At 39.1% G+C, this 144179-nt stretch overlaps 4 protein-coding genes across 4 annotated transcripts in view; 2 read left to right on the forward strand and 2 right to left on the reverse strand.

Moving 5' to 3' along the window:
* The window catches only part of evpla (envoplakin a), a 26194-nt gene extending 19074 nt beyond the window's left edge, over positions 1–7120 (reverse strand). Inside the window, exons 1-8 of the mRNA XM_052140394.1 lie at positions 6897–7120; positions 3153–3252; positions 2854–3008; positions 2529–2652; positions 913–1044; positions 701–742; positions 344–505; positions 1–56 (exon numbers count right to left, since the gene is read on the reverse strand). The exon at positions 1–56 is cut by the window's left edge and continues 52 nt beyond it. Coding sequence (XP_051996354.1) covers positions 1–56; positions 344–505; positions 701–742; positions 913–1044; positions 2529–2652; positions 2854–3008; positions 3153–3252; positions 6897–6946 — 821 coding nt within the window. The 5' untranslated portion in view covers positions 6947–7120. The remainder of the gene's footprint in view (positions 57–343; positions 506–700; positions 743–912; positions 1045–2528; positions 2653–2853; positions 3009–3152; positions 3253–6896) is intronic.
* A 3815-nt stretch (positions 7121–10935) lies between these two features.
* Positions 10936–113767, reverse strand: srp68 (signal recognition particle 68). The gene is made up of 16 exons (XM_052140407.1): positions 113604–113767; positions 113153–113219; positions 112944–113057; positions 100912–101107; positions 81752–81834; positions 77539–77648; positions 77363–77445; positions 57464–57604; positions 34220–34318; positions 31767–31834; positions 31529–31682; positions 22322–22416; positions 20454–20583; positions 13695–13770; positions 13474–13526; positions 10936–12268 (listed from the first exon to the last, which is right to left on the reverse strand). Exons 1-16 carry the CDS (start codon positions 113689–113691, stop codon positions 12041–12043), a joined length of 1785 nt encoding a protein of 594 aa, XP_051996367.1. The 5' UTR covers positions 113692–113767; the 3' UTR covers positions 10936–12040.
* Positions 113768–130850: 17083 nt separating this feature from the next.
* Positions 130851–133913, forward strand: LOC127654289 (uncharacterized). Its single transcript, XM_052141414.1, has 5 exons — positions 130851–131898; positions 132303–132436; positions 132834–132999; positions 133166–133459; positions 133628–133913. The coding sequence occupies exons 1-5, from the start codon at positions 131795–131797 to the stop codon at positions 133911–133913; spliced, it is 984 nt and encodes a 327-aa protein (XP_051997374.1). The 5' UTR covers positions 130851–131794.
* A 10079-nt stretch (positions 133914–143992) lies between these two features.
* Positions 143993–144179, forward strand: part of LOC127654290 (uncharacterized) — a 1799-nt gene continuing 1612 nt past the window's right edge. The window contains exon 1 of the mRNA XM_052141415.1: positions 143993–144179. This exon is cut by the window's right edge and continues 442 nt beyond it. The gene's annotated coding sequence lies outside the window, so the exon portion shown is untranslated.

The raw sequence follows: 144179 nt of genomic DNA on the forward strand, positions 1-144179 counted from the left end.
TCTTGCAGTTTGTTGACCTCACTTTCATGAGACAGCAGACTGTTATTCTTAAAATTCTGAAACACACCAGTGACCACCGGTATAATTTTTAAAAAAATGTTTTCTCTCAGATCTGCTCTTGCCAGTTCTGCTATTAGCCAAAAGGGGAGCACATTTATCAGTCATTCCTAGCCTATATGATCAATCTTGTTTAACATTTTTGCTGTCTGCAAGTTAGAAGTTAGAAGTAAAACATTAGAAGTAACAGTTTGGCGAGAAACCCCACAGTTTGTCCAGAGACAGATTTGTCCATCAGTTCATTCCATTTTACCAAGTCATTAGACCAGTTCAAAGCCTAGCTCACCTCATACTGTCTGCGAACATCAGTATGGTCGACCATCTGATCACTCCAGTCCTGTTTAAGGATTTTGTTTTGCTCTTCCCTCATGTATGCTACCTCCTTCTCACAGTCCTGCATGTAGTCGTACAGGCTGTTCAGATAGTGATGTCTCCATTTGGAGTTATCCTGTAAAGCATAGAGAATACTACATGATATTATGTTTGATTATATTTTTCTTGTTCTCTCTCTGTTCTTTTTAAATACCACTGTACAGTCCTGGTACTGACATTATCTCTTGTAATCTGAAGGAGCATGAAATGCCTAATTTAAATGACACCCACTTATTTACTGTCAGTCAGGATGGCATGAGAGATTTCTTACCAGTAGGTTAGCATATTGCTTCTTAATGGCAGCATATTCCTCCTGGGAAAACATGGGATTTTAAGTTACACAAGACTGAAATACACAAAGGCTGAGATAATGAGGTACTGTATAATGAGGTAATGCAAAACTTGTTAAAAAAAATTCTCGGTTGATAGAAGAGAGAGACTGTGCTTACAGGAAACGTTTTTTTATTTTATTTTTCAGCTCACCTGAGAGCTGGTAGATCCCGGGCTTAGCTGATTGTTGTAAGACTCAATCTCCTTATGTAGGATGTTATGAGCTGCAATTTGCTTCTTCAGTTCAACCATGGTAGGACCGTACTCCTCTTTACTTGCGTCTTTCTGTGATGTTGCAAACATTCAGAAATACTGCTTAAGAAACAGTTTGCCTTTAGTGTCTGTATATTCCATTACTTGCACATTTATATGAAGTGCTGCTTATAACGATGTTATAATTAATTAAATGAATTACTATATACACTATCCTGAACTGAAAATATTTAACTGAATTTTATGTTTCTCATTATCTCAAAGACATTTGAGCTTTAGACTTATACTTGAAAATAATTTTGTAGGCAAATAAATATTGTCCCTATGTATAAACTTTTTTGAAACTCCAATATTTGGTTGAAATAATGAGTATGCAGAGCAAAGTGTGGCTACTTTATCGAAACTAAATTCTAAAATCAATAAATCAATCAATCAATCAATCAATCAATCAATCTATCTATCTATCTATCAGTGGGGATTTCTTTAAGACTGCAAGGGAAGCTCAGTTTCCCCTATAATGTCAAAAAATAATGGTCAAATATGTACTATTGTGTAAACAATTTATTGACTAAAAATGCATTAGAACACGTTCATCTCGAAGACGAGTTCGTTCAGAATCAGCTACATTACATATAGCAGGTCGGCTGACTCGATTTACTTCTCATATATTCCCGTAGCGTCAGTGCATTTCCCTGTTGAAGCCGAGCGTCCATTGACTTCAATGGGGCTGCTCTGAACAGTTTATTTCAGTGCTCCGAAAATAGACGGTCATTGGATAAATGCTGCGATTATGTCCCGCCCACGGACGCTCAGCGTCTCTGGGGGTGAATGAGGAGTGGGCTGGCCCGGACTCCGGGCTTCCGCGTGATGATTGGAGGATCTGTCGAAAGACTGCATCTCCTTTTGATTGACAGCGAATCTGGACTATAAGAAGTCACTGAAGCTATTTCGCGCTCAGTCCCATCGCGGATTTCTCAAGTGTAGTCGAAAGACAAACTGCTGCAACCTATTTCTTTATATTTGTTTGGCGAAATTGCTAGTCAGTTTGCATAATACATTTCACACAATTATACACCACATTCCTTGTTTCAGTTTTACCAAGTTTAATATATTTTGTTTTAGAGCGTTCGTTCGTACGTTCGTTCGTTCGTTCATTCATTCATTCATACAGTAGGCTAGGCTAGCGTCGTACGGGTGAAACTGCGCACGATGGCAGACGGTGCTAATATTGTCGACCTGATTTTGGCGAAGCCATTTGAAAGTCTTCCTTACGAGGAAAAAATTAGAATTAAACAGCAGGGCAGATCAACACCTAAGATTGATTTAGTGCAAAAAATAGGGTAAATAAGTTTATAATGTAGGCCGAAAATGAGCTTCCCCTCTTTGAAAAACCAGCAGCCGCCACTGCTATCTATCTATCTATCGATCGATCGATCGATCGATCGATCTATCTGTCTGTCTATCTATCTATCTATCTATCTATCTATCTATCTATCTATCTATCTATCTATCTATCTATCCTTATACTGTGTGTGTGTGTGTGTGTGTTTTCTGACCTGTTTCTGGTTCAGCACCTGAGACCAGTTAATTCTTGGCTGTAGTTCCACCTCATTTAATGGCTCATACAGCTCTCGGTAAAGGGCACAATCTTTTAGCCAGCGCTCATGAAGTCGACTAACACTGATTAATGAAAAAAGTTTACATAAGTCAATTTATGGAGTTAGTGTAAATCTTCACAAAAAAAATCTAAATTTTCCATAAAGTGAGACAAATATCACATAAAAGCCACTATGCAATCCATTCATCTTAGTTTCGATGTGACAGAGCAATAGACTGAGTCATGAACATTTGGGTGTGGAAGATGCTTCTGGTGTCACTCACTCATTCTCTATTTCTCCTGCCTGAGGGTGTTTCAATTTCTTTGCTTTGTCCATATCCAAGAATAGATCTTTCAGAAGTCCCTCTGCCTGGCCTAGAAGGTCTGCCGTCTCCTTCTGATTTACTATTTTCTGATTCTTTTTCTCATTGTCAGCATCCTAAGCAGAGAGACAGAGCCTTATTAAATCAGATCCATTATGGAACTATAAGGCAGATGTTAAAAGAATATATGACTATATGTGTGCTAATTATAAGTACTAACATAAACATGAGCTGAAATAATAATTAGACTGTTTTCTTACAATGACGAGCAGCTGCTCTGCATGTAGTACATCTTTCTCAACGTTGTCTGCATTCTTCTGCATGCGTGCAATCAGCAAGGCTAGGGAACTCACCTGTGACCTGTGATTTCAAAATCTAGGGTTAGATTTCCAAATGCCAAATGTAACATAAGATGTGTATGTGTACAGTTAGTCAGATGGAGGCATGTAAAACTATCAAATCGCATATGGTAAATTTAGCAGTATACTTTATTTAAACTTGTTTCCCAGCAATGTGTTGTGGTTCTGACCAGACAGGAAAACTGTCAGAATGACTCTGACTCTGATTACTGCAACAGAATAATTAATTTAGCATAATCTGATTTTCACCCTCTGTGAAGATTTCCTGGAATCAGGTTCCCATCATCCAAACAGTTCAAACTGATGTGAAATAAAGGCAGCATGCTGTGATGCTAATTAATGTTCTGAGAATATGCAACTCAAGTAAGAAAATCAAGAGATTCAGATATTATTGCCTCTTAATGTTGGTTGAGATGATGTCGAGTGTGCAGAGCTGTATTAAAATCAAAGGATGGCTACTTTTACGAAGCTAATATATTTTTTATAAAAAAACATAACATATACTGTATATACATTTTAATATAAAAATTTTGGTCATAATTCCCTTACTTGTATTTTTGTTATAATTTTAATGACTTAACTGTTATTATAAAATGTGGAATAATCATAATCTCTAATAAAGAATGCAAAGGTGTGTCCAGACCTTTGACTGCATTGTATTAATGTATACATGTATACATTTACTGCCAAAGTGATGTTCTTCCAGACAGTTAAATGGATTATTGACCCAAAAAAGAAAATTCTCTCATAATTTACATAAATCCATATCTTCAGAAGCAATTTGATGGGTGTGGGTGAGAAACAGATCAATATTTACAGTAAGTCCTTTTTTTCACATTACATATCTACTTTCACTCAGCCCTCGGATGCACGTACACTAGAGTTTTTTTTCTTCTGTTTTTTGCCGATTCACATTCTTCGTACATATCGCCATTTTGCACCTGTTGTGAAAATATGATTTATGTATTCTTTTCCTTTGCTTTATCCCTCCTCTTTTTTCTTTCTCCTGTTTGCCCAGTAGGTGGCAATATGCAGGAAGAATGCAAATCGTCAAAAAACTCCTCTCGTGAATGTGCTTAGGAGGGCTGGTGAAAGTTTAGATTTATACCACACCTATCCTATCACTTCTGAAGATATAGATTTAACCACTGGAGTCATATGGATTACTTTTAGGCTGACTTTTTTTTGGACCTTCAAAGTTCTGGCCACTATTCTCTTGTATTGAATAGAACAACCGAGCTGAGGAATTGTTCTAAATATCTTTGTTAGTGTTCTGCCAAAGAGTCATACAAATCTGGGATGGCATGAGAGTGAGTAAATGATGAGAAAACTTCAATGTTTTGGTGAATTATTCCATTAAAACTGATGTGATGAAGAAGGCCCCATCCTGTTTTGGTAAGTAATGTTCTAAAAATATGCAACCCAAGATAAGCTGAAGAGATCCAGAGATTAGATGTTTTTATCTTTTCCCCATCATACCACGCTAATCTAGAGAGTTCCATCTTTGTTCCATCTAACAATGCAAACAATGCCACACCACCCTCCACACACCTGTTCTCTCAACATTCACCCGCCCAGATGGCCACCTTCTTTGGACATGCCTCTCATGAGAGATCATGTCCTTGAAGACCCCTTAAAATGTAAAGATCAGTGGTTTTGTGACTGACAATATTTGAAATATGACCAATAGGGTTTCCCCACTTTTTATTTTGCATGTGTTTGCACAGCTTTTGTGGAAATAATTAATCCAACCCACAAGGTGACCTAATAGCTATCAAATCTTCATAATTATGTGTGGACAATCCACAATTCAAATCCATTTAAAGAGGGGTTGATTTCACTTTCAGTAACTGTAAGAAAGGAAACTCATTACATATAATGAAAATCACTGTCAGCTGACAGGATTTTGACTTCAACCTGTATACACAGCACCACCAGAACATCACTCCTTATAGGAGACAATGTTGGATGCTCTTGGCTGAGTCCTCAAGAATTAATTAATAATTTTGTTTCACCTCAGATCACACATGATTCAAGAAATGCTACATTTGAAACATGCTGTATATGTAACTTAAGTGTTGGAACAAAATCCTGCAATTCTGTCATTTCCACAATACATATTACATACAATGTAATAGTCCTATTTGATCTTCTGAATGGCTCTATTGTCCACAGTAATCATTTTGTACCGGTAATTAAAAATGTTTTTGCCCATACACATAGAACTCATCATGTGATAGTTTAGCATCCTAAATATTTCCCAGAATCACTTTAAGTCTGCCTAAACCAGAAAATATGGTTGAACATATTGCCATCTGTAACGTTTTTACTAGAAACTTGTTGAGTGAACTGTCTTTGAAATGTCGTGCTTGCATTAGCGTGTCGAAAGAATGGGCCAACACCCACCAGCCTAGTGGAGAAACAAGCACGTCAGCCCTTACAGGAACTGAGCTATCAGTATCTGTGTCAAGGACACTCCTGTCACAGTTTTATAATTTTTTTTAGATCTGCTTTTTTTTTGGTGTGCCTTAATCACAGTGTATTCATACATTATCTGAGCAATGATATGCTTTTTCTATCTGTCTTGCTCTATTGCAGACAAAGCTACTGGCCTTATAGCAGTTCATCCTATACTAAACTGTACTAGTCTCAGTGCAACGTAATTGGCTTTTTTCCTGTATGTTTTTTTTTTTTTATCTGTTTATATATATATATACACACACACACATACATAATGTTTATGATTCTGTTTCAGCAGAAATTATATGGAGTTAAAATTTGAATGGCATTCAAATTGTAATTCGAATATGCTCATTAAATTATTTCAAATAATTAAATAACTGTCATGGACAACTGTTCTAGCTGATTAAATAAATAAAAGCTCTTCATTATACCTTTAGATGGCCTTAAAATTTAAACTTTAAAACAAGTGCTACACTTGCGTTATTTGCATTATATTTACGCTCATGTGTGACGAATAGTATAGTTATCTCTGAAACTTGACTTGGCTGATCTCACACACCCATGGCCACATGATTTTATTTCAGATTTTTTTGTAGCAATTTTCTTTTAATCTCTGTTCTTTGTCACCTTTGAAAATTTCAATGATTTTTAATGACTCTGGTGTATTTATTTGTAACAAATCAAAATCTTTCAAATTCCTGTTTACAAATCACAGATAAATATTATAGCCAAAAAACTGTCATCATAAGGGCCTAAAAAACAGGTGCTCAAGCATGTTTGCATTTCCTCCCGATACTGAGCCTATATTAACTAATTACAAATATCGAATGATATAGGTAAAAAAAAAACTCAGAAACACCTAAATGAGTGATTTTAATTTAAATGGGAAAAAGAAATTGCAAAATGAGAATAAAATATAACTGAACAATAAACCAATTTTCTTGATTAATACAGTCTTATTTTTTATAATGAAGGTAAACTGTCTCAAAGAACAGAACATATGACACAGATTTTAGATGTACGGTGGTCAGGATATGACTAGAGTTTACCAGATTTACACCTTCACTCTCTGGGCTCTGGGTACCTGAGTCTACTAAAAATTGATCTGAGACCTCCCAGAACACAACTAAATAGAACAGACCCAAAACAGCCTGGAGTATAAAAATGAACAACAACACTCACTTGCTCGTCTTGGAATCATCTTTCAATGTACTGTCTTTCTTCTTGAACATCCTGAACGTTTTAGTGAGGTGAGGTTCACCTTCTCTACTACGGGTGTGTGAATCGGTCTCACTCCTAGTTTTCGACAAGCCCTGCAAACTCTATTTGGCTCTCGACAACACACACAGTCTCTCTGTGGCTCTCCAGTACTGTCACACAGAGGTGAACTAAAGCTGTTCTTCTATCTCCACTTCGCCCTGTGTGACAGGTGTTGGGCGACACCCAGACCACCTCTTTCTGCAGGACCAGTCAGACCAGTTTCTTTCTTTCTTTCTCACTCACTCACTCACTCACTCACACATACACACACACACACACACACACACACACACACACACACACACACACACACACACACACACACACACGACTATGTCACATTCTCTGACTTCTCTGACCTTAAAAGAATGACCACAAGGAAATATAAGACTTGTTACAATAAGCCTTGGATTGGCCTAAAACCTGATTTCACTCATTATTCACTCTAATTTGCTCTAATAATTACATCTCTATGGTGATTTAGAATTAAAAACAGCTTGATCAATGTGATTATTTGCTTGACTTATTTCCTTTAAAGTGCTCTTTTACTTTTTGTACCATGTTAAAGTTTAGATAAGTCTGTGAATGTGAGATGGTGTGGAATGTGGCCGGGTCACTTCCTCTCAGCAGTGCTGGGGTAGTTAGCCCACATTTCTAACATGCACCGTCACATGGTAGGGTGTGACAGAGATTCAAGCCTAATGCCTCGCCCTCTTTCTCTCACTCCCTCTTTCTCACTACCTCCCTTACCCAGTTTCCTTATTATTTATTTTTTCACTCTCCACTATCGTTCGTTTGTTATTTACCTTCACCATCTCTCTTGTGAAGCTCCTAACTGGAATTTACTGGCTGAATACTGAATACTCAAAACCAACATCATTTTTGTTTAATTTCATTTGTCATTTTCATCAAGAGTTTAGGTTCAAATGTAGAGGAAGATTGGAGAACAATATATATTTGTTATTACATTGTAACATATTTGGATATATGTTTAGTGTGTACCAGATAATGTTGCATCATCCAATATACTATTATGGGAAATCCAAACAAAAGGGTGTCACTACTACTGGGGTACGATGACCCCTTACCAGTGCATTTTCACTTCAAATGAAAACAAAATATTTTACACCACAAATCTAAATGCATTACTGTGTCCACAAATTCCCCATTAACAAATAGATAAAATAACTTTTAATATTCAACATAATAGGATGCTATAGATAACTATTTTGAAATGGCACAAAATTAGATCAACTTCAAAACTGTGTTGATGGAATGAATCTCACAAATGTTGATATTCAGAAAAAATACCAAGTTTAGAGGAGCACAGCCAATCAATTAATATGTTGAGATGAGATTTAGTGTCATCTATGGTCAAGAGAAAAAGTTAAAATCTAGCCTGTATACACAGTACTGTATACAAGGAGAAGCTTAGCATGTCAGAGCAGGACACTGCTTAAAATATCATGTAAAATACAGTTTTAATTTTCTTTTCTTCTTTTGTTTAAATGGAGGTTGTTTCAAGGTAACTAGCTAGAACACACCTGAGCTGGAAAGAGCTCACAATATTTTCAGTGTGAAAGGCAACTTTATAATAACCAATGTATTACATTACACTCCACACAGAACATAAAAAACAAAATATTCAAATGTGAAGCATGAAGCTTTATTTTAAAAGAGAAAGATTAAACAGTACATGTTAGGTGTGGTTGGGATTGTTTATTTGAGAAAGGAAGGATAATACTCGTTGGGGCGTAGTACTTGCACATGTGTACCAACGGATAATTTATTTTAGGCCGTTAATTAGACACCTGTCTTATTTTAACAAAAGAAAGAAATTAACAAATACCTAAAATAGGGTTAAATCTTTCTGATAAAGCCAAACTTCTCATACAAAGCCAATTGTGGTGTGACTTTCTCTTTGTCTTGGTGTTACCAAACTTAGTTATGACTAAAATACACTGAGCTCTGAAAGTTTTACTATCAATTCATTCATATGTTAGGATTTTAGTTTATGCTGTCTGATTAACCTCAACAGGTTGACTTATTGCCAAACATATAACTAAAAAACTATGCTGTGGCCACATGTGAGAGTTTCTCATCTCATTAATACTGTAGTTCTTTACACACTCTCGTGTGTGAGATTCTTCAGCACTGGGATGCACCCTGCCTGGAATGCTGTGCATGTGCTCAGGAATGTGAAGATGAATGGATGACAACAGAAGGCTGTCAAGAGCTCTGTGAACGAGATCTCCTCGAGACTTCAGGAGGAGGGCTTAATCCTGACAGCAGGTAGAAAAAGACTAAAGTCTATTGCAAACACACATGGACTTGTGACATTTTCTACGCAATTTGGTATGTTTACAGACCAGGGGCCTGATGTTTAAACATTGTGTATGCACAAAATGGCATTGAAATGTGGGTAAGCAATTTACCACGCACACATTAGGTTTTATTAAAAACTATATACTTTGCAAAAATATATGTGTACATTACCTGGTGTATGAGAACTGGCATCTCCAACTGGCCTTGTAATGAACAGACTAAATATAAACTCTTTGCATTTAATACGACACATTTAGTATAAAAAAAAAAACGTATGGAGTTAAGCACTTGAATCAGAAGCAATAAGAAATAATAGTCAATACAGACAATATAAGGCTATATTAATTATACATAACTAATTGAAAATAATTAATGCTAAAGTTTGTAATAAACCCAGTCAAACAAAGAGATAGTTCTGCCCCCAACTCAAGCAGTTGGTTGAGTAATGTTTATGGGGCGTGTCTAAGCAGGTCACTCAAAACAAACTGAGCAATTTTCATAGCACTGCAGAAAGAGCTTACTGTTAAAAAAAAAAAAATCGTTAAATGGTTTACTTATGGTCAGCATATTAAGCTGGGATAGAAATTTAACAAAAACGTTACATACTTCAGCTTAAAAAAGGAATCATTGGTACTGGATGTGCCGCTTTTAGAATCTCTCCTACACCCACCCCTAACAGTATTAGGGAGTCATTGGTCCCTATCCCTAAAGCTCACTCGTAGACTTAACACTAACCATTACCATACGAGGAGTCAGAATTCGGCACGACACCAGACACATTTAGTAGTTGAACATTCAATTGCGCTGTGGTCTGCACAGTTCTTTTCAGAAACATGGTACTGTATGCACACAGGTACCTCAAATGTACTGCCTGCCCCATTTACTGGTAATCCAAACCCAAAACGCAACGATAACCTGATTCGTAGTCTAAAAAAACATTATGAAAAATACCATTGCCATTCAGCAATGTTGTGGTATTATATATGTATAAAGATAATGTATAAAGATAAGCTTACACGTATTTTTTTAAAGGCTCTTATCCACTGTCAGTATTTTACACAGCAAAAATGGTTTTCTTAGCTGCTGTTTTTATTATGCTTGGAGAAAAAAAAAAACTTTTAAAGGATTTATAAAATCATCCTAATAACAATTTCTTTTAAATGACCTGAGAAATAAAATAGCTTAAGTTAGGTTAGGTTCATGCTCAAACATAATTTCCTAAGTGCGTGTATACACGGATCAGCCACAACAATAAAACCACTTGCCTAATATTGTGTAGGTCCCCCTCGTGCCGTCAAAACAGCACCATTCCGTATCTCAGAATAGCATTACAGAATTACAGTAGACTTTGTCAGTTTGAACCAGTCTGGCCATTCTCTGTTGAACTCTCATCAACAATGCATTTCCATCTGCAGAACTGCCCCACACTGGATGTTTTTTGTATTTGGCACCATTCTGAGTAAATTCTATAGACTGTTGTGTGTTAAAACCCCAGGAGATCAGCAACTACAGAAATACTCAAAACAGCCCATTTGGCACTAAGATTTTCACTAGTTTTTCAGATGTTCCTACATATTTTTTTTTTCAGTTCAGTTTATCTCCATGTCAAATACAGTGAACACAGGAAAAGTTGCATTTTCACTTATTTTTTATTTTTAATTAGGAGCCTTTCAACAAATTAAAACAAAAATGACTTTTACTTTATTATAACTAATCCATTTTTTTTTCAGCTTGTCATAATGTTCATCCTTGCATTTGAAGATTAAACATGATTTCTCATCAACATTGTTGAAAAAAAACCAAATGGTTAAAATAAAATGAAAATGGCAAAATGTATCTGCAATCAGAAATGGGTTATTCTAAGTTACAAATCAAGCAGAGATAACAGGGATAAACTTTGATACTAGTGAACTCTGGTGATCAGCATCATGTCAGACTAAAATAGCAACATTGGTAGTAAGCAAATTTTAGTTAACAATTACAGGGGACACAAACAAACAGCTTAATTTCTCTCTATGGCTTCATTGACAGGTTATTACATAACAATTCTTTGATATGAGTTTGTATTTGAGGGTCCCATGCAAGATGACAGAAATCATCTTATTTGCAGAGATCAGAGTTAATGGTAAAGACTGTTTAACACAGTCCATTTCATCTACATACCAGATCTGTGGTCTGTGTCACAGCTGAGCATTCAAATGAAAGCAGCATCCTCTCATAGTGGTTTGGTCTCACATTGGTACAAGAAGCTCTTCATTTGTCATTATAATGATTGAAAGCTAAGACGATTGACCACTAAAGCCCATGCACCAAAACACCCTAAATAAATAAAACCTTAACATAATAAGAACAAATATTCTAAGCTCATCTCTCAGCTGTGCAAAGTGTAGACTTGTTCAGTGAGATAAGCTAACCTTTTGCATTATGTGCTGATATCAGATCTAAGCAAATGAAGGCATCTTAATTCAAGAGTTTAGGATAAACAAAAAACTCCTTGGAGATCAAACAAATATTTTTTCCTCCAGGTGTAGAGGGTGTTTAAATATAGCTGAGCTCAAATTCAGCCAATCTGAATTTACAAGCAAACAGACTACCCTGACTTCTCTCAAATTTATACTGGCAGGTTTTGGGGAAATGGTTTGGGACTAAAAGGATGTATAACTCAGATTCTAGAAGACAGAACAGGATTAAGAGGACAACAGATACAGCCAAACAGGTCCAAACAAAATGTTGGGCTAGATTTAGCTTCCAAAGCCAAAGAAGCCCTTGAAGTAGCCAGTGATGCCACCTTTGCCCTTCTGCTCAACCTTGTCATCAAGTGGTGGAAAAGCCACATGGTTGAGAGCCAGGTCAAAGAAGAGCGGCTTGCATGGGATTGGCTGGAAGTCTGGAGGGAACTGGACCAGATTGGGCTGCTTGCTCAGGAGGGCGGGGTCCAGCCAGAAAGTCTCCAATCGCTCAGAGAGAGGCTGTGGATAAACAAGAAAAACAGCTCTCTAACCAATTCAAAGACTTCCACATCATTAGACCAACATGGAATTTCTGCCCACCAAACTCGAAAAGCTCTGCAGATTTTCGCAGAATACAAATCTGTCATTCATAAAATTCTATGCAATACCCCACCCCTTGCATGTTCTTTTTTTTCATCATTATAATTGTATTTTGAAGGAGTAAATAAGCAAAGGGTAAAATGTGAAGATTTTTTTACTAATTTGATCTTGGGATACTAAGCTCCATCTAACACCAAATTTTGTAATTTTTAATTTTTTTCTCCCCAATTTGGAACACCCAATTCAAAATGCGCTCTAAGTCCTTGTTTTGGCATAGACACTAATCTCAATCCAGGTGGCAGAGGACAAATCTCAGTTGCCTCCATTTCTGAGACAGTCAATCCGCAAATCTTATCACGTGGCTTGTTGAGCGCGTTACCTCGGAGACGTAGCGCGTGTAGAGGCTTCACGCTATTCTCCGTGGCATCTACGCACAACTCGCCACAAGCCCCACCCAGAGTGAAAACCACATTTTAGCTATCACAAGGAGGTTACTCCATGTGACTCTACCCTCCCTAGCAACCAGGCCAATTTGGTTGCTTAGGAGACCTGGCTGGAGTCACGCCCTAGATTCAAACTTGCGACTCCAACACCACTCCCCCTAACACAATGTTAAAATCCACACACAATTCTGCTATTTTGTCCAATGGTCAGCACATAATTAAAAAAATTTTTTTTCCCATTTCACCACATTCAAAATTGTGTCACATTCACATACAAATAATTTACTCATTATGATAGCCACCCAGGTTAAGGCAAAAGCCAAGCCCTTCTGCCGCACACCATGAACCTGACACAAACATGACTCTATAAACACCTTTAACAAGAGTAGTGTAGTCTGCCGAGCAACATTCCACAGTGTGCCGCCTCTGCCATATATGTGGGGAGCAGTTAATATCTGCATGTTTTGTCTTGCATTGTCAACTAGAGATGGCCTTGAGCTTGTGTTTGTGTTATTCCAGGTTAATAGAAAAAACATTCGCTTTAAACTGTAGACTTTGCGACAGTAAATCTTAGCAACCAAATAACAGAAAAATGCTAAGATGTAACCTAGGGCAAAGTAATAATGCCTAATGAGGTAAACTGAAAATATTGGGTTAGCTTTTTAATTCCTCCTCTCTTACCGTGTTGTCTTTAATCTGCTGTTGTGCAGGCACCTCAGCAATATCTTCTGTGTCTAAAAAACAAATGCAATGTCACAGTCAGTTGAAGCTTATGGAGCTTTCAAAACAACATCTAGAACATGTGGGTCAGGGCGGAATGTCAACACAGTGACTGTATAAAGCCCATTGAGAATGACTGTACTCTTGTACAACAAACTAAATGGCTACCCAAGACAACCCACCCAAGATGGCTGCAGCCTGCAGGGAGTATTTCTCAGCATTGACCTCAGTAATCAGCTCCTGAACATCAGGGAGATCCTGATAGGAAATAAAGAACATCATGAATGGCTAAACTGGAAGCCAAAACAATTTCTCTCAAATAAAACTCGTAGAATTCTCAATGAATATACCTGAGCTAGTAAAACTGATTAAATCGCTTAGAATCTACATCAAGGCAAAACCAACAACAAAACTAAAAAAATATATTTTTTTTGTAATTCATATTTTTATTAATTCTTTCAAAAAAGAAAAGAAAAAAACATATAAACATAATATACATTTAAACCCCACAACCACCCCTCCCAATCCCCAACCCTGCCCCGAACTCCAACAAACATCCCTGTGGTCACAGGAGTATACACTAAAAAAACAACAAAAAAAGCCAAACAAACAAAACAAAAAACTATATATAATAATCATACACATTTAAAACTATACTACTCTCCACCATCCCACCCCAAGAGACCTCCAAAAACTCCAAATAGTTGTCCCATAACCCCAAAACATTATTTCTCTCTATGTGTCTATTCCCCACATCAATGACCACCCCATCGCCCAAAACACAGAGTCTGGGGCAAACCGAAACCCGAGTGCCCAACACTTCACACTCAAAACTCTGAATCTTCAACAAGAATTCCTGGATCTAAACACACCACCAAAAAACATGGGCCATCCTCTGATTGGCATCGCCAGCGATGAAATGCACAAGGCACACACTTGCATCTCTAGATGTAGACTTGATGTTTTTTAGAATCCTCCAAAACCAAGCTGAAATGTTTCTCCCATACTCTCTTGATAGACTCTGAATTAGCAGGGAGTAAAACAATGATGTCTCATGACCTTTTCAAAAGCAGTATTCACCATTCCCAGAGTATTTGCTGCTTTAGTTGAACCCATGTTGAATAAAATTTTCAAAAGATCTCAACACTCCACTCTCATATAGGTCACGGAGTATATTAACCTCCCTCACAATCCACTCTGATAAGCAGAAAAGGATATATTAATACATAATTTTGGGTTCTGCCATATGCTCAAGGCAACATTTAAAAAAAAATTCTCAGGACACTTTTGTCCATAAAGACTGCAAATGCGAGATAACGGGGTGTAATTTAACTTCTCTGATTATTTTGATAGGAAGTCTTTGCAATGGCGAAATAGGGGCAAGAAGCTCCTGTTCAATACAAAACCAGGGAGGGGCTCTCTCACACGGAAGTAACCAATGAGCCAAATATCTGAAACCGAATGCCTAATAAGAAAACTAAATCTTGGGTAGGCATAGTCAAAATGTCAAAATGTAAATTCCAAATGAAGGACTTTGCTATACTAACAAATTGCTTGAAATAATAGAGGGGGGCATCAATAGGGAGAGATTGTAGCAGGTAGTTAAATTTTGGATTACAACTTTAATAATGTTAACCTTCCCAATCATAGATAAATGTAATGAAGCCCACCTGCCCACACCGCACAAAAACCTTTTTATTAAGGGGTTAACATTAGATTAAATCAGACAAATTTAATGGGAATAAAATGTCCAATTACATAATGCATTGCTGGGGCCACAGGAAGGCACTTGGCTGAAAAGCCGTTACTGGGCAGTATGCTGTCAGATTCAAAGCTTTGGATTTAGACCAATTGACTCTGTATACTGAGAACTTAGAAAATGAATTAATATTTCTGTGGAGGCAAGGCATAGACCTAGAAGTGTCGGAGACTAGGGCTGCACAATATATCGTTTCAGCATCGATATCGCAATGTGCGCATCCGCAATAGTCACATCGCAGAACGTGCGATGTAGTAAGATAAACATAGTATACATTTTTTTTTTCTTCCAATAGGAAATGTAGCATAATATCTGTCTGATATTACATAATTTACTCCGATTTATGGGTTCATAGATACACAGAGTTTATTATTATGCACGTTGTTGACGTGCAGGCTCTGCTTGCGCCAAAAGCAATGGAGGATTTCGTTGCAAAATGAAATACATTGTCAGTTATATGGAAATATTTTGTCTACAGACAGGATGATGTTGACCAAAAACAGGTACTTTGTTGAGATTATCTTGTAATTGTTGCCACAACATGAGGAAACATGACCAATCTGTTTGATCATTTAAGTCAGCGCCACAAATCTTTGCATGTCGAGTGCAAAGCCAGATCTAAATGCCGTCGAAAGCAAAAAACTATTTCAGATGCCTTTGCCAGTACCATACGAGAAAGGTCCCGAAAAAAAAAAAAATACAAAAAATTAATAAATCACAGATTCAGTAACATTTCACCTTGCGAAAGACATGGTACCAATTAACACGTTTACCAAAGAGGGTTTTAAAAACATGATCCGGTCGCTTGACAAGTGGTATGTAATACAATCACGCAACTATTTTTTAAGTTATTTCTTTTAGAAACATTTTATTTTTTGTTGTATTTTTGTAAACCACGCAGGGTTGGTGTGTAGCTGCACTTTTCCCCCAAAAGGGTTTAAATTGAAAGATATTTATTGTTTACATTTCTTTAAAAAAACAAAAAAAAAAAAAGAGGTTTGTAATCTAATTTGTAATATAATCAAATTTTTAATTACTTATTTTGTCATTCACATTAATGCCCTATTGTAATAATGAAACTTCCTTAGTGTAATGCTCCGTTTTAACCTGGTTGGAGTACAGAGATAAAGCCTCCTGTAATCTTGAATTACATGAATACAATGGAACCATGGTGAATTAAACAGTGTATTAATTATTATAATAAAATAATCTACCCAAAATAAGTCAAAGTAAAAAGTCATTTTCAGTTTCTTTTCCATGAAGATGCAGTTCCCTACAAAATCACCCCAATCATTCTAGAATAATTCATTCTTCTCAAATAGAGCTATTCATGTCATCTGGTGAAGTCATCCAGTATTTTTTCATATCGCAATGTCAGTTTTTTCCAATATCGTGCAGCCCTATTGGAGACGAATAATAAAATATCATAAGCTTATGCGCCACACCTCCCGCCACCACCCCTGGAAAATCATCCTCCTTTCTTATTGCGGCTATTAATGTTTCCAGGGCAAGACAGAACAATATTGGGGAAAGAGGGCAACCCTGCCGAGTGGCCCTATCCAAAGTAAAACTATCTGAAATTAATCTATTTGTTTGCACCACCGCTAACATGTCTCTATAAAGCAACTTAATTCATCCAAAAAAAAAACATACTCCCAAACCCATACATTTTCAAAATCTTAAAAAGATAATCCCATACTACCATATCAAATGACTTTTCAGCGTCAAGTGAGATGGCAGTGACCAGAGTCTGATCATTCGCCACTGACCTCAAGATTTTGATTAAACGCCTAATGTTATCAGAAGAGCTGTGACCCCGGATAAACCCAACCTGATCTATCTGTATAAGAGATGTCATAACTTTACTTAATCGATTAGCAGAAATTTTTGACAATATTGTAACGTCTTGATGGATCAGAGCAATTGGACGGTAACTCTTACACTTGCTTGGATCTTTGTCATTTTTAAGAATAAGACTGATCTGGGCTTGTGTCATGGTACACGGAAGCTTTCCATTCTTTAATGATTCCATATAAACTTATATCAAAAATGGAGCCAATTCTGTAGCATAAGATCTAAAAAACAATGGCAAAGACATCTGGCCTTGCATGTAGGCAATGCCTTAATTACCTCGCCAAGCTCCTCCAAGGTTATCTCAGATTCAAGAGAATTTGTTTGCTCAGTAATCAGTTTAGGGAGTTCTAATGGTTCTACAAAGTTTCTAATAGCTTCATCAGTAGACGAAGACGTGGAACTATAGAGATCAAGATAGAAAACTTTAGAAGCATTATTAATATCAACGGCTGAGGTAAATATTTCACCACCAGCAGATTTCACTAAGGGAATGGTAGAAAAAGATTCTCTCTGCCTTAAATATCTAGCCAAAAGTTTCCCTGCTTTGTCCCACAACTCAAAGTATGACTGTCTTGCCCTGCATAGTCAAAATTCCACCTTCTGTGACAAAATAGTATTATATCTGTATTTCAATTGTGTAAATTCTGAGGCCTATGATAATTGGTAAATTGCGACACTGTATGATCCGGCCCCTAAGAACTGCCTGTAGCGCCCATCAAGCCACGCCCACAGAGGACACCGAGGTCCAGTTGGTCTCCATATAGACATTGATTTCAGCCTTTAGCATTGGTTGGAATTCAGGATTTGGCTAAAGGGATACATTAAAGCGCTAACTATATAATTTATTTTTCTCTGAATGTGGCAACACCTCTAAACTAACCAGGGTGTGATCTGAGACTAAAATGTTTCCAATTGAGCAATCAACAACAGATGAAATACCTAGATATAAAAACTTTACTTGCATGCATTTGCTTCACTATGATCAAGGACTGAGTCCATCAAAAGAGTAAAGTCTACTCCTAATATTATATCATAAGGGGTGCCAGAAGCTTGAAACCTCCCTTCAAGATCTATAAAAAAAAAAAAAAAAGCTGGTCTGAAGGAATGCAAAGACATCTTTTTGGTTCTAAACTCTTGAAGAGAAAGTGTCCAGCAGTCGTAGCATGCATTCGTGTACCATAAAATGGAGTATACTTTGACAGGCTTGCATTCCACTGTACGCTGAGCATTCGTGCCAAAATCCAATTATACTTTGGGCTTTAAAATGTCTCTGTAATATGGCCCCAGAATTGGGCAACACTGGACTAATTAAAAGGATAGTTGACCCAAAAACAAAAATTCCATCATTTACTCACCCTAATATTATTCAAACCAGTTGACTGACTGACTTCTGTGAAACACAAAAGTAGATGTAAGGCAAATTGACGGGCTCAGTGAATATTTATTTTCACTGTATGGACAAAAGATCCAATGTAAGTGAATAGTGACCGAGGCTGTCAGTCTCTAACATTCTGCCTTACATCTACATTGTTTTTCATGGAGAAAGAATGTCATATGGGTTTGGAACAACATGAGGTAAGTAAATTACAGAAGTTTCCTTTTTGGGTGGACTATCCCTTTAACCTGTTGATACACACCCCCTTTTTGAGCACAAACCATGAAAATGACATACTTGAACTTAAATGGTTGTATTTACTGGACCCTTTGGAGTATGGACACAGTTGTAGTATCTTTTGAAAGAGGACACTTTGGGCTTTATTTTCCAAGTTTCAGAATTAATATATGTTGATATATTTTAAAGTTAGAGAAGCTGAAGTTTATAGTAATGGAAATATTTTGTGCTGAACATGTTTTTATAATCTAAAAAAACAATAATAAAAGTGCCAAGACAACCCAGAAATACAATGTTCTCAAAGCCACAAGTCCAAAGAAGTTGTTTTAAATTTGAAGATGATCTAACAAAAAATTAGGTTCCTGCTAGTTTTTTCTCTGTAAAATCGCTGCCGGTGTACAAAGTAAAAATAAAGGCTCCGCCTTTCAAGTCGACACAAAATCTGACTGCACTGCTTGGCTATTATGAATAAAAAACTTAGCCGCAATTTAAAAAATAGACTTTGGAGACAGGCTCGTTTTATTTATGAGACTCTAATATATAAGATAATATACAGTTTTACAACATGAATGCTGCTCAGATTGCAAAGTTTGTTGAAGAACGACGACGAAGGATAATTCTTTCAGGCGAGATCTCATGTAAACAATGAAGAATATATCAATATTTCTCAGATTTATCATTTATATGGACAAAAAGTGCGATTGGATGTTTTTCAATGAATGCTTGTCATGGATAATTGACCCAAGTATGGCGAACAGATTTATCTGGCGATCGCGTTTTTCATAACAAAAGTATGAAGTCCCGTTTTGATATTGCATGTCTTCATTTGTACTCATGGCACAAATAACTAAATAGCTGTTTCTGGAGCATTGCTATCATGAAACAGTGATCGGATATCAACGTTGAACCCTTAGACTTTTGAAAAGATTAATAATTTGTAAACATTAATTACATTTATATACGTTTTATATTAAATATAACCAGAGTGACGTCACCACCACGTGCGTGGGAATTGCGTATCAACAGGTTAAATTAAAGAACTTCATTGCTGTTAGAGAGCTACCTTTCTACAGAGTTTAGATCAATCATAAATGGTCTGCAATTATATAGCGCCTTTTTAACCTTAGAGGTTACCAAATCGCTTTACACGGTGTCCCATTCACACACCAATGGTGGCAGAGCTGCCATGCAAGGCGCTAGCCTTCCATTGGGAGCAACTTGGGGTTCAGTGTCTTGCCCAAGGACACTTCGGCATGTGGAGTCATGTGGGCTGGGAATCGAACCGCCATCCTTGCGATTAGTGGCCGACCCGCTCTACCACCTGAGCCACAGCTAACCCATATTTTAACACCAGCTCGTAATTTCAAACTAAGACCTTGTTTAGTTGGTACAAATAGTTTTTAATAAGGGTTGGAACAAAACTCCACAAGGAAGAAAAATCTTCAGGAATAGGAATTAGCATTACCCCTGGAATACCATAGTTTTTGCACATGTACAATACATAGTTTTTTTGCACATGTACAAAGGCAATATCATATTTTATGTACATGTACAATGGTGGCACCATAGTATTCGAGGTACTATGGAGTAAATTATATGAATGGTATATGAATGGTAAACATTCTGTATCACGGTATCGCCATGTGATACCTTCACTGTACCATGGTACTGTCACAGCACAGAAAAAGAATAATGTGGATGAGTGGTGTGTGGTACCATAAAGCTTTTGTTGAGGCTCTTGGCTTTGGACTGGACCTCTCTGGCGTTTTTCAGAACCCTTTCATACAGAACCAGAGCTTCACTCCATTTCTTCACCAGAACATATGATTGAGCTATATAGAAACACCTGTCCAGAACATTGGAACACACACAGATTTAAATTTCAAAATGATCCTTGGTTCCTCTATTCAAACAAAAACAAACTATCTATACACAGTCTGTGCTACGATTAGAGTTAAGAATAGCACGTTTATTTACACATTTATTTTTATTTAATAGCACGTATTATTAATTCATAGAGTATTCAGTCCCCTTCATTTGTTTTTCAAAATTATGGCACATTATGCTAAAATGCTTTAAATTATTTATTTCATTCACATCAATCAACACTCCATACCCCATAATGACAAAGCAAAAAACAGATTTTTTATAACTTTGCAAATTTATTAAGAAGAAAAATCTGAAATATCACATTGACATAAGTATGCAGACCTTTAACTCAGTACTTAGTTGAAGCACCTTTGGCAGCATTTACAGCCACAAGTCTTTTTAGGTATGATGTGACAAGCTTTGGACACCTGGATTTGGGGATTTTCTACCATTCTTCTCTGGAGATCCTATCAAGCTCTGTCAGGTTGGATGGGGACCATTGGTGGTCAGCCAATTTCAGGTCTCTCTAGAGATGTTCGATTGGGTTCAAGTCCGGGCTCTGGCTGGGCCACTCAAGGACATTCACAGAGTTGTCCTAAGCCACTCTTGCATTGTCATGGCTGTGTGCTTAGGGTCATTGTACTGTTGGAAGGTAACCCTTCAGCCCAGTCTGAGGTCCTGAGCGCTCTGGACCAGGTTTTCTTTAAGGATATCTCTGTATTTTGCTGCGTTCAGCTTTCCTTCAACCCTGCTCAGTCTCCGCTGCTTAAAAACACCTCCACAACATGATATTACCACAAACATGCTTCACCTTTGGGATGGCATTGCGTAGGTGATGAGCGGTGCCTGGTTTCCTCCAGACATGATGCTTGAAACTGAGGCCAAACAGTTCAATCTTCATTTTATCAGACCACAGAATCTTGTTTCTCACAGTCCGAGAGTCCTTTAGGTGCTTTTTTGCAAATTCCAAGCAGGCTTTCATGCATCTTGCACTGAGGACAGGCTTCTGTCTGGCCACTCTGCCATAAAGCCCAGATCGGTGGAGTGTTGCAGTATTTGTTGTCCTGCAAGATTCTCCCATCTCAACACATGATCTCTGGAGCTCAAACAGAGTGACCATTGGGTTCTTGGTCACCTCTCTTACCAAGGCCCTTTTCCAACGATTGCTCAGTTTGGTCACTGTGCTCTTGGGAACCTTCAAAGCAGCCAATTTTTTGTAGCCTTCCCGAAATCTGTGCCTCGATCCAATCCTGTCTCTGAGCTCTGTAGACATTTCCTTTGACCTTATGGCTTGGTTTATGCTCTGATATGCATTTTCAGCTGTGAGATCTTATATAGACGTGTGCACCTTTCCAAATAATGTCCAATCAACTGAATCTGCCACAGGTGGAATCTAATCAAAGTGTAGAAACATCTCAAAGATGATCCAGAGAAATGGGATGCACCTGAGCTAAATTTCAAGTGTCAGCAAAGGGTGTGAATACTTAAGTCAGTGTGATATCTCAGTTTTACCTTTTAATAAATTTGCAGTCATCAAAAATTTGTTTTTTTCTTTGTCATTGTGGGGTAAATTGATGTGAGAAAAAAAAAAAAAAAACATTTTTTCACAACAAAATTTGAAAAAATGAAAGGTTCTGAATACTTTCTGAATGCACTGTACATTCACGTAGGCAGTCATTGTGGATAAAAATAATTGAAAACAGCCATATACTCACCTATAAGCCTTAAAGACTAGAGTTTTGAGTGCCACCTCTTTCTGGAAGGTATGGTCCTCCTCTAGGCCCTGCAGGGCTGACAGCTCAGCAAGACTCTAGAGAAAGAAAAAATTAAATAAAGAAAATAAATTAGGAGGAACAAGCACTTGACAGACACAGTATAACACGATTTAGAGTGGCACTGCCCAGTATATCAAAATTCTTGCTTATATTACATTGCTTAATTATAATAAATGGACTATTCACGACTTGGGTAAAAATTACTTTTCACATGTGATTTTCTGGAGTTTATGCAGATGATATTGGTAAATATCCATAACACATTGAGACACAGAGCTGTTGCTCCATCCAGTAAAAAGAAGGGGTTTAACAACATGTATTTTAAATTACATCGACCACGATGAGGGTGGACATTCGCAAGTCATAGACCAGCACAGGCTTAGCAAGGTCCCCATTTCTGACTGTAATACTCATCATTTTTATACATTTTGCTAGATATCATATAGCCCTGTGATAGCACTTATATAGCGCCTTTTTATTAACCTTAAAGGTTACAAAGCGCTTTACACTGTGTCCCTCTCACACACACACACACACACACACACACACACACACACGGTTGCAGAGCTGCCATGCAAGGCGCTAGCCTGCCATTGGGAGCAACTTGTATATTGGTTTTTAATCTTGCTTAAATGTCAATTTCTACATCTACTAATTTTGGGCTCAACAATAAGGATGGCCCCCTGGCACAGGGCCAGCATGGGAGAGTTTTAGGCCCGTTGAGGGTCCTGTCACATGTCCTATCGTGCCAGTGTTGTGCTGTTACTACTCTGCGGTTTAAGATTCTGAGTGACTATTTGCACCCAGTGTACATTGCAGCTGTCACACAGTGCAGTTTATTTGCACCCCAATAGTCTGGTGGAACCAAAGTAATATATAACAAACTAGATAATAGGTGTCACTGCAGTGGCTTGGGGTGTATTCCTAGCGACACTGGTTCAATTCAGTCTTTTATCCCACATTTTTTTTTTTTTTTTTACTATCTGACTTTTTTTCCACTCTTAATATTACCTTTAATACTACTTACAACAATAAACAAAAATGAATATAAATGTTGATTTCATCACAGTAATTTGGTCATGGTGAATATTGGGGAATGCAGAAGAGTTTGATCAAGAAGTGGGGTCTGTCGAACACACCGTTTACCCTTCCTTGTACTCCCGTGGCTCGGCTTCTTTTGCGAGTAGATTGCAATGGTTCATTTTGTGGTTACTATAATTTTACTACAAAATACCATGGTGAAACTATGGTTACTGTAGTAAAACCAAGATAATTTTTTCTAAGGTTAAGGGGTAGGGGTTGTTGAAGAGTGTCCGTGGGACACTAATTAAACACAATAAACATGCTGCAGTGATGCCCATATACTGCATGTTTGTATTTAAATATGGGTACTAATAATATCGACCATTATTTTCACCAGGGTTGGGGTGCAAATAATATCTGCCACTACTTAAACTGGGGTGTAAATAGCATAAGCCATTATTTGCACCAGGGTGCAAATAGCATCTGCCTTTAAAGTTTTGGTGATTTAAATATCACCTAGGTAAAAGTTCTCTAGCTGGCTAATGTCATTATATTTTGTTGAATTTCTGGTCACACACACCAATATACATAACATATGCTTAGACACAAACAGATGAAAACCTCAGTCATAGAAACGGAAGTGGCTTTTTAACCTAGCGTGACCCTGAGTCCTCATTTAAGGACATTGAATTTTTGGCTGTCCCCGTAACCTATGCGTAATTTCAATTAATTTAAACCCACTGTCCTTAAAATCAAGAGACTCTAGGCTTTCATTTAAGGGTTAGATTACCAAAGCATGACGTCAAAAGATGGCAACAATTTCAGATAAATTATTTTATGTTAGTAAATATTCCAAAAGTGCATCTGGTAAATAGATGCAAATCAGATACAAAACCAGTTTTTACTTTGAAATCTGTATGTCAAAAGAGTAACGTCTGTAGTTTCATGTAATGTGCCAATTTAAAAATGTCAGTTATGCATCACGAGCCAGCACACTGTTTATCACGAGACTTTACAGCTAATATTTGATTATTCAAATGATACAGCACTGGCTACTAGTTGTTTGTTTGACAATGCAGTGAGATCATTGAGATTTTGTTGCTAAAGTAGAGAAAACATTGTAAAAATTTGATACACAAAGCTGACTTTCCCCAGCATGTATTAAAGCTGCACTATTTAAGAAATTTTGGTTTACCTATCGCGATGTATCAACGTTGTCGGGGGGAAGTTACTGTGCATGTTTACTAATATGTATGACTTCTGAAATTGACTTATTGTAATTGTTATATTGCATATTTAAGCATATTCTTTTCATGTTAAATAAAGTATATTTTATCCCCATCATTATTGCGTGTTTTATGATTTTAGTTTACAGTGTTATTACAGATTCACTTGCTTATTAACCGAGGCTGTACCAGTGTTAAGTTATTCATTTTAGTCATAGTTTGTCATTTGACTAAAATGTCCTTTAAAAATAGTAAATAATTCATAATGTCATAGGCATATTCATACATTTTAGTCAGTTTTACTCTGAGAGAAATTACACACATTGTCAACGTAAATAAAATACTTGGACAAAAAAATTTTCAAATTGTAACCGACCACACTATTTAAACATTTTATATTGTAAAAATGTATCAAACATACAGTAAGCCTATGTACACACCTGAGCTCCTGAAATAATAATGAAGACTGAAGTATTAGCTACTTTTTATAATTTAGCTCACCGTATTCTTAATTAGACTAATAATTTTCCGTGAACGCATATTATATGACACATTTCTTATGGAAACCGCATATTCACAACGCAATTTACACATATTCTGACTAGCGAGTCATTTAGTTGAAGTTCACGTTCATTCGCAATAACTGCAGATGCAAGTTGTTCCATAAATGTTGTGGATATACTGATGAACCTCATATATAGGATGCATTTGAAGGAGTTATTTAGCCAGTTTTAAAGAGGTTAATTTTGCCGGTGTTAGCGCGTTCAAATCACGCAGCTCAAGTGGAGAAATACACAATCTACTGGATTATTGAATTAGATGAATCCATATCTAATATTTTCTTCTATGAACAGATTCTCAAGATATTTCTTCTATTTATATCTTGCACTGTAAATATCTTGCAATATTTTATCATCATATTTTCATCATCAGTATGGTTGAATAAAATAATTTAATTATCATCATTATGCGCCTTTTTCGTTTTGTCTTCATTACCACTGACGAAATAAAAAAAACCCTAAGTCAACAAATGTTTTGTCAGTGATTGAGTTGACAAGATTTACACTGGGCTGTACATAATATAAAAAATATAAAAAAGCTATCAAAGCAAGTAATATTTCATTTTTAAATGTTTAATCGTATAACATAATAATATCAGGATGAAAGTAAAACTCAAATCCTGAGATTCATCCGCCAGAGGAGCAGTGTCGAAACACGAGAGGTGTTCTTCTGCAAATTGCTTGCAATTTTAGATTTCAACCACAGATGTTGCCAGAGATCACAAAGTTACGTAGTGCAGCTTTAATTAAAAATATTAAATCATAGACCAGCAGTCCTTATGAGAACATACATTAAGCAAACTATTTTTAAAGAAATTGCTCAGTTTGCATGGTTATCAGGTGCTACTAGTTGCATATCATAAAGAGAAATAAAAAATGCACACAGAAATCTCATCCGGGTCTCAGGTGTTAGCTCAAAAGATAACTCCACGTTTAGTTCAAACACTTTTTTTTATTGCCTCCTTTACCCAAACCCCGGAACAACCACACAACCTAAAAAACTCTTCCTCCTTCTCCCGAAGAGGGGAGCTCCTTCCACACTGCTCCCACAACAGTGCCCCCTTATGGCGAGATATGCCATTAAGATAACACACAGGAGTAACAATCTCCCTCTCTTTAAAGAGAAAAAAAACAAAAAAAAAAACGACCAGCTAACCTGTCATAGTGTATTAAATAAGAACAACAATATGACATAAAAGGTTATTAGTAAAGGGAGGGGAAACTCATGCTTGAGTTCATTTAACAGTCCAGCATCCTTCATAGAGAGCCTTAAGAAGTGAGGTTGAGGAAGCTCCCTTTTTTGTAAGACAGTCTGCAAGTTGATCTTTTGTTTCAGACCATAACACTTGACCAACCCTCTTAGTTTGGATCAGTTCTTTTATCGAACTGATTTCCAAACGCAGTCTTTCTCAGCAACAAACTTAGTAGACTTCAGTGCATCTACAAGAGAGAAATTATCGGTGACACAGATTATGGGTACAGGAGAAACAGTACAACCAGCATTCAGTTCAGAAAACAGAGTTGACAAAAAAATTGCATTATCAATCCCCTCAGACATAGCAAGCGTTTCACCTGCAAGAGTGCTTCTGACAACTCTCTTAATTCTCTTAGATTGCCATGAAACTGGAGAGAACTGCCCATTTTCACCCATCAAAACAATGAAGTACCCACCTTGAGTACCCCCATCTGAAAGATTTGCAAACGATGCATCAGTGAATGTAACCATTTTTAAGTTACTGTCTTTCCCAAGCTGTTGAAAATTCAACTGAACTGACTTGGTCTTGAGTTTACAGACTACCCTGTTAGCTTCATTAATGTTCTGAACTGTAGCTTGTTTGAGACAAGATGCCAAATTACTTGCATCAAACATGACATCAGGCCTGCTCTGTCTAGCAACCCACAGAAGTTGACCTATCTTTGACCTAAGTTGTTCTCTCTCCTCTTCTGTGAGAGGTGAAGCGGACTCTGCTGCTCGTGAAGGTGTGATATGTATGGGCTGTAGGTGCTGAATGTATGTCATTTGGTGTATTTGTACCTTCTTACCCAAAGTCACAAAATCCACACCCACATAGGAAAAGTTATTGTGAGCTTCACGACCTACATTGAACTTTGACCTAAGGTAAGGTATGACACTCTCTGAAAACAGCTGTGAACCTCCCCATATGAAATCATCAACGTGACAAGCAAGTACACCAGTTACCTTCGTGTCCTCATCAAGCCAGTAGAAAACTGCAGGGTCAACCTTAGACACAATACCTCCTGCTTCAGTCATAATGCTTTTAACTCTGTTATACCAATACAATGAGGCATCAGCTAAACCATACACACATTTTCTTAGTTTCCAAAGTGTCCCTGTGCCATTGGCCTCCAGTGGTGGTTTGATAAAAATGTCTCTGGACAGCTCCATGCCTTGTAGGAAGGCAGATTTTATGTCCATTGAGTGAAGTTCCCATTGTCTTTGACATAACACTGCCACTAGAAGTCTCAGTGACTCTGAGGCACAAGTCGGCGAGTCCTTTTGCAGCTCAGAAACTTGTAGCTCCTCAAATCCTCGTGCAACAAGTCTTGCTTTGGGAACTAATCCATTTTCAGTCTCTTTCAAAGTGCACACCCATCGAAGTGGAGACGCACTTTTGTCCTTTGTCCTCAACTTCTTCAAACACCTCGCTCTGTCTCCAATTTTGTATTTCCTTTTCTTTTGCTTCATCAAAAGACACATCCTTAGTCACAAAAACATCCTCGTGTGTATCCGAATTTGAAGCCTCTTTCTGGACACGTAAGATCCTCTAATTGTGACAGATCTGCTGATTCACTGTTACCAGCTACCTCCGCGAGGCTCAAGTAGCTCCAAGTTATACCAGTTCTTATATTTTCCATTGGCTTTTCCAGCACGCCCTAGCACCTTTGCTGTTTGTGAAACACCACTTGCTTGGTTTCTAAATGTCACAATTTGTCCAGTCTTTATGTTAATGTTTCCAATGTCTGGTCTCTCTGCTTCTGCATTTTCAACAGCAGGTAAAGGATCATTCTCTCGTGCTTCTACATTTGTCTCTTCTTCAATGATGTCCACTGTACGTTGTCCTTGGTTATTCTCCTCAGAGACAATCTGAGGCTCTTCATTTTCATGAGTAACTTTTCTTAACCTTAGTTGGTGCACTCTGACACAGGTGCCTCCATGTCTGACAAAAACAACTGCACTATCCTGTCCAATGACCACTCCAGGCCCTTTCCATTCTGGACAGTCCACTCGCTTGTAATAAACCTTATCTCCAGGTTCAGTATCGCTCGTCAGTGGGCCGTAACTGTTTCTTTAGAGCTCTCCGTATCCTCTCCGAACATTCAGCTTCTGTAAAAGCCTTTCTTGCAGCATGCAGGGCTGAAATGTGCTTAGCAACCCATTCACTCTTGGTAGTCCCCTCTAGAGCCGGTGCTTTGTCTATTAACACTGAGGGCAGATTAGGATTCTGCCCGAACACCAGCTGATGTGGACTGTACCCATGGACACTTTGCATACAGTTCTTTGCCATCAAGGCCCAGTCCATTGCAGTGCTCCAGTCACATTCAGTACTAGCTTTCACTTTCATAATGATCTCAGTTAGGGTTTGATTATGACGCTCCAACAGTCCATTGCTCCAGGGGCTGTAGGCAGGTGTTGTCTTAACTTCAATATTAAAGTTCTCGGCCATGTCTCTCACTTCTTCATTATTAAACTCGCCACCATTGTCACTGAATAGCTTTTATGGTGGGCCATGTACACTAATCCAATCGTGGATAAAATGCTTGACAATTTCAGAAGCCCTCTTGGTGGTGAGGACACTACCAGCACTAAAACGAGTAAACTGGTCAATAATGTGTAGGTACCAGACCCCTGGCTCAAGCTCGTGCAAATCTATAGCAACTGTTTCATTATACGTAGATGCCAGTGGTAATCCGACAGCAGGTTTTGGTTTGGTTCTACAGTATTTCTGACATGCTTCACATTGGTTTATGATCTTTTGCAACAGGCTGGGGCATTCTAGCGTCCTTGTTGCCAGAATTATCCATCAGTCTTAGTAGTTTGTCTGCAGAGGCATGCCCAAACTGTTTATGAAGCTTTTCCAAAACTTTCATCTTCTCACTTGTGTTCATCTTGTCTGTGATTGACAATATTTCATCTTCAACAGTTAATATCTGATCAGAGTGAGCAGGATTTTTATTTTCATTGTCCACAATGTTCACACAATAATGTCCAGAGCTTGTAAAGTCTAGTTTGACCGGCTGGTTGAACATTACTGCGCTGTCATTTTCCATGTCCAGAACGGTCCCTGCCCTTTTTAATGATGTCTTACTCAAAAGCAGGGGGATGTTTACAGGTACCACTTCTGTTTCAATATTACACTTCATGTTGCCAATCTTTGCAGGAATCTTGACTCTTTTTCCTGAGTAAACTACTTTTCCATCTCCAAACTTGAAAGGCCTGTGACTTTCTGCTTCTGTTTCTTTCATCATCTTTACACTTTTCTTCTGTAACACAGTACTGTAGTTGTCAAGCCACTCTTGTCCACAGACTGTCCTAGTACAAGCAGTGTCTATTATTGCTGAGCCATAACATTCGGTCATGAATATTTCTGCATCTGTCGGTGATTCTTTGGTGTACAGAGTAATATTACACTCTTCCATGTCAGTTTTATCTTCTGTAATCTTAACACTCTCACCTTTATGCGGACAATCTTTGACCCAGTGATATGTACTTTGGCACACTGCACATTTCGATCGCCGTCCGTACTTATCTAGCGGGTTAGTACCGGGCTGTGGAGTTTTCTGGTGAGCACTTTGCTGCCAGGACTTACTTTTCTGCCGTCGCTGCTCTGTCACAAACACGGACTCCTGGCTAATACTTTGTGCTGCCGCCGCTGTTTTCCGCCAAATATTCTCTTCAGAGCCGGACTTCATCGAGGCATAAGTTAAGTCAGTGCATGCAGTTAGAGCCAACTGCCTATCCGTCGTATCCAAACACGCAGTATCCAAAAGCTTAAAAGCTAAAACTGCGTCGGGTAGCTCCATGTTGTACTTTTTCATCCGAGAATAGCGCTGTTCGAAATCAATAATATAGTCCGCCATGGACATGTTCGCTTCTTTCATAATCCGGTCGAAATCTGAGTAAGCATCGTAGATCCTGTCCTTTTCCTCTTTAAGGAACAAAGCATCCAGTTTCACTAACAAAGTGGTCATTCCAGTGTCTTTATTTAGATCATCTACCGGAATTTCCATCGCTGTATCCCGCGCCCTTCCTGATAGCGCCAGGGCGACGGCAAGAGCTTGTTTTTTTTTTTCCAAATCGGTAACTCTGGTCCAAATGTTGACTTCATTCTTCCAGCTTTCGTAGGGTTTTCCTTCTTCAAACGTTGGTGGAACCCTGTAGTTAGTAACCATCCTCTGCTACCAATGTTAGCTCAAAAGATAACTCCACGTTTAGTTCAAACACTTTTTTTTATTGCCTCCTTTACCCAAACCCCGGAACATCAGGATGTTAAAGTAGCATTTACAAAGTATTATATGCAACCAGTTTAAATATCCTGTTTACCATCACTGTGCCAACAAATTAAAAACAAATTCAATCATAACTCACATCTTCATTAAATTATGTTTTAATGAATAGCTAATGAAATGAACAATGAACATTTTAAATAAAAACTTTATAAAATCTTTTGATTGTAATTGTTGAAAATGATTGTGTTTTTATATATTGTTGAATTATGCATTTATGTACCATCTTTTGTACTTACGTTTAATGTTGGCGTGACTGTCACGTCACAACGAATGCTTCCAGTGTTGACATCATCATTGATTATAATGGGGTTATTTTACTTTTGACACAACACTCGTGTCCAGTTTAGACAGGATAAAAGCTGTTTTTATATAGGCATGCATCTTAGAGTTACATGTAGTTTTCATAAAAAATAAAACATGCTCCAGAGCCAAAAATACAACGTGATCCGATGTGTAGATAATCTTTAGAGAGCACAACTTGACATGCCAAGCAGCTGAAAAGAATGTTGACTGCTCCTACGTCCTAACGCATGCCACTTGCAACCTCAGTATAAAAAAATTTCTTTTTTCTAAACATGATTTTGAATAGTTGCAACTTATAATCAGATGCATATTTATTTTTGGCAAATACGGTAATACAAAGGTTCTGATCCCAAGAGCGATATTATTGTACTATTGTGATATTTTAAATGATATCAGGTATTGAGGTTAAGAGTCTCATATATGATTTTGTCAGAGATACAAAATTACAACACAGAACGAGCTCATTGCCAAAGGCATTGTATGAAGAGTGTGGTTGAGCTCTGAACCTGCAGGATGATGTCATAGAGTCGTATGAGGTCTTGTGGTCGTGGTCCTCTCTTGTTCTCATCAGTTTGTGGTTCTTTCAGTTTAGCCTGTAGTGCGTGAGCCATGCTCTCATTCCTCTTCACTACAGTCCACAGCTTGATATATGTCAGGTAACTACATGCAAATTAACATAAAAAAAGACTTCTGTGTCATCAAAGTACAGTTGTACAGCAGAAATGACGACTGAATGTTACTAACCTGTGTAGGTATTGCAGATTAGACACCTTGCCACTCTCAGCACTGTCAGCAGCCCTCTCTCTCTGTTTCTATATAGCAAAACACACAAACCTATTTAAATAGACAGTTCTACACAAATGTTAGATGCACACAGGGTCATGTGTATCAAACTCAATGGTGAAGAAGTGGGATCAGCTGTACATATCCAAATGGATCCAGAGTAGGACTAAAGATAGAGGAATCAAGATCAGATCTTAATAAAAGTATGAATATTTGGGTAGATTTCACTAATAACATGTCCTTGAACCTTCATTAGTTCATTTAAAATAGTGCTGATGCTGAAGTGCGAAGCATCATTTATTTATTTATTTATTTTTAAGTAAAATGTTCCATGTCCTCTCAATATGAAGAAATAATAAATGTATAATCATTTTTAAATAATTACCAAAATGCTGAGAAAACTAATTTTAGATGTAGTATACCATGCAATGCAGCAGGACAAGGTATACTCTAAAACATATCAAAAGTATGTCATGTCAAAAACAATTTATGATTCATTACTGGACTATTTGTGTGACCACGCTAGGCACAGTGCAACACACAACCAATGTGCATTTTCATAATAGCACTAATTCTAAGTGCAATTTTCGTGCCAACCTAAAGAGCAAGTGGATGTGGGTGGGAGTGTTTGCGCTAAGGATGCACCGATACCACTTTTTGTCTTCCAATCCGATATCGGAAATCTCAGTATCGGCCCATACCAATCCGGATCCGATACCAGTGTTGTTTTTTTGGCAACAACAGTTTAGAATATCTTTACATTATTGTGTGGAACTAATTGGGAGTACTCTTTAATATGTAAAGAAACACAAGCCTTTAACTACACATTATATCAATATAAATGTATAGCTTATTAAAAAACACTTTATTGTTAACTACTATACTGGATAATGTAGCAGCAAAATTAACAGTAATTCCAGTATAAGTCATCAGTAGAAAATAAGCCATTTATTTATTTATTACTTTGGGCAAAATGTTTTCAATTGTATCTGGATATTTTTTTTGTTAAATTTAGTTGATAGATATCAGATCACTTTTCATTCACACAGTTACTTTTTAGAACACACTCACCTTAAATATTATCATTTGTAAACAAATACTAATGACAATAATAATATATTATAATAGTCATATATCTCAATCATGCACCTTTAACTTTTAAACCGTCATGCTTTTATTTTGACATTATGAAATCTACAGGAAGTCCTGTATGTGTCTGCATTTCTTATTCAAATTCTGGCGGAGCTGCACGTGCATATTATATATTTATTTAATAAACAAAGCCTTTTGTGATTCACAGAGCTATCGCACATCTTCTAGTGGCTTCGAATAAAATCCACGAGTCATATGAACTGCTTTACTGGTGTTTTTATGGTTCTTTTATGTCATTTTTGGAGCTTGACAGTAACGAACATGACTAACGCACAGTATCGGATTTGGATAGGGCTCGTCGGACCGATACCAATCAGCCTAAAAGCTTCAGTATCAGAGCCGATACCTATCCAGGTATCAGAGCTTCCCTAGTTTGTGCCATTTGTGGGTGTATGCCAGCAAACAGTGGGTGTACTGTATGTTAATGAGAATAAGGCCATTGCACTAAGAAGTCTGAGAAGCATGTTTAATCTCAGTGCAATGTCTGAATTCCACCAGTAAATGATTTAAAAGAGCAATCAATCACTTTTAAAACCATGATGTTTATGTCAGTAGTTCAATATGAATATTAACAATAATAATAAATGATGCTGTACAGAAAATAAACATTAAACAGAGAAACATAACAAATATGCATTACAAAACAATAAACAATGGGAGAGCAGCAGTGCATCATCTGTCGCATAACACCAAGACTGCAGGTTATACAGGCTGATATAGAACGCATACCGTACATTGTGGTCCCGAGGTGGAAGGAAACACAAACATCCTCCAAATCTGTGGTATTTCACTGCTAAAACCATGGCATTGGAACGACTGCATTGGAATTAAACTGCATTCGACCCTGCCCATCAGCGCTTTGCGCTCGCTATTTCACCAACCCACATACGGCTTGACTTAACGCTTGCTTGCAAGAAAACGTCAAAACTTCATGGTCATGCCCACTAACTTTGTGCATATAACGGATTGAATAATTCTGTGCTTAAGGCATAGCGCTCTTAAAATGGGGCCCAATGTCTGAAATAATTCAGTTTGAATACACTATTTTGGTATAAGTCAGAAGGTAAAATAGAAGAACTGTATTTTGGACAATTAACGGCAATACATTATAACTGAATATTAAATACTGTTTATGCTTTAAATTTTCGTTATCAGATTGATGTATCTGATGCAGTTTTACTTCCTTAATGAATACCTCGTACTGTGAAACACTTGAATCATACTGGTCCTGTTTAAGGAGTTGTTAGTAGAGCATCTCTCACCACATCAGTCCGGAGTTCCTCTCTGATGGCTTGAATGGTGTCTCTACACTCCGCAAGAAGACTCTCATACAAACGCTCCTTCGTCTCCTCATTATCAGCCTGTGAACGGTATAACAGTAACAGTCAGGATATCTGCATTTATTAAAGGGGTCATGACATGAGAAACCAAATTTGCCTTGATCTTTTGGTATATAAGAGGTCTTTGTATCATTAAAACGTCCTGCAAGTTTAATATTTTAAGACGTCCTCCCCATTCTAAATGAATCATTTATTTAATCAAGCTCAAAATACAGCTCGTTCTGGATTCATGGTTAGAAGTGACGTGTCGGTTAGAAGTGACGTAACAGCGTTTGCATATGACCGCCTCCAGCACAAGATAACTACGCTTTAAGCGCAAGACTACGCTCATTTCAGTATCGCCGTCGCCTCACAAGTGTTCAGTCGATGGACAGCGAGCTCTGACAGAGACTACTTGTGCACAGGAAAATTACGATGCCACACAGATGTGCTGTTCCTGGCTGTGGTCAAACAAAACCTCTGAATAAGCTGCCGAAAGATCCAGACGCCAGGGAAAAATGGATGCAGTTTATTTTTTGCGGATCTGACCCAGTCACGGCAGTGTTAACTTAAGCGCTTGTTCTGTACATTTTAAGGATGACTGTTTTGAGAACAAATCTCAATATGATGCTGGCTTTGCCAGAAAACTGTTGCTCAAAGATAAGTCCGTGCCGACTATTCTGGGAACAACGACGACGCAAACTGTAAGTAATCTATTTTAAACTTTAAACTACTTTTTAAAGCGCAATTTCATTCATTATGAATAATCACAGTGTTTTTACTTAGTTTACTTGCATATTGTTCTGGCTGGGGCGTCAATAATTGATACATAGGCACTGACGTTAGCCAATCATAACAGTGGGCGTTAACACTGAAGTCTTAAATGGAAAACGCTCCCAAAACAGCCTGTTTGAATCAGAGGATGAGAAACAGGGTGGGAAAAGGTCATAAATCACTAGATTTTAAAAGTTTTTCTTAAAAAAAAATATATTAATACTATAATTGCACCTAAGGGAACATAATAATACAATAAAAAAAACCATGTCATGACCCCTTTAACAAAGTGTATAAGACCAGGGCTCTTCAACTACTTTTTGAGGGGGCCTGATTATCCAGATAAAAATTTAAAGACAGGGCATACATTTTTCCATATTTATCTTAGCTAGCACTTTCATTGCAAGTAACAGATTAACATAGAAAATTAGATACCCTTAATGTGTGTTCATTTACATTAAAATGGTCAGCGATTTTCAGTTAACAGTTTTTTAAAGTTTTGGCCATAAGTTCCTTTTACAGATATGAAGACATTATGAAGATATACTGAATATTTTAACACTCCAGGGTATTATTTACAAATTATGAAAACTGAGGAAGAACATTTTAATCTGCTGAAGCAAGATCTTTGACAATATCAACCCACATAAGAAAACAATGGTTATCTAATATAGAACAATAATTTCACTTAAAATTATTTAATAGATTTAATTTTCTATTTGAAAAAGGATAAGTGCTGGGATAAGTCCGGAGACTTGGATAGATAAGTGCAGACAGATAAGTCCGGAGACTTGGGAGCTTGGTGAAGGGGTCATAGAAGTTCTTTATCATGAATGAAGCACGGCTATTTACCAATCAGCATCCAGGATCGGACCTATGTTTACATTTATTACATCTGTAGATCTGAAATAGATTTGACTGAATTATTTAAGACACAATCAGAACCACAGCCAGAAATGCTCAAACATGGCAGGTTGGGATAATTGACTGAAAGTTGCTGTGCGCGCTGCTGAGAGTTGTTAACCTCAACAGCGAATTTTGTGCATAGTGTGGTCTGGTGTATTAGACTGGAAAATTTTATCAAAATCAGCCGGAGGGCCAGAAACAGATGACTTAGCAGGCTGGATTTGAACCAAGTGCTGCCAGTTACTAGCCCTGATATAGACACTAATCATTCCCAAATGCTTCCTTAAACTGCCTGAGCTCTATATCTATAACACGGTTCACACTAAAGAATTTGGTGCGGACCAGAGTACAATTGACACAAGATTCCATTTACTTGGTTGGTGTGAAAGCAGTTTCTATTTGGGTGCACACCAAGGAACCGCCCCAGAGTACACAGCTGACGTGATAGCAAGTCGATCTAATTAGCCGAAGTGGGCCAATATTGATGACATAATTTGCTTGACTATTGCACAATCATCATTTCCAAGAGTGGAAAACATTTACTATGGTCAACACAGTAATTGCTAATTGCTGCCCGTCTTCGCAGAAATTGAATTTGGCGAGCAGCTTGCATCATTCACATTTCTTGGGTCCGAATTAGACTAGCAAATCTGCATGTAAACATTCCACAGTAAATTTAAAGCAACAAAATGAGTAATAAAGTCATGCAAACATCTCTTTCCACTTTTGATCGTAATTTGGCTCTACTACTACTATGGTCAATATCTTTAACCTCGTGTGGTTTAGGGGGACTGTATCTGCATTTCGAGTGTAGTAAATCTACATGTTGAATGTTGAAAAGGTTTAACCAGTGTACAATAACAAAAATTGCATCAAGCAGCAAAGGAAGTGAATCTAGTCAATTTTACATTGACTAAACAAACACCAGTACAATAACTCTTAAGCAAACATGGATTACTATGTAATATGGTAGACCACCACAGACAAAAACAAGACAAAAAAGTGTGTGGAGGATGAAAGACCAAGCGTGAAAGCAAAGATGGCAAAAATGGATAGCTGGTTTATCAGCAATGCAACAGAGCAGGTTTCTGGAATATTCTTGCTCTATACACAAGACTAGGCAAAAAAATAAAAAATAAAATAAAAAAGGAACATGTCAAAAATGGGGGCATGGTCTTCTGGCATTTCTTTCTACACACCAAGTCGCCAGTTAAAAAAAAATAAAAAATGCATAAAGCAGCAGTCAGATTTCTTAAGAATAAGAAACTAAAACAAAGTGGGGACCCTGGTAAGAAAGTACCCACAAACCCCGTTTACATGTTGTATTCAAATCGGTTTCTGTTTTATGATGCAATCACAAAAGCACAGCTCTAAATACAGGTATAAACAAGGTGCAGGTATCTGGTATTAAGACAGGTATAAAAAAATAAATGCAGGTATAAAGACAGGCTACTCGCCAGTCAATCAACTATTGTACTAAATTAATGGTTTAAACTAGGGGCATTGCTAGATATAAAACTCTACTGGGCACATGCCCCCATTACTCATATCCCTTTTTTTTTTTTCTTTCTTGAAAGCCTACTTCGTGCAAGTGTGCACAATGCACTATACAAAACCTTGCGTAACCCACTATTTACTGGTACTGGGAAAGTTAAACGTGTAGAGATATTAGAATAGAATCCTTTATTTTGGTCACACATTATACACACAGTTTTTTTGCATATATATATATATATATACAGTGAAATTTATTAGTTTTCACATATCCCAGCTAAGCTGGGGTCAGAGTGCAGGGTCTGCCATGATACGGCGCCCCTGGAGCAGATAGGGTTAAGGGCCTTGCTCAAGGGTCCAACAGTGGCATCTTGGTGGTGCTGGGGCTTGAACCCCCGACCTTCTGGTCAGTAACCCTGAGCCTCAACCACTGAGCCACCATATTAACCTTTATGAAAATATTTAAGTATCTTCAACATACTGTACATGAACATTCTCAACATGTTTTATGGCATAAAATGCATACACTGTATATGCAAATAACAAAATCAGAGAAAACTTCCTTGCACATTTGCATTCTTCTATATTACACATTACACATCAGGAAAACCTCTGTCAAGTAAGTCTATGGAATTGCGTTATCCAACGTCAAGCAAAACGGCCTCAGACGAATGAGCAGAGTTGGTCGCTAGGCAGAGTTGGTAGCTAAACGGAGAGTTTGGTTGCTAGCTTGTGAATCTATCTCTAACTTTATAAATGCAGAAGTATCGTTTCTATAAATTAATAACTAGCTAGTTAACATAATTGTAAGTTTAAACTGGCGTTTACTAGCAACAACTACTCAAAACAAGCCAAACTATAGTCCTTTTTAATTGCTAGGTAATTAGCACACAGCAGCCATAGTTACTGACAACTGTTTATGTAGTGTCTTAAACTAGCATTAGTGAATTAAATTATTAATTTAATATCCAAAAGATTGATTCAATGTTATCATAATCAAAGACAGTTCTACGGAACACAAAAATGTGTTTATTTTCTCTGCAATTGACTTGACAGAGGTTTTCCTGAGACGATGCTTTTTCATCTGATGTCTGAAACCTGTCTCTGACGGCTGAGGATGTAGTTCGTTTATCAAGTAGCTTGTTTACCTCCAACAAACTCTCTCCTTTCTGTTTCCTATCCCTGCTTTGTCCAAATAATGTTCTGATGTCCATCTGTATACAGGAGCCAATAATGTATGTCAAAATAAGACCATCGGTATTATTTAGAAACTTACTTTAGTTTCATCATGTTTTCATAGCCTACCTCAATTCTGACTTATGTGCCGACACCTGGTAGGTTTGCGCCAGCTGTGCGTAAGTTCTCGCGTAAGTTAGGAGGTAAAGTTCACACTAAGGGCTTACTAACTAGTTTGTAACTAAGTCAGTGCTTAATTTGGCTGCACCACCTGTTCTTAAGGTAAGACTTAACTAATAGGTTGTAAACTCCACTTAAAGTAATGCGTAGTCGCATAATATGACGTTTACCTGTATTGATCCAATAAAAAGCCTTAAATTTTAAGTTTTATCTCACTACAGTTAATGTTCAAACTTTGTCTGCTCGTGTAACTGTCAGCTGTAATAAATTATATCCCCATTAAAATATGATACGTAATAAAAGTAGATTTAATAAATAGTATATTTGCCTTGTGTAAATAACAATATATAGGAACTGTATCTAAAATAAATAAGGGGTGATAAATAAATGCTAATACAACAGGCTAGAAAAATAGACATTTATTCATTTTAATATCTTGTATATTTCATATATGTTGACACTTGACACCGGACGACACACACTGAAAACTGCACCGTTAGATCAGTTTCATGCTGAAGAGACACTTAAAAGTATGTTTTCATTTTCTCTCTTGTAAATGTAAACGAGTGTAAATGCCAACATCATAATATATGTCGAAATGTTTAATGACAATCACACAAAACATGAGCACATCGATGTCATTATAGGAGTCTGCTTTTTTTATTCTAACCATTACTCCTGTTCGGAGGCATCCATAAATATTTAGTTCATCCGCAGTGTTACGTCCTACTTAAGTTTAATGGTGCAGCACTCAAATATTTAGTAGTGTGTAAATTGTGATTTAGTGCCCATTTACGCCACAACTAGGCTAAATTGTAACGTGCAACGTGTAACGTAATAGCTGGTGCAACCGCCCCCTGGACTTGTGTGTGTGGCTGTGCGCGCTGCAGTAGCTTTGGTTATAGAAAGCACACAGGCGCATGCCGCACGGACATGTATATCTGCGAGCATGCATCAGATGTGCGTTTTCTGTTTTTACTGGGGCACAGCAGATTTATACTTGGGCATGTGCCCCAGTAAAAGGGGTCTAGTGACGCGCCTGGTTTAAACCTTTAAAAGAATGATCTAAAAATCCAGAAAAGCCCATAAATATACAGAACTGCATTGACACAGAAAATTTGCTTTGGATAAATCTGAGATTAAAGTTGAAGTATGCTACATATAACAACAACAGAAAGTGTTTCTTAACATGCATCAATACACTGACACTTGTGGTAGTAACAGATTACATGTAATATGGATTACTTAATCAGATTACAAAAACAAGCATTGATAATTTGATCAAATTACATTTTTATATGTTTATTTTACATAAGATTAGTTACTTTGTAATGGATTACATAATTCCATATTAATCAAGGTAAAGGCAGTAAATCGTTCATAATTTATTGATCCCTCTGTTTTCTTTCTTTTTTTTCCACATTATAAATCAGCCTAGCACAGATATACATGTTTGGTAAATCTGAGTGTTTTCGGAAGAGAGGGGGAGGTTTGTGGAATTGTGCACACAGACCTGATACTAGTCAGGTGGCTATAATTACACTGCTTTTAAGTGCCATTTTTTTCACAACAGACAACAAGAGTGTAAAACACAAAAATCACAAATTCAGATTTTGATTAAGTTTTCTAAAATTTATTTAAGCAACATTGTCAAAATGGTATAGATTATCCTACTCAAATGATTGTGACAAATGAACAACAGTTATAGCTGATTTATGCTTCTAGGTCGAAATTACGGCATAGGCTCCATGAAGTGGCCAATGCGCTGGTGTATCTGTGTCATTCTGTGAGTACACAGCCAAAATACTAACTATGTGTTACATAAATAAACAATAGCAATGCAAGTAATGTAATTTCTGGATTTAAAAAATGTGTTACATTATTGTAGCATCAAAAATTAGTTTAAAGTATGTGTTAAAATGTATGTACATATTTATTATACATGTTGCCTGCATTGAGTGGCAACGGAGACAGGTAAACGCACACTAACCATATTTCTCTCTCTCCCACTCTCTCTCATACAAATACAGCGCCTTTCACAACACACATCGTTTCAAAGCAGCTTTACCAAAACTCATGCATTAACAGAACACACACACAAACACACACACACGTTTCTCCAATAACTTGTTAGAAAAAGCCCAAGCTGTGATACTAGTTCTAAAGTGATTGTTTTGAGGCTTCGATGCATCATTTGTTTTGAACCATCAAATGGCAGATTCTGATCCGTTAAATAAGAAAATAGTTCCATGCACATACAAGTTTGTGACCGTACTCAGTTTTTCCTTTTTTTATTGTTATTTACTTGTTCATTAAACTGTTGTATATAAGCAATAATGCACTAGCAATCATGCTATATGGCCCTAAATCAGCACCCGCTGTAATTACCTCCAGCAATCGGCCAGCAGCCTTGTGCTTATGACCGAATCACAGCAGTGCTCATGTAGGGCCATATCGCACTCTTATTGCTTAAATAAAATATTATAACAATTTTCAGATAATTAAAAGGCATTAGATTTTTGTGGCAGAGTTGTTAAGTATTGATAAGACAACAGAAAAAGCAGCTTTAGAATCCAATATATTGTTTACTAGCATATCATTGAACAGAGTGCATTCAGAAAATATTCAGACCCCTTCATTTATTTTTCACATTTTGTTGTTTCAGCCTTATATTAAAATAGTTTAAAAAAATATATAATAAAATTCATATCAACTCCATACCCCATAATGACACAGCAAATAACAGATTTTTGATCACTTTGCAATTTATTTAAAAGAAAAAAAGGAAATATCAAACTGACATAAGTATTCAGACCCTTTGCTATGACACTTGAAATTTAGCTCAGGTGCATCCAATTTCTCTGGATCATCTTTGAGATGTTTATACACTTTGATTGGTGTCCACCTGTGGCAAATTCAATTGATTGGACATGATTTGGAAATACACACACCTGTCTATATAAGGTCTCACAGCTAAAAAAAGCATAGAGCAAAAACAGAGCTCAGAGGCAGGATTTATGGCAGAGTCGCCAGACAAAAGCCTCTCCTCCGTACAAGACATAAAAAAAGCACCTAAATGAATATCAGACTGTGAGAAACAAGATTCTCTGGCCCGATTGAACTGCTTGGCCTCAATTGATGCCATGTCTGGAGGAAACCTGGCACCGCTCATCACCTGCGCAATACCATCCCAACGGTGAAACAATGTAGAAACAATGACAAACGAAACGTGAGCGTGTTGTGCACACACCCACCCACGCACCCACAGAAAGGCTGCGGTCACACCTAGACAACACCTTGCATGACTACAACTGGGTAAACCAGACATTCAGAGTGTGAGTGAGAGACAGACAGAGAGAGAGAATTTTCAAAACAAAGATAAATTAATTCTAAAATCATGGTACTCAACACGCGGCCTGCAGACCAACTTTTTGTGACCAGCGTGATGTTTTCATCACAAAAATAATAATTACCTAGAGACTTTACGCAGTACCGCCACTCCCTATACGCATATTACACAGGCTGTGCAGGGCACCATCTTACCCTGGGGGGGAACCAGAAACTCCACCTGCTACCCTTCCACACACTTTATATATGTTAGTAAAGCACCCGATAGCAGCAAAGAGTTTAGATATCTCACAAATGCTTAATTATTAGTGATTTATGTAACGAACCTAAAAATAACTCTTAAAAGAGGGCATTCGTAGATGGTAATGATTTCTCAATTAAGCACTTTTGGAGCCATGAACGGTGTGTGTGTGTGTGTGTGTGTGTGTGTATATATATATTAGGAAATATCTGTCTTGTTTTGAGGTTACTGTATGTATGCATATGTGTGTGAGTTCAATATTCAGTGTGTCATGATGATTTTAATTGACAGTAACAACATAACAGTTCATATCTTCTTTCTATATATGGGTATGGTGACATTTCACAAAATGTACATTTTAATTGCTCATAATTATTTTAGAGTGGTGCATTCTGCTGCAGTATATGGCCTACTTGTAAAAGTTAGAGAAGGTGTAACACCTGAGTGTTATTTTGTACAGAATGCTCTCTGGTTGCGATGAGACAGCAAGCCACAGATGTGAGTACACTCTGGGTTGAGGTGTGGCCTGGGTGGGGAGGATACCAATAAGAGACAAAGGGATGTTTAATAAACTGCCATACACATGTTAGCTGAGAGCAATACCAAAAGAGAGCACCTTCCTGAGGAGAACAGACAGATGTATTCCCTTGTAAATGTCAATTCACAAAGAATATGATTCTGAGCTTGCACCTTAATGAACACCATTTTGAGATCCACCTCATCACCTGTCTGACAGGAGACAACAAGATCCTGAAGCCTACCCACAATAAGTCTTACACAAGAGTGCAACATTCTCACAAGTCAGATGTAGTGTGTTTAAATTGTGGAGACCCAGGTCACACTAGTCCCCACCTGCCAATTGAAAATGCCTAAGGCGACTTTCACACTGGCAGTTTAGTCAAAAAAAAAAAAGAAGAAAAAAAGAGCAGTTTTCTTAAGTTAGTATTGTGAAAGCTGTTTTGCAGTCTGGTGAGTGGATGGGGTTACTGACTACTTGTAGGAAGTGGTCTGAGCTTGGTTGCAATGGAACTGTGGTGCAGTTTCCATGAGTGAGAAAGCAACCTTTACTTGGGTCCACACTTGTTCAGGAAGTAAAATTACACACACAAACAAGAATCATGAATTAAAAGGGGAACGTTGCAGGACAAAGAAGAGGTGAGGTGCCTTCTCTCTATGTGCACGAGTGAGCATGCAACCAGCTGTGTCCTCAAAAAAATATATTTTCGAATATTCTCCTGGACATATAAAACTGCTGAATTACAGCATTCGACACACAGAGGCGCAAGTGTTTAGTGATTTGGACTGCAGCAAACATGCCCAGTGTGAAAACCACTTAAGACCACAAGCATTGACTGTGTACCCAGTCAAAGTCAAACATCTATCCCTGAACATAACTCAAAGCCAGTTATAACTGTGCTACTTTAAGGCAAAAACGCTCTGTACTTGTGATGCTGCACACAAACTCTTGTATATTCAAAATGTATCCCTAGAGATACATGGAATGAGGAGGAGACCATCTCAGTTGTTTGTGTGCATGGAGATTGAACAGAGCTATCCACAGCTTATCAGGGTTCCCACTCTTTATAAGCCACAATTTTCCAGGACATCAAGTGCCCAACAAGTGTAATATTTAAGCAAAACACGTGCGTCCATTTAATCGAGGTTTTATTTTGTTGTTTGTGTTTTTGATGGTAGTTTCTCACCTCCAGAGAAGCAGTTTGCTCAATGGCCCAGTGTGATTATTAATCCCCATAAAACTGTGACTTAATTAAATACATAGTCTGTATGTGCCGTGCACTTCAGACTGCTCTCTGTCATCTTACACAAACACACACACACACGCACGCACACACACACGCATGTGATGATCATGATGGGGTGTTTTCAGTGTATGAGCGGCATGCAAAACATGCATCACTAGCAGATTATTTATTTATTCAATTAAATCAGACACTTTTTTTAGTTTATCACAATAGGACATTTCACAATTTGAATTTGATTAATTGTTCATTCATTTTCTTCCAAATACAGCATGTCATATTCCACGACATTGTTGTTTATTGCTAATGCCATTTTTATGACTAGATTCCTTGTTTTCTGCATACTACATGTTGTAACTGTGGTACAAACCGACTTCGATTGTTGAATTATTGAAAATTAAGGTCGAATCACCATGCTACCAACCCAGTGTGAATTATTTGTATTATTTATTTTTTTTAAATCAGTGGTCTGACTGTCAACGTTGTCTAAAGTTTATATCTCACAGGGATGTAAACTCATTAGGGTCGAAAAAGTTGAGAATCACAGAACCACGGACGTTTTCAGGGGTTATTTTTTTAAAGAATAAGCTAAAAGCACCAACTTAAGCTATTTTATGATTAAAGTTTAGAAAATTATCTACACAATTCTGTAGAATTGGCAGCAAAAATAAAGGGTACTTAGGTGTGGTTTGCTTGTGTTTCACAAATTTGTTCAGTTTCATGACACTGGAGATGCCACTAGGTGGTAACACATTCAAATCTAAATCATCTGAATCATTTTGAGATTTTCACAACCAAAATCCACGAGTCTTTATAGTATTTAAGCACTATAAGAACAAAGCAGATCTATCATTTCCGACTTTTCATCTAAAAAGACAACAATAGTCAAAGAATAATAATGAGTATCAATAATGTCCTTAACTTCTCCTTTATTAAAATTTGCATGTCAAATCTACTGACTTAAGCATAATGTTTAGGCATTAAAAGAACAAATCACATGTACTGTATCATTTTCCTACAGAATTTAAACTTCTAAGCATGACTTTTATCAGATAAGACAACAATAATAGCCTAATAATAACACATTTATGTTTCAATAATGTCCTTTGGTCATTGTAAAGAGCATCTCCCAAGAGTTGACTCAAAGCATCAATTAGGGTGCCACACAACAGAGATTATGCTGCATCAGAGATTGCTGAGAATGCATTGATTTCAACGGGAATGGAACATCAGAAGGACGGAGGTGGAAAACGCATGGGTTTCCGATAGTGAAGCTCTGTCATGTGACCGATATAGGCATCTGTTGACCAATGGGAATCTCTGAGAGGCAGGACTAGTTGCACTAGTTCCCTGTCCTCTATTATATTTCTCTGTCATGCTAAAAAGATATTACAGCCTGGAGAAGAGTTTCAATGTTGACTGGTACATTGTCATCAAGATATATTTTAAACAGCCATCTTTGTCAGTGACCATCTCTTCCCTCTGTTATACATGCCTTCCAAACTGACCTTTTGCTTTCCCATGTGGCAAATGCTCCATTTGAGCTTTCCCTAGTGTGTAAGCGCCCTTAACCCTCTGGGGTCTGAGGGTGTTTTGGGCCCTGGAGAAGTTAACATGCCTTGACATTTGTGCTTTTATCAGTTGCTTAAAAACACATTAATGGCTAAAGTCTGATAACACTGTATTCAGCACAAACTGGGCTACAATAATATGTGAGCAACATGTGTGTACATGTTTGTATTTTTGAAAAAATAAAGTTTATGCACGGTTTTTGAAAAAAAATAAAATAAATTTAAGTCATTGAAATAAGGCCATATAACACATATTAAACATTTGTCCACATGCCTTTTGTGAACTGGATCTTGTAGGCTAGAGTTTTTGCTACAAAATTATGTGAAAACCATCCTGATCACTCATTCATACAAAACAATATAGTAATTTAACTTTTGTAAGACACTTTTAGTGTTAGAAAGGTCATATGCGAGGAGTAGTGAACTATCATGAATGTTGATTGTAATTCACACCTGAGGAGACAAAGACCCCTCCCCTGGGCCCATCAATGAGGAATGTGACAGAAAGAGAATGAATGCGAGGAGACTTAATGATCAAAATCAAGTTAAAATTAATCTGACTATACATTTTCTTTACATAAGACTTTACTTAATTTTAGACCTACACTAGCATTTAAAAGAAGTCTCTTCTGTTCACAAAGACTGCATTTATTTGATCCAAAACACAGTAAAAACAGTGATATTGCAAACTATTTTTACAATTTAAAAGAACAGTTTTCTATTTGAATATATTGTAAAATCTAATTTGTGATCAAAGCTGAATTTTCAGCATCATTACTGCAGTCTTCAGTGTCACATAATCCTTCAGAAATCATTATAATATGCTGATTTTCTAAATGCATTTTTAAAGTGCATTTTACTCATTTAACCTGAACACATTTGCAAGCACAAGCTTTGTTGATGATAATGAGGCAGCATAAACACTAGTTAATATATAATCTAAACATTTATATTATTTTTATATCATATTACATATATTTATATCATACAGCATACAATTTAAATAAATGCTTTAGCCGAAACAGCGTTTAAATGTAACTTGAAATATGTCCTAATAGGCAAGTTTTAATGTCAATACTCTGAATCCTGGCTGGCAAGTCTGGAAACGGTCCCACTAGTAAAATATGTACATGTTTATATAAAATAGCATGTCAACTAATGAAAACTAAATGACTTGTCCAAAATGGCTGGATCAAGAGAGGAAAATTTTAACTCTCCGTCACGATCCAGGAGTTTTCTCACTTGTGTATTGTGCGATCTTCCAAATGTGCAGAAAAGTGAATGAACTTTGTTTTTAAGACACAGTAGGGTGTGTTCACCATTTGCATTGATCGCCTCAGCACATTACTCTATGAATAGCACCCTCTGCCTGTGGATGCGATCACATTAGGGATAATGCGCTGAGCCAGGAGAAATTGTACATTGCTTTGTTCCAAACCAATTACATCGCAGGAGAATATTTGTTTTAAATTTGAATAGTTTTATTTAAAAGTAGACATTAAGCTTTATTTTAGACATACGTTTCATGTTTGTGTGATATGTATTCGCAGAGTTTGTTCATTTTCGTGACGTGTTTCAGATATATGCTCGCGAACCCAGAGACTGCTGACAGCTCACCTTTTTTATTTTCTTTATTTTACAAAAGCACAAGGTTTTGTTATTGTGAATGTACACAAATAAAAGTAGACCCTTTAATGTCTCTAATGATGTCTTACACTTATCTGTATGCCCCAAAATGATGGAGAATGTTATGTTGTTTCCGCTGTAATGACGGAAAAATCCAGCAAGATGCGCCGGTGCGTCCTTCGACCCCAGAGGGTTAAGGTCAATTTATATTTCTGTGTCAAATTTACAGTGTGGCCTTATTTACAGCTCTTCAAAAATGTACTCTGCGTTGCTTCAACACGGACCACAACAGCTGTGATTGGTCCACTTTAACCAATGAGACCACCCCCAGGATGATAACGAGGATGTCTGGGGTAACGTGGCATTTATTCTAAGATTATTTTAATATCTTTGCATCATCTCACAATGTACTTGGACTCTTAAAGAAAATTAAAGAAATTGTCACAATCAGGAGCATCTGCTGTTTTTTTTTATTCTACTTGTGTTTCATGAAGTTAGAAAAGTTAATGAAGGGGGTCCTGGTTAGTTCAGTGAGTAAAGATGCTGACTACCATCCCTGGAGTCACAAGGTTGAATCCAGGGCATGCCAATTGACTGCCAGGTCTCCTAAGCAACCAAATTGGCCCAGTTACTAGGGAGGGTAGAGTCACATGGGGTAACCTTCTCATGGTCACTATAAAGTGTGATTCTTGCTCTCGGTGGAGCACGTGGCAAGTTGTGTGTGGACACCACCGAGAATATCGTGAAGCCTCCACTTGCACCATGTCTCTGTGGTAGTGCGCACAACAAGTCACGTGATAAGATGCGCAGATTGACGGTCTCAGACGTGGAGGCAAATATGATTCGTCATCTGCCACCCGGATTGAGGCGAATCACTTCGCCACCATGAGGACTTGAGCGCATTAGGAATAGGGCATTCCAAATTGGGGAGAAAAGGGGAGAAAAAAAAAAGTTCTTGAAGAGTTAAGTTTAATCCACGTTGCAGTAAGCGTCACAGAGGGGCGAATTTACATGCTTGTCACACAAGAAAATGAGAGGTAAGCAAAATAAACATTGAAAACATTTATTTGGAAGAGAAAAAAAAATGGCAATGGCTTTAATTGCAGAAAGTAAAAATAGGACTTGTTTATGTTTAGGTCTTTGCGTTTTTTTTCTTTTCTTTTGTGAATGTAATTACTGTAGTTCAATAAATGGGGACTCTGGATAATCTGGTACGCTAAAGTAAAAATGTATTAAAATAAATTGAGACGTTCAATATCTCCATATATTTTGACAATTTAAAAATATTTATTGTAGCTTTGTACTCGAAGACATTTTGTGAGGCAAAAATGTGTGAGAAAAACACTTTGGCGAGCAGTTGGAGCCGAGGTTGCGCTGAAGTGTCACTTCCTAGACTTCAATGTATTCAGCAGCGCTGACGCGAGTCATGTGAAAGCCCCTCTTCATGTATAAACATCAGTCACTTTTAAACATGAATAGCTCTTATGCCCTTTTATCTCCGTGATGAACAACATAGACTCACATGCCGATGCTGAAGTAAACCAACAACATGCCCCTCTCAATCTGTTGGTCGGTACATGTACCAGGTCATTCAGTTAGTTTATGAATACGAAGTTTCACTCCGCACGCGCTGCTGGAGCCAAGCACGTGACTAGCTGTAGCTGGAATCAATCAAGTGCTCTGTCTTGGTTGGACCGTGATTGCAAAGCACACAATTGACTGCTGCTGTAATCAATCATGAGGGTGTAAGCGCCCCTAAATGTTGATGTTGTTTCACAATGCGTAGCCACTGGCAGTGACAAAATTATACAAATTTGCGTATTCTAATCCAATTCTTACCATGTTTTTGAGCATGTAACGGAAACCGTGCTAGTAACAGTCAAACGGTTATAATATTTTTTTCCAGGACAAACAATTATTTTCCAAGACATTTAGGTATTTTTCTAATTTAACATGACTTTTCCATGACTAGAAAACTGCATTGCAAATTTCCAGGTTTTCCAGGTCATGTGGAATGTCTATATAGAGCTACACAACCAGCCCTACCTCATGAGAGTTGGTGTGGCCACCAATCTCCCATTTTGCTAGGTACAGAGTTGCTCATTATGCAAGACCCAGTACAGAGTACAATATCGTGTGGGTTAAGAGCCCATGCACAGAATAGCAGAGGAGACCGTGTCTAATGCCTTGGAAGAGATGCCCTTTTTCTACAGCAGATACTGTGAGAGAGTATATAGCTGAGAGGCTAGAAAGGTTTAGAGAGCATGTTGAGGGGCGTATTGACAGCACTGATCAAGCTGAGCTAGACTTGGGGGAGCCAGAGTTAACAGAATCAAATGTTACTATTCATGAAAACAGATGCGTGTCTCTAAGAGGTTTTATTGGCCAAAGATGCAAAGTGAAGAGGAACTGCAAGACCTTCTTAGAGTGTCAATTTACAGCTAATCACACCACTGATAGCTTCGCCTGTCATTGACACACCATTTGAGCGTATTGGGGTTGATGTGATGATCCAGTGGACCAGTCAGGAAACGGACTCATCCTGGTCATTTGCGATAATGCCACCAGATACCCTGTAGTGCTGTCAAATTAAAACTAGAAATTTGAATATTCTTCCAAAAAAAAAAAAAAAGAGAAAAAATAAAGAAACCATAAACAAAAACCCAATGTATGGTTTTTTTTTCCCCCAGTGTGAACAGCCCCTTACGTGGAGGTAGGGATGTCGCGATTACCCGTTTTCACAATTAACAGCAATTAAAATGATCACGGTTATTAAACCGGAAGAATTTGGAAGCTATGGTTAAAAACCGGAAAAAACAGCCATGATGTCTATTTAAAAAAAAATAATAATCGAAGAGTTGTATATTTTAAAGTTTAAAATGCTTCCAAATAGTTTTTCCTACTTGGATAAGATTTCAGTGAGCATAAAAGTGCTGTGATTATCCAGCTGATCATTAGATTACTGAATAAAGAAAGAAGGTTCTGCTAGCCTGACACAGTTTTATTTTAAACATATAGTTTAAGTTATAGTTGTTTTTGGTTATATATTTTTTATTTATATTTAATTTAAATTTATTGAAAGGGTATGCATACTTTATGAAAAGGTACAGTATGTTTTAGTGTCAGAGGGCAGATAGAGAAAATTGCACCTACTTAAATACAAGTACTTTACCTACTTGTTTTCAACTTAGAAGTGGAAAAAGTGAGCGCTGTGAATACTCTCCGGATGCACTGTATATAACAGTGCATCCGGAAAGTATTCACAGCGCTTCACTTTTTCCACATTTTGTTATGTTACAGCCTTATTCCAAAATGGATTAAATTCATTATTTTCCTAAAAATTCTACAAACAATACCCCATAATGATGTGAAAGGAGTTTGTTTGAAATCTTTGCAAATTTATTAAAAAAAAAAAACGAACAAACTAATTTTATTTGAATTTTGGTAATATTTAAGATAAAAATTCAATTTTAGTTTCTCAGCCCAGTTGACAGTCCTAACACCATGAGGCTTATCCTCTCAGAGAAATAACTTCTAAGCATGGAGCTACAGCACTCCTTAAGGACCGGGTATACGTTTTAGTGCGTTCCGGATTCAAAAAAATCTTCATTCAAATGCCTGCACGCTCACCCAGTCAGAGGGCCCCTGGATGCCCCAAGATAAACCTTGGAGGCAGCGGACAAAACAGGCAGAACCAACATAGTCTCATAAGTCCTAAAATGAGGGAGCAGTTAGAGAAGACCACTGCAATCTTCTCTAAATGGCTACAACTCTCAACTTGTCAAAAGGAGTGGCATGACAAAGCAGCCAGAACTTGCAGTCTTGAGCTGGGAGATTAGGTCCTGTTGCTTTAACTACTTCTGACAAAAAACAGCAGGCAAAGAGGCAAGGTTCCTAGAAGGTAAGGTGGAAGTTAGACCAGTCATGTATGAAGTCGACATCCCATCCAGCAGCATACTACAACAGACATTCCATGTCAACATGTTTAAGAAATGGTATGCCCGGCATCCAGCGCCTGAGCCAACTGCAGTAACCACAAAACCAAGAACACAGAAAACCCTGTTCATCAGACCTGTGGAAGGAGAAGAAACAGAAAAAATATTTCCCTGTTCCCAGTCAATTCACTGAACTGGATTTAAGCCACTTGCCAAATTAAAAATGGCCAAACCGACCTGGTGTCACACCTCAGTATTCTAGTAGTTTTGCACAATCCAAAACCGATCTGCTAACCAGTGCACAAAGAACTTGATCAACTCCATGGCCCATTCTAGGATTTCCTCACGGACCTCACGATTGGTCCAGTTACAGACTTTTCCCTTACCACCCCAACTGCAATTTCAGAGTTAATCAAGAATTCTAGTTCTACTTCCTGTCAGTTAGACCCCCCCCCCCCTTGCTTAAACACTGTCTGTCACTCAAACTCATTAAAGGTTTGCTTAGTTCTGGTAGATATCCCACTAGAGCTGAAAACTGTGGCTGTCACCCCAGTAAAAGAAAAAAACCTGGCCCGGACCCTTCTGACCTGAAAAATTTCAAATCTCCCTCTATTGTCTAAATTAATGGAAAAAGTAGTTGCTGCCTAGCTACAGATCTATATGGTCTCAATAATAAGAGTGAGCATTTTCAATCTGTTTTTCAATTTAGCTTGTCGCAAAATAAACAGACAGCGAAGCGATTTGTGATAACAACCGGCTGACTGACTGTAAATTATCCCACTTACTACTACGGCTTCACAATTAATCAAAATAAAATCGAAACCACGATATGACCTAGTGCGATTCTTAAATTGCAAAGGGCTGCGATATAATTAAATAAATAAATAGTCTGCTCTCTTCAAAGTTTTCAGTGCGGTTCTTTGCTCCACAACTCCCTCTAATGCTTAGAGTAACAGAAGTGCTCTGAGTTCGGTTCCGTTTGCTTACATGCGCTAAACGCTTTACACTAAACTGGAGCGTCCTGCATGAAGCGTTTTTTTATTATTATCTGCGGTAGCAGCATCTCAGTCTCCGCAATGTACAGGTATCATAATAATAACGCAGAATACAAGATGGGGTATAATTCAAACATCTTTATTAAATGATTGCTGAGCAAACAGCATTAAAATTAACACCTGTAGAAATATCTCTTCCAATCTCCTGCCATTTGTTTACCTCACAAGAGCGTGTCGCCCTTATTACACTCCCCACGGAAACAAGTGAAAGTGGAACTAATATTACCAACATCCAATAAAATGAAAGGAACATACATTTAATGAATATATATCAAATATTTATTTACTTTAATATAATTCATTGCTTAATTAATAAAATAATGAATAAAAATATTTAAATGTAATGGTGACAAACTAAACAATATTTTCACTTTAAATTTAATTACACCAATGGGTTATCAGTTCAACTTCAGTTTGACATTAAGATGCATTCTTTAGGACCATCTTATATACAGTAAAGAATAGGTTGTATAAGCCTACTAGTTTTTAAGGCCTAGAATAAAGAGTAACATTAATATTTTAAAATTAAATTTTGTGTATACCGAATTATTCAAATCCAACATTATATTTGTCAGCCACAACTAGGCAACAACTATGGTTTTACCAACAGGGAAATTTAGTTAACAGTAACATTGAGCAGAAAGCTTACATATAACCAGTTTGACAGAGCTGCTGATAAAAGTTAAATGATCAGCATCGATTGATGAGATGAAAAGAGAATTGGAGATCGTATCGGATGTTAAAATCCTGATTGGATCATCCCTAATATTAAAGTTGACTGTTTCAAAAACTAATGATGATGATGATGATTAGTGGGCTGAGACCCTACCACAAAATGACAGAGGACAAAAACAGGTACACAGTGGATGTACATTTGAATATGAAGACTTTGATTCACCGTTTATTTATTTATTTATTTGTTTGTGGTTGAACTGAAAAAAGGTCTCAGTTTGGTTCTTTTTAAGAGGGTTCAAGTGCGAAAACCCCAGTAGCCTTTTTGCAGTTGAACATGTGGAAAACATTACCATCATAATCACAGTTCAAATCGCAATATTTTTCAAAATAATCGCAATATGACTTTGTCCAAATCGTGCAGCCCTAATTACTACATTGCTACTAACCAAATAAATAAATGCATAGACTGTTAGGAAGTCGTTAGGGATAGTACCGACGATCACAGATGTGCCCAGATGACGTTAGTCACCTGTGAGTGGTGAGGAGGTGGTGTGCGCGTCCCGGGGGAGGGAAATAAAAGAGTAATGGTTTTCAGCTAGGACAAGTGGGGTCTGTCGCACATGTACTGTGTCTTGTCACTGCAGATCATCATCCCTTTATTGGACAATTGATGTTGCCTTTTTTTGGGAAATTGTCACATTATGATTTTTGATTGTACCTTTAACATCAACCCCATTTCAAAACTGAACTGTATCTACGCCGGGGCTGAACCTGGAACCCAATCTCCACGTCGCATGCAAACGGGTCAGAGCGACGCCAAGCCAACAGGTGAGTGGCCTCTCTCTAGGTGACTCCTAGCTGACTCACTCACTCACACACACACACACACACACTCTCACACACACAGTGTTTGTTTTGTGAAATTGCCCATCTGACTCGGACTCATTGATCTGCGCTGAAATTTCAGCCGATTACAATATTACTCATGAGTTTAAATTATTTTATTAGCTTACTTGTCGAGATTGCACAGTGAGCCGAGAAGCAGTAGAGACAGCTCAGCTAAGTTTAAATCCCTGGATGTGCAGTTGTTAGAGCATGTCTGACCAGTGGATTGCGCCATTGACCAATCAGAATAGAGTATTCCAGAGAGCCATGTAATACAAGTTTTTAATGACCTTCTCATGGTTGCAGACTCTGGTGCCCTCAGTATTCTTGTTTTCCTTGGCCTTAGTTCTGCATTTTACACCATCTCACATTGCATTCCCATTCTTACCTCTCTGACTGTCAACACTACATCTCAATCCGACAATCCCAAGGCATCCCTAGGGGTTCTGATCTTGGTCCACTGCTCTCTCACCTGAATGCTTCACTATGGCAACATCATTCTGCCGGCACAGACTCAAATTTCACTGCTATGCTGATGATACACCACTTCACATTAGTACCAAACCCACTTCCTCCTCACCAACCAGCTCCTTATCTGCCTGCATTAATGAAATTAAGATTTTTTATTTTTTTTCTCAAGCTTAAATGCCTTTTCATAACACAGGCAATGTGTCACATAGATAGTAACGCAAATGACCACCGTTACCACAATCATGCCTTTACAACAGGTGGTGCAAATCGACAAGAAATCTTTGGAGAAAAAAAACCCGGACTTTTCCACAAGCTGCAACAGCAATGTCAAGTTTGTATTTGAGTTGCTCAATGAGAAAGAAAGAATTCTGGACACTTTCACAGACTATTTCAGTACAAAAAAACATGTACATAAGTATTCACAGCCTTTGCCATGACACTCAAAATTGAGCTCAGGTGCATCCTGTTTCCACTGATCATCCTTGAGATGTTTCTACAACTTGATAGGAGTCCACCTGTGTTAAATTCTGTTTATTGGACATGGTTTGGATAGGCGCTAACCTGTCTACATAAGGGGAGCGATCGGGGGAGAAGGGCCTTAGTCAGGGAGGTGACCAAGAGCCCGATGGTCACTCTGACAGAGCTCCAGCATTTCTCTGTGGAGAGAGGTGAACCTCAGACTGGGGCGAAGGTTCATCTTCCAACAGGACAACGACCCTAAGCACACAGCCAAGATAACAAAGGCGTGGCTACAGGACAACTCTGTGAATGTCCTTGAGTGGCCCAGCCAGAGCCCAGACTTGAACCCGATTGAACATCTCTGGAGAGATCTTAAAATGGCTGTGTACTGACGCTCCCCATCTAACCTGATGCAGCTTGAGAGGTCCTGCAAAGAAGAATGGGTGAAACTGCCCAAAAATAGGTGTGCCAAGCTTGTAGCATCAAACACAAAGACATGAGGCTGTAATTGGTGTCAAAGGTGCTTCAACAAAGTATTGAGCAAAGGCTGTGAATACTTATGTACATGGGATTATTTTCATTTTTTATTTTTAATAAATTTGCAAAGGTCTCAAACAAACTACTTTCACGTTGTCATTATGGGGTATTGTTTGTAGAACTTTGAGAAAAATAATGAATTTAATCAATTTTGGAATAAGGCTATAACATAACAAAATGTGGAAAAAGTGAAGCGCTGTGAATACTTTCCGGATGCACTGTACATGTTAAGAGAACCAATACGCTTTTTATAAAAAAAATTAGGCAAATTAAAAGCACATCCTCACTGGTTTAGGATTTCTTTCCTCTGTATATATTGCATATAATTGTGTCAAGTACATTTGTCTATAATCACTGCGTTATGCACACTCAAAATGACTGTTAAAAGCGATGTTGTCAATAGGATCAATACTGATTGTATCTTATTGCAATGTATACTAGTGTTATATATTGGTTCAAAAGCCTGCATATTACCAATTAAAAATGTTCCAAGCATCTATATCAGGGGTGCCGAATACATCAATCGCAAAGGCAATGCTGGTAGATCGCACAAAATTTGAATGTGCTTTCGTAAAATTTTCGTCTTTCCTTCTTTTAGTTTATGTCTGACATGCACTTGACGAGTAAATTTTGACCAGGCGAGATTTTTCTTTATTCAGTTGCCATAACAACTAGGTTTGCGCCTTCCAAGGGCTTCTGAGAACAGAGCGTGAAATTGCGAAGCTAGCAGTGTTTGAGACTAGCTACCAACAGCTGCTGCCCAGATTATGTAAAACTGTCTGATTCCATTCAGTGGAAGTCATCAGAATAAGGTAAATGCCCTGGCTATTGTAATATATTGTGCTGTAGGTGTTTTGGGTTTAGTGTTAAATCTGAATGATCAACATTGAATATTATTATATTTTTTTGATTACTTAGAAGATGAATTCCATGTAGGGATACATGCAGTCCCAATAAATTTATTTTTTTAAATGAAATTTTTTTTTTTTTAAGTTGGTAGATCTTATTGAGTTGGTCATTTAAAAGTAGATCATCATGCAAAAAAGTGTGGGCACCCCTGATCTATAGAATACACACAATAAAACAAAAATCCCAACCAACACAACCCATCTTCAGTCAGACCCATTATAAGGTAATGTATCTGCCAACGACAGCTGATACTGACTATTAAAAATAGCACAGCAATAACAATGTTGTGGAGACATCACCACGTTTTTGGTATACAAAGGCATTTTGATACAAAGAGAGTGCACTGTCACAGTATTAATATTATTAATATCTGGCAAAGAAAACCAATTAAGATCGGTAAAGTTAAATTATTTCTCTGCCACTGAAGTCTATTACAGCCCAAGGAACAGCATAATAAAAAGTCGTGAAATTTGGCACACTGGTAAGAGAGAATCTAAACATTCCTGTTAGCAAATTTGGGGTCTCTATCTCAAACTGTCTAGCGCCATCAACAGGTCAAAATTATCATCTTGTTTTTAATTTCTGTCCAGCTAGATTTTCTTCCATTTTTAATTAAAATGGAAACCGTTTGAAATATTGTGGACATTAATTCAGTATCAATTAACTTTATTTGTTCAGTGATTTTCTTAATACATATTACATTATGCACTCCTCCACACTTCACTCTAATGATCTTCAGACCAAGCTGCACGAAAGCAATCATTTGGATTTTTGATAATCCAAACTGATACAGAGAAATGGTCTCACAAATATAACTGAGGAGGCCAACCAGGAAGCTTTGAGTTATAAACCACCATGCCCTGAGACTGCACAGTTTGGAGACAGAACCACCAATTGTTCAGAAGTTCTTAGTAATTGTATAGTGTTACAAGTCGTTCTTCTAATCGCTTTTAAAGTTCGAAAAAAATTCTCACTGTGGAAACCACATCTAATTTACTTCACTTATAATGGGTCTGCTGCTGTTGGCTTGGCCCTGTAATTGCTGCTTGCAGATATATTTCTCCTTTTTGAAGAGCAGCTGGTAATTAACTGTCCTGTCAATTTCATCTTGGTGGCAGTACTGTGAGTAAAAACTAAATAAAATGCAAACAAAAAGTAATGGTGTGATTGTGCATGTTTATAAACCTGTGCAATAGCAGCTTCATTGTCTGCCAGACCCAACAGAAAGATTCTGGCCTTGTCGATTTTAACAGGAACCATACGACCCCTCCACTCAACCTCACTCATCATCGCTGCCTGCTTTGCTCTTGTCTGAGTGATCAGCGCCTGAAAAACAGAGAAAATGGTTTGACATTTTTCACAATTCTTAAGCAAATAACCTAAATGGGTTTAACCATTTCATTCCAGAAAAAAAAAAAATGTATAAAAAAAGTTGGTAACACTATATTTGACATTGTCCCTGTAACAGTGTAATTACCCAAGTACAGAGTACTAAATGTAATAACTTAATTACATAATGTACATGTTGGTTCATGTTAATGAAATGTAATGATAAAAAAACGTTTTTGAAATTGATGACTTGGATCAAATAATAAAAGGAAAGCAGCCAATAAGTGCCCGACACAGATGGGAACTCTTCAATAATGTTTAAAAAGCATCCCAGCGTGATAACTTGAGAAAATGTCAAGAGTACATGTCTGCAAATTCTAGGCAAAGGGTGACTACTTTGACAAGCCGTGCTTAACTTCAAATTAACTCACTAGTACACAGTCGAATACATGTAATAGCTTCATAATTACATGAGAATGGTACAATATAACATTAATAATGGTAAATACAGTTAATTCAATTACAAATACAGGCTATTTAATCATGAAAAAGTAAGCAATTATTATACAATACCAAGACATTTTGTTTACCGCTTATATTGATTTACATATGACATATTCCATGTTGTCTAGTCCATGAAACATAAGATTGGGAGGCCATCATCCCTTTTTAAAGCCATCTTGTAGAATGATTGAGATTTTAATATCGATCATTATTGGCTGGCATTATTTTAATCCATCTTACTAGCTTTTTTATAGAAAGCCTAATTAGGGGGCCAAGCACCAAAGGTGCTGGAACTCTACTGTAATTGTACCCTAAAAAGAATATGGGTAGCAAAACCGTAAGCCCTAAAGACACAACCACCCCCACCCCGGCACATACATGCAGATAAATGCGTTATAACTTTATTAAAGTTCAAATAATACGGAAGCAGGCCATGTAAATAACTACAAACTCAGATTCTGGCATTTCTCTGTGTGGTCAGCGCCTCTACGAGTTGCACGAATGTCCCGATCTAAGGGGGAGAGATTGAAACTGCATCCGGCTGATACACACCCTGTCGTGGGGACGCTCGTCCCTCAAGTGCGCACGCTTGCTGCAAATACGTAGATTATAATGCGATGGCATACGACTTATTGCATCATAAAATACGTCACTGTGCATTTCTTATCATGAAGAAAATTGGCAATACGCAGCTTTATTAATAAGAGAGAGTTTGTTTTTTGTGAGTTAAGGATGGATTGAAGTGAACAGAAAGGTGAGAGAGGGTAGTCTTCGCCCCGTATACACTGCACCAAAATACATTTATGATTAGTTTGGTTTTTTTACTTGTTTTCCCAATAAAAATATCTAAAACTCATTTAAAACAATGTATATTTTCTTTACCAGCTATACTGCAGAAGAAAATTTTTTTTATGAGAACGTAGAATATAATATTAAAAATTCAAATATTTTAAAATATCTAAAAATCCTAAAAAAAAATAAAATAAAAAAAAGGATGCATTCACCTGAGAAGCAGCATAAGACTTGCTTTTAGAGAATAGATCTTGAATATAAGTATATTTTGTCTTAACTGCGCTCGCAGAAGAATACCAAAAATTTAATTAAATAAAATACACGTTTATACAAAATACACATTTTTAAGATACAGCATCTTAAAGCTAGTCTAAATATCTTATATGTTGCTTCTCAAGTATATTTATCTTGTTTTAAGGATTTTTAGAACATTTTAAAATGAAAAACAAGATAAAAGATTTTTTACAGTGAATTTCTTTACTGAATTACACTTAATAAAAAGTATTTTTTTTTTCCCCTTTAATTCAGTGAATGTCGTTTAGAGGTATTTTTTAAAAGATAATTTTTTTCCTCTTTATTGTTAGTAAGCACGTTTAATACAACATTTAAGCCGGGCCACAAGCTGAATAATCGGTTAAGAGCTAATGATTCATTGTTGCAATAAGAGCCAAAACATCTGGCCATCTCTCAGACACGGCCGTCTTGTTCACGTTCCACTCAAGTGATGTAATGAGTGACAATGTTTTTTCACACAAGCCCACTCAGAGAGCGTGTTTTCGTCAATCAAACTGAGAGTGGGGATTCTGGAGTAGAAGTGTTGGAGGCTGCTCTGAATGTCTTTCCACTCTCAGATGTCTCTCAGTAGGGGACCACTCAAGTTTTTCTGTGTTCTCCAATGAGCAGCTCCAATTTTGAAGGTAAACAGTGATGCTGAATAAAAGTTCCTCACTGCACAAAAGAAATCTGCTCGCATGTTACCAGCTTCAACCAGGGATTCCAAATGTTTTTAATGTCAGAGGGTATGAATGATTCCTCCAGCTTGGAATGCAAGACTTTTCTCAGGTCATGAATGTGCAAAGCCACTTCTGTGGCTGATATTCGGTCTTGCCCTACTCTCTCCAGTGCATGGTTAAAAGTGGCTGTTTGCATGAATGCAAAGTCAATCCAAAGTTTAGTGCAAGGATTGCTGAAAATGTCTCTTACAAATATTTTTATTCTTTCAAGACCTGGACCAAGAGAGAGGAAAGTATGTTGCCATGCTGCAGTAATTTCTGATAGTCAGGCTGGACAAAGGGAGTACGTTGCATATGACAACTTCAGATTTGGTGTAGGCAGAAGAAAGTTTTGGATCATACAATTTCTTGATCAATTTTGAAGTGCAGTCAGCAGACCGAAATCTATGGCCACGCACAACAGAACGATAAGCAAAAAGCCCTTCACTTGCGTGCACTTTATCAGATTCTGAACTCTTCTGGAAAAAACACAAATCGCTAACAATTGGTTTTGCACACTTAATTAGTAGCAGTAACCACATAATTTTTTTTGTATGAACATGCTGCACGATCTCGGTGCAGCCTCCATGTGCAATGGAAAATAGAGCTCCACAAATCTCACACCTCACTTGACTAGGCTGTCTGTGACTCCTTTTTTTAGAAATGTAATCTCTTTTTGAAGATCCTCATTAAAATGTACATGCACGCTTCCTTGACATTTTCCAACTGCAATTTCATCTGTGTGCCCTTTCAAACTGACTCTCCAATCAGTTCAATTACTGGACATCTATTGATAGGGGACTGTGATTGGATAGTTTAATCCAATCATTTACTTAAAATAACACTGTGATTTTATTGGTTTTACAAGCTGTATCCTTGGCTACCTTTAATTAGAATACTCACGTGACTGAGAAAGCCACTTATGCGATAGAGACATTTTAGGAGAGGGGAAATATGGGACAAAACCATTTTTTCACAATAAGTCGGGACACTAGAACAAGTGCTTGAATACGGGAAGACTGTCCCGGGAAAAATGGGATGTCTGGCCACCCTATGTTATATACATCATCTACAGACCCTCCTGACAAAATTATCAAAAAATTTTTAGATTCTTTAAATCATTTGGAAAATATTAGCAAAACTAATATTTTTGGGTGTGGCCTACAATGACTTGTATTTTGTGAGCGCAATATTGAAACACAACAAAAAATAAAACACATGGACAATAGAACATTCTGAGGTCACGGAGGTCTAAGGCAAAATTTCATACATTTATGATGCTAGGGGACAATATAACTTAAAAAATCTTGCTTTTTCAACTGTGATTAAGGCAGTTGAAATCTGACACCAAAACAAATGTGTACATTGATCATGTCCAAACAATAACTTAATAAAACTTAGTAAAGGACAGATGCAGGATGTATCAATGTTGTCCACCAGAGGGAGGCACAAGTTAAGAAATCCTTGAAAGTCTTAAACCCTCCAAAGATTTTACTTTTATGCTACTGTGTGAAATGTGTTTGTCAAATAATAACTTAAATATCATCAACATCTAGTCACAGCCATTCATTGTGAATCAGAAAAAAAAATTATCTTCTAACTGTTATATTCATCTAATTTGCCAGATGCACTGCAATAGTCCAATGCTCTGCAATCTAATGGCCTAATAGCTTGTACAAACCATAGACCTAACTCACAGTAGCTGTATATTTGATGGAAATGAAAATTAAGTTTAAGTATAGGTTCACAGTCTCCTAAACTTCATGTGCAGTATATACAGTGAGGAAAATAAGTATTTGAACACCCTGCTATTTTGCAAGTTCTCCCACTTAGAAATCATGGAGGGGTCTGAAATTGTCATCGTAGGTGCATGTCCACTGTGAGAGACATAATCTAAAAAAAAAAAATCCAGAAATCACAATGTATGATTTTTTTACTATTTATTTGTATGATACAGCTGCAAATAAGTATTTGAACACCTGAGAAAATCAATGTTAATATTTGGTACAGTAGCCTTTGTTTGCAATTACAGAGGTCAAACGTTTCCTGTAGTTCTCTTACGAGAGGTTCTCTCGTATTGCGTAAGCTAGCTTACGCTACGGGAAAGATTAATCTTTTCTGAGATATTGAAGCCAAAAAATTATCCTTAATTTTGTATCCATTGTCAACGCAGTGCGGCAGCTGCAGACCTTGAGCGGGCTAGCTAGCGAGCTCATAGGTTGCTCTGCGGCAACTGCTGCAGCCTATAGACGAGCTTGGGCTAACTTGCATCCAATGAGAGGCGTCCGCACGCTCACTGCATCAAAGCCCGCCAAAATGGGCGTGACTAGAGTGCATATAAGCGTAGTTTGTAGGCTGGAACCTCGATTTTCATCTCTTCAGCGAAGCTCTTCGCATCTCTGAACCAGAAGCCGCGTCGCCGTTCGAGGGGCATCAAGCAAGCGTGGACAGCGCTCGAAGAAGCCGGCCGTCTTCGCCACCTTCAGCCATCCTGCGAGCTACGCCATCTGGCGACGTATCCTTTTTAAAGCAAGCGAGTTCTTAAGAACTTCACAAAAGAGTACGAGCGTCTTTTTAAAGATGCCTCGCTCCACTTGCGCCTCATGCCGCGCCCCTCTCAGCACCGGAGACCGCCACATCATCTGGCGCTCTCTGCCTGGGACTGGGGCATGCAGAGCTCGCCTCGCTGAAGGCGGATGCGATCTCTGCGAGGAGCTGCCGATGTCGACCCTGCGGGCTCGACTCGAAGCGCTCAGGACCGAAGCCGCCGCGCCGGCTTCTATTCAGCGGCGCAGAAAAAAGCGCCACTCTCAAAGGCTGCCGGAACCAGTGGTAGAAGCGATTGCCTCGCCGGAGCCCATCCCTCAAGCATCGCCTTCACCCTGCCTGCCCACCCGGGATGCGCAGTTGGCGGCGAGCGGCTGCTCTGCTGCCATCTCGGACGAAGAAGCGTGTTCCATTATGGCTTCGGACAACGAGGAGTGGTCAGGCTCACACGTCTCCTCCTCGGCCCAGGAATCCAGCAGGACCCGCGCCGGAGTCGAAGGGGAACTAACACGCCTCCTCACACAGGCCGTCGACCGCCTCGGGCTCGAGTGGTCACCGCCCACTGAGCAGGCACCCAACAGACTCGACGGCTGCTTTCTTCAGAACCGCCGCAGCGAGCACCCGCTACCCGGCCGCTCCCTTCCTGCCGGAACTCCACGCCGAAGCTTTCCAAATCTTGAACGCGCTTTCTCGGCCAGGGTCCGATCCCACGTCTCCACCTCTCTTGCTTCGGTGGACGGTGCCACCGAGAAGGGCTACGCTTCCATCCCTCCGGTCGAGGATGCGGTAGCAGCACACCTTTGCCCGCCCTCCGCGAAATGGCGGTCTAAACCAGTGCTCCCGTCTAAGGCCTGCAGAACAACTTCCGCCTGTGTTGGCCGCGCCTATTCCGCTGCCGGCCAAGCTGCATCTGCTCTGCACTCTATGGCCGTTTTACAGATCCTCCAAGCGGACCTTCTACGGGAGTGGGATGAGGAAAGCAGGCATCCAGAGGCGGTTGCAGACATAAGAAGTGCGACGGACCTCGCCCTCCGCGCTACCAAAGCTGCAGCCCAAGCTATAGGGAAGTGCATGGCCGCGCTGACTGTGACCGAGACACATCTGTGGCTAACGCTAGCCGACATGGGAGAAGCAGAGTGCTCTACGTTCCTCAACGCACCGCTCTCTCCATCCGGTCTCTTCGGCTCCGCGGTGAGTGGTATCATTGACCGGTTTTCAGAGGTCCAAAAAGCCACACAAGCCATGAATCTCTTTCTGCCTCGTCGCGCTAACTCCTCTGCAGGCCGCCCACGTGAGCCTCCTGCACGAGCCTCTTCACAGCGCCCAGCTCAGCAAAGCCAGACTTCTCAGCGTCGACAGGGCGGCAGCCCTCGATCGCGTTCAGACAGCAGCCGCAGACCGCCGCCCCACGGGCCTCGGCCTAGAATCGCGCTGAAACCTGAACAACCAAAGTCCTCCTAGCTTTGTTGACAAAACGACGGATCAGTCCCGCCGCGGCCGGACCACCGTCAAAGCTTAGCCCCGTCAGTCCCCTTCTCTCAGGCTACTACAGTGGTAGATTTAGCAGCCAACAAGCCGGTGTTAACACCCGCTTGCCTGCGCTCAAACGCCGTTTTCACGGCGACCCAAAGAAATCTTGTAAAGAGCAAACATGCCCTATGTGTAGAAAATGTGCCCACAACCCAGTGTTCTCCCCTACACACAAGCATTACACATCCCGTGTCCCTATCAGAGCACACTCACATAAAGCGGTTACGAACCGCTCGAGTGTTAGAGTTAATAAACGTGCCCACGAGCCCGTGCGCGCGCCCCTCCTCTGCCCGCTCTGTCACACGGCCAGCAAACACCTCTCCGCATGTAAGTCCCGTGCCTATGCTCGCACATCACTTATCAGATGTGACTCTTTCCCCATTTACCTCAATCGGGAAGTCACTCAGAGAACAGCCTGTCACTGCTGTCTGCGAGCAGTCATGCATAAACACACTAAGCGTGCTCACACATTCTGTTCACCGCGCTGTGTGCGGCAATCAGGGCGATTTGGCCATTCACCCTCTAGCGTTACGCTTCAAAGCGTGGGAAGATATTCCAGGGATATCCGAATGGGTGTTAAGCACAATAAAACAGGGCTATTTGCTACAGTTCGATCGCCATCCTCCTTGCTTCAGAGCGCGGCTCGAAACTACTGTGAACACGGAAGCAGCATGCATGCTTCGTTCAGAAATAGCAAACCTTCTGTGCAAAAGGGCCATAGAGAGAGTGCCGCCTCTGAGCTGAGTCGGGGTTTTACAGCCGTTATTTTCTTGTCCCCAAGAAAGACGGCGGCCTCAGACCAATATTAGATCTCAGGGTTTTGAACAAAGCGCTTGCAAAAAGACCGCTCAAAATGCTTACAACCAGCAAACTCCTCGCGCATGTGCGCCAGGGGACTGGTTTATTTCTCTCGATCTGAAAGATGCATACTTTCAGATTCAGATAAATCCCCGTCACAGGCCATTCTTGAGATTTGCCTTCGACGGCCAAGTTTATCAATACACCGTCCTTCCGCTCGGCCTGTCCTTAGCACCTCGTACTTTCACGAAGTGCATGGACGCGGGCGCCGCACTCCCTGCGGAGTCAGGGTTTGCGAATTCTGAACTATTTGGACGATTGGCTGATTTTGGCACAATCACATACGGAGCTCCTGTCTCACAGGACAGTTCTCCTCAGTCATCTGAACAGTTTGGGCCTTGCAGTCAATTGGACCAAGAGCTCACTACAGCCCAGTCAGGCAATTTCCTTCCTTGGAATAGAACTAGACCAGTGTTCAGTGACTAGCCGTGTCCTTTCAGATGAACAGCCTCACGCCTCTGAAAAAATTTCAGAGAGTGCTAGGTTACATGGCCTCAGCCGCAGCAGTGCTTCAGCCGGGTTTACTGCGCATGCGCCCGCTTCAGCATTGGCTAAACACCCGCGCGTCTCGCCGGGCTTGGGCCACAGACCTGTATCTCAGCTCTGCAGCCCTGGACAGTAGCCGAATGGTACCAGCGGGGAGTGACGATGGGAGCTGTATCTCGCCGAAAAGTCATTTCGACAGACGCGTCCAACACGGGTTGGGGCGCGGTTTGCGAGGGCTCTCCGGTTTTTGGCCTATGGTCAGTTCAGGAAAAGCTCCTTCACATAAATTGTCTGGAAATGATAGCGGTCGAGTACGCGCTCGTGCGCTTCCTCCCGGTCATTCAAGGTAACCACGTCCTGGTCCGTTCGGACAACAGATCTGTGGTATCCTATCTAAACCGTCAGGGCGGTGTCAGATCCAGGAACCTCTTCCATCTGACGAAACGCATACTGAGTTGGTCCCAGTGCCACCTGCGCCAGGCCACCTGAACGACGGCCCAGACAGACTGTCCAGAGACAATATTCCCCCAAGGGAATGGTCCCTGCACGCTCAAACAGTCCAGACGTTATGGCGCATATTCGGCAGAGCAGAGATAGACCTCTTTGCGTCAGAAGAGAACTCTCACTGCCCAGTATTTTTCTCGAAAAGCGAGGACGCACTGGCCCAGGACTGGCCCAACTGCCCGCTTTACGCCTTCCCTCCCGTCTCGCTATTGCCACAGGTAATGCAGAGGATCAGGGAAACGCGCCACTCGGTGCTCCTCATAGCCCCGCGCTGGGAGAATCAGACATGGTTCCCAGAGCTTACACAGCTGTCACTGACAGCCCTGTGGCCCATCCCAGTGAGAGCAGATCTCCTCTCGCAAGCTCGCGGCACGATCTGGCATCCCCACCCAGAGCGCTGGGCGCTATACGCGTGGGTGATCAACAACTACCCGTCGCTTTGCCAGGAGTAATAAACACCATCATACATGCTAGAGCCCCCTCCACGAGAAGACTCTATGCGTCAAAATGGTCTGTGTTTTCAAAATGGTGCACCGACAGAGACCTGGACTCACGGACATGTGGGGTATCGCCGCTGCTCGTGTTTTTACAAGAGCTGCTGAATAAGGGCAGATCCCCATCCACGCTCAAAGTGTATGTGGCGGCCGTCGCGGCGTTCGCTGAACCCCTGCACGGCCAGTCACAGGGTAAAAACGAGCTGGTCATCCGCTTCCTCAGGGGAGCTAGAAGGATGAACCCTCCGCGCCCCCCATCGGTTCCTATCTGGGATCTTTCTATAGTTCTGGAAGCTATGAAAGCCCCTCCCTTCGAACCGCTTCAATTCATGGATGTGAAACACCTCTCACTTAAAACCGTTTTTCTAACTGCCCTATCATCAGTTAAACGGGTGGGAGATCTTCACGCGCTGTCTGTTAGCGCTGCGTGTCTTGAGTTTGGACCAAGTGACTCCAAGGTCATTTTAAAGCCTAGACACGGCTATGTCCCCAAGGTGATCGGTACTCCTTTCAGAGCACAGATTATTTCCTTGTCGGCGCTACCAGGATCTGATAGTGAACGCAACGCCAATCTCCTTTGCCCAGTCAGAGCACTGAGATTGTATACTGCGCGCTCCGCATCTTTCAGACGCTCTGAGCAGCTTTTCGTTTCGTTTGGAGGGCGCACCAAAGGTCTCGCCGCTCGAAACAGACACTGTCCAGATGGATAGTGGACGCTATTGCTGCCGCGTACGCGTCAAAAGACCTACCATGCCCGCTAGGCATTAGGGCTCACTCCACTAGAGGCATGGCCTCCTCGTGGGCATGGTCCAGCGGGATTTCCATTCACGACATATGTGTGGCAGCGGGCTGGGCTTCCCCCTCCACCTTTGTCAGATTTTACAATCTGGAAGTACCCGCTCTGCAGGCTAAACTGCTAGCGGTTTAATACGCTACAGCTCCCCTGGTGAGCTGCATTAATGGGACACATTCCACACAGACCGGCACCACCGCTCTGTCTATGTGCTTATGTACTACACACACACACTGACCCGCACTCTTGCCGGCAAAATATTAATTCCCCACTCACAAGGGCTCACCCGGGTCCCCCTTAATTCCCTGGGGCTCATGCAGTGGATGCTTGGCGCGCACGGCGTTGACAAAGGGTTCCCGTAGCGTAAGCTAGCTTACGCAATACGAGAGAACCTCTCGTAAGAGAATGAATCGGTTACTAACGTAACCTCGGTTCTCTCTAGATGAGGGAACGAGTATTGTGTAACCAGCCGTGCTCGCGCCACGAGCGATTTTTCGCTTCATTCAATGAAAACCAGGGTTCCAGCCTACAAACTACGCTTATATGCACTCTAGTCATGCCCATTTTGGCGGACTTTGATGCAGTGAGCGCGCGGACGCCTCTCATTGGATGCGAGTTCGCCCAAGCTCGTCTATAGGCTGCAGCAATTGCCGCAGAGCAACCTATGAGCTCGCTAGCTAGCCCGCTCAAGGTCTGCAGCTGCCGCACTGCGTTGACAATGGATACAAAATTAAGGATAATTGTTTGGCTTCAATATCTCAGAAAAGATTAATCTTTCCCGTAGCGTAAGCTAGCTTACGCAATACTCGTTCCCTCATCTAGAGAGAACCGAGGTTACGTTAGTAACCGATTCGTTTTTCACCAGGTTTGCACACACTGCAGGAGGGAGTTTGAGCTCCCTCCAAAGATTCTCTATTGGGTTTAGGCCTGGAGACTGGCTAGGCCACGCCAGAACCTTGATATGCTTCTTACAGAGCCACTCCTTGGTTATCCTGGCTGTGTGCTTCGGGTCATTGTCATGTTGGAAGACCCAGCCTCGACCCATCTTCAATGCTCTAACTGAGGGAAGGAGGTTGTTCCCCAAAATCTCGCAATACATGGCCCCGGTCATCCTCTTCTTAATACAGTGCAGTCGCCCTGTCCCATGTGCAGAAAAACACCCCCAAAGCATGATGCTACCACCCCCATGCTTCACAGAAGGGATGGTGTTCTTGGGATGGTACTCATCATTCTTCTTCTTCCAAACACGGTTAGTGGAATTATGACCAAAAAGTTCTATTTTGGTCTCATCTGACCACATGACTTTCTCCCATGACTCCTCTGGATCATCCAAATGGTCATTGGCAAACTTATGACGGGCCTTGACATGTGCTGGTTTAAGCAGGGGAAACTTCCGTGCCATGCATGATTTCAAACCATGACGTCTTAGTGTATTACCAACAGTAACCTTGGAAACGGTGGTCCCAGCTCTTTTCAGGTCATTGACCAGCTCCTCCCGTGTAGTTCCGGGCAGATTTCTCACCTTTCTTAGGATCATTGAGACCCCACGAGGTGAGATCTTGCATGGAGCCCCAGTCCGAGGGAGACTGACAGTCATGTTTAGCTTCTTCCATTTTCTAATGATTGCTCCAACAGTGGACCTTTTTTCACCAAGCTGCTTGGCAATTTCCCCGTAGCACTTTCCAGCCTTGTGGAGGTGTACAATTTTGTCTCTAGTGTCTTTGGACAGCTCTTTGGTCTTGGCCATGTTAGTAGTTGGATTCTTACTGATTGTATGGGGTGGACAGGTGTCTTTATGCAGCTAACAACCTCAAACAGGTGCATCTAATTTAGGAAAATAAATGGAGTGGAGGTGGACATTTTAAAGGCAGACTAACAGGTCTTTGAGAGTCAGAATTCTAGCTGATAGACAGGTGTTCAAATACTTATTTGCAGCTGTATCATACAAATAGTTAAAAAATCATACATTGTGATTTCTGGAATTTTTTTTTTGATTATGTGTCACAGTGGACATGCACCTACGATGACAATTTCAGACCCCTCCATGATTTCTAAGTGGGAGAACTTGCAAAATAGCAGGGTGTTCAAATACTTATTTTCCTCACTGTATATCTATATCTCAGATCACATCTAATATTGACAACTTGTGCTTAATGGAAGTGTTGTCTACAGATTTTTTATTTATTTTTAAAGATGCTTTTTGTCAATGTTTTGGTCTGACCTAGGGATGGGTGTTATGAAAATATATTTTGTGGCAATGATATACAGTGTCAATTGATAGAGTTTTTCCTATACTGTGTATATCGAGATATAATATATCCATGTGCACAGTTCGAGCATATCTATCAGTGTGCACGCTTCACATGAGACTGAAAACAGGCTTGAGCGGGGAATGAGTTGCAGATGGTAATTTGCACGTGCTGGTTTAAAGCCGGATTCACTAAAGGAATTATGCAGATCAGACAACAGCACAAATGTGGCCACAAACTCACTGCTGATTCTTAAAAATTTTGAAAATACATAATTAAAATGTATTTTCTGCAAAACGTGCATTGTTTTCTGAAATTAATGTAATTTATTTTGTTCCTTTGCTTTGAAAAATTCTTGACTTTGAGGAAAGTTTATAATAATGTTGGTCAACAACAGACTGAAATGTGGCATAATGTGAAATTAAGTATTATGTAAGGATGATTTAAAGGAATAGTCCACAAAAAATGAAAATCCTGTCATTATTCACTTACCCAGAAGCCAGCCCAGATATGTATGACTGTCTTTTTCAGCAGAACACAATTTAAGATTTTGAGAAAAATGTTGAAGCTCTGTATTTAAATGTAAGCAAATGGGTGACATCAGGCTGCTGGCTATTTGACATCCAAAAGGCATATTTAGGCAGCATAAAAGTAATCCACATGACTATCTCCTGAAGCAAATCGATAAGTTGATGTAAGAATCAAATTTATAATTAAACCTTATGGTTATTATGTTAACAGATTTGTATTGGTTTTCCAGAAAAAAATTACTATATCACAATATATATTGTTATCGTGATATAGAATAACTCATATCGCCCACCTCTAGTCTGTCCCTCACACTCTCATTTTAATTCTATCAAAGGTCAAATAAGATGTTAGATCCATATGTTCTTGGACCCCGATGACTGCCACTTTTCATTAGATATTTATTTTTTATGGCGAGTAGGTAAATTAAAAACAATGGGTTTTTAAATCAAGTAAAAGTGTGCCGTAAATCCATATTAATACTCTCAAAATAAATAATTTATCACAATTAACAAGTCCCCCTTTTGCTGGAAAGAATGGTTGGAGAGGGGTGTCACAACACTTGGTGACCTTTATGAAAACGGAGCTTTGAGATTATTTGAAAATATAACCAAATATATTCAATTTGTTATTTCTAGGTCTAAATTTCTCCGGTATTTACAGCAGTGTCATCTATTTTGTACTATTTTTAATGATAGTACACAGCCCCCTATAGCAGTAGACACACTCTGTATGGTGCACACAGCCTCTGTTTATTATTCCTTGTTGATTCAGTCTTTGTGAAGAGGCCTTAACAGCTCTTAAGTGGTTATGGGAAAGAGATTTGAATTTAGTACTGGAGGATGGAGAGTGGGAAAGTATTCTTAAAAATTTTAAAACTATGTCTAGGGATGCAGAGGTACGCCTTATTCTGTTTTAGATTTTGCATTGTTTCTACTGGACTCCCTCTAGATTGTTAGGCTTGGTTTGAAGGTCATACCTACCTGCTGGCGAAGTCAGTTGGAGGATCGGGACATGGCCCATGCTCTTTGGTTCTGTGCTGGGATTCAGGAATTCTGGGTAAGACTCCAGAATTTTAGATGCAAGGCTTTAGACACTCAAATTTATTTCTGCCCTAGACTACGTACAGTGCATCCGTAAAGTATTCACAGCGCTTCACTTTTTCCAAATTTTGTCATGTTACAGCCTTATTCCAAAATGGATTAAATATATTATTTTCTTCAAAATTCTACAAACAATACCCCATAATGACAACGTGAAAGAAGTTTGTTTGAAATCTTTGCCAATTTATTAAAAATATAAATAAATAAAAAAAATTAAAAAATTAAAAAATGTTAAAAAAAAAAAAAAAAAATCACAAGTATTCACAGCCTTTGCTCAATACTTTGTTGAAGCACCTTTGACACCAATTACAGCCTCAAGTCTTTGTGTGTGATGCTACAAGCTTGGCACACCTATTTTTGGGCAGTTTCTCCCATTCTTCTTTGCTGAACCTCTCGAGCTTCATGAGGTTGGATGGGGAGCGTCGGTGCACAGACATTTTCAGATCTCTCCAGAGATGTTCAGTTGGGTTCAAATCTGGACTCTGGCTGGGCCACACAAGGACATTCACAGAGTTGTCCCGTAGCCACTCCTTTGTTATCTTGGCTGTGTGCTTAGGGTCGTTGTCCTCTTGGAAGAGGAAACTTCGCCCCAGTCTGAGGTCCAGAGCGCTCGAGCAGGTTTTCATCAAGAATGTCTGTACATTGTTGCATTCATTTTTCCCTTGATCCTGACTAGTCTCTCAGTTCCTGCTGCTGAAAAACATCCCCACAGCATGATGCTGCCACCACCATGCTTCATTGAAGGGATGGTATTGGCCAGGTGATGAGCGGTGCCTGGTTTCCTCCAGACATGACGCTTGCCATTCAGGCCAAAGAGTTCAATCTTTGTTTCATCAGACCAGAGAATTTTGTTTCTCATGTCCTGAGAATCCTTTAGGTGCCTTTTGGTAAACTCCAGACGGGCTGTCATGTGCCTTTTACTTCCATCTGGCCACTCTACCATACAGGCCTGATTGGTGGAGTGCTGCAGAGATGGTTGTTCTTCTCTCTCCACAGAGAAACGCTGGAGCTCTGTCAGAGTGACCATCGGGTTCTTGGTCACCTCCTAAGGACCTTCTCCCCCGATTGCACAGTTTGGCCTGGCGGCCAGCACTAGGAAGAGTCCTGGTGGTTCCAAACTTCTTCCATTTATGGATGGAGGCCACTGTGCTCATTGGGACCTTCAATGCAGCAGAAACTTTTCTGCACCCTTCCCCAGATCTGTGTCTCGATACAATCTTGTCTCGGAGGTATACAGACAATTCCTTGGGCTTCATGGCTTGGTTTGTGCTCTGACATGCACTGTTAACTGTGGGACCTTATATAGACAGGTGTGTTCCTTTCCAAATCATGTCCAATCAACTGAATTTACCACAGGTGGACTCCAATCAAGTTGTAGAAACATCAAGGATTATCAGTGGAAACAGGATGCACCTGAGCTCAATTTTGAGTGTCATGGAAGAGGCTGTGAATACTTATGTATTTCAAACAAATTTATTTGGTTCAGATTTCAAACAAACTTTTTTCATGTTGTCATTATGGGGTACTGTTTGTAGAATTTTGAAGAAAATAATGAATTTAATCTTTTTTGGAATAAGGCTGTAACATAACCAAATGTGGTAAAAGTGAGGCGCTGTGAATACTTTCCGGATGCACTGTATGTTGTGTGATGGGGCGGTTATTAAAGTAGGTGACAAATATACAAAAAGCTGGGTCCAAACCAGTGTAATGACTAGCAGACAGATAATTCTTAGAGGATGGAAGACAAATGGCGCTCCATTTCAAGAATGGTTCACCAAATTGGGCAGGGTGGCGGCGTTTGAAAGGATGTCATATAAACAGCTTGGTGGATTAGATGTGTGTGTTAAAAAAATGGGGCAAATATCTGTCCTTTCTGAAAGGCTCTCAGTGAAGAAAATGTGGAGAGACAAGAGATTATGGTCTAAATTTTAAATTGTATCTGAGGCGGAGGGGGCGTGGCTGAGTGCCATGCTGTGGGGAGTAAGGCCGGGGGAGATGAGTGGTGAATGATTCCCACCTGTGCTTAACCCTCTGGGGTCGATGGACGTGCCGGCACATCCTGCTGAATTTTTCCGTCATTACAGCGGAAACAACATAAAATTCTCCATCATTTTGGGGCATACAGATAAGTGTAAGTTATCATTAGAGACTATAAAGGGTCTACTTTTATTGGTGTACACTCACAATAACAACAAAACCTTGTGCTTTTGTAAAATAAAGAAAATAAAAAAAAAGTGAGCTGCAAGTAGTCTCTGGGTTCGCGAGCATATATCTGAAACATCACAAAAATGAACTGAAACTCCGCGAATACTTATCATTGAAACATATGTCTAAATGTGAAAAATATGTCTAAAGAAAGCTTAAAATGTCTACTTTTATAGAAAACAATTCAAATTTAAAAAACATATTCTCCTGCAAAGTAATATGTATGAAACTAAGCAATGTACAGTTTTTACTGGCTCAGCGAATTATCTCTAATGTGATCACACCCACCAGCAGAGCGCGCCATTCATATGCTAATGTACTGAGATGACCAAATCAAATGGTAAACGCCCCCGACTGTGCCATTGTTCATTCACTTATTGGCACGTTTGGAAGACAGCACGATACACAAGTGAGAAAACTCCTGGACAGTGACGAAGAGTTAACATTTTCCTCAGAAGATCAGTACTCCGATGAATGTTTGTATTTTGAAGAGAGACTTGATCAAGCTGAGGATACAATTTCGGACAAGTCAGTCATTTAGTTTTCATTAGCTGACATGCTATTTTATATAAACATGTACATATTTTACTAGCGGGACTGTTTCCAGACTTGCCAGCCAGGATTCAGAGTATTGAAATACGTCCTAATAAGCAAGTTTTAGTTGCATTTAAATGCTGTTTCAGCTAAAGCAGGTATTTAAATTGTATGCTGTATGATATAAATATGATATGTAATATGATATTAAAATATGAATGTTTAGATTATATTTTAACTAGTGTTTATGCTGCCCAATTATCTTCAAAGCTTGTGCTTGCAAATATTTGTTCAGGTTAAATGAGTAAAATGCACTTTAAATATGCCCATATTAGAAAATCACCATCTTATAATGATTTCTGAAGGACCATGTGACACTGAAGACTGCAGTAATGATGCTGAAAATTCGGCTTTGATCACAAATTGCATTTTACAATATATTCAAATAGAAAACTGTTCTTTTAAATTGTAAAATGAGTTCACACAATGTTTTTACTGTATTTTGGATCAAATAAATGCAGTCTCGGTGAGCAGAAGAGACTTTTTTAAATGGTAGTGTAGGTCTAAAATTAAGTAAAGTCTTATGTAAAGAAAATGTATAGTCAGATTACTTTTTAACTTAAAACTTGTTTTTGATCATTAAGTCTCCTCATATTCATTCTCTTTCTGTCACATTCCTCATTGATAGGCCCAGGGGAAGGGTCTTTTGTCTCCTCAGGTGTGAATTACAATCAATATTCATGATCATTCACACCTCCTCGCATATGACCTTTCTACAGTATCTCACAAAAGTGTAAATATTTGATTATATCTTTTCATGTGACAACACTGAAGAAATGAAACTTTGCTACAATGTAAAATAGTGAGTATACAACTTGTATAACAGTGTAAATTTACACACAGCCATTAATGTCTAAACCTCTGGCAACAAAAGTTTAGGGGTGAGTACACCCCTAAATTAAAATGTCCAAATTGGGCCCAATTAGCCATTTTCCCTCCCCGGTGTCATGTGACTCGTTAGTGTTACAAGGTCTCAGGTGTGAATAGGGAGCAGGTGTTTTAAATTTGATGTCATCGCTCTCACACTCCCTCATACTGGTCACTGGAAGTTCAACATGATACCTCATGGCAAAGAACTCTGAGGATCTGAAAAAAGAATTGTTGGCTCTACATAAAGATGGCCTAGGCTTTAAGAATATTGCCAAAACCCTGACACTGAGCTGCAGCACGGTGGCCAAGACCATACAGTGGTTTAAAAGGACAGGTTCCACTCAGAACAGGGCTCGCCATGGTCGACCAAAGAAGTTGAGTGCACGTGCTCAGCGTCATATCCAGAGGTTGTCCTTGGGGAATAGACGTATGAGTGCTGCCAGCATTGCTGCAGAGGTTGAAGGGGTGGGGGGGGTGTCAGCCTGTCAGTGCTCAGACCATACGCCACACACTGCATCAAATTGGTCTGCATGGCTGTCATCCCAGAAGGAAGCCTCTTCTAAAGATGATGCACAAGAAACGCAAACAGTTTGCTGCAGACAAGCAGACTAAGGACATGGATTACTGGAACCATGTCCTGTAGTCTGATGAGACCAAGAAAAACGTATTTGGTTCAGATGGTGTCAAGCGTGTGTAGTGGAAACTAGGTGAGGAGTACAAAGACAAGTGTGTCTCGCCTACAGTCAAGAATGGTGGTGGGAGTGTCATGGTCTGGGGGTGCATGAGTGCTGCCGGCACTGGGGAGCTACAGTTCATTGAGGGAACCATGAATGCCAACATGTACTGTGACATACTGAAGCAGAGCATGAGTGGCAACTTGTGAAGCTCTGGTGAACTCCATGCCCAAGAGGGTTAAAGCAGTGCTGGAAAATAATAGTGGCCACACAAAATATTGACACTTTGGGCCCAATTTGGACATTTTCACTTAGGGGTGTACTCACTTTTGTTGCCAGCGGTTTAGACATTAATGGCTGTGTGTTGAGTTATTTTGAGGGGACAGCAAATTTACACTGTTAAAGCTGTACACTCACTACATTGTAGCAGTGTGTTATTTCTCCAGTGTTGTCACATGAATAGATATAATCAAATATTTACAAAAATTTGAGGGGTGTACTCACTTTTGTGAGATACTGTAACACTAAAAGTGTCTTACAAAAGTTAAATTACTATATTGTTTTGTATGAATGAGTGATCAGGATGGTTTCCACATCATTTTGTAGCAAAAAATATAGGCTACAAGATCCATTTGTCCACATCCCTCAAAAGGCATGTGGACAAATGTTTAGTATGTGTTATATGGCCTTATTTCAATGGCTTAACATTGTTTTTTCAAAAACCATACATAAACGTTATTTTTTCAAAAATACAAACATGTACACACATGTTGCTCACATACTATTGTAGCCCAGTTTGTGTTGAATACAGTGTTATCAGACTATAGCCATTAATGTGTTTTTAAGCAAATGAAAAAAGCACAAATGTCAAGGCATGTCAACTTCTCCAGGGCCCAAAACACCCTCAGACAACAGAGGGTTAACACCTGTCTTGTGTTTCAGTGAGGAGTGACAGGGGAATTTAAGGAGAAACCCAGCTGAAATGCTGTCTGTGTGTTGGCCATTTGCCATCTGCTGAAAAGCAGTGCTTATTTGTTTGCCACCTTTGATTTATTGGAAGTTGAGTCCATTTTCATTATCGCTGCTAAACTAAAGGTTTTTGTTTAAATAAGTGTTTTTCCTGTGTTGTAATCACTGACGTAATTTTCTGGAGCCAAGGAATTTGTTCCTTTGTGGAACTTTACCTTTTTTCTTTTCTCTCATTATTTGTTTATTGTTGTATTTTAATTCTCAATATTTTATGTGTGTTTATATTGTGTGTATTTTACCCAGGCTTTGACCACTATGTTGTTTGTTGGGGGGGGATTTGGGAATTGGGAGGGGGAATCAATGGGTGGTTAAAGGGGTTAAAAGTTGTTTCTGTGCATTTATATTTTATTATGTTTTGAATTAAAAGTTTGAATCTGAAAAAAATAATTAAATCATAAAGTGTCTGTAAAGTGTGCTTTGAGACATGAGGGAGTGGCGTCATTTCGTCAGAGATGTCAGTTTAATCACAGTTGATTGGTTCAGCATTTGATTGCGATCTGTAACCCAGAACAAAACCTGGCACTGAGCAGGTTTGCCATGCAGCACAAGTTACTATTGTTAAAATGTTATTTCTACTCTACTATGTTCACCTCGGCACAAAGTGCTATACACTATTGAATACGGTGCTTATACACTATAGGATACTGCACATCGTGCCGTGGGTAGTTGAGTGAGATGAACGGTGATGGTGGTTAAGTGAAACCTACCTGTGGACTAAAAAAAAGAGAATTAAATAAATAAACGTAGTGTTCATTTGGAATAAAAACTATGGCTTTGAACACCAGTAAAAGCCACATCACCATCATGGTACCTAAAACCCAGGATAGACGCAAACTAAACTGAAAATAACCTGGCTATCCACCAAAACCAGCTTCATGGTATAGGCCCCTGGACTAAAAGAGAAATCTTGGTTCCAAGATTCTGTTTAAGCTTAAAATATATCAGCCACCAACACCAGCACTTTTAAGCAAATAAACAAGCATGTGATAGCATGACTCCTCACCTCCAATTTCTCTGCCATCATACCACCCCCTCCTCCTGCACTCAGCCTCATCTGCATGAGGTCATTTATAGCATTCTGGTCACCTAGAAACAAACAGAGGTTTTTAGTAAAGTGGGAGTGGTTTTAACAAGATAAGAATGATAACTAAGAGGGAGAACTCTGTGAACATTTCTCACCAATGTTATATGCACAGTATCGGATGTTAGGAGAGATCTCCTCCACTCTCTGATGATAAAGAACTGCTTGTTCCTCAGTAAAAGCACTTGCCAGTTTCTCATATATGGTCCTAATACAAATAGAAAGTCAACTATACCAAATATGCAAGAAAATCAAACGAGTAAGAGGGGAACATTAACATTCTTGGCAGATTTGTTTTTCTTTCTTTACCAATGTAACTATCAAGAAGAGAAAATAAAATCTTAATTATCCAACCAGTTAATTAAGGTTGTTTTTAAACCTGGCTTGTTGGGAGCATTTGTTTCAGAGCATGGTGCGTTTTCTACCTTAGTTCAGTTAATTTAGGCATATATAATCATGATAATCACACTCATATCAGCACCAACCCAATCGGTCTGAGACAACCTGGACAAGGTAGTCTCGGTCCGATTGCAAAAACTCTGGAGAAGTTTGATTGTGGTAAGAATGCAATCCGACCAACAAACGAAAGTTTAAAGTTTCAAAAGTTACCAAAGTTTCAGAGTTTAAAATAGGAGTTGTTTAAAGAGAACCTAGTATGGGTTTTCAAATATTACCTTTCATGAAGTGTGTTATATAGCTGTTTGTGAATAAGTCTACAATGTTTCAAAATTCAAAGTGCACGACAAATGCAGTTATTGACAAGATTCTGACTTGAGAATCTTGAGCAGATTCTGAACACCTGAAACGAGTCGTTAGTAATTACAGACTTCCTGAACTAACCTACGTAATTTGGTAACAAAACTGGCTTCTGGTTTTCATCTGCTCATGAACAGTTTTTACCCACCCTCAAACAATACACAAAGCGGTAGACCAATCACAACAGACTGGGACATATGACCAATCATAGCACAGTAGGCATACTGAGAGGAGGAGTTTAGAATGAATGCAAGGGATAATTGAACGAGTTGTTTTTGACACTGGGAAGAAAAAAAATAGGTAATGCTGCAATTTAAATTATGAGCAAATTAAAGTGTTTTTTGACCTTGGATGCATGTAAATATATCGTACGAGACCTTTAAAACAAAATCAGGCACGATTAAAAACCATAATAGGTGCACTTTAACAATTCCTGTCGTCATTTTTATATGATCGCTTCTTTTGGTCAGCGGCAGAACAGACATGTACGATGGCATAAGCAACTTTTTGAGAGATAAAAACCATCTTTACTTGGCTTCACACCTGCTGTTTTTATGAGTGTTTGTTTGTTTGTGTGTGCAAGAGAGGGAGCTGTGTCAGTGAGAACAGGCACTTTTCAATGCAGAAATAATGCAAACTAATTGGCGGATGAAAATAACTATGATGTACATTTTACACAGGGGGATTTACCACATTTTACCATGTAGCAGAGTTTTGCATAACCACGACAAACAATACTCAAACATTTGTATGGGTTGACACATTTTACAGGTAGGCCTACATCATTAACTGGTATATCAATGAACAAGCTAAATTCTGGAACAGCGCACAAATATTCTGACCAATGAGGGGACAGTTTGCTCACATTTGACTTTTAACAAGAACATTTTGTTCTGTTTTAGAATGTTACCTTGTGAAAGAAAACCCAAAAATGTGTTTAATAACAAATCAAACAAGCTACAGCTCTGTAAAACGCCCTTAAGAAACTAGACCTCAAGAGCATTTTTATTAACATTTATTAAAGCAACTTTAATTTAGCTGAATGTTTATATCTGTCTGTGCCATTTTGGAATATTTATTTTTAAGTAACCATGCACTACATGGACACATGAGAGCATTGTGATAGCACTGCATTTTTATGATGCCATGTCAAGTTAAAAGAATTTCAACTTTTAAAAAGACATATTGAGACACCTGCATTCTGTTCCAAGTATACATTTTATCTGTATGCACTTTCCCATGGAATCAGACCCATGACCTTTCCATTGTGCCATGCTCTACCAGTTGAGCAGAAAAGGTAAATCAACAATAAAACTAAACAATATTCACCAAATGCATAATGATACACTGATTCTTGAGATAAGGGACAAAAACATGCCCTACACATAAAAGCCCTCTTTGTTAAAAATAAAATTAATTCATAATAATAAAATACTGAAAAAGATCAACCTAATGAAAGTGTATACTCAGAGTTCATTACTTATTACAAATTTAATTAGAATTGTTTTTAACTGCATGCACTATACTTGGAAGCACATGCAAATTAATCTGTCCTCAGAAAGAGGTCAGAATGTTAATGTGCCAAACAAAGCACTTTTTCTTTTAAAATGCAATAAATTAATAAATATAAATACCAAATAAAAGGTAGGGATCTGTAAAATGTCAAACAATGCAAAAGTAAACTTTAAATTAGGACTGGGCTGTTTTTCAGATTAATTTGTATTTGCGTTTTTAATAGAGAAAGAGATTTTGCATAAAACATTGCAAATGATATAGTTTGATATGTTGTAAATCCACCAAAGGCTGAAAAAGGAAGAAAAAAAAAAATTCACAGCGCTTGTATGCACTTGTGGCACGCTCATAAATTAACGGGACACGTTTACAACACGGAGACTGTGGTAATATTCCCAGCACGTATAAACAGGCTTAAGACCCTAACTTGCCTTGGCATGCCCATGTTGATGAATTGTCTCCTTTCTTTTCACCCATAATAAAGTTTCAGTTACATGACAGTTACGGGCGCTTAATTTCAAATCATAAGGATAGGCTATATATGGGAGAATCAAACAACCGCCACTCCTTTTACCATGATCCAGTTAGATCGCTGAATATTGCTTTGTTCTGTGATGCGTTTCAAGTGTTCAGCACCTACAGCCAAGATTTGGCAAGCGATCATTTTGACAAACTTCGCGAGTTCAATTGCTTTTGAATTGTTGAATTGAACCGCTAGAGGACACGCCTCTATCTGCAGGGGTTTATGAATATAAACACAAATAGTTTGATATACAATGAGTACTTTCTAGATAAACTTGATAATTGACAGATATTTATTTCTAGATAACTTTCTAGATAGACTTTGATAAGATCAAATGAATACCTATACTAGTTAAAGTATTTTGCAGTTTTCTTATTTTATTCTATAATTTGGAACATCTGGGTTTATTAAATTTGTATTTATTTTACATTTACACTCTGTTGACAACTTCCCCCATTTGATTACGATCTGTAAACCAAAACAAAACCTGGCACTGAGCAGGTTTGCCATGCAGCGCAAGTTACTATGGCTTTGAACACCATTAAAAGCCACCCCACCATCATGGTACCTAAAACACAGTGTAGACGCAAACTAAACTGAAAATAACCTGGCTAGCCCCCTCTTAGGTTGCCTTGCATTCAAATAAAGAACATGCAATTTAAATAATGTTGGGAGTACATTTAAAAGTTGAAAAAAAAAAAAAAAAAAAAAAAAATCGAATCATGAATAGTCCATAAGTTTGATAAAAATGTAGATATAATTTTTTTTTACAATATCGCCCAGCACTATTTCAAACAATATTTTCTATAAAAAACAAAGTTGTATCCTCACTTTGTATCACCTCAGATTTTTTTATAATCCTGAATAAATCAGACAATATCATGGACAGCTATAACTAAGTATACCCTTCCCACTTCCTGCTCACTGTGGATGCAACAGTAGAACATGTGGTCTGGTAAGTATTTTAAACAAACAATGTTTAAGTTTCTGCACAGCTTCAACAGGTCAACTCCATTACCCTATTGGGATAATTTATTTTTAAGAATTGTGGGATGCTATAACAATAATTGTGGCATTTTAGTTTAGGTTATAGAGGAAGCTTCAACTGAGGAAAAAAAACAAACTAGCTCCAGTGTACATACAACACAAGGTTAAGATGGAAAAATATTAAATTGTAGAATTTTCAGAATAGTGAAAACAGAAGAAAAAAAATTTAGACAATGCCTTTGATCACTTAACTCCTTTACTGAACACTACTATTAATCAGCGAAGACTTCACACTCTTGTTAGATGAATCAGATTAAAATAGCAGGCTTTTAAGTGTGTCTGACAGAGTTGCATGCAAGTTATGAAGTGAAATGTCAATGGTTTACATTGTTGGTTAGCGGAGACATTTGTCTACAAAAATATACAAATTAATTTAGTATTAAAATCAAGATTTAAATAATGTTTTGTCCCTTATCACAAGAATCAGTGGATTAACAAATAAAGACTGAAAGACAATGACAGAAAACACTCACTTGCACTTGTTGAAGGCCTCCATGGCAGATTTCCATTCCTGCATTTCAAACTGAACCATTCCGGTCAGATATGCAGTGTAAGCCTGCAGAAAAGAACAAACACACCACTGAACAGAGCTCATGCAAGCCAGCATTTAAATGAAAGTAGCAGTTGTTGCTAATGTTTAATTTGTAACGCCATGCTAGATTCTCAATCACTGCTAATAGATGCTTGTACTACAGTAGTGTGTACAATACAGTTATTCCAGTTAAAGGACATATGACAAGACAGTACTGTATGATTCCAGACTCAGCCATCGAACCCTTGGGATTCTCAGTGCACAGAGCGGACAGAGTGAAAGACCTCTCAGGTAAAAGCAGAGGTGGTGGTGTATGTTTTATGATCAACAAATCCTAGTGTTATCAGAGGAACGTACATTCTATTAAGTCTTTCTGCTCTTCTGATCTGGAATTTCTCATGCTTCTGTGAATTCCCTCTGTAGACTGAATGGTCGACACAGAGGTCATTATCACAGCTGTGTACATTCCCCCACAAGCCGACACAGACCGGGCACTCAAGGAACTATATGGGAGTAGAAGCAAGCAGGAAACCGCACAACCTGAGGCTGCGTTCATTGTGACCGGGAACTTTAACAAGGCCAACTTCAAGTTAATCGCACCAAAATACTTACAACACATCAGATGCCAAGACACGAGGGGACCGGGTTTTGAACCTTCCGGTACGGTAACAAATCCCTCGCATGCCCACTATTTGGCAAATCGGACCACTCTTCCATTCTCCTTCAGCACGCTTACAGGCAGAAACTGAAACAGGAAGCACCCGCCCTCAGACCGATCTAGTGCTGGTCAGACCAGTCAGATTCTATGCTACAGGACTGTTTTGATCGATTGGACTTGGAGACGTTCCGGACCGCCTCTGATGACAACATCGAGGTCTACACTGATACCGTAACGTGTTTCATCAGGAAGTGATGTAGTGCCAAACAAAACAATATGGATATAACCTACCGTAATTTCCGGACTATTGAGCGCACCTGAATATAAGCCGCACCCACTGATTTTTAAATAAAATATTATTTTGAACATAAATAAGCCGCACCTGTCTATAAGCCACAGGTGCCTACCGGTACATTGAAACAAATTAACTTTACTCAGGCTTTAACGAAACACGGCTTGTAACAAAAATAAATAGGCTTTAACGAAACACGGTGTGACAGCGGGGGCGTGGTCAAGCGCCCGTCCGGGAGAGAAAAGCGGTAAGGGCGCTTACACCTGAGCTAAATTATGTATAACACCGGTGTCTAATTTCAGTAAGCATGGGGAGAGCGGCATAAAAAGGCAGCAGCCACAGAGCTGAAAGAGTGACACACGTCAGTCTAGTGTTGGCGCATAGAAGAATTGAGAAACTTTATAAAATTGATTGTAAACATTGCTGTGGCCATTAAAAGCCTTACCTGGAACGTCAAGTGCCCTGCTGAAAACTGTCACACTGGTGCCCGTGTGACAGTTTTCCCAAGAAGGACACGTGAAGCAGGGCACTTGAAATTAGACAGAATTTAGCGCAGGTGTAAGCGCCCTTACAGCTTTTCTCTCCCGGACGGGCACTTGACCACGCCCCCGCTGCCACACACGGCTTGTAATAAAACATTTGCAGTAAACAGTAGCCTACCAAGAAAGTCATTGGTCACTATCTTCCTCGTCCTGTGCACTGAAACCACTGAAGTCATCTCCTTCGGTGTCGGAGTTGAATAGCCTCAGATTTAGTTGTCTTTTTGCACTGAGTCAATTCCTCACGCTGCTGTTTCCAACGTCTTATCATCGACTCATTAAGACCAAGCTCCCGTGCAGCAGCTCTATTTCCTTTTCCAACAGCCAGATCAATCGCCTTCAACTTGAAAGCATCATCATATGCATTTCTCCATGTCTTTGCCACGGTGAGGGTGACAAAATTACTACCGTAATCAGAATGATGGGAAGTTTGAGCGCGCTCGATTTAATCTAAACAGTAAACAAAAAAAGTTGTTTTGACCTTAACCTGTTCGGCAATTTCATTGGTCTAATGAAAGCTTCACGCCGCCAAAAAACTGAGCACGTCACAGAATGTTTTTTTTTTTTTTTACATTTTTTTTTATAACATTTGAAAGCGGGAAAAATCCATATATTAGCCGCATCATTGTATAAGCCGCGAGGTTCAAAGCGTGGGAAAAAAGTTGCGGCTTATAGTCCGGAAATTACGGTAACCTGAAACCGTGGATTAATAGCGATGTTTGTGCGGCACTTAATGAGCAGACCTCCGCTTTTAATTCCGGGAAAACAGGGGAGCATAAACAAGCCAGTTATGCCCGCCTCAGATCAGCCAAACGCCAGTACAGGGACAAGATTGAAGGACAGTTCAACACCACTCTAGAAGCATGTAGAAGGGAATTAATTTCATCAAGTCAAGTGGTTTTTATAGTTTTATAGTAATTTCTACCATATACAGTTAGTATAGTACACAGCGAAACGAGACAACGTTCCTCCAGGACCATTGTGCTACATAAAACAACATAGGACAAACCCAAAACCACATGAGACTACACAGACTAAATAGCATACCTTTATAAAGCGCACGTGCAAACGTGTGCAAAAAGTACGGGACAGTACAATAAATTACTAACAATGAACAGGACAATAGACACAGTAAGAGACAGTGCAGCGCCGACCAGTACACAGTAGTGCAAAAGATGACAGTTTCTAAAAATGACAAATGTAAACATAACATACTATGAGATAGTGTTCTATGGACATAGCAGTTATTGAGGTAGCAGCCAGTTATAAAGTGACAAAATTAAAGTGCAACTCAGAACGTGTGTGTGTGTATCAAACCAGTCTCTGAGTATTGAGGAGTCTGATTGGGGGAAGAAGCTGTTACACAGTCTGGCCGTGAGGGCCTGAATACTTTGGTACCTCTTGCCAGATGGCAGGAGGGTGAAGAGTTTGTGTGCAGTGTTTTTTGTAAATGTCTTTAATGGTGGGAAGAGAGACACCGATGATCTTCTCAGCCGTGCAGCAGTTCGCTCATAGCCCCATACAGTTCACAGAGCGCTTCCTTAGCATTAGTGCTGGGGGGGAATGTAAACTCTGGTTATGATAACAGTGGTGAATTCCCATGTAAAATAAAAAGGTCTGCATCCAACAGTCACAAGCTCCACCAGCGATGAGCAGTAGCTAGAGACTAGCATAGAGTTATTGCACCATTCCGTGTTGATGTAAACACACAAGCACCACCGCAAGCCTTACCGCACAGAGCTGCATTTCTGTCGGTACAAAACGAGGCGAGCCCGTCTAGCTGAATGGCGGCGTCCGGAACTCTGTCGCTCAGCCACGTCTCCGTGAAAAAAAAGACGCAGCAGCCTCTCAAGTCACGTTGCGTAGCCTGCTGGAGTCGGAGGTAGTCCAGTTTATTGTCCAGGGAGCAAATATTTGAGAGCAGGATGGACGGGAGAGCTGGCCGGCTAGAGTTTGTTTTTAGCCTAGCATGGACCCCCGCCCTCTTGCCGCGTTTCCGCTTCCTCGCACACCACTTAAGACATCCTCTCCCCTGGCCACCGGCATCAGGCGTCGCAGAGGACTGGTCTCCGCAGCAAGCAGAGTTTGCGTAGCGCCTCCTGCAGGTCATCATGCAGCTTGGTTGTTGCATGAATCCTATATTTGATCAGTGTCTGGCGATGGTAAACATGAACACCGATTAATCCGATATCTATGTGCCGCAAAAGTCGGGTTATTTAACAAAAATAGCACCATTTTGGATCGAGGAGAGAGCTCTTGCGGCCAAAGCTCCAGACGGCTTTCCTGGCAGTGTCAGTGTGCGCGCAAACCAACTGACTGGTGTTTTTATGGACATTTTCAACCTTTCCCTCTCCTTGTCTGTGGTCCCCACATGCTTCAAAATGTCCACCAATGTGCCTGTACAAAAATAATTTGCTTAAATGTCCTGTTGCGCTGACCCCCATCATCAGCAAATGCTTTGAGAGGCTAATCAGAGATTACATCTGCTGTGCTGCCTGATTCACTGGACTCTCTGCAGTTTGCTTACTGCAACAACCACTCCACTGATGATGCCATTGCACCTACACTACACACTGCTCTCTCCCACCTGGAAAAAAGGAACACATATGCGAGAAGGCTGTTTGTTGACAGCATTCAACACCATATTGCCTTCCAAGCTTGATGTGAAACTCCAGGCTAAAACAGCTGGATACTGGACTTCCTGTCCATACATCCCTAAAAATCCATCTGATCTGATCAGGGTCACATGGACATAATGCAGCCCAATTAGGGGCTAATACACAATATTCCACCATAGGAGTTTATGGCAGTCCTATGAACCATACATAGGAAAATGGATGAGCATGAACAACCAAATAGCAAATTTTGGATCTCTAGGACAAACTTGACAAATCTGTGTTCCTAATTTTAAGTCGTTTAGGATAAAAACGGCTGCTCAATGACAAAACGCAATAGTAAATTAATTGCACAGCTTCATTCTTTATAATGGTAGTGATTGATTGTCTCTTTTAGAGTTCTGCCTCTCAAACTTCTGATTAGTTGGTATAAATTTCATTCACCTATCAGATATAATGTGTGCACTACAGTTGTTAGTAATGCACGTATACATTCATCTCGCTTCACTGAAGTGATTCATGCGTCCATTTGTCGTTGCTTTTTCTGAGATCTAAGCACTTGAATATCCATTAGTTCCAGGCATCCATGGAGCATTCAGCCACCAAACAACATAGTCCACATTTTATTAATGACATTTTAGGACAATTATGGTAGCATTAGTAAAGTTATAGTGTTAAAGTCACTATGAACGTAATGCCTTCCGCTGTTTGTTTTGAATGAGGATACATTCCATTCAGAAGTGATCATCCCTTTGCTCTATTCCCCTCAAAGACTTACTATCCACTGTGAGAGCATTGAATGGCTAAAAGGTGTGGGGATAAAAAATTAGGGTAATGCAGAATTCCCTTTTAGAAGTCATTTTTACTGGAAATTAAGTTTGAAGAGCATGACTATCATGACTGTTATGCCTTCAAATTGCCCTTCTGAGGTTGATTTTTCCTGTCCGGAACAAAGTTGGAGTTTGAAAACTAGCAGGAATGTTCAAGGAACAAAAAGTCATCACTTTCTTAAACTGTCTTGAAATGGTCTATAGCAGTGGTCTTCAACCATTTTCAGGCCAAGGACCCCATGGTATATAGAGAGACTTTGCAGGGACCCCCATTTGCATATTGTCTGAAAATTGTGTTGCATTTTATGCCTATAAAAACGTGTGTGGTACCATATTATTGTATGTATGCATTTTATGATTTTTACACTGTAAAGCCATTCAAATAATCATAAAATTTAGAATATCAACGAATTCCGGTCCCACCACCAAGAGGATGACCTCTCCGACGGTTTTATGAAATAACCCCAAAAACCTTAGATCTGTGAACCACGGTGAATGTTTTATGAAATAATGGAGAAAGGGGTTACTACCAGAAGTAGGACAATGATGAATGTGATAGAAAATGACTCTGATGTGATGTAGTAATGGGCGATATAAACGATATGCAATATAAACGATATAAAATTGGCCTACGATAGAGATTTTAATTCTCTTGCACTATCGCGATAATGCGTGATGACGCAATCTACCCGTGAAATTTAGAGCCGCGAGCTGCAACCGGCTGGAACGCATCACTGTAACGTTACTCGTCATCTTGAATAAACATGGCTGAAAGCGAAATGGAAGAGCTGGTGAAAAAGACCGGTGCAACATCAATTATTTGGAATTGGTTTGGATTTAAGCCGTCCGACGAGCAGCAGCAAACTATACTATGTAGAGTGTGTGGGGCAACAGTTCCGGCGAAGAGAGGTAACACGAGTAATCTGTTCTACCACCTCAAAACGAAACATGTCACTGAATACCAGCATTGCCAGGCATTGCAGCCAACCCCAAGATTCAGTCCGAAGAACGCAGGACAGAAAAAACAGGAACTGATTCAGACCTCCATCCAACAGTCATTTTCAAAAGGTACTCCTTACAGTAGGAAGAGCCCGCGATGGATTGAAATTACCAGGGCCATAATTGTTTACTTGTGTAAGGACATGGTCCCTTTTCACACGGTAGAGAGACGTGGCTTTAAAGCCATGATCAGAGCTATTGATCCACGATACGAGGTGCCAAGCCGCAAATACTTTACAGAAACAGAGATGCCAACACTGTATGCAGAGCTCCGCGAAAAGGTTGAAAAAGAGCTGTTTGACTTGAAATACTTTGCCAATACAACGGACCTGTGGTCGAGTCGTACCATGGAGCCTTTCATCAGCCTTACCATTCACTATATAACGGACGATTGGAATCTTGGCAGCCGGTGTTTGCAGACGTCGTACTTCCCCGCTGAACATACGGCCGAGGAGATAGCACAAGGACTCAAGGACGCGCTTGAGTCATGGAGTTTTAAAGAAGAACGGCAAGTGTGCATCACTACTGATAATGGAACGAACGTGGTCAAGGCAGCGTCTCTGGACGATTGGACCAGGCTGCAATGCTTCGGACACAGGCTGCACCTCGCCATCGGTAGGTTAAAACATTTTGTGCATAATATTAATATTTTAATAAATATGATAATATATTAAACATCATATTAATATAATAGTGCATAATTATAATGATAATATTTTAACATTACACTAATATTTGCCTATATTACTGCATAGTAATTTTTCATTTGTGTTTAGAGATGTAGAATTTGCCTCTGTTTAGTTGCCAATGCTATTTTAATGTTGCATTTGTGTTAAGTGATGTTCATTCAATCCTAATCAAGCATTTCAGTGTGTGTGTGTGTGTGTGTGTGTGTGTGTACGTGTGCGTGCATGCGTTTGTGCTTGTAGTAGAGAGAGAGAGAGAGAGAGAGATATGATGATGATTATAGATGAAATTAACTAATAATATCTTACAAATTCATCAACAGAAAAAAGTGTGAAAGACCCCCGAATTGACCGTGCTGTTGCCTTATGCAAGAAGATTGTGAGTGCCTTTTCACACTCTTGGAAAAGAAGAAAAGAGTTGAAGAAAGCCCAGGCAGAGCACCATCTTCCCTTTCATCGGCTCATCACAGAAACACCAACAAGGTGGGGGTCACGCCAGATGATGATCCAGCGGGTGCTTGAACAAGAGAAGGCCCTATCACAGGTACTGAAAGCAAACAGGAAAACCAGACACCTGGTACCCACTTGGCAAGATACAGATGTCTTGGAATCTATAAGCAAGACCCTCAGCCCACTGCTGGAATTCACAGACGCGCTGTCTGGAGAACAGTATGTCAGTGTGTCGTACATCAAACCTGTTCTCCATCTTTTTAACAACACTGTTCTTGCTGCAGCTGATGATGACACAGAGCTGACCAAGGACATGAAAAGAGTAATCCTAGAGTACTTAAACGAGAAGTACTCAGACCCAGGAACGGTCAACCTGCTGGATATGGCCTCCTTGGTCGACCCACGGTTTAAAGATACATATATATCTGATGACCACCAGGAGTTCATCAAGACCAGAGCGGTAGCAGAAATTCTGTCACTATTGGAGGTGCAAGCTGCAACGGTCTCAGAGCCACACACAAGCACAGAAGCAGCAGCTGATGGTGCTGAAGCTGCTGAAGTAGCTGTTGAGAGGCAATCCAAGAGGGTGAAACGGAGCCTGGGAAGCTTTTTCAAAAAGGCCTCCGATGGCACAGCCGCTCTCGCTGACAGAGAGGCCATCGAAGTGGAGCTAAAAAGTTACCTGCAGACAATGCAGGTTGATGGACAGACTGACCCACTGGACTGGTGGCGGCTGTACCAAGCAAATTTTCCAAGGGTGGCAAGACTGGCCCAGAAATATCTCTGTGTCCCGGCCACAAGTGCCCCTTCAGAAAGGGCATTTAGCATTGGTGGCAACATTGTTACATGCCACCGCTCTCTGTTGAAGCCAGAGACTGTGGACAAGCTTGTGTTCCTGGCGAATAATCTTTAGGACCTGACAAATGGTGTAAACACAAAATCTCAGTGTGAGTGCCCGATTTTAAGGTTCGTTGTTGGGTTGCTTTTTTAACTGAGAAGACACCAGTTTTTCAGGTCTTTGCATCTTTTGCTTCCTTTAAGAAAATAACAAACTACATTTGGTGCCTTCTGTGCTGTTTAGCACTTTTTACTCTCTTTGGCATGGCACTACTTTAAAGGAAACTTTTGTACTTGAAACATTTTCTTTAGTTGACGTATATTTGCCTTATACTGGAAGTCTTTTTTTTTTTATTTAAAAAAAAAGATTGTGCTTTCATTTTGCACTTTATTATGTTTTCTTTATTTATTAAGTATTTGTGCACTACACTTGGAATAATTTTCTTTATTTAAAATAGCCATGCCAAATACTGGAAGTATTTCCCTAATTCACAGTATCCGTTCCTTTATTAACAAGACACCAGTTTTCATTTCATTAAGAGAACAAAATGTTTAAAACCAAATGCGTTACATTAGGCTGCAGGTAAGAAACTTTGTTTGAAATATGTTTTTATTTAAAGTATCTGTGCATTACATAAAATAATTTTCTTTGCCTAATACTGAAAGTATTTTCAGTACAGTGTCTGTTCCTTAACTAAAAAGACACCAGTTTGACACTTGTGTGGCATTTATAAGTGTAGTGCCTTTTAAGAAACCCAATACTTTAAGCTTTTTCTTTGTTAAAGTCTGCAGCTAGTGTCCTTGAATTGTATTTATCTGCAACATTGTTGTATGATTACAGTTTTGCACAATAAATATTCTCAAAACTACATACAATTCTTTCTTTCTTAAAAAAAAAGAAAAAAAGAGCAGTTTGGCTTTCCTTAGGGTCTATGTAACCTGTTCTGAAATGGTCCTATTATAATTTATATATCGCAATATATATCGTTATCGCAAGAGGCTGCAATGTATATCGCAATATGGATTTTAGGCCATATCGCCCATCCCTAATGTGATGCAAGATAGCCGAAGTATCTCTCCGAGTTCATCTCCTCATTGTGAAGATAGCTGCGAAGTTAGCTTGCGATGTATTCTCAACGAATTAAGAGTTCAGAAGGGACAATAAGACACAGCTCTCCGACATTAAGCAAGAAATGAAGAGAACAAATGACAGACTAGATGAGGCAGAGGTGAGAATTGAAGAAACGGAGATCATACTTCAAGCAGCATCAACGCTAATCAAGCAGCTAACACAGCGTCAGGCTAAACTGGAAGCCAGGCTGATAGATCAGGAGGGCCGTGCACTCAGAGACAATTTAAGGATTTATGGAATACCCGAAGATAAAGGCGGCACCGATATGGTTGGATTTCTGGACAATTTGTTGAAAAGCGCACTGGACTTACCCTGTGACAGAGCGCTTGGAATTGAAAGAGCACACCAGGCATTAGCACCGAAGCCCAATACTCCGCAGGTAAAGCCACGTTCTATAGTTGTTAAATTTGGGAGCTATCGGTCGAAAGAGGTGGTGCTCAGGAGAGCCTGGCAGAAAAAAATAAGTGTTTTGCAATGATGTCCGCTTCTACGTTGACCATGACTTCCCTCGAGAAGTTCTTAAGAAACGCGGAGAATATGCAGAAGCCAAGAAAGCGTTAAAAGAAAAACAAATAATGTTCCAGACATCTTATCCGTCAAGGATGCGCGTCTTCTACGATGACGGCACACGATTATACCAGGATGCTACAGAGGCAACGAGAGACATGGCTTCACAAGGATTTTCAGTCACTGTGGTGAAGTGCTCCACTACTGCGGATCAGGAGGAGATCGGGCTCCTATCTACTTGGCAGGTAGCGGGGAGATGGCGCGACCGAGGTGGAGATAAGGAATCTGACACAGCGGACAGCAACACACAATCCAGGAACCCCCCACTCTCAATATAAAGAAAAACTCCAGAAATTCAGAAAATGATCCCCCACGAAAGGAGTCCGACGTTTTTAACACCCCAATCGGAAATGCAGATATGTTTTATTTGATACCCACTGCTACGCGCTATCTTGGCTATTTGGCCAGAGGACTGCCAAGTAACTGTATACAGTTATGTAAATCCTACAGTACTATTATCTATTTAATCGAGTCGGGACTTGTTAATTGCCGAGTTTTCCTTGCTTTATTTTTTATTTATTTATTTATTGTCTTTTCTAAACTATCTACATCTTTATTTAGACTAGCATGCGATATCGTAGCTCCCCACTTCCATTACAATGTGGGATTTCCCCTTACGGAAGCTTTGAACTTACAAAAGCCCCACAAGGCTCTTTTGAAACTAGCTTCAACATCGGAAACGACTGTTCTTATTTGTTACGGTGGCGTTCTGTTTAAAATTGTTACAGCTTGGTTCACGTTAAATGTTTGTTATATGGGAGAGGTATTCTTAGTGTACACATTTAATATTGGTAGAGACACCAGCAAAAGTTCCAATTGTGTTGACCAATGTAGAAGACAATGAATAAGCAAGCTCTAAAAATTATTTCATTCAATGTGAATGGGATTTTGAACCCAGCTAAGAGAAGTCAAATACTGTTAAAAATGAAGAGGGAAAATGCACAGATTGTGTTTCTACAAGAGACACATCTCACTGCATCAGAGCATGAAAAACTAAGGAGAATGGGATTTTCAAGGGTATATTACTCATCTTATAAGTCAGGCCATAGAAGGTGTAGCAATCTTAATATCACAAAAAGTATCATACGAACATCTTTCAGAGGTCTCAGACAAGGAAGGAAGATATATATAATAGTCACAGGGAAAATAGATGACACCTTTATGACACTTAACATTTATTTCCCCCCTGGAAGTGATTTAGCTTTTTACAGGAAAATATTAAATTTAATGATAGGAGCCACAGGAATTGTTATATGTGGTGGAGACTGCAACATTCGTCTCAACCCAAAATTTGATTCATCAAAAAATTCAACCACCACATCATTACATAGAAAAATTAACGTTCTAATGACAGAACTGAGCATATTAGATCTTTGGAGAGATCACTACCCATCAGGCCGTGATTACACGTTTTATTCATGCCCTCACGATGTATATTCAAGGATAGACTATTTATTTTTACTAAAGAGAGACCGCCATAGAATACATAGCTGCGACATTTGATCAATTGACTTGTCTGATCATGCACCTCTCTCTTGTACTTTACATATTTATGATAACCCGGGAAGAACACTGTGGAGGCTATATACAAGCATCCTAGATAACCTACAATTTCAAACTCAAATAAGGGAAGACATAAAAAATGTTTCTTTAAGAAAATGATAATGGGGAAGTTAACTCAGCTACAGTATGGGATGCCTTAAAAGCAGTCATTAGGGGGAGAGTTATATCCTTTTGCGCCTATGAAAAGAAAGAAAAGAAATTAAGACTAATGAGTCTCAATAGTGAACTAAAAGACCTTGAGACACAACATAAAAGGGAACAAAAACCAAATCTGATGACAAAAATAAAGAAAATTAGAAAAGAAATATACTGTATTCACAGGAAATTGAAAAAAAGATATTTACAAAACAAAAATACTATGAATCGGGCTCAAAAATCAACAAACATTTTGGAAAGGAAGCTACAAAAAAAACAAGCGGATAATACAATATATAAAATAAGGGACCCAGATTCTAAAACCATACAATAAAAACAAGATGAAATACAAAACTCTTAAAAAGTACTACAAATTACTGTACACACAACCACGCTTGGAGGATGAGCAACTAATCGGAAAGCTCCTTGATTCTCTCAACCTACCAGTTATATCAGGGGAACAAAATCAATCATTAACAGCTCCAATAACTGAGATCGAGTTAAACAGCGCCATCTCCAGGCTCAAGGCAAATAAGTCTCCTGGCCCTGATGGCTTCCCATCAGAGTGGTACAAGACTTTTCGACCCGAATTGAAACCAAGCCTCCTTCGGGCTTGCAATACATTGTTAATGGAGGCTAACATGCCTCCGTCATGGAGAGAGGCAGTGATATCGGTTATCCCAAAAGAGGGAAAAGACAAATTAGAATGCAGTTCATATAGACAAATTTCGGTTTGAACGTCGATTACAAATTATACACAGCCATCCTTGACAAGAAATTAGAAAGGATTCTCCCCCAGCTTATACATAATGATCAGACAGGGTTTATTTCTCAAAGACAAGCTCACGATAATATTAGATGGTCATTGCACATATTAAATCACATCCAACAGGACAAACTTGAAGCCCTCGTAATCAGTTTGGATGCGGAGAAGGCGTTTGACTCGGTGAGTTGGCCTTTCTTATATAAATTTCTTGAAAGATTTGGCATGCACGAAAATTTTGCTAGGGGTATCAGTACACTATATAATAAACCATCAGCCCGGATTAAAATAAACGGGTATCTCTTGGACTCCATTGTCTTAGAACATGGATCAAGACAGGGGAGTCCGATCTCACCAATACTCACTGCGCTTTATATAGAACCTCTCGCACAGTGGATAAGGCAGTCTGAAAGCATCAAAGGCATTTGCATAAATGGAGAAGACCACAAATTGGCATTGTACGCTGATGTATTGATTTAAGTAAACCCGATAGCTCATTTCCTGAAATAATGAACCTCCTAGAAATATTTGGTAGATATGCAGGATACAATCTAATCATACAAAAAACGCTAATTTTGACAATTATACTCCAAAACACAGAGAGAAATTCCACCTTAATTGGGACCAGAATTCACTGAAATATTTAGGAATACATCTACCGAAAGAAATTCCAACATTGGCGGAGATAAATGTTCACCCTCTCTTAACAAAAATAAAAAGAGACATACATAGATGGAACTCCATCTCTTTCATTAGCCTCAGTCATCGAATTGACTCTGTAAAGATGAATATCCTTCCATGATATCTTTACTTATTTCAAGCACTCCCTGTAGAAGTTTCCTCAAAACAATTATCTGAATTGAACAAAATAATTTCCAGATTTATTTGGCAAGGAAAAAAACCCAGGGTCAAATTCAAAACTCTACAGCTCCCAGAGGAGGAAGGAGGATTGGCATTACCTAATTTGAGGGATTATTTTTATTCAGCTCAAACTAAACCATTAATTAATATATGTAATCCAACATATCATGCAAGGTGGAAAGATACTGAACTTTCAATAATGAATGATCCCCCATTTTACGCAATATTAGCATATACAAATTTGGGAAGATTTATAGATAAGGTGCAAAACCCATGGATAAAAGCCCAATTAAAAATCTGGAATATGATAAGAGAAGAATATAATCTGATTCATAAACTACAAATAATGATCCTGAATTCAAGCCTAATATAATGGATCATAGATTTAAATCCTGGGTTACAAAAGGAATAACAACATTCTACTCCCTTAAAAAAAGGGACACTTAAAAGATTTTGAAATCTTGAAGAAAGAATATTGCCTTTAGAAATCTGATTTTTATAGATATCTTCAAATACGTAATCATTTTGAACATAACATTAAAAATAAAACAGACCTTGATGACCCAATACTAAGGATATTTATAGGTGGATACAAAGAAGATCCAAATAAAGGTGTTATATCTACATTTTATAAAGCACTTAGGATAAAAAAAAAAAATCCCACTCTACCGAATACATTAAAGAAAAATGGGAAAAAGAAGGTAATTTTCTCATATCAAATGATGAGTGGTTTGATGTATGTAATACCAAATGTTGGAGACAGTGCAGATCTAGAGAAGCCAACCACTGGCAAATATTCTGGGAGTGCCCAGTGATAAAACCAAAGCTTCATAAAGCATTGGAAAGCATATTTAACACTGTCCTGCCTTTGCAGTTTTCCACATTATTTTTTAGGATATGCTGATTTCCAGGCAAGAAGGCCTGATGAATATTTATTTTGTATTTTAACGACGGCGGGTAAAAAGGCACTCACAAGGCGCTGGTTGCTTCCTGAACCCCCCACAATACAAGAGTGGATGGATATAGTAAATTACATTTATGCTATGGAAAAGATTACCTTCTCCCTTCGTCTTCAGGAAAATGTATTTATTAAATTCTGGACCATGTGGGTTGAATATGTAAGGCCATTGCGACCAGATTTTGTGGACGTATCAAACAAATGACTTAAGGTAACCATATCTGTTTTTCCTACTTGTTTGTTTGTGCATGAGCCCTTAAGTACATACTACGTACACAGCCAGAGAGCGTACATACCTTTTTTCTTTACCCTTGCACACCTTCTCCCTACCACGCATTAGGAACTAACTTACGTACTCCCGCAGTCACTACCACAGACTAAGAATCCTCAAGTACCAATCTTCAGTATGGACTATTTCGTACACACTTTGCCTCCCCCAAGTGTTTTTTTGTTGTCGTTTTCTTTGATTTGTTCTAAATGAAAAACTGGATGGCAGAAGGAAAATACAACTACATTTGTTTTGTAACATGTGCTAATGTATATGCTGCTACACCAAAATAAAGAATTAAAAAAAATATATAATTTTTAATAATTGTGCCACACCCCCTCCAAAAAACAAAACAAAAAAACAAGTGTGTCGGGTATGTGGTTGCCTTACAGTTTGCTGTACGACCTGTTCTCTTCAATGGAGGATTCCTCATGAATCTGCTTCTGACTACCACAACACATACACTCACCTATGAACACTTTTCACGAAGGATTCCTTACGGATCTGCTCACTGCACCGTCGGCGTGCACTCATTGATAAATATGCCCATCACATCAGCAGTTGCTGCCGGGATCTCCACACTTCACATTGATCTGCTGAAGTTATATTGTTAATAAATCCTTTGAACTGTTCCTCTGCTCTTGGGTCTCTTTGTCCAGCAGGAGGAATCTACTCTTCGATCTGCCCCATCTCAGCAGGGAGCCTTACAGGGACATCAGCAGGATCAGATCTCCGCTTCTAACCGGGCTCTGGAGATGATGGCTTCACAGCTCGTTGAGCTCACCTCTAACATTCAACAACTCCACCAGCCTCCAGATTCTGGTTCCACCCAGGAAGTGCCCTCACAGGCTCTGGAGGTTCCCCACGTTTCTGAAAGCTTAGAGGCTTGCATCAACCCTCCAGACCCATTCTCAGGTGAGGCGGGGTACTGCAGCACTTTCACAATGTTCCTTGTTCTTCATGTTGCAGCCCTTTGTTTTTCCGTCAGAGACAATGAAGGTGGCGTGCTGACCATTCGAGTGGATCAACATCTGGCCCTACGCCGCCTCTCTCCACCTACCCGGGCAGCAGACCACAATATCAAGTCCACAGTTTGGCCAGGTCACCGGAATCACGTCCGAGGCAGAACACATGCAAGTCAGTAGGGCTCAGATTTCTCATAAGGAGAAGCAGCGATTCATTGTGCCCGGCCTGGTCATTTCTCAGTTTCCTGTCCAGTAAAAGACACAGCCCCTCAGTATGCAGGGGATACTGGTGAGCGCGACACCCCTGGACAAATCCCCCAGATTATGCACGCTTCTCCCAGCCAAGCTGTTGTATGGATCAACCAGTCACACGGTCACCGCACTGGTGGATTCCCGAACCGAAGGGAACTTTATAGATTTTGACGTGGCTTCCAAGTGGCGAGTTCCAATGGTCCAGTTGGACAAACTGGTCACAGCCCACACCCTCCTCGGCATGCCCTTGAACGTAATCACCCATTCCACCAAGCCAGTCACCTTCGTCTCTGGAAATCATACAGAGCAGTTGTCCTTTTACTTGATCCAATCTCCATCGGCGCTGATAGTATTGGGGCATTCTTGCTTGGTAACGCACAACCCACACAAAGACTGGTCAACCAATACTGTTCTTGCTTGGATAGCTGGGGGCTACTGTGAGTTTGTCCTTTGGGTTCCACTCCCAGACAAATGGGCAAGCGTAGCATTCGAATCAGTAACTTGAGAAAACCCTGGTTTTTACCAACAGTTCAAAATTCACTTCAGGCGTATCTTTTGAAACGTTTGTCCTAGAAACAAAATTATGTGTGACTAACGACTCTACTCCTGATGATTCAAATGGACCCCTTACATTAAAACTCCATCCATCTTGCATTATGATGTTTCTAGTTTTTCCACTATGATTCCTTAAAATTTTGTCCAATTCACCAAAACAATGGCTCAAAAGAATCTCCATGCCATGCCGTACAGAAAAGATATCACCACATTTAGATTTTTACAACTGTTAAATTTACAAGACTGCAAATTAAACAATGTTAAAAGAAAAGTGACAATATATCTCGGGAAAGCTTTGTCCTATTGAAACAAAACTAGTTATGCTTCATTAGGACCATGTTCCCTGAGCGGATATGCAAAGTTTGGTGACAGAATCAACTATGGGCCAAGAAATGTCAAAAATGGCCATTCCTGCCTGTAACATTTGAACCATTTCAAAAAGTGTAATGAGCTTCTCTAAATGTGCACTGAGCAACGGGAGTGCAACTGATGCCACTGGCAAGACAGACAGTCCAACTAAGCTGATCCACCCAATCAGAACGTTCATTTCAGAAGTGATTGTATATTTGCTAACAAGTCATATTTTCCGATACAATAAGGGGCGAGACATTTTCAGCATCTAATGCTAATGCACAACCCTGGATTAACCATAATTTGCACTGTGTAAAGGGATCAATGGAAAGGAGGAGGCGAGAACCGGCTTGACAATATAAATAATAGTTTAATCATAAACTTAAAAGACAAACACACACATGACGGACATGTCCGTAAACTATCTCTCCTCGCACCACCGTCTGTCATCGGCCTTTATCCCTCTCGGAGACTTAATTAGCTTGATAAGGGACCGGGTGTGTATAATCACAACCCGGCCCCACCATACACTGTTAATTAATTTTCTTGCTAAACGTAACATTTAATTTTAACTTGTGCAAAACATGCAGTATTTTCAACTTCAAGTTTAATTGCATAAGTGCTAGTTTTGCTAGTTTGCTCTTCACAGATGCTGAACAATGGTGTCCCTTAATTATATAAAATGTATTTATTTTTTATTTTTTTTTGGCCCTTTACTGCTTTCGGTGGTGCCTTTATCTCATGATATCAAATCATATTTCTTAGTAGAAAAAGGATTTCACTATACACAGAAAAGCACATTATAGTACACAAACAAAACAAATAACCATTAATTATTATGTAGGCTATATACAGTGAGGAAAATAAGTATTTGAACACCCTGCTGTTTTGCAAGTTCTCCCACTTAGAAAACATGGAGGGGTCTAAAATTGTCATCGTAGGTGCATGTCCACTGTGAGAGACATAATCTAAAAAAAAAATCCAGAAATCACAATGTATGATTTTTTAACTATTTATTTGTATGATACAGCTGCAAATAAGTATTTGAACACCTGTCTATCAGCTAGAATTCTGACCCTCAAAGACCTGTTAGTCTGCCTTTAAAATGTCCACCTCCACTCCATTTATTATCCTAAATTAGATGCACCTATTTGAGGTCATTAGGTGCATAAAGACACCTGTCCACTCCATACAATCAGTAAGAATCCAACTACTAACATGACCAAGACCAAAGAGCTGTCCAAAGACACTAGAGACAAAATTGTACACCTCCACAAGGCTGGAAAGGGCTACGGGGAAATTGCCAAGCAGCTTGGTGAAAAAAGGTCCACTGTTGGAGCAATCATTAGAAAATGGAAGAAGCTAAACATGACTGTCAATCTCCCTCGGACTGGGGCTCCATGCAAGATCTCACCTCGTGGGGTCTCAATGATCCTAAGAAAGGTGAGAAATCAGCCCAGAACTACAGGGGAGGAGCTGGGACCACCGTTTCCAAGGTTACTGTTGGTAATACACTAAGACGTCATGGTTTGAAATCATGCATGGCACGGAAGGTTCCCCTGCTTAAACCAGCACATGTCAAGGCCCGTCTTAAGTTTGCCAATGACCATTTGGATGATCCAGAGGAGTCATGGGAGAAAGTCATGTGGTCAGATGAGACCAAAATAGAACTTTTTGGTCATAATTCCACTAACCGTGTTTGGAGGAAGAAGAATGATGAGTACCATCCCAAGAACACCATCCCTACTGTGAAGCATGGGGGTGGTAGCATCATGATTTGGGGGTGTTTTTCTGCACATGGGACAGGGCGACTGCACTGTATTAAGGAGAGGATGACCGGGGCCATGTATTGCGAGATTTTGGGGAACAACCTCCTTCCCTCAGTTAGAGCATTGAAGATGGGTCGAGGCTGGGTCTTCCAACATGACAATGACCCGAAGCACACAGCCAGGATAACCAAGGAGTGGCTCTGTAAGAAGCATATCAAGGTTCTGGCGTGGCCTAGCCAGTCTCCAGACATATACCCAATAGAGAATCTTTGGAGGGAGCTCAAACTCCGTGTTTCTCAGCGACAGCCCAGAAACCTGACTGATCTAGAGAAGACCTGTGTGGAGGAGTGGGCCAAAATCCCTCCTGCAGTGTGTGCAAACCTGGTGAAAAACTACAGGAAACGTTTGACCTCTGTAATTGCGAACAAAGGCTACTGTACCAAATATTAACATTGATTTTCTCAGGTGTTCATATACTTATTTGCATCTGTATCATACAAATAAATAGTTAAAAAATCATACATTGTGATTTCTGGATTTTTTTTTTAGATTATGTCTCTCACAGTGGACATGCACCTACGATGACAATTTCAGACCTCTCCATGATTTCTAAGTGGGAGAACTTGCAAAATAGCAGGGTGTTCAAATACTTATTTTCCTCACTGTATGTTAATTCTAGATAATTTGTTAACGTGAAAATTACTACGCTCATATTAGCTATACAATGCTTAACAGTTTATTGCCCATTAAGTATGTATTAGTTTATTATTTAGAGTAATTGTAAATTATTAACAATATTCATAGTAGCCTAATGAAAGGAACATTACTGAAACCTATTAATTTAAAATACATATTTAACATCAACTTACCATACCAAGAAACTTACCCTAATATAAATTTTTATGTTCTTGTGGGACTACAATTACAACAGCCAATATGTTTCTTACACATTTAACTGATGTTCAGTATATAAATTCAAATATATTATTTCAGAGAACGGGTGCATGATTTATGGCAGTATGCATACCTCTTCAGACACTACACCACTGGTCCTACCTGAGCCTCCAGTTTGGTCTTGGCGTCCACGCGGGGACTCTCACACAGCTTCTCCAGCTGCTCTCCATGTTTAGCAGCCTTCCGCAGGCGGGCCAGTAGATGAAAACGCTTCCGAGGCTCAGTGTTAGCTTCCTGTTTCAGCTGCATGGCATAACTCCAAGCTCTTTCTGCTTCCATTAATCCTAACAATAGATATCTGAGGTAGAAAGAGGATGACAAAGCCAGAGAAAGAGAGAGAGACAATTACACCCTGTCTTCACAGAATTTGAGCGACGCTTTCCGTCAAAAGCAAATCGCTCCCAATATAATGAATGGTGCCGTCTACGCTGGATGTGTCCACCACGTTGACAGTGAAAGGATGACCCGTTCTATTTTTGATGTGCTACAGACCTATTCCAGACACTTTAATGATCTCTCCGTCTTAAATAAAATAACTTACTAGATATCATTTGTCTGAAATTTGTTTGGTATAAATTGTATTTTTTATATACATTTAAATAAGTTCTGACCGCAAGTTCTTTGATGTCAAAGCCAGCCTGTAATCTTTCTGGTTTTTGTGGTAACAATTTCAATAACCTTTTGATTCTAACCATATTTCTCTCGCAGCATTTCCAGCAAATCTCCGACCAAATCGACTTCGGGCCCGTGGCCTGCTCAGGGTGTCAGCTTGAGCATGTAAGTGTGGGGCCTTGCCCAATCAAAATGGCAGCGGAGACCACATGGCCCTTTGTTCTATGATCAAAGGTGAGACATTGAGCTCGGTTTCCCAGAGTGCTTCACAGCTGGATGGGAAGTCCCGCCCAAGGACCCAATCTCAAACGCCATTGGTCAAAAGCGACCTATGACATCATCTTGTCAACAAAACTAGCGGACAGATTTGATTTCGGTCTCTATGCCCAGCTTCTAAGCCTGCGGTTTGAAAGACATACGAAGGAGTTTCCCTCCTTCTGGACAAAGGGACCACGTTTTTTCTAACTTCACCATTTGGCCACAGTAGAGTAAGATTAACTTGGCTTTGTTCCAGTCTAGTCATATATGTATTACAACCGGTTCACTCATTTTCACTGCAAACCAACAGTGAATTTATTTAGAAAATGGAAAGGTGACCAGCTTCCCTTCTCCCTCGTTTTCTATCAACGTTGACCATCGCCTGCATTTCTCTCAGTCACCGGACCCGTGGAACAAAGCAGAGACGAATCTTTTCGCTGACGAGCGCAAGACAAAAGGACCGATTCCAGATTGTTTTCTCCTGCCAGCTCAACGCAAAAGGAATTCAAACGGACAGGATCACACAGGATTTCCCTAGTAAGGCTTGATATCTGGGCAGATTTAGTTTAGAAACTGTGACTTTTCTTGTACAACTAAATCGTATATTTGATGCTAAATATTTTGAGTATATTCTCGTATGTTTAACTCTGATCACTGTTTTGCTGTTTTGATTTGTGTCAATTTTGAAATGTTGTTTATTGAGTGGTATGAACTAGCGGTTCAGTCGCGCTATTACCAGCATTTATCCTCCTTTAAATTGCATTCACCCGTTTGTTCGCTCTCTCTCACACACACACTGAAATTCACAGAGTGAGCAGCGCCGCGGTTTATGTCCGACTCAGGCTGGTGTGTTCAAATTCTCCCGCCCGTTTCTCGTCAGTTCCTTTGAGCAGGCTAAATGACCAGGCACACATTTACCACGTGGGGGTTACCCACCCCCACGTGGTATTAGCTCCGTCACCTGGTTCTGATCCAGCCATCTTTCTATCCCTCAACATTCAAATAATTGTTGGCTCTGCCCTTTATGGTCTAACCCTCCATTTTGAAACTAGTTTCCATTTTGAATTCAGTTTGCCATTTTGAACCTAGTTCTCAATGTTGAAACCGATCCTCCATTTTGAAACTAGTTCCCCACTTGGAGTTTAATCCACCATTTTGTTTCCTTTGTTACCGAATCTAGACACACACCCACATACATACATCCATACACTAGCATATAGCTCCACTATTTAGTTAGGACTTCAATGTTATGTTTTTGTGTTATATTCATATAGTATTGGCGGTGTTCATTGCTGTTTGATTATAATAAATCTTGTTATATTATAATAAGTACTCCTAGTTGTTTGTTTGAATATTGTGTGGAGGCTAGCCTCTGCAACGTCAAGAACTCCCCTATTACTTCAGTATTGTTAAATTGTTGTTGTTAGAAGCCAACTGGATTTGTACGGAATAATTTGACTAGTTTCTTCCCTTTTTGATTATTAATCAAAATACTCAACCGTCAGGGTAGATTTTTATGAGACTTTATCAGTCCCTTACCATCATTTTCCTCGTCAAAGAGTGGTGCCCAGAGGATAGAATTTGATGAATTAAATTCTATTGTTTAATTAATAATTAACAATTTCTGATAGTAAAATTGATCTAAACAACCAGTAGCACCCTAATTAAGTGCCTTTTAATGTCTCCAGAGCCCAAGGATTTTGAATTCTTTGACATATTGTGCTCCTAGAACAGTTATGGAACAGAGTGTATCGAATTTCACCGGCTTATTTCATAAAAGGTATTAAAACTAGCAAAGTGCGCAGAGCTCGCCATTCACACATCCGATCCTTGCATGGTGTCACGTGACTCATAACATTGTATTATTAATGATATAATATGTATACTTTATACTGGGGATGTCACAATACCGGTGTAAGAGGCTGGTATTGTTTTATTTTATGAATACATTCTTTTGGTTACTTACGGTAATTAAGGCACCTGGTGGTGGTGGAGGAAGTGAGACTATATTATCTTCTCACCTGTGGGGTTCGGGAGGAAGAGAGGGGGTGACGGGGGAAGTCTTATTTTGTTGACCGCTGTAGAACACTTCTAACGTTGTTTAATGCCGTTTGGACACCATTTCGTATATCAGTGAAACAATTACTATGGAATGTATTGGACACACAACCTTGTTCATTTCTAACACAAATAAATCTACAAAACGCAGTCTTTGGATTCAGGTTCATTGAGCAAGCGCGTCTGGCAATGAGTTTCCCCCATTCAGTCTCTCGGCCGACAAATTATTTTGGCTTTCAGATTGTCGCCCACATTTGTCAACAAAATAAGGATAAACTTGGAAAAGAAACCACGCAAACGGAAGGCCGTTATTCACCCACGGAGATACGGGATCGGCCATTGAGACCACACACACGGATCCATCTGAATATGCTGGAGAACGGCGGCTGCGCGAGATCATCGCACTAAACAGTGGTATGTAACCTGCGTTTCGTACTGTTATGGCTTGTTTTGGATGGTAGTTTGAAAGGGTTGCTGCCACTTGAAGTTTGGTGTTGTTGTTGTTTGGAACGGGTCGATTGCCGCTGTTCATGTTTATGTTTGGAGCAAACAGCTGGCTTATGTGTGTGTGGTGTGGCTTTAGCGCGTTGGTTATTATATCGTGCCTGCATGTAATCGCTGTGGCTACTGGTGTTGTTGGCTTTGCGTTGGATTCATACTGCGATGTTCAGTTGCATTTGTGTGTATGCACAAGATGAGTGGATCAAGGGTTGGTTCAACTTCATCTAATATGGAGAAAAGAAAAATCACTCTGACTGAAAAGGCTCTGGCAAGCAGGATTGAGTCAATTCAAAAACAGCGTAAAAAGGAAGTAGGCAACTTAAAGAGCCAGATACTGTCTCTCAAAGAGCTTATGAGAGATGATCAAAATGCTTCACAAGTTAAAGCACAGTTTGATGTCCTGCTGCAATTGTCTGAAAATGCCACTGCATTGCACACGTCTTTGATGTCTTTAATCCCTCCTGATGAACAGGAGAGACAAAATGCATGGTTCACAAGCATCACTGAATACAGCCAAGGGTTTTTTAAGGATGCCAGAGTGTGGATTTCAGAAACCAACAGGCCTCGTTCAGAGCTAACTCATAACGTTCAGTGTGACCAGGAAGTTCTGTTAGGGGATGAAATTGGGATTCATGGTGATGTAAAAAGGGGTCAACGGCATCCAGCTTCTCAACATGATGACCAGGATGACATATTGCCATGGGACAGTATATCAAACCTAAGCAGTAGAAAACAAGGTTCAAAATCAAATGTTTCCACTACTTCATCTGTACGTCTAAGAGCAGAGGCTGAAATGGCTGTTTTGCTTGCCCGTCAAAGTTTGCTGAAGGAAAAACATTCTCTTGAGGAACAGGAAGAGAAACTAAGACAACAAAAGGAACAACTTCAGCTTAAAGCTGATATAGCTGCATCAGTGGCTAAATTGAATGTTTTAAGGACCTCTGGATCTGGTGTGCGGAGTGCTGTTTCTCACCGATCCAATGGCATGGAGTCATATTTTAAGAAAAGGGGGAAAAAGGTTGAAACTCTTAACATTGATGCAGATACTTTTGTTCCACAACTTGAAAAGGATGAAAAGGGAAAACCAGCAATGGAAATTGTGGATTTACAGGTTGGAAGGCAAAAACCGAAAGGAGCAGGCAATACCATCCATCTCCAGCAGAGGCCCTTAGAGCTTATAAGACAGAGCACAATTCCAAGAAATACAACACCGTCTCCAGCGTCTCATCATGGAGATGTCCGTACGTCCTTTTCCACGAACACTAACAGTGACCAGAACCACATGTTGTCTATAATGAAAAAACAGAATGAGATAACATCAATGCTAGTGCATCAGCAATGTCTTTTATCGCTACCTAAAAGAAATATCCAAATATTTGATGGCGACCCTCTACAGTACCATGCTTTTATGCGGTCTTTTGAACAAGTAATTGAGGAAAAGACTGATAATGCTGAAGATGGTCTGCATTTTCTGGAACAGTACACCAGGGGGCAACCACAACAACTTGTCAGGAGCTGTCAACATTTGACTGATGGCTCAGGCTATGCAAAGGCAAAGACTTTACTGCATGAACACTTTGGAAATGAGCATATGATAGCATCTGCCTATTTGGATAGGGTCTCTTCGTGGCCAGTGATTAAGCCAGAAGATGGAAAGGCTTTACATGCATACAGTCTGTTTTTGCGTGGATGTTGCAATGCCATGGATGAGGTTCATAGTTTGTGTGAATTGAATACACCTGCCATTATGATCACCGTGATTAAAAGATTACCCTACAAACTGAGAGATAAGTGGCGAACAGTGTCATGTGGCATCCAGGAAACGCATCGCCGGAGAGCTATATTTGTTGACATTGTGACTTTTATGGAGCGTCAAGTGAAGATCATGACCGATCCTGTGTTTGGAAATCTACAGGATGTACCAGTGTTGGTGGCAAATAAAGAAGGCAGCAGGACAAGATCACTTCGCTCAGGGGCTAAGGGAAGTAGCTTTGCCACTGCTGCTACTACAATTGAAAAGACACTAACAGAACATAAGGTTAAAGATGGACATTTACCTGAAAGGATTTGCCTGTACTGCGAAGGTGGACACGTGCTGGAGTTTTGTACTCTGCTGGAGAAGAGAGCTCAAAGTGAGAAGATTGATTTCCTGAAAAAGAATGGAGTTTGTTTTGGCTGTTTGAGTACTGGTCACATCAGTAAGGAGTGCAGGAAACGTCTCTCTTGCAAAACGTGTGGCTCAAGGCACCCTAGTATGCTTCATATCCACCACAAGGACAGAAGAGCAGATGCAGAGAAAGGTAAGAGCAACTCAGAGAGTGCAGTGGGCAGTTCTTTGGTTGCAGTCCAAACCAGTGGTCTTACTGGGGCCGGCGAACAAGATTTCAAGCTCGCCATCATACCAGTAAAGGTTAAATCAAAGAGTGGGCAAAGGACAGTGGAGACCTATGCCTTTTTGGACCAGGGTAGTTCAGCATCCTTCTGCACAATGGGTTTGATGGATAGATTGAATCTCTCCGGGAGAAAAACAAAGATTCTTTTGCGCACCATGGGCCAAGAGAGAATTGTGGACAGTTGTATTGTATCGGACTTGGAAGTGGCTGGATTGGACAGTGGCTGGTACTGTGAAATGCCAGATATCTTCACACAACCTAGGATGCCTGTAAATAGGAGTAACATCCCACGACAGGAGGATCTGCATAAATGGCCTCATTTGAAACATGTGTATTTGCCTGAGATAGATACAGATGTGGAGCTTCTGATAGGCATGAACGTACCCAGAGCTTTGGAACCACTTGAAATCATCCGAGTGTGGATGAAGGGCCGTATGCCATCAAGACTATGCTTGGTTGGACGGTAAATGGACCCCTTGGTGGAGAATGTTGTGATGAACCTGGTGTGTATCAGTCTGCATTTTCCATCAACAGAATTTCTGCTGTAACACTTGATGAACTCTGGAAACAACAGTTTAAGACAGACTTTCCAGAGTGCAGTCATGAGGAACAGCTAGGACTTTCAAGGGATGATCGCAGGTTCTTAGAAATGGCTAACAGTACTGTGAAATTAGTTGATGGCCATTACAGTATTGCTTTACCTCTGAAGGACAGAAAGGTAAGCATGCCTAACAATCGTAACATTGCAGAACAACGCAGCCTTAACCTGAAGAGAAGGTTTATCAGAGACGCATTATTCCATAAGGACTACACTGCTTGTATGAATAACCTTATATCTAGTGGCTATGCAGAGAGAGTGCCAACCACGGATCTGGAACGCAGTGATGGAAGGGTTTGGTATATCCCACATCATGGGGTATACCATCCAAGGAAAGGAAAGATCAGAGTTGTCTTTGATTGTGCAGCATCGTTTCAAGAGCATCACTCAACGCACAACTCCTGAATGGTCCCGATTTGACTAGTACGTTGATTGGAGTCCTGACCAGGTTCAGGAAAGAGCCTGTTGTTCTGATGTCTGACATTGAGGCGATGTTTCATCAGGTTCAAATTCCAGAGGAGGATGCAGACCTGTTGAGATTTCTTTGGTGGTCCAGTGGAGACCTCAGTCAGTGTTTGGAGGAGTACAGGTTGATTGTTCATTTGTTCGGGGCAACGTCTTCTCCGAGCTGCGCTAACTTTGCTCTACGAAGGTGTGCAGAAGACAACAAAGACTTCTTTAGCCAGCAAGTGATTGAGACCATCATGTACAGTTTCTATGTGGATGACTGCCTTGTTTCTGTAGCCTCAGAACAGGAAGCTATATCTCTCTATAAAGGCCTTAAAGCAATCTGTGCCAAGGGTGGCTTTCATCTAACGAAATGGATAAGCAACAGTCGCAGTGTGTTGGCTTCAATACCTGAGGAGGAGAGAGCAAAGGAAGTTAAAGACCTGGATCTGGACCATGACTCACTACCTGTTGAGAGAGCACTGGGAGTGCGTTGGTGCATCCAGTCCGACACCTTTATGTTCAGCATAACTATTCAGGAAAGACCATTGACCACGCAGAGGGATCCTTTCAACCGTTAGCTCTTTCTACGACCCTCTGGGGATCCTAGCTCCTGTGGTTTTTATAGCTAAAAGAATTCTCCAGGATCTGTGTCGGAGCCGGCTAGGATGGGATGACTTCATACCAGTAGCGGTTGCCCAGGAATGGATAGACTGGTTGAAGGAGCTACATCATTTGGAAGGCTTTAGCATCAGAAGATGTTTAAAACCTCTGAACTTTGGAGAAGTAGCCACTGCTCAGTTGCACCATTTTGCCGACGCTAAGTGAGGAAGGATATGGTACTGTTACCTATCTGCTTCTGCGTAATGAACACTCTCAGATACACAGCGCCTTCATAATGGGAAAATCCAGGGTGGCACCTTTAAAGCCTGTGACTATCCCACGTATGGAGTTGATAGCTGCTGTTGTAGCAGCTCGTATGGACAAACTGTGGAGAAAGGAGTTAAGACTACAACTTCAAGACTCTGTTTTTTGGACAGATAGTACCTCTGTATTAAAATACATTAAGAATGAAACTTCAAGATTTCGAATCTTTGTGGCAAACAGGGTTTCAGAGATTCTCAAGGTTTCTGATGCATCTCAATGGAGATTCGTGAACACTGCACACAATCCCGCAGATCTTGCCTCCAGAGGTGCGAAGGCGGAACCATTTCTAAATAATAAATCTTGGATTTCCGGTCCCTCATTTCTCTTACAAACAGAAGAAGACTGGCCTGATAACCCAGATGAATTGCAGGAGCTTCCACCTGGAGACGGGGAGGTCAAGGTGTCAGCTGCAATTGGAGTCTCTACAATTAGGGATGAAAATGACACCATGACTTGTTTGATCAATCGTACCTCATCTTGGACACGTCTAACAAGAGTGATGGGCTGGGTCCTAAGATTCAAAGCTTTGTTTCTGAATCTCAGAAGAACGAAGGAGGTCACTGCATGTCTTACTCGGTCTGTGTCAAATACAACTCAACAGGAAAATGGCCTCACCAAGGACATGTGTGATTTCAAGAATAAGCTCTGCTGTGGTTATCTTTCATTGAGAGAGATCCGAGAAGCTGAAATTGAAATAATTATGTTTTGTCAGAGAAAAAGGTTCTCAGAAGAGTTCTCCTGCCTCCAAAAGGGGGAAGGTGTAAAAAGAAACAGCCATGTATTCAAACTCAATCCAATATTGGAAGATGGTGTTTTAAGAGTCGGAGGACGGCTAAGTAAGGCTGCCATGCCTGAAGAGTCGAAACATCCTGCCATATTAGCTAAAGCTCTTCATATTTCTGACCTCATTCTACAACATACTCATCGAGAGGTCGGCCATGGAGGTAGAAATCACATGTTGTCAAGACTACGCCAGAGATATTGGATCCCTGGTGTTAGCGGTTCCATAAGGAAGATCTTGGCAAGATGTGTGGTGTGTCGAAGGCTACATGGAGCTGCAGGTCAACAGCAGATGGCAGATTTGCCTGAAGACAGAGTTTCTTCAGAAGAACCTCCCTTCAGTCATGTTGGAGTTGACTACTTTGGTCCGTTCGAGGTTAAGCGTGGTAGGAGTCTTGTAAAAAGATATGGAGTTATCTTCACGTGTTTGGCGATAAGAGCAGTACACATCGAAGTTGCCTCATCATTGGACACAGATTCCTGCATTAATGCACTGCGGCGCTTCATCGCCAGAAGAGGACAGGTCAAAGAGTTGCGGTCAGACAATGGTACCAACTTTGTTGGCGCAGAGCGTGAGTTGAGACGAGCCATTGAAGGATGGAACTTGGAACAGATCAATGATGCACTCTCGTTAAAAGGAATTAAATGGACCTTCAACCCTCCCACTGGATCACACCATGGAGGAGCATGGGAGAGGTTGATTCGTTCTGTTAGAAAGGTCCTTAACTCTACTTTAAGGACACAAAGTCTGGACGAGGAAGCAATCTGCACAGTGCTCTGTGAAGTGGAATCAATTCTCAACAGTAGACCTATCACCAAGGAATCGACAGATCCCAACGATTTGGAAGCATTAACTCCGAACCACCTTCTGCTTCTCAAAACTAAACCATGTTTACCTCCCGGACTATTTCAGAAAGAGGACATGTATGCACGGCGAAGATGGAAGCAAGTCCAATACATGGCTGATTTGTTTTGGAAGAGGTGGACTAAGGAGTATTTACCACAACTGCAGGAACGACAAAAATGGACCAAGATCAAGCGGAATTTCATTCCTGGAGACATCATTCTTGTAGTGGATGATTCTGCGCCTCGCAACTCCTGGATCATCGGAAGAATAACAGAAGTGCTGCCAGACAGAAGAGGACTTGTGAGACAAGTCTGGATCAAGACCCAAACCAACCATATATGCAGGCCTGTGACCAAGATCTGCCTTCTTCAGGAGTCAGCTGAATCCTGATTACTGTACTTGACTTTTGACTGAATTGACTGGACTATTTTTTTTGACTTTTTTCGTCTGAGAGAAGCCCCGAAGATTGGCTTAATTTATGGTGGACTATTAATAATTTTTTACTTATTTTTTCTTTCCCCTGCATGTGTAACGTATGTGTAATTATTACTGTGTGATAGCTGTAATAATTAGGGGCCGGAATGTAAGAGGCTGGTATTGTTTTATTTTATGAATACATTCTTTTGGTTACTTACGGTAATTAAGGCACCTGGTGGTGGTGGAGGAAGTGAGACTATATTATCTTCTCACCTGTGGGGTTCGGGAGGAAGAGAGGGGGTGACGGGGGAAGTCTTATTTTGTTGACCGCTGTAGAACACTTCTAACGTTGTTTAATGCCGTTTGGACACCATTTCGTATATCAGTGAAACAATTACTATGGAATGTATTGGACACACAACCTTGTTCATTTCTAACACAAATAAATCTACAAAACACAGTCTTTGGATTCAGGTTCATTGAGCAAGCGCGTCTGGCAATGAGTTTCCCCCATTCAGTCTCTCGGCCGACAAATTATTTTGGCTTTCAGATTGTCGCCCACAACCGGTATTGGGTCTGATCCTGCACTCATGTACTTGTACTCACACATAAAATGCTCTCGAATGGTTCCGTAAACATTCAGCTCAAAGATTTATATCACATCCTAGTGTGATTATCAAACCGCAAATGGCAGCAATTTTATGAGATAATATATGCATGTGCTGCAGACTTCAAATGGGAGCACCATCTGTATCAAACACATGACCATTTGTGCCCGAATGAAACTGCAATCTGAAATTCTTTCACAAACCCACGCACACAGCAACGGGAGAGTTTATTTGTGATAGGAAGCCAACAAACAACATGAAAGACGAGCTCGCACCCATAATTGCACTGATTTGCACACAACTGGGAGAAACACAGAAGAAAATAATTACGAGGCAGCGGTTCGGGAGATGTTGGTGATGTTTTCATTTAATAATTTTTTTTCTTTCCCACCCTCCCCCCAATGTCCTTCTCTACTCTAGCGTGCTCTCCATTTCATTGGATTTTGTCATTGCTGGTCAATTGATTGTCAGGACAGTGTGCAAACCTGATGATAAAGGTTTTATCTTCTACTCGCAGAGCAAAAAGGTAGAACAGTGCATACGGGATGCTTGATAAATTTCTGAAGCAACAACTGCGCTATTTAAACCGCTTTACAATCACCTGTGCAGGTGAGGAGAGGACAAGCTGACAGCTGCACTCTCATAGAAGCAGATATATCTCTCATCCTGGACCAGCAACTTCCATTTCTGCTTAAAAATTAAAACGAATAGCATGGCATAGATTATTTTTTAAATAATGAAATACTATTAAATGATTTACAATGCTTAAAAATAAAAAAAAATTATATAATCAGTTGAGGTAATAGTATTCAGTGTGTTCTGAAATAGAACCAATATTTATTTTTTTTTGTGCTATTAAGATTTTTTTTATGAGGTTCTAAAGAAAGAAACTGAAAAACTGAGATACTCTTTTAAACTACAGAACCATTTATTTAATCTTGTGGATATTCCATGTTTTGTTCACAGCTCATTCTGAATGCAAAAGGCCAATTTATGTAATGTGACTCGTTCTGATTTTTAAAGCAGCTGTTAAATAAAAAGCTGAAAAAAAGGAGTAAAAAAAAAAAAAAGTTTAGAAACTGAAAAAAGATAGATATTGAAGGACAATATGCATCGAGAATTATTTTATAATCGAATTGTTACACTTTGAATCGTAAGGCCAGTGAAGATTCACACCTCTAAGCAAGGCACATTAAGACTTCATATTTATTTAATTAAATAGTAGCCTTTTGAGGTTTAATAATAATTTCGAATGTTGTAGTGAACAGCTTTTCCGAAGCTGAGAAACTTCCTTCAAAAACCCAGAAACGGAAAGGGCTTCAAAATAAAAGCTTTGCCAAAAGAAAAAGTATGACAGAAATACTTCACTAGTGTATAGTTATGTAATATTCACTGCAATGCAACTAATAATTATAATGATAATAACAAATCAATTGTTTTATATTTAAGCAATCTGTGATTCTCTGTTAATGCAGCACATTATTTTGCATTGTGATGAGGTTCATCATGAAAAGGCACTTCTTTTGATGATAAAATTAAATATGTTGAAAATTAATTGTTTATTAATATTTTATTAAAGTTTTAACAAATGTATTTAATTACACACCATTTGGATGATAAAATCAAAATAGTTGATGTTATCATTTAACGCTTTACAACGTGTAAAAAAAACAGGTAAACTAGGTCACCTGTTGTCAGAAAGCATCTCCACGGTCACTTTCTTCCCAGTAAACTTGTGCCTGTTGCCCATTTTAAAGCCCAGAGTCTTCCTCAATCGTCGCAGCCGTCTTGCGCAATAACCCCTTTAGTGACAGAGAAGAGAGGCTCAGCATGTTCTTGGACACCTGTCAATATTTCATTGTGAATCAGCCTTCTCTACCTTCACACTCTGCCATACCTGTAGCGCTGGTAATCGCCATGCCTGAGTCCATGCTGCTGCTGAGAGTCTTTAATGATCTGCAAAACTACAGCCAGTGCTAAGGAAACTTAAACCCAGGACATTTTACTTTAAATACAGCATGCTGGGAACTAAAGGCATGACACAAAGAGTACATTTCAAATATTAAAGATTCAAACGAGACACGAGCTAATCTGACACAGAAAAGAGCTCAATATAGCTTTGCATGAATGAAAGGTACATCTCTTTAATCGGCACCTGTTCAACACTCGAATACATATATGAAGATCATATATGATCTCTTGATCATACAGAAAGTCTGCACTTACGTAGTTAATACTTGGGTGATTAAGTGACACGTATCCCAGACACCCACATACATCCTACAACTAAACAGTCCCTATTCACCTCCACCAGCGGACTGACACAATCGCATTAACAGTAAGGATACTCTCCAGGCCCAGACTCCCATCGATGCTGTTCTCTTTATTTTCATCCATCGGCGATGTTTTCACCTCATTCTGCAGATCTCCGGCCATTTTTCAGCAAGCACACGTCTAGTGAAGGAGCGGATGTGGATCCTTTCTCTATTTTCTGTTGGATGGCTGTTAACATACGAAAGTTATGCATTACCGCCACCTACTGTGCTGTAGCATTCACGCATAAAGCTAAGGCTATGTCCCAATACCCACACTTGCGGCACAAATACATAATCGAGATGTTTGATTTAAATAGTTTAATCAGAAAGCATCACAATCTCAAAATACAGACAAATAATTTTAAAGCATAATCTACAATCACGTTATTTAAACCTTACAATGAGGACTTGAAGACATTAAATACATCACAGCTCTATGTCGTTACAGCATATTTTTCTGTAAAGCTGCTTTGAAACACTGCAATAAAGATGGCTTGACGTTGGACGTTCGATATTCACAAATAGTTACCGTGTCTAATGATACATGCGACATTGGTGTACACATTTGTAACTTCAAAAGCATTTGAGGAAAATGAGTTTCAGTCATACCACCAACTCCAAAATGTGCATCTAGTCGTCAGCAATGATGCACACTTTTTAGATTTTATAAAAAATAAACTGTACAATTATATTTAAACATTTCTGTGTACTGTATAGGCCTACTCACAGTGCATGCCAATATAAAGCTCAACAGCTTTTGAAGGAAATGACCTACAGTCATACAATGTCAGCAATGGTGGTGTCAGCAATGATGCCCCCCTTTAATTTTTTTATATTATTAAAAATAAACTGTCCTTTAAAATAATTTTCCTCAAATGCTATTGAAGTTAGAAATACCAACGTTGCATGTATATATATATATATATATATATATATATATATATATATATATATATATATATTCACCTTATTCAGCCTGCCCCTTTTCAGCGCTCCGCTTTTCTGAATTTTGTCATCTAACTTACTGTTTGTATTGAAGCTTGTGATAAGAGTTGATCAAAATGGATTACATGTAAGAGCACAGAAAGTATTTTTCACCAAGAGATTTTGGTGTTAGTCTAAATGCTAATGAGGTGTTCCCTTTGATTCATTGCAGATTGTCACTAAGCTGACGCTATGGGAGTGTCCTTCTACATGACGAAACCTTTCTACAATAACACCAGGATTGGCTATGGTGTTTAAGCCCCGCCCTTTTAGGCACAAAGCTTTCCAGTATAAAAACGCACAAATACCATTTCTCAGAATTTTCTTCCTTCAAGACATTGATTCATCTCTTGTCTAGAAACCTTCTACTACTTCACCGTCGACATACAAGAGCCAACAGGTGTGATATTCATGGCAACGAGAAGAATCTCCATTCCCCTGCAGCGTTTCAGCGAACATTTACTCCGCCTCACCGCTTGACACTCCGCTGGTGCACAGGCTGCTTCTATGGGATCAATTCCATGCCACACATATTTGCAAAAATATAAAGTATTGCAAAATAAAATAAAGTTTTGCAAAACAAAAAACGTATTGAGCAAACAAAAAGCTCAAATAGAGAGTACATTGTAGATGTACTTTATTTCACAAACGTAAAATAAAGTATCGAGAGAAAAAAAAAAAGAAAAAAAAAGTTTTGCAAAAAAAAATAAAGAATTGTAAAATATAAAATATAGCAAAAACCAAGATGTAATGAATTGCAAAAATCAATGAATGTTGTAAAATAATCTAAAGATCTTTTATCCTTTTTTATCTCTGCAACAGATTTTTAGGCAGCAATGATTTTGCCACACATCTTTTTCTTTGCAATGCCTAATAATTATTTTGCAATGCTCCTTTTAATCTGCATTTCCATCACGTGTGAGCTCGTGATACCGTTTTGCCTTTGCGCTTCACTTTTCTCTGCGTTTCACTATATGGCACTGTTTTGACGTGGGGATGGAGTCAGGGGATTGGGGCGTGTACAACGGGCTCACTGATGCCTCTCTGGAAGTTACGTCATTAGCTTGAGACACGGATCAAACATCATGGCTGAGCACAGGCATGCAGGTGGATCTCAGGTATATAAAGTTGATTGTTTAAGGAAACTCATTTTAAAATATTCAATGGGGTATACCCGTCAAGTGAATTTTTAAGACAACGGTTTAATTTTGAAGAAAATGCCTGTACTTTTTGTCAAATTGACAGAGACGTTCTGATCATCTTTTTTTTCCTCGTTTTTCTTCAAATACTTTTTGGGAAAATATGTCTTATTGGTTGGAATCAAAGATTCACTCACTGCCCACTTTTGCTAGGAAACATGTTATGTTTGGAGTGCTGTTGGACGAGAAAAGAAATGAATTTCTTATTAATGTAATGTTGATACTGGGCACATTTTTCATTCATAAGTCCAAATGTATGAAGATCGAAACCTTATTTTTCTGTATTTAAAAGAGAATTGATTTGTAATTTCTTTCCAGCATTGGAATGTATGTAAAGTAAAAAGGCCCAGAAATTGGCTGGAATAATAAGAGACCTTGAGCTCTTAAAAGAGGAATAAAGAGACCCCTCTGTATTTGTATTTTATACATTGAATTTATTTATTTTATTTTAACTGATACGTGCCTTGCTTAATACTCATTTACCTGTACTTTCCAATGCCATTGTAGATGTACATTCTGTTTTTTGTTCTGTTCTTGGTGTTCAATAAAAAAAAAAAAAAGATTGTTTCCTTTTATTTAATTAGTATTAAATGTGCTTTAACAGCGTTTGCTTCAGATAAAGAAGTTAGAGATCAGTTAAAGCGGTGGATTTATTAGCCATACTCGCTAACATAGCCAGCATCTGCAGTTTATTCTCTCTCAATTGATTGGACTATTGATTGATTCTTATGTTTACTTTATAGATTATAATTGTCTATACCATAGTATGTTGTCTTCTAAAAAATGTAAACTCCATATTTAAAAATATATAAATAGATGTTACATTATCACTATTAAAGGAGACAATAAATAGATTAGGCTACAAATAAAAAGTTAAACGATCGTAACAAATAAGCATCCCAGGAAACGATCTACAAACAATAAAAGAACATCACTTATAATGTTAATTGTGCAAAAGCAAAACAAATTTAACAGATTGATTCTTAAGAGTAGGTGCTGATAACCTGGTTATATCCTGCTGATTATACTCGAGGCAGAGAAACAGCAGGAGAAAGCTGTTGCTGCTGCTGACCCTGAGATGCCTAAATATGACCAAAGCTTTGAGTCAGAACACTAATAAGATTCGTCACGACATCTGGATATTCTCTCTGCTAAATGTGACATGGCAAATCATTACACGAGTTGACCTAGATACACGTACATTTACTGTGAGCATTGTAAGAACTTAAGTAGCTTGTGAACAGGTTCGTTGAGCAATGGAGGAGTCAGGAGACAGCGAAGCAGGTTTGAAATCAGCACTTTAATTTCTTTCACGAACATACGACGGTCACCGCCGTAGAAATGTAAACATAAACAAAACAAAACAAAACAATATCACACTCAGTCTGTGGAGCTTTCTGAATCCACTCTCTCTCTCCCTCTCGACACTTGGCGTCCCTTTAAATGTCTTTCTCCGTATCACTACAACAAGACATAGGTGTTTGAGATAATTACAAACCAGGTGACAAGCCTTACCGCTCTCTCTCTCTCTCCCGCAGACCGACACACGACCATGCCCCCCATGCCACATAGCTGTATGACGCAGGGTTAAGATTATAGGGGATGTGAACATTTTATATTTCAAAACTTTATTTTTAAAGACAGAACACATGCACGTTTGTTACGATCGTTTAACTTTTTATTTGTAATCTATTTATTGTCTCCTTTAACAGTGATAATGTTACATCTAAATATGGAGTTTAAATTTTTTTAGAAGACAACATACTATGGTATAGACAATTATAATCTATAAAATAAACATAATAATCAATTAATAGTCCAATCAATTGAGAGAGAAAAAAACTGCAGATGCTGGCTATGTTAGCGAGTATGGCTAATAAATCCACCGCTTTAACTGATCTCTAACTGCTTTATCTGAAGCAAACGCTGTTAAAACACATTTAATGCTAATTAAATAAAAGGAAACAATCAACTTTATATACCTGAGATCCACCTGCACGCGTGTGCTCAGCCATGATGATTGAGCCGTGTCTCAAGCTAATGACGTAACTTCCAGGGAGGCATCACCGAGCCCGTTGTACACGCCCACGTCAAAACAGTGCCATAAAGTGAAACGCAGAGAAAAGTGAAGCGCAAAGGCAAAACGGTATCACGAGCTCACACGTGATGGAAATGCAGATTAAAAGGAGCATTGCAAAATAATTATTAGGCATTGCAAAGAAAAAGATGTGTGGCAAAATCATTGCTGCCTAAAAATCTGTTGCAGAGATAAAAAAGGATAAAAGATCTTTAGATTATTTTACAACAGTCATTGATTTTTGCAATTAATTACATCTTGGTTTTTGCTATATTTTATTTATATTTTGCAATTCTTTATTTTTGTTTGCAAAACTTTCTTTTTTTCTCTCGATACTTTATTTTACGTTTGTGATACTTAATTTTTGTTTTAAAAATTTTTTTTTGTTTGCTCAATACTTTTTTTTGTTTTGCAAAACTTTGTTTTATTTTGCAATACTTTATATTTTTGCAAATATATGTGGCATGGAATTGATTCTATATGCTTCAGCATCCTGATTCCTCGCAGCGCTTCAGCAGGAGTTTTGTATCCTTTTAAGCTGTTGGTGTGCGTATGTATACACACACTGGGGGCCAACATTTTGGAATAATGTACAGATTTTGCTCTTCTGGAAAGAAATTGGTACTTTTATTCACCAAAGAGGCATTCGACTGATCACAATGTATAGTTAAGACATTAATAACGTGAAAAATTATGGCTTTGCAGATCTATGGCATTCTAGCTGTCAGTTTGTCCAGATACTCAGGTGACGTTTCACCCCACACTTCCTGTAGCACTTGCCATAGATGTGGCTTTCTTGTCTGGTAATTCTCACGCACCTTACAGCCTAGCTGATCCCACAAAAGCTCAATGGTGTTAAGATCCATAACACTCTTTTCCAATTATCTCTTGTCCATTATCTGTTTGTTTGCCCACTCAACTTTTCTTTTTCTGTTTCAAAAGTGTCTTTTCGTTGTAATTCTTCCCATAAGGCTTGCACCCCTGAGTCTACTCTTTACTGCTGTACATGAAACTGGAACTGATGTTGAATGGGTAGAATTCAATGTTCTTATCCTCTTGATTAGTTGTACATTTGGCCTTCCAAATCTTTCTCTCCTTATTAGAGCCTGTTGTCCTTTGACTTTGAAGACTGTAGTGTATGGAATGATGTTCCGGACATTATTCAAAAGGAATTGCAAATTGTATTTGCAATTGCGTTTTAAATTTGTGGACGCATAAAATGTGACAATCCAAACGCAATTGCAAATCGCGCATTATCGTTTGCATTTTCGTTTAAGCGAACGCACAGTGACTGCCAAATTTCAAATGGAAAAGCAAAGTCCGTTTGCAACTGTGTTTCCCATATCTTACGAGTTTTGGCCCTGTCATATTTAAATAGCAATTTCAATTACCACGTCTGCTTTTTCACTTTCTCAGCGTTGCGTATGTAGCCAGCCAAAACTCAAATGGAATACTAATTCCCTTAGTATTTCCATTTCCGATGCCTTACACGGAAACCTGTCAATCAGGGTCAAGGGTGGGATTATGCTATGGGGCGTGTTTGTCTTGGGAAGTGATGTCACTCACAGTCTATCACGATCAATAATTAAAAAAAATAAAAAATTAGCACTGCACTTTATTAATCTATAATCTCACACTGGACTGTCAACATATTCTCCTCAATATACTACTTAATATATATATATATCATATACTCGTACTTATTGTATTGTATATTGTGTGTATTGTTTACTGTACATTGTATATAATTATTGTGTTGTGTAAGTGTGTTGTTTACTGTAATTGGTATATGTCTCGTCACTGTCATGACTGCTATGTTGCTCGGAACTGCACACAAGAATTTCACCTACTGTTGCATTGTGTACATGGTAGTGTGACAATAAAGTGATTTGATTTGATAAACCGGCGTCTGTTCAGGGCATCACCTCTTGACCGTCGACTGTGAGTGACGTCACTTCCCAAGAAAAACACACCCCATAGCATAATCCCACCCTTGACCCTGATTGACAGGTTTCCGTGTAAGGCATCGGAAATGGAAATACTAAGGGAATTAGTATTCCATTTGAGTTTTGGCTGGCTACATACGCGACGCTGAGAAAGTGAAAAAGCAGACTTGGTAATTGAAATTGCTATTTAAATATGACCGGGCCAAAACTCGTAAGATATGGGAAACACAGTTGCAAACGGACTTTGCTTTTCCATTTGAAATTTGGCAGTCACTGTGCGTTCGCTTAAACGAAAATGCAAACGGTAATGCGCGATTTGCAATTGCGTTTGGATTATGTCACATTTTATGCGTCCACAAATTGAAAACGCAATTGCAAATACAATTTGCAATTCCTTTTGAATAATGTCCGGAATATCATTCCATAGTAGTGTACGCCTTTGTATTAAATCTTCAGTTTTTTGGCTATTTCAAGCATTGTATAGCCTTCATTCCTTAAAATAATGATTGATTGACAAGTTTATAGAGAAAGCTGTTACTTGTTTTTCCATTCTTGGCCCAATATTGACCTTAAGACATGCCAATGTATTGCATAGTATGGCAACTCAAAAACAAACACCGACCATGTTAAGCTTTATTTAACCAAATAGCTTTCAGCAGTGTTTGATATAATATCAGGTGATTTTCTTGTACAAAATTAGCAATTTAACATGGGGTGTGTGTGTGTGTGTCCAATTTTCAGGTTTACACACCAGCATTACGAGGCCATTCAGTTTACGAGACCACTTTTGATGGTCTCGTAATTCGGGGAATTTAAATTGTTATAATAATAATTTAAGGCATTATTAATAGATGTATGATAATCAAGGGCGCCGTAAAGGGGTGGAAGGTTAGGACGATTCTAAGGGCCCAGACTGATTTAGGGCCCAGAAGAGCAGACCCCCCTTTTTCTTTTCTTATTTCTTTTCTCTTTTTTATACATACATTAAATGTGCTAGGGCCCCTCATGCACTAAATGTGTATTTTGTCCGTTTTGACCATATATTTAATATTTAAAAAACAAATAATGTATTTACTGTTTCAGTCACACCCCTCCCCCTCACAATGGTTCATTCCACCTGCGCTGTCCGAGCTACGATCGCTAGTGTAGCGTCTCTTGCTTATTGCACTTGCTATGATGCAGTGCAGACAGTGACACACGCAGGCATGTCACATCAATAGTCAGGGCATCAAATACGGAAAGAAAAGAAGGAAAGAGAAGACAGAGAACGCCGAAGTCGACAGTATGTCACACAGTTTTCCAAAAAGAAAGGTAGCTTGCCCTATTCCTGTATTCCAAAACTTTCAGAGTTACTTATTTTTGTTGCTACATGACCTGCTTTTATCTAGCTAGCTTAGTAAAATAATTACTTAATTATGATTTACATCCAACAATAATAACATCTCTGCTGTCTCCGGGGTTATCATGTCTCGTAGACACAGATTCAGCGGCTGCGGCACACCCACGTCCTCCTTCCCCCACGTCCCCCGTCCCCGTCTCAGCCGAACAAGGTGAGCCTGAGCGCGAAACTTCACGAAGATTGAAGCCTCTAAACACGTCTTATCTACTGTGTTCGCCACATGATGATAACTTTACAAAACAAAAAGTAATCTACACGCTTCAAAAATTACAAAATCAGTTTGCCGTGTGTGTGTCGTGTGTTCTGTGAAGTGACAGTGCTGCTGCTACGATCGATGCTGTCAAACTTGACGTTCAATGTGAATAAAATGCCCCAGAAAAAATAATATAAAATTGAATAAAAAATGTGTCTGTAGTAACCATTGGCTATAAGGAGTATACAAAATAGATATTTTAATATTTTATATTAAGAAAACTAAATAGGCCAATAAAAATAATATGGTTATTATTACGTGTGTGTGTGTGTGTGTGTGTGTGTGTGTGTGTGTGTGTGTGTGTGTGTGTGTGTTTGACTTATACAGATGCAGAGTCAGCTTTATTGTCTGCACCTCATTCTCCTATTGATTTCAAAATACAACACTGATCTGACTTGTGAATTTGAAGATGAAGTCAAACACCTCAACTCTGTATATAGGGCCACTTTCCCAGGGTGTCAACAGCATTTACAAGATGCAGCTGCAGAGTTTTTTTGGGCAGGTCTGCATAGTTTTGCGAATATTTTGCACACTGCCTGTGACCGTTGCTGGTGGCGAGAGAGCATTCAGTAAGCTGAAACTGATAAAAAATTATCTGAGGTCTGCTATGTTGCAGGATAGACTTTGTCACCTTGCCATACTATCCATTGAAAGCAAACTGGCAAGAAAGCTGAACTTTGATGATTTGATACATGATTTTGCCAACAGAAAGGTATGCCGCTTGGCCATTATAAAGTGATGTTGAACATAACTTTGTTAGACCTGGATAACAAACAGTTGATGTCTGGTTCAGTACTTGTTTAGTCCTGGACTGGTTTAGGCCTGGCATTACTCCTGGTGTGTCTTGATTTTGAGCCCTTTTGGCCTAGCTAGTTTTATTCCTGGACTGATTTAATTATGGGTTAGTTCTAGCTGATGTTTCCTGATTGAGCAGTTTGACCCAGCTAAAGCTTGTTCATGTAAAGTACATGTCAATATGTGTACATTATGTTCTGTTGTGCTTGCAATTGCAATTGAGATAATAAATGTTCTCCCTTTTATGTAAACAAGTACATATTTCTATATTTTTTTCTTGTTTTTGTAGGCTTTGTACTCATCTTTAGACATTTTAACTATGCAATGCGCTAAGTATCTTTTTTAAAGTATACTGGGCATGTTTATTGAGTTAAATTTTATCTGTAAAAAATGTAGGGGGCCCAGAAATTTTGGTTTCCATAGGGCCCAGAATTTCTGGCGGCACCCCTGATGATACTACATTACTGGATTTATTAATTAATATTGCTATTTCAGTGTGATAAACATCCCCATGCTTTTTATGACCTTCACAAATATGGACCTTTTAAACCATGATGTGTATGTGTGAACTTTGAACAGTGCCCCTTAGGTGGGAATTGGTATTGCAAGGTACACACACTCTCGCCAAATTACACACATTTCCCCGCTAAATCATACACATTTCCCCGCCATATCATACAATTGGCAGTAAACATCGGCTGCGATTTTACGGATGTTTCGAGAGGATTCGCCGGGTTTGGAGAAGTGTGGATATTAACATCGGAGCTGCAACAGTTCTTCAGCATCATGGAATTTACCGAAAACTGAAAAGTAAGCCCTTTTATTTTGTATTTTGTACATTTAATGAAAACCGTGTCTGATGGCCTCCGTGCAGTTTATATAGCTTTACGACTTATTTAATTGTTCATTACTCCGTTAAGATTACTCGTAACTAATGAAATACTATCATGAGCAGAGCCGGCCCAAGGCATAAGCGAACTAAGCGGCTGCTTGGGGCCCCCAAAGCACATAATTTTTTTTTTTTGTGACTATACTGTCAATGGTAATTATACAAAAACGCAATATTAAATGCAATATTATGTTAACGGACTGCAGGATGCAAGCACATTCAGACAGCAAAACAGCACATGGACATATCCTCTGGTGCAAAGAAAAGGTTTGATTTAATCATCTGTAAATAGCCTTGACATCTTAATATATTATTAGTACAACATATTACTTTACTAGTTTTAGATTAACGTTTTTGTCTTCTGTGTAAAAATAACTTTTCTGTGTATATATTTTTGTAATAAAAATAAGCTTCTGTTCCATAAACTTTGTACTGACAACAACGTAACATTATTTACATTAGTCTACCATTTTGGGGTCTTTGCTATTATATTCAAATATCATTATGCCTCAATTAGCTAGTTATAGATTAAGAGTTATTGTTTAGGTGTACAGATGGCTTGCTGCTATGTATAATAATTTGTGTTGAGAAAATAACATATTTTGTCAAATATTCTGTCAAATATGTACTCTTATGAAACTTCCCTAGGAGCACTGTTGAAATATTTTTGAGGTGGGGCACAACCAACGCCACCTGCCCCAACACCAAGTGCCAGTGCTACAGCTGATGATGATTTTTCAACAATCTCAGATCATTATATTTATATGGATAAACCATGCCTTTGTTTTTGACAGACCGTTGCATTACCTTCTAATATGACATCTAACATGGCTTGCTTTTCTTATTATTATTTTCATCTTTCATCAGGTCCAGCCTCTGCATGCGAGGAGCACTTCCCAGCACCTGCATCCACTGATGTGGTCATCTATCCTGTCTGACTCAGAAAGGACTGATCTGGTAAGCAGTGGGCCACTGCCTATGAAGGAAAACTTCACATTCCCTGAAAAACCTGATGGCCGAAGCTTCCACTACACCTACAGAAAGTTAATTAATGGGTAAATAATGTAAGTGGAGCTGCTCACTTATTCAAAAAGAAATTATGCAGTCTACAGCTTCTGCTGCAAATTGTTCTCTAGGAAGTACACAAAACTGGTAACAGAGGATCAACAGGATTGGGTAAATATAGGTGTGCTACTGTTACATTTAAAACCGTAGAAGGGTAAAATCATGCCAGGCAGACATTGGTATGTTGTAAGCAACACCGCTACAACTAATAAAAATATAATGTGCGAATAATCAAGCATTGACAATATTCAATCATATTGGTGGCACCGAGGGGCCCCCAAATCAAATTCTGCTTAGGGCCCCATAAAGGCTTGGGCCGGCCCTGATCATGAGTGTCCATACAGGGAGTTAGCTTTTAACTTCACCTGCTTGTACACGCTTGTTCATTTATCAGTTTATCATATAAACGTGTCAGCAAGAATACTTTCTGCTGTTGGCGATGGGGCAAACCAACTATTAGTTAAAAAAGCACTCCGTTTAAAGCTCCAAACGATACCCAATTATCTCAAACTAGCGATCATATTACTCTGTGTGTTATTTTGGGCCACTGCTAAAGCAATAAGTTATTAATATTATACTGCATATCTGTGGAGACTGACTTGACATGATATTTTGTACTAGGGGACTAAATCCTCTCCAAGATACAGAACCGCATGTGAAGTTGGACAAAGATAAAGATGGAGATGTATCAATCACACCAAAGGTAAGATGTTTTTGTAAACCTTTTGTCTCTTAATGCAAGTTAAGCTCCGTTATGTTAGATAAAGAATGCTCCATCAGACACAAATCGTTCATATGTAAAACAACAGATTATTTATGCATTTTATTTTTTGATAACATGTAAAAAAATGAATGATACATTTAGTGTCAGTGATGGGTGGAAACATCTCGAAGTTTTATCTTAATGTTTTTGATTTAGGGGGTTTTCACACTTGGTTTGATTGCCTGTTCCGAACCCGAGTTCGATTGCTCCCCCCTGCCCCGATGCTTGCGTCATCAAGCTGCAGCTGGTGCGTAATCGTGTTGCTTGATAACCGCGAAATGAAAAGGCGTCAAAATTCAATGAATAGACTTGCTCAGTTCACATTTGTTCTTCTTTTTTTTAACCTTTGGTTTTGTTTTCAACATCAAGATACAGAAACACACTTGCGTCTGTCTGCCGCAAAAATACTGAAATCGTTCAAAAGACAGCGGGCTGTCAGCCGAAGACAATTTTTGCGAAGGCAAGCAGAAATCATCTCTCTGCTTGCAGTGCGTGTGCGTCAATCCCGCTTTTCGTCAAGGTAAGTGTGTACACGCACACACGCGCGCGCGCGCGAACACGCACGCACGCACGCACGCACGCACGAACGAAAGTAAACCCTTTCCGCTCATTTTGAAAGTGACGCGTGTGAGACTGACGACCACATTATACGTCATCAATAGCGGTTCACTTCCGCGGTTTGGTTCGATTGCGTTCATATCAGCAGCGAACCATACTGGAGTTCACATGAACGTACCCCAGACCACCTTTTTAAGCGGACTCGAGTACGGTTCGCGGGTGTGCACCCGGGTTCGGAAGACAGCGTTCACATCATCCAAACGAACCGAACTCTGACGTCATTCGAACCGGGGTGCGCACCAAAAGTGCTAGTGTGAAAGCCCCCTTAGTCATTTGATTTTTCCTTTGGACTTTTCCAATCTCATTAGAAAATGTCCTTTTCTATGTTTATGTGTTTATATCATTTAAGTGGTACAGTTCAAATGCTAACATTTATGATTTCTTAATTAGTGATCATAAAAAGTAAAAACTGTATCAAATAATAAAAAGTACTATTAGACAAACTGTTTTGGTTAACAGATTCCCATTACTTTGTGTTTTATTTTAAATACATAGTTTTGCATATTAATTTGGCACACAACATAATTTCAGAGTTTGTTTACTGCAGGTTTACCATTACTGCAATTTAACAGTTGTATTTTTTTTTTTTTTTATTAGGGCAAGGTATATTTGCCAAAGGCTTTATTTTGAAAGGTTCATTCATTCTTGAATCCAGAGGAATCTTGTATAAGGTATCAGACTCCAATAATTTTGGTACAGCATTAAATGAATACACAAACATCTTCATACAGAGAAATGATTACTGGGGCCGGTTGCGCCAGCTGTGCGTAACTTCAAACTTAGCCTAGTTGTGGTGTAAATTGGCACTAAGTCACAATTTATGCACTACTAAAGATTTGAGTGTTGCAACATTAGCCTAATCTTAGGTATGACGTAACCCTACATATAAACTAAATATTTACGGCAGACTCGGACCAGGAGTAATGGATGAAATGAAAAGGCAGACTCATTTAATGACATCAATGAGCTCATGTTTTGATTGGCAGGCATCAGCCCTTTCGACATATATGGTGTTTACACATTTACGTGACAGAGAAAAAAAACGTATTTTTAAACAACTCTTAAGCATGAAACCATTCTAACGGTGCAGTTTTCAGGACTCCTCACCCGGTATGAAGTTTCAAAATATGTAAGGAATTCAAATGTTTCCAGCCTTTTGTAATAGTATTTATTTATCATACAGTTCCTATATATTGTTATTTACACCGGGCAAATATACAATTTATTAAATCTACTTTTATTATGTATCGTGGGGATATCATTTATTACAGCTGACAGTTACGTGAACATCGACCGTAATAAGATCAAATTGAAGTTAACGGCTTTTAACACTTCTGTATACAAATGTGAAGGCTGCCTATTGGATAAATACAAGTAAACATCATATTATGAGACTATGCATCACTTTATAGAGAGCTTACAACCTACTAGTGAAGTCTTGCCTTAAGAACAGGTGGTGCAACCAAATTAAGTACCGACTTATTTACAAACTAACTAGTTACTAGGGGTGCAGCGGTATACCGGTTTCATGCTATACCACGGTTTGAAAATGGACTGTTATCATACCATGTAAATTTGCTTATCTATGGTGTTGAGAAAAAAAATGCAACCAGACGGAGAATCTCACCTGCGCCTGCGCATCTTTCCTTCTCGACTGTCTGTCAGACTCGTCAACTTGGGTCACACACACACACATGCAGCGGATGTCAGAGAGAGGCGAGGGGGTCTGACATGAGAGTGAGTTAAAGCAGTGTTTCTCAACTGGTCTATTCGGACTGGGACAGCAGGGAAAGAACAATGCCATGGTTCTCCCAAGTGATCGACTATTTAAGACTGCCGAGGCACATTTCATGATAATCTCGCAAACAGTAAAAGACTTCTCATCTGCACTTTCGCACGAGTGTAACGATCTCGCAATCATGATCTGCTCTTCTCTCTGGCAGGCGCATGCAATAACTGGGCTATACGATATTGCGGAGTGCAGACATCAAAACTGATGCGACCAATTTAAATTCTAGCGAGAGTTTTCTAGTTTAAAGTGTTACGGAGGTTGTCAATTCGAACCTCTCAACAGTAGCAGCCCTGACATGCCAAACCGCACTGAGGAAAAGAGTAACACTGTGCTCTGTGCCAAAATGAATAAATAAATTACACACCACCTTTACAAATTTGTTTCATGATTTTACATGAGTAAAAGTAACTTATATTTTTTTATACTATATTATTATATAGTTTCATATGAAATAATCTAAAGGGAGAATATTTTAGACCTCATTTTATATTTTCATAAATGCATAAATGTATTATTATTATATTACTATTATTTAAGACTAGCACACTGACATAACATGGTAATGAGGAGCCTTTCCTTCTGTGTATAAATATAATATTAATTAACAAACGGGATAATAATGGGCTCATATAAGTAAATATGCTCTTCAATTTTTAAAGGGGAGAGAAACTTCCTGTAGATTTTGACATCAACAACAAAAATAATGTCACTTGATGCATGTCCTTGTACTGGAAAACCATGAACAAAACTATACACTTGATTTCCAATGTAAAATCTGTCCTGAAGTAAAACCAGTTGAGAAACACTCTGTTAAAGATACAGACACGAGCAGTCTGACCTCACTGTCATACAGTATATATTAATTGTTAATAATCAATATATTACTATAAACCAGTTGAGAAACACTGAGATAAAGATACAGACAGAAACAGTCTGATCTCACTGTCACACATCTACAGTATATATTAACTGTTAATAATCATCAGACATTACTTTAAAAGCTCACACAGCTGATGTTATTTTTCATTTAGTATTAATTTAACATGTAAACTAACATGTTATAGTTACATGCTATTTTTATCATGTTTATAATTCTGTTAGCTTTCTTATTTTTTCTATTTATTTTTTATTTTTTTTACACCAATAAAATAAATGTTTTCAAGTTTCAATTATACAGTGTTTGCTCAAAAATAAATAGATAAATAAAATATCCCTTCTGTTTTCACTGATAATACTGATTGTGTAATACCGTATACTGTGAAACTGATATTTTCTGAGACCGTTATCATACTGTGAAAATCTCATACCGTTGCAACCCTACTAGTTACTAAGCCCTTGGTGTAAAATTTACGTCCCAAATTACGTGAGACTTCCACACAGCTGGTGCAACCCTGCCTTGGTGAGTAGTCTGTATTGTACTGTATGTTAGCCCATGTGCATCTTTTGAAATAAAGCCAAATAACACATGCAGATATCTGGGGCAGGCTGACATGCTTCCTAAAGATGTGTTCTCTTCTAGAGCTTAATTTTAGTTAACAATTTTAACAGTTGGTTTTTATGACCCCTTTAGCATTGATGCTTCAAGCGTTGACAGATCACTTGGGAGACTAGTGAATGATGATCAGAAACCCAATGCAAAGATGAAAAAGTGGATGGCCATTATGTGAAGTGGATTGGCCATTATGGATGGAAGAGAAGTTCGAGAGATTACTTATGACTATGGAGGCGTTGACTTGCCATGACATTCCTGCCATGGACAGGAAATGTCCACGGTAGAGTATCACTGACTTTTATTGAATAAAGTCTTTTTAATAGTGAGTAGTAGTGTTGTCACTGTACCAAAACTTCAGTAGTCGGTACCAATACCAGTGAAATTTCACGGTACTCGATACCATTTTCGGTACCAAAGCAAAAACAGGTTACTGAACAACACTTTTATTAACAAAGACTACAAAACATTAGCAGCAGAACTAAGAAGAGAAATATGCCGTTGAGCAACACTTTAATTTAAATATCTTTTTTAATTATAACAAAACTGAACAATGTATGCTTAAAGTATTTTTGAACTGAGATCAAACGACTATTCAACAACGAATATTTTTCTCATCAATTTTGTATTTTCGACAATGTCGACTAAACGTTTCAGCCCTAATGTAAATGATAATAGGGTTGTGCTGATGGACGATATCATCGTCCATCGTGATGGCTGACCAACATCACGATGTAGAGCCACCATCGTGATGCCACGCCCCCTTTTGCGAGTCTTGCTAGTGTGACCCACTAATCCTAGTCTCTTCTATAGTTAACCTAAAAACTTTGCAGGGATTGCTCTGTAAATTAAATTGAGAATATAACTAATGCATATATGCTATTTTAAATACTGTAGTTTATGCCAGAGACGTGACGTGTTAGTCTGTGAAAATACCGTGTCAGGCAGGCTACACAAATATTGATCTTGACATTGTTAGCTTCTTGTCTTTTTTACATGTCTTACACTGTACATTTAGATTAAAATATTTTATTTTAAGCCTTTATTAATTAATTATTAGTAGTTGTAGTGTCTCAGAAAATCTTGCTCATTGTCACATAGCTCTTGTATACACTGAAGCGGCAGTTTAAGATAAACCCAGACCAGCGAACGTCAAATAACTTTTGTCTGGTTAATACTTTTAAAGAAAAATTTCCTTGGCCATAAATCCATAATGTCAAATCAAATGAAAGAAACAAGTTGAATATGAATAACACACATTTATTAAAACATAGAAGAACAACAAATGAAACGGGAACAACACTCAGACCGAAACTCTGCATTAACATTTCACTTACAATTAGCAGCACAATTAACTTCAGCACAGGCTACAAAATAAATTATGTTATTTAAAATATTGTAAAGTGGTCATATGAACTACACAAATGAACGTTTAAAAAATATGCAAAATCGAATAGCTCCGCAACGGATGGCGAAAAATGCGTAAAGAAGTCTAATATATTTCACCATAGACCATGTTTAAATTTCGATGTTTCTGGCCAGAAATACCAACATATTCACTTTATCTGGTTTTAATAAGCTGCGGATTGGAGTAACTACACTCCCGCAACCCGGTATCACGCTAAAGCGTGTAATACACACGCTGGTCCAATAGCGGACGCGTGTCAGTGTCACGCTTTGCCTCCACATAAAGGTACGTACACACTGCCAGCGACATCGCGCGCGACAGCGACTCAATACCATTCATTTTCAATGCGAGCACAGCGACTTCCGGCGATACGAGCTGTCGCGACCGTTGGCGCTAGATGTGGGCGTGTCCAGCGACGCGACAAAGTTGAGAAAAGTTCAACTTTTGAGCTACTAACGGAAGCGACAGCCAATAGGAGAGACGATGGGAGAGCTCACGTGATCCTTCTCTCTTTCTCTCAGCTCCTTCAGTAACGGAAAGATGGGTGAAAGGCAAATTCTTGCTGTTAGAAATGTTCCAGTGCTCTATGATATGTCTCTTCCCACGTACAAGGACATTTTAAAGAAAAATACTGCGTGGAAAGGTGTATCTGAGATCGCGGGGATTTTATGGACTCATACAGACCGACATTTGCATTTTCGCCGCAGATAAACAGCCGCTCTGGCAAACAGCACGCCTTGTTTCTCATTCATCTTTGATATAAAGCATTTTATGTACTGATTCCATTTATATTTAGTCTTTTCCCTACAAAATGTTTGTTTTTAGTGGCAAGAAAAGAGATTCGCTGTCAACAGCAATGGAATGACATCCGTGAATGTCATTTATAAACGTTACTAGGCAACCAGTAGTGGGAACACCCACTAGCGACTTCACCGCCAGCCACTGGCGACCTGCATCGATAAAGTCGCTGGCAGTGTGTACGTAGCTTAACGCCGGTTTCACACTGCAAGCGTTAGCAGCGCGTAAGCAGCGCAGGAGCAGTGCGTACGGTGAGCGGAAGCAGGCCACGCGCGTTTTGCTTTCATAATATGGCAAGCCAAGAGGGTCAGAAATACGCCATAGATTAATCGCGTTTAAAGCCAAACTCCGTCAAATACGGCGTTTTAAACCGTATTGAACGCCGTAAAATACGGCGTTGTAATTACAAACGCCGTAAAAGACGCGCGAAATACGTCAATGACACCGTATTTGACGCCGTTTTAGTGTACATGGAAAGCGCCGCTTTTTACGCCGCTCATCTCGCCATATGACGCCGTAAAAAACGCCGTTTTGGTTGCACAGAGCGCGCGTTATTTTACGGCGTTTTGCTTGTATTATAATGAGCCACGCCCACTGATTTCCACAGCCACTAAGTTTGAACTGGTCTCTCCCAATCAATGATGAACTGAGTCAGACCAGACCAATTCAGCACGGATCATTTGTGATAATCCAATGTTCCTAAGGAGTTATCGACATTAAAACAAGGAAAATAATCCAGTTCGCTAAAGATGGACAGAAGAAGCTTCATTTTGCGCTGCAAGCGAACATTAAATGACTGCTCTCGTCAGCTAACACAGGATGCTGGACCCAATGTTCAGTCAACTTTAGTGAGGTAAGGATTGCTTTCAAACATAAAGCAAATATAGCGTAAAATTGTTTACGCTGCTTGTATCAATGCATTGCCCAATACTACGAGATTGTTGTGATTTTTTGGTGTACATGTCATCATCATTGGTCTTCATCTAAAACAAACTGTAGAACACTTTGTCTGGGTGTAATGAAGATATTATAATTATTTTATTGTGTAGGACCAGGCCTATCCACTAGTAGAATACCACCAGTAACTTGCATACATTATCAACGTGTATTTTAGGCTATTTTCTCAACAAATCCTTTTACATTTACCGCCGGTATATGCAAAACAAGAATGAAAAATATAAGTGAATACATAAAACGGTGCCATTCATTAGGCCACAAACAACAGAACATTTTTAAAATATAAAATATTGGTTTCAGGCTGGAAACAATGCAGAGAAGTTTTGAATGGGCAAGAGGGAGGCTGATCATTGTGCCGGCAGCGGATCGGTTACTCCGTGACATAGCGGAATATATTGCAGAAGTAAACGCACGTAGGCAACATGAACAACAAGGTACATTACAAATCTTTGAATTATTATTTAACAGAATGTCTTTGAATATAGCCTACAATAAATTATTACAAATCTACAGGTACTGATCTAATATTTGTTTATGTAAGCTAAGTATTTATGGGTATTAACGTTAACTAGCATTCATTATTTATTTATTTTTGTAGTAAAACTTGTAGTAAAGATCACTTAGTCTACATAGTGGACGGGCATGGTTATACTGTTCTGACAATGATATTCGTAGCACAGATGACATTCTTACCATTTTAAATACATTACATTTTAAATTTAACGTAAAACATTGTATTCCCTTAATATTGTGTTTCTAGATAAACCTCTCTTTGTGACTTGTAAAACTTGATTGGATTACAGTTATTTATCCTTGTTATTATTGTTGCAGCCAGTTCCAGTTATCAGGCTCCACTTACTTGTAGTGGAGGTAGAGGAGCGCCCCATTACAGCATCACTAGAGAGCAACTTTGTTTTCTGACCTCATGTGGTTTTTCTCTTCGTTCGATAGCTGAGATTCTGCAAGTGTCTTTGGCTACAGTCAAACGACGCATAAAGTAAGTTGCATCAAGATTTAGGCAAATTTCATTTTAAACTATTTGATGCGCATGAAATGAGCATTGTATTTACATTTGCATTTAACTTGTGCATTCCCTTTCAATTCATGCATTCCCTGGGTATCTTGATAATAAACAATAGTTATGTTTGAATTGTTTGTTTCAGGAAGTTCAATTTGAATCAGTCTGTGACATATTCTGATGTAACTGATGATGCCCTCGATGACATGATCAAAGATATTGTGGCTGGGAATGACCAGCTTGGGTCTGAGGCTGTCAGGGCACAGTTACGGGCAGGTGGAGTACGGGTGCAAAGAGACAGAGTGAGAAGGAGTTTAGTGCGAATCAACCCCAGTGCTGCAGCTCTAAGAGCAATGTCACAAAGACCACAGAGGCGACTGTACAGTGTAGCTGGACCAAACTCCCTTTGGCACCTTGATGGCAACCACAAATTGATAAGGTACAGGGCTATGTTTTTTTGTATTATACGTTACATTTAATAAAGTGTATAAATTATAAAAAGTATTCATAAACTTCCGATTATGAAAATATTTGGAAGATGTACTGTAATGTATATTCTTTTTGTTCTTAACGTCTTGTATTATAACAGTGTTTCTCTATGTTTTAGATGGAGAATTGTCATTCATGGAGGTATAGATGGCTACAGTCGCCTCATAGTCTTTCTCCGTGCCTCAAACAACAACCGCAGCAGCACTGTAGTGGATTGCTTTTTGAATGCTGTGGCCAGATATGGAGTGCCTTCCAGGGTCAGAACAGATCATGGAGGTGAAAATAATTTTGTCTGTGTGATGATGAACATTTTCAGGGGCTCAGACAGAGGCAGTGCTATCAGAGGCAGGAGCACTCATAACCAGCGTATTGAGAGGCTCTGGGGTGACATGTGGCGGGATTGACTAATGTTTATTATAACCTCTTCCACTTCCTTGAGAGTGAAGGTATAGTGGACATAGACAATGAAATGCATCTCTGGGCCCTTCATTATGTCTACTTACCACGGATTAACAGGGACTTGACTGCATTCATCCAACAATGGAACAACCATGCGCTGAGAACTGAAAGACATCAGACCCCAATACAGATTTTTGTCCGAGGCTGCCTGGGACAACAAGGACAAAGAACCACAGCGATGCAAGAAATCTTTGGCAGAACAGCTGGGCCAGCAGATGAAATTGTTGTTCAAGGACCATCTGAACAAGAAGAAACGACATCAATGCAGGGGGCACCAAATGTTGACTGGCCAGACAGAGTAGCAGTACCACAGAATCACTACTCTGTGAATAACGCAACCTTGGAGCAACTTGCGGCACGATTTAATCCACTTGGTGGGGCACAAGCAGAACTTGGATTAGACATCATTCGCAATGTTTTGTCTTTTTTGACATCTTTAAATCAAGCGTAAGAAAAGGACGAGTTCATCCCAATATAGAAATTATGACTGCATGTTATGGTTGACTTTCATTAAATGGACAAAACATAGAGCTAACCTTTTAAGTTTGATCAGAGTATGGTCCATTATACATTATTGCTTTCATCTTCTCTTTTATTTAATGACACCAAAAACATTGTGTCCAAAACATCCACAACCTTTTTTTGTGTGTGAAATTTGGTCACCGTTTTACATTTCTATGGACCCAAATAATTGCTGCTTGCAGCTATGACTTTAATAGTCATTATTTAAGGTCATGTGCCTCAATGTTAAAGTCTTCTGAAATAAAATTGTCCATTTCCCACACCAAGTGTTTTGTGATTTACTTATTCTTTGACTATCAAATACATTTAGATCTTGCACCCAAATGTTTACCAGAACTGTTATAAAAAAAAAGTAAAGATTCAGATGTTTGCAAAACATTAGTCAAGTTTTTATTGAATGAACATAAACATTGATTTGTTCTGTATTGTAATACAATAACACCAGTATTAAAGGGGTCATGACATGAGAAACCAAATTTGCCTTGATCTTTTGGTATATAAGAGGTCTTTGTATCATTAAAACGTCCTGCAAGTTTAATATTTTAAGACGTCCTCCCCATTCTAAACGAATCATTTATTTAATCAAGCTCAAAATACAGCTCGTTCTGGATTCATGGTTAGAAGTGACGTGTCGGTTAGAAGTGACGTAACAGCGTTTGCATATGACCGCCTCCAGCACAAGATAACTACGCTTTAAGCGCAAGACTACGCTCATTTCGTATCGCCGTGCGCCTCACAAGTGTTCAGTCGATGGACAGCGAGCTCTGACAGAGACTACTTGTGCACAGGAAAATTACGATGCCACACAGATGTGCTGTTCCTGGCTGTGGTCAAACAAAACCTCTGAATAAGCTGCCGAAAGATCCAGACGTCAGGGAAAAATGGATGCAGTTTATTTTTTGCGGACGACCCAGTCACGGCAGTGTTAACTTAAGCGTTTGTTCTGTACATTTTAAGGATGACTGTTTTGAGAACAAATCTCAATATGATGCTGGCTTTGCCAGAAAACTGTTGCTCAAATATAAGTCCGTGCCGACTATTCTGGGAACAACGACGACGCAAACTGTAAGTAATCTATTTTAAACTTTAAACTACTTTTTAAAGCGCAATTTCATTCATTATGAATAATCACAGTGTTTTTACTTAGTTTACTTGCATATTGTTCTGGCTGGGGGCGTCAATAATTGATACATAGGCACTGACGTTAGCCAATCATAACAGTGGGCGTTAACACTGAAGTCTTAAATGGAAAACGCCCCCAAAACAGACTGTTTGAATCAGAGGATGAGAAACAGGGTGGGAAAAGGTCATAAATCACTAGATTTTAAAAGTTTTTCTTAAAAAAAAATATATTAATACCAGAGTGCGAATTACCCCACCATAATTGGGGGGTACTGCTCCTTCACTTCTTCTATGACCATCATCGTCCACTACCATATCAATCCCCACCGTGATCGCCAAGTGCAACATGTGTTGTGCAACACACATACAAGGTCTAAACATGCGACAAACTGATAATCAGTAGGCTACAGAATATCTCATTGTTATTATATATCCAAAAGAGAACTGTTTTGATCAACTCCCAAAAGTTAGAAGTTAAGTGCACTGAAATACCATTCTAATTACTAGTAAAAGTAATACCTTTACAAGAAGCATATTGCCTATTTCATGAAATATTGATTTGGTTTATTTTTAGATTTCATAAGACCTGGAGGTAAGACTCAACCCTCTCATATACTGTGTAAACAGAAACCAATTTTCCATTATAGTCTATGGTAGTCAGTGTCAAATCAACACAATTACTTGAAGATATGTGAAACCTGAGCCATCTTTAATGTGATTAAGGAGCATACTATGAAAAACCATACTACCACAGAAGAACTACATAGCGGTAACACACAAGAATCCGATAATCTGTTAATGTCAGAACAAGATGGGTATCATCAACACTACAGTATCCTACAAATGAGTCACATATACACACATGCACAAACACAGATACACTACTTCCAGACATTGTATTTACATTATATAGCACTATATTTCTAGACCTGTCCAAATCTGACATAAGTATGTTATGTATGAGTATGTGTAAAAGGTGTATATTGTATTGTATATGTATTATGCTTGAAGTGCACTGAAAACTGAAATAGTAAATGGCTATGTAGTCCAACAAACACTGTTGTAATATATGCAGCAAATCAGGCTTGTTTTAAAGGGGTCATGACATGAGAAACCAAATTTGCCTTGATCTTTTGGTATATAAGAGGTCTTTGTATCATTAAAACGTCCTGCAAGTTTAATATTTTAAGATGTCCTCCCCATTCTAAACGAATCATTTATTTAATCAAGCTCAAAATACAGCTCGTTCTGGATTCATGGTTAGAAGTGACGTGTCGGTTAGAAGTGACGTAACAGCGTTTGCATATGACCGCCTCCAGCACAACATAACTACGCTTATAAGCGCAAGACAGCTACGCTCATTTCGTATCGCCGTGCGCCTCACAAGTGTTCAGTCGATGGACAGCGAGCTCTGACAGAGACTACTTGTGCACAGGAAAATTACGATGCCACACAGATGTGCTGTTCCTGGCTGTGGTCAAACAAAACCTCTGAATAAGCTGCCGAAAGATCCAGACGTCAGGGAAAAATGGATGCAGTTTATTTTTTGCGGACGACCCAGTCACGGCAGTGTTAACTTAAGCGTTTGTTCTGTACATTTTAAGGATGACTGTTTTGAGAACAAATCTCAATATGATGCTGGCTTTGCCAGAAAACTGTTGCTCAAAGATAAGTCCGTGCCGACTATTCTGGGAACAACGACGACGCAAACTGTAAGTAATCTATTTTAAACTTTAAACTACTTTTTAAAGCGCAATTTCATTCATTATGAATAATCACAGTGTTTTTACTTAGTTTACTTGCATATTGTTCTGGCTGGGGGCGTCAATAATTGATACATAGGCACTGACGTTAGCCAATCATAACAGTGGGCGTTAACACTGAAGTCTTAAATGGAAACGCCCCAAAACAGACTGTTTGAATCAGAGGATGAGAAACAGGGTGGGAAAAGGTCATAAATCACTAGATTTTAAAAGTTTTTCTTAAAAAAATAATATATTAATACTATAATTGCACCTAAGGGAACATAATAATACAATAAAAAAAAAACATGTCATGACCCCTTTAAATATTTTACAAAATGTATATATGTTTCTCTAAATCTTAATGTTTCACAATAATTAATGGATTAGTTCACTTTCAAAAAAATGTTTGCTGATAATTTACTCACCCCGATGACATCCAAGGTATCCATGTATTTCTTTCTTCAGTCGAAAAGAAATGTAAGGTTTTTGAGGAAAACATTCCAGGCTTTTTCTACACTGTTGGTTTCCATTAAAGTCCATTCTGTGTAGAAAAAGCCTGGAATGTTTTCCTCAAAAACATTCTTTTCGACTGAAGAAAGAAATACATGGATATATTGGATGTCATCGGGGTGAGTAAATTATCAGCAAACATTTTTTTTTTTTAAAGTGAACTAATCCTTTACGAAGGTGACGCTTATACCTTCCCAAAGCCAAGAGATCCTTTTATTGCAAGGAACATTAATTCCTTGAAATCCTCTTCTTCTGACACACCTCTTGGTAGGCAGAGTGTCAGGGCACAGGTTGAAGCATACGGAATTCTTCTGGTTGGCTCCTCTTGGTCATAAAACTCCACTTTGCACTTTTGCTGAAACCCCAGGGACAGAATCCACGATCGCTCTCCATGTTTCTGACCAAAGAATAGCGCTTTGGAATCTCCCTACGCAACGCATCTTACCTGGCGTTGTCTCTTAGTGCGCTACGAAGACACAAGGTATAAAGGTATGCTACCACTAAAGGTATACCATTGCTAGGCGTCTTCAGGGCTATCATCCACTCGCGAGGCAGAGGCGCTGGCGCCCTCCTAGCAACGGCGCTGTTCGCCGAGAAAGATATGACATGGAGTGGTAGACATGATTTTGACCACTTCATTGAGTTTTTTTTTATTTTATTTTTTAGAAATACTCTTTTTAAAAGATTTTCGTTTTGTATAAATTGTATCTTAATTTTGATCAATGTTTTTATCAACCAATTACCTGTATTGAATGAATAAGAAGCAAATATAGGCCTATAGCAGACAATGTATGGCGGCGGGAGAATCACTTGCATTGCGGTGAACTGAAGGGCGCCGAAACTCAGCTTGTGCCTCACAGATTTGAGAAATATAGGCTATCTATTATAGAAAGCTTGAAATGTCTACTTTTAAACGAAAATATTCAAAACCAAAAGAAATAGGCTAGGCTACTCTCTGATTATGAAATCCATATGAAATGTGCATTTATCTCTGGCGTTCATGGCGAGACCGCATCGTCAACTTCATCTTTGCAGCGGGCGACACAGAAAATTAAATGTCTCCTTGCTATTTTAGACACATTCATAATCATTACTTTTACCGATTCTTTGTGGCAAGCTTTATGCGTGCGGTCGTGCGCTTGAGTGAGTGCGGCTATATTACGTAAACGCTCATTATCCTGTGTAGGCTATAAAGACTATTTAAGTAATTAAAATAATATAGCCTACTATTTGTCCACGAATGGCTTTATATGAAAAACTACTAGGCGACTAGAAAAAAAAATTAGTCGGAGGCAGCCCTTATTCCATATATTTTCGAACTAGCAGGCCATTCTGTGCTGAGCGAGCGACCCTGCGGAATGAACGAGCGGAGCGGAATATTCAGAAATGGGCTCTCCGCTCACGAGCTCTGATCGGAACAAACCCCAATTCACTGTCTGCTGAACTTGTGCAGAAACATCAAAATAGACATAACCAGCTTTTTAAAATTGTTTTTAAAATAAACATTTAGACTATTTTAGCACAAATGATGAGCTTATTGCCGATTTTTTATAATTCTTGACAAAATAAGAATAGGCTAGCCTATATTAAAAGTTTTTTTATTTTTGAAGAAAAGTTTTGGGTGGGCCACGCCATAACGCCGTGCCTGGGATATCTAAAGGTTAACATTTTTACCCTATTCACGTAAGAAAAATAATGTTTGGCTATAGCCTATTTGGGTCTTTTTCGGAACTTTCCCCCAATGGGATTCTTCGGGGCTTTTTTTTCCTTACTCAGCACATATTGAGGATACAAAATCAGTTGAGTTTGATTCTGTTGCAATTTGTTCACGATTGACCCCTATTTTGGCTTAAAACGCCTGGACTATAGGTTATTAAAGCTAGTTGACAAAAAACAAACAAAAACAAAAACAGGCGAAACATTGTTCCATTTAAGAACAAACCAGTTAGAAGACATTTCACTCCACAACTTATGAATTAACTGTAGTAAAACAAACTTTTTTTCCCTGTATGTTCATATTAAAAATGCTGTTATATTAATAGTCTATAGCTAGTCATGTATAAATGTATTAAATGTAATGCATAGGCTAATGTTTTTTATTAGAAGTTATTTCAGTTTATTTATTTAGCATTTATATTTAGCCATACTATATTTTTGGGCTGTTTTTGATAACACATAGGCCTACAATAGGTTTATAGAGAACACAAACATAGCTAATTCAATAGCCTATATATTTTCATATTTTTTCAGGAGTTTTCGCATATGATGTTGAAAAAAAAGTTAGAAGTAAAAAATCACCACCATGTTATAGCCTATGTATAATAAATATTTTTGAGTATTACAAAAGTGGCCCTTCTAGATTATTTTATCCCTTGAGATATAGCCCTCGCACACAATACACTTCGTGACCCCTGCTCTGGACATATTGAGGATACAAAATCAGTTGAGTTTGCTTCTGTTAATTGCAATTTATTTAACCTTTTTTCATAAAATGACTGGACTAGAATTATTTAGTGTTCCGATTTTTTTTTTGTTAAATCTACGTTTTATTATTTGGCTTCGTTATTTCCAATATATTTTGTAATATGAAGATTAAAATATTTTGCCCTTTTCGATCGTCAGTTCATAGCCTATAAATAAACTTGTGGGAAAAAATCCCACCGAGGTTAGAGAGGTTTGGTTCAGTAGTGTCTTTTTATTCGAATTTTGAAAGAATTACCGTCATTTTAGAAGGATAAAACATAAGGGAGCAAATAAATAAATAAAAATAACATTGTTATTTGCCTACTTTCCCAACATTTGAGTCATTATTCTTAAAATGTACATTTTGTTTGCAACAAAAGCTGTAAGTTTATTGGGCTGGATGAGACTCCCGCCCTGAGATTGTTTCCTAGACCGGCATTAAGTAGGCTAATTCGTGTATATTTCTAAATATTTGTGTCTTAAGAGAGCAAAATGTAGGCTACAGTTCTGTGGATGTTTTGGCCAGCAGGGTTAACTAAAACTATTAAAAACTTCTATGCCTATCGACGTAAACCTGAAATAAAGGTTGTTGTTTACTTTTATTAAAAAATTTGGGGTTTTTTCAACCGACAAGATTAGGCTGTGCTGTGTTAAATTAAAATCGTCTGTGACCCATTAAAAACACACAACATTTTTCCCCCCAGGGGTTTAGTTTAAGCCTGCATGCACAAATAGCTGCATAAAGAACAGAATCATCATCGTATAGGATAGATGCACCTGTAGTACTTCTGTGGAAAAAAAGGCTACACGAAATTTCTTTCGGTTCATGGTCAAAATGATCGCTTTTGAGAAGCAAGTTCACGGAAAGGAAAGCTGTTTGTTTTCTTCATTATAGGCTACAATGTTTTGTTTTTATTGTGAGTGTAGGTATAGGCTACACACACACACACACACACACACACACACACACACACACACACACACACACACACACACACACACACACACACACACACACACACACGCACACACACACAAAAAAAAACATTAACAGACTCGAATGATCCTTTGCTATAATGATCCATGCTGAATTGGTCTGGTCTGACTCAGTTCATCATTGATTGGGAGAGACCAGTTCAAACTTAGTGGCTGTGGAAATCAGTGGGCGTGGCTCATTATAATACAAGCAAAACGCCGTAAAATAACGCGCGCTCTGTGCAACCAAAACGGCGTTTTTTACGGCGTCATATCGCGAGATGAGCGGCGTAAAAAGCGGCGCTTTCCATGTACACTAAAACGGCGTCAAATACGGTGTCATTGACGTATTTCGCGCGTCTTTTACGGCGTTTGTAATTACAACGCCGTATTTTACGGCGTTCAATACGGTTTAAAACGCCGTATTTGACGGAGTTTGGCTTTAAACGCGATTAATCTATGGCATATTTCTGACCCTCTTGGCTTGCCATAACTGGCAGCGTTTGACGCGCGCGGCGTGTTTACAGACAAAGTAGGCTACTCTATAATGGGTAAGTTGGCATTGCTTTATTTCGTTTCAAATACATTTATATTATATTATTATAATAATATTAATAGAATATTATATAACTTTTGGTTCATCTTTGTTTTTGTTGACCGTGTAGAGTTGTTGATAGAAGGAAGGCCATTGCGCTGTATTCGAAGACTACGGAAAAGACGCAGACTTTGGGTTCACTCCATGAACCGATGAAGGAGAGAATATGGTGCATATTACCATCTTGTCGCCGAACTCCGTCTTGACCGTGACCGACACCTAAACTACTTCAGGATGAATGCAGAGCAAGTGGATCACATTCTTTCCCTGATTGGAGGCCAACTAACGCAACACATTCTCACACCCCAACTCGTCACATATGGACGCTTGGCCAGGACCCCTTGGCGTCACTTTTTGACGCACTGGGTATACCTTTGGCGTCATTTTTCAACGTGCAGGGTAGTCCGATAGACTTCTATATATCTCTGAACCGGAGCCTGTAGCGTTGAAATTTGACGTCTTGGGTAAGCTCACCGCAATGGTCTGCTGCGAATGGCTCGAGAGTCGAGACTGCAATAAATAAAAATAAAAAGGAATAGGCTACAATACATGATCTATGCCAGGGCTAGTATAATGGTGGCCCCCAGATCATCTTTATCTGGCCCTCCAACTGTTTTTTTATGTTTAAAAACCCTCACAATCTGATATCAAAGTGCCCTCTCAGCAAAGGTTTAGCGCGTTCATAGGCAACCGCATTCATCGGTGAGTTTAACAACGCTCATTGTGGCGTACAACCCCATTCATCGGTGAGTTTAACAACGCTCAACTGCAGGTAAAGCGGCATTCAGAGGTGAGTTTAACCAAAACAACGCTAAACTGCATGTAGAACGGCATTCAACGGTGAGTTTAACAACGCTCCACGGCGTGTGCAAGTAAGCAGTTTACGCGTTTTCTTGTCAAAGGTAACGTTACTGGCATACATGATGTACACTGCTTTAACTAGAGCATGCTGGATAACGTATTTTTATCGGAGTTTTGTTTATGTTAATAAATATATATATATATGTTTATATAATATGTATAATGTATTATATTTTTTATTTAAATGTTTTAATTTTTTAAATCCTCTAAATTAATAACGCTGACATCACTGTAGGCCTATGGGGCGATCCCAAGGTCCATTGCGATTTTCCACTCGGTAAGTAGAAGAGTTAATTAATAGAGATGGATACTATTCTTAAATGTACACATCAAAAATCTTGAATCAGGACAAGAAGTTGTGTTTAGAACTTTTAGATGTGTAAGGTGGCAATAAGGTGGCAATTTCTTATGACAGTAAATGATAGAAGACAATATAAAAATATAGCTTGCTGCACCAAATGTGCAGGCTAGCAAAGTTAGCTAATTGAATTCAAGTTTTTGTCAAATTTTGTCGCATATAATCATGTAAGGTATAGCTGAGATTTTAAGGTTTTCAGTATTACATTAGCACACAACTATTATCCAACATTATAAATGTTCAGATGAAGATCGGTGTTGTCAGATTGGTTTGTTTTACAGCCTAATTGTTTAAAATCCACATAAAATTATATAATAAACACCCAAATAAATCTATAATAATACAAATTAATTTTTGTGTCCTTTTTATCACACATAGTGCGACCCAAAACCAACCAAATGGCTGGAAAACTATCCAATCTGGCAACATGAAGGTGTAAAATATGGTGTAAAATATAAGGTGTTCAATTCTGATTTGCTTTTTTCTCTCTCATCAGGTCCTTCAATTTTTCCTGCTCTTTATTCTAATCCCCCACGACACATACACACACAGAAACACCACAATAAAGGCACTTTTAAGAGCCACGTCTGTCTTGTTTATACCTGTCTGTGCTGTAGTGTAATTGTCAGTCTCTCTCTATCTGTCTCTCTCTCTCTCTCTCTCTCTCTCTCTCTCTCTGTGTTGTTTGTTTTTATATTTGTTGTCTAGTAATGACAAGGCCCAAATTCAGGCCCTGCCCTTCTTGCCAGACTCCCAATCAGGCAAACAGGAAAACTTGTAATGTTTGTTTTGCAAGCCTGTCCACCAAAAAGAAAATTTAAGAAAAAGCGGTGTCACTGGATAGCCAGTGGGGGGAATCTGTCCTTAAAAGCAGAAATGCTGGGCGTATAATTGATTCTGCCCGTATTGCAGTAAGTAAAAGTGTTAATATTTCATAAGTTAGTGTAACCTGAAGTGAAGCTGAAAGCCTGTGTTTTTCACATACTGAATATCAGACATATACCAATGTGATCTGGCCTTTACTAACATAGTCTTATTTCATACATGGAATAATCCATCT

Source organism: Xyrauchen texanus, chromosome 13, assembly GCF_025860055.1.
Source record: "Xyrauchen texanus isolate HMW12.3.18 chromosome 13, RBS_HiC_50CHRs, whole genome shotgun sequence".
In the NCBI taxonomy this organism is placed as follows: Eukaryota; Metazoa; Chordata; class Actinopteri; order Cypriniformes; family Catostomidae; genus Xyrauchen; species Xyrauchen texanus.

What these genes read in the sequence shown, in the direction of transcription:
- srp68 (XM_052140407.1), bottom strand. Translation starts at nt 113,691, where the DNA reads ATGGCCGGAGATCTGCAGAATGAGGTGAAAACATCGCCGATGGATGAA. An exon ending in TGGGAGTCTGGGCCTGGAGA is followed by an intron (nt 113,220 to 113,603) that starts GTATCCTTACTG and finishes CACTGGCTGTAG; the next exon opens with TTTTGCAGATCATTAAAGAC. An exon ending in AATCTGCAATACCTACACAG is followed by an intron (nt 31,683 to 31,766) that starts GTTAGTAACATT and finishes ATTTGCATGTAG; the next exon opens with TTACCTGACATATATCAAGC.
- LOC127654289 (XM_052141414.1), top strand. Translation starts at nt 131,795, where the DNA reads ATGGACAGAAGAAGCTTCATTTTGCGCTGCAAGCGAACATTAAATGAC. An exon ending in GTTCAGTCAACTTTAGTGAG is followed by an intron (nt 131,899 to 132,302) that starts GTAAGGATTGCT and finishes TATTGGTTTCAG; the next exon opens with GCTGGAAACAATGCAGAGAA. An exon ending in ACAGTCAAACGACGCATAAA is followed by an intron (nt 133,000 to 133,165) that starts GTAAGTTGCATC and finishes TGTTTGTTTCAG; the next exon opens with GAAGTTCAATTTGAATCAGT.